This window comes from Vulpes vulpes, chromosome 9 (assembly GCF_048418805.1).
Source record: "Vulpes vulpes isolate BD-2025 chromosome 9, VulVul3, whole genome shotgun sequence".
Lineage (NCBI taxonomy): Eukaryota > Metazoa > Chordata > Mammalia > Carnivora > Canidae > Vulpes > Vulpes vulpes.
The window spans coordinates 90,602,769-90,724,852 of NC_132788.1; the positions used below are offsets into that span (position 1 = coordinate 90,602,769).

Consider the following 122,084-nt stretch of genomic DNA (forward strand, 5'->3'; position numbering starts at 1 on the left):
GGATCTTTCTGGTACTTATCTTTGCTTCCCCTTTGGATGGCACTCCTTACACCTAGATCCACCTGTACTCTGAGGTCAGGAGCCCCTGGAGATATTTACCCTCACCTCTGCCTGCCCATCACTTCCCATCCCTGCCCCGGTAACCAGGCCCAAGGTGCTTAGGCCACAGTCAGCAATTAGTAAGCACGCCGGCCTCACCCTGACCACATAGCTGTGGAGGAGCTCAGATAACAACAGAATCTAAACATCCGAAGGGATCGCCTATAGGATGGGGCACCATTGAGTGGGAGAGTCTAAGATGGCCCCAGGGCCCAGGCCTCCCAGATAGGAGACAGGGATTCCCCAGTTCCAGAGGGCAGGGGGCCCAGCCTGAAACAGACAGAACTGCCAGTTGGAACTGTCACCCCAGGGGCCCTGACTGCCTGGCAGGGCACAGGTGGGACATAAAGGGGTGGGGCAGCTGTGATGATATAATTTAGAGGGAGGTTAAATAGATGTCAGGGTGGGTGCCATCCCTCCAGCGGCTCTGGACAGTCCCAGGATGTCTGACTGTGGATCATAGACTCTCTTCTTTCATACAGGGAAACAGGCAGGGAGGAGGTTTGCAGAAGCCTGATTTCGGTTCTCACAGCAGCTCTTGGAGGTCCCAGAGCCTCATTTTCCCCATTGGCACAACAGTGGCCCTGCTTCCCATCTTCTCTCACTTCCCGGTTCCCGCCATCCAGGAAAGCTACAGATGGTCTTGGGAGGGTCAGGGCCCTGCCTCCCAATCTTGTGGAAGGGAGGGGAGGCCGGGGTCTAGAGACTGCCTGCCTCAGTGATCCCCTGCCCCTCCCAGGGAAAGGAGCCTACCTGGCAGGAGACCTCCCTGAGACTGAGGGTGACCTGCCTGGGCTTGAGAAGTCTCCAGCCACATTGGGCTGCCTCTTAGGGTCAGCACTGCCATGATATATGTTTGCTCTGAGCCTGTTTCCCTACTAGTCCAATGAGAATAACAATAGTCCTTCCAGTCTGTGGCCTTACAGGGCCGCTGTGAACCACCACCAGGCCAGTGGGTAAGAGAAGGTGGCTCTCATGAGCCACAAAGCCCTGTAGATAGGACAGATCTCACTAACAGTGGCATCTCAGGCAGACAACTTGGGGCAAAGGGGCCTGTAGTCCTCAGGGCTCCAATCTCAGTCACCCCAGCCAAGCCAAGGGCCCTGCTGTGCCCCGGGGTTGTGGGGGTAGCAGCATCCATAAGGGATGGGGGGGGGGGAGTGTCAGGGACTCCCTCTGCCCTGGAAACTGCCTTTCTGCCCCTGCTGACTCCCCTGTCCTATGCTGTCTATGGCTGCCTGCAGTTACCAGCAAATACATAGAGCAAGTGAAGCAAAATAGTAATAATTGAATATGACTAAAAGGTATATAAGTATCTTAGATTATTCTTATTTTGACAACTTTTCTGTAAGTTTGAAATTATTTCTAAATAAAAAGTGGAAGAAGGGAAGCCTACCCACAGGGCGGCTGCTGCCTGCCTCCCTCCCAAGCACAGACAGCTGCTCCGGCCTCCATGCTGGAACCAAAATGGAATGAGCGTTTCCACAATGTCGCCTCCCGCTGACGGCTCATAATTGCATGTTGAAGCCATGCGATGGAGCCCAACTTACACTAATTATGTCATTACCCTAATTAAGTAAATACTGTATGTGCTAATTGGCAGAAATCACTTTGGGGGATGGGCAGGGGGAGAGGAGGTCTGTGTACCCTGGGCTCTCACATGGGGGAGCTTGGGGTAACAGATGCAGGGATGCATTCCTCCCTCAGATCCATCACCGAAATGGGGTTTGGAGAGAACTCTCAGCCTCCACCCTGGACAGGCTCACAAGGTGCTGAATGGTGGTCAGAGACCCAAGCTGGAGGCCTGCCTTTGCCCTGACAGACCAGTGGTCTTGAACAAGACCCTTTCTTCTCTTGGGTGGGTCCCCCTGCCTAATCCCCACCACCACTTCAGCACCCCCAGAGCCTATGGACTCTTAGGGGGCACAAGGGCATCAGAGAGAATGTCCTAGCAGGACTAACCAAGCCACTGGCATCAATCTATGGGACATCAGTCATATGACTGGCCTAGGGCAGCAGGAGGGAGAAAGGCTGATGGCAGAGCAAAGCTGTAAGCCCTAACATAGCACAGTGTGAACCAGCAAAGGAATAAACAGAGCTGGCATTTCCCAGAAGCCATGTAAGATAGGAAGATCTGAGGAAGTCTAGAGGGCTTCCTGGAGGAAGAGGAATTCAACTACAAGGAAAAGAAATCAGAGCTTCAGAACTCAGATCATCTTTCACCATGCGATTTTGTTCCCCAAACATTTAAGTTTACTATTATGACTCATTTGATACAGGACGTTTTAGTTTTTTTTTTTTTTTAAGTAAGCTCTATGGGCTAGAACTCATGACCCCAAGATCAAGAGTCGCATGTTCCACCAACTGAGCCAGCCAGGCACCCCTTACCGTGTGACTTTTCAATGCCATACTTAACCATAACCTTCGGATGAGGGTTAGGAGGAATAAGAGAGAAGTCATCTGAAGGACAGCCTCCAGATGGGACTCCAACCATTTGAGGGCACTGGAGGGACAGAAGGAATGCCAGCCCTGTGTCAGGGGCCATCACATAAGCCCCAGTATGACCAGAGCCCCCATCCTGCCCTCTTTCAGCCCGTCAGCATGGACCAGCTATCAAGTGGGGCCCCATCCCTGCCCTGTCCCTCATGGGTTGTGGTGACGGTCCAAAGGCAAGAATTCAAGGCCTTGGCGCTGGGGCTGGGGCCTCCAGCAGCTGAGTTTCCCAAGCCCACTTGGGGCCAGGCAGGCAGTACCCCATTTCCTGAGTGTGCCCAGCTGCCACAGTGTGGGCATCTCTGCTCTTTCAGCTCCACCCTGCCTGCCTGCCTGCTGCCAGCTCCATAGGCTGCAGCTCCACTCCCAGCAAACACCACAGACTTACTCCAGTGGGCAAAGGCTCCCTGACTCCCAGGCTGGAGGAGCAGAAGATGAGTGGCATCCAGCCCTGCAGCCCAACTCTCGGGTGGCCTGAGCCAAGGGCCTCCAGTTCCCAGGCCTCGAGCTCCTGGTAGATGATGTCCACTCATTCCTTGCCTGTTCCAGACCTTCATTCATCCCACACAACGTGGTCTGGGCTCCCTTAGGCTAGCTAGCTCCAGGAGACAGAAACAGAAGCATACAGCCTGCAACTTACTCTCAAATAGCTCAGGGAAAAAATTATGATTTTCTCTCTCTCTCTCTCTCTCTCTCTCTCTCACAGCAAATACATAGAGCAAGTGAAGCAAAATAGTAATAATTGAATATGACTAAAGGGTATATAAGTATCTTAGATTATTCTTATTTTGACAACTTTTCTGTAAGTTTGAAATTATTTCTAAATAAAAAGTGGAAGAAAGGAAGAAAGGATAGAAGGGAGGGAGGGAGGAAAGAAAGGAGGGAAGTAGATTCTTTCCTTTCTTGGGGTTCCAGGCTGCTGAAAGATGTAGTTAGATCAGTGGCAGTTGGGTTGATGTGGCCCTGCTCATTGGGGCCCGGAGAGCTTCCCGGAGGAGGTGGTAGGGAGTGGGGGCAACGGAGACTCTAAGGGGCATCTAGCTCTTACCCTTTCTGTGGAGGGTGGGACTGAGGGGGGAGTGTCTTCCCCTCTCCCCATCACAGATTCAGGCCAGCCCTTGGCTCCCTCCCCTTCTGTCCTCCAGAGAATGTAGGTGTGCTGGAATTTCTATGAGCAGTCTCCAGTGGGACAAGGGAAAAGTCCTTTAGTCAGAAGGCTTAGGAGGACATTCTGTACCCCCTGGGCCTGAGAGGAGACACTATGCCCAGGGCCAGAGAGGGATGGTAGGACTCTGGTCCAGGCCACCCTGCCTCAGCTGCCCCCTGCAGCACTAACAGCCCTAACACAGACTTGTCCCTGAGCAGCCCAAACTGATTTCCCTGGTGCCCTTGCCTGTCCCAGCATCGCTTAGGCACTTAGACTCAGGAGGGAAGTGGCAGCCCCAGAACTGCGGGGTGTGGAGAGGGAAGCATCTGCTGCCCACGGGCTGTTGAGGGCTGATGCTCTGGGCTCTGGACACTCACCCTCTGCAGCCCCTTTCCCACCTCATGTCCGCCCTGTCCCCAGCTCCCCACTCCCTCATCCCTATCCCTCCCCTCCTCCCCTCCTCCCCTGGGACCCCAAATGCTTTTGCCTAAAAGGGGACTTGCCCCACCCAGCTTTCAGGCCAAGCTTCAGACCCTGTCAACCATCCCCTCCCCCAAAGAGACAGTGACACTGGCATCCTGATGTGTGGTCAGCCCCTGCGGCCAGCATGCTCGACCTCTCTCAGAGGAAGGGGCCCTGCCCACTCTCACAGCCCACCCCCTCTCCCCTTGACCTCAAGCTGCCACTTTGGAGCCTGGACCGCCTCAGAGTGGACCTGCCCTCCCTTCAGGAGACTCTGTCCAGGACGCTGGGGACTGCGGCACCCAGAGGTCAGCAGGGGCCGACTCCTCCATTCGGACACCTTTGTTCTGCTCCCGCCTTTGTCCCGGCAACACCCCCCTCCTCCCAGCCTGTTAGCCCTCACCCGGTACCCGCCTCTCCCTCCCCTTCCCCTCGGTGGCCTTTGGCCACCCAGGTGCCCCAGCAGGCAGAGGGCAGAGGACGGGTGGGGCCCCCTGCCCGCGGCCACCCGCAGCCCTGCCTGTCACCCCGCTCCCTCTCCGGCCCACGCCCCGCGCCGTGCCGTCCCTCGAACAATCCTCCCCTCTGTCCCCTCCCCACTTCCTCTCCCCTCGGCGCCCCGGCCCTCAGTCTGGGGAGTCAGGCGTGATCTCCCCGCGCGATCCCCTCCCTCCCATCTCCTCCCTCACCCTCTCCCTTCCCTCTTCCCCTCCAGCCTCCGCTCCTTCCCGCTCACTCACCCTCTCCCTCTCCCGCTGCCCCCCTCTCTCTCCCCCACCTCTTTGTTTCAGCGGAGAACTGGCTCCTCGGGACAGTTCCCACACTGCAGTGCCTCTGGTGCGGAGACAGCGCCACCGAGGTGAGCGGGGAGCCGGGACGCCGGGCGCGGCAGCCGGAGTCCTGGGGGGCGGGCAGGTGGGGACGGTGGACAGTCCGGCGCGGCGCCTCCCGGCCCGGGGCAGCGGGCACAGCAGTCAGAGAGCCCGATGCCCCGGCGGTCAGCAGGAGCCCAGGGCAGAGGGGTGGCCACTTGGCTGCCAGGGCGCCAGGGAGTAGAGCTGCTTGGGAGCCGGCAGGCTCCGTCCCTACCCTGGCGTCCCTACCCTGGGGTTGGCTTCTAAGGGTGGCCTTGGGCTGAGGGGGACCCTCAGGGGGGTCCTGACTGGGTGGGCGGGGGCTGGGCTGCCCGGAATAGCCACACCTGAAGGTGTGTGTGCCTGGTCCTGGAGTCCAGGGCTCTGAACCCTGCCTCTGGCAGGGCTGTGGCTGCAAGGTTGCTGGGTGGCAGCAGTGGCGCTGTCCACAAGGCTGTGACCCCTAAGGTGCCTGTCCCTGCCGGGGTTTTGGTTGCTGGTCAGGGATGTGCTGGGCTGCTTCCACTACCCAGGTGGCAGGAGGGGGGGGTGTGGGGGTGGGCAGTGGGCAGAAAAGGAGAGATCTGCTCCCTGCCACAGGCTGGCTGTTTTCACCCCAAGCTCCTGACAGCAGATCCACAGAGCCACATGTGGGGAGGGGCCGTCTCCCTCCACTAGGGATCCTTGACCAGCTCCCACAAAATAGGATCCCCAGGACAGCTTTACCCACAGTAGTGGACAGTAGGGATTCAGGCCAGAGCCCACATGCTCTTGTGGTCAGCCTCCTGAGCTGGACAGGGAAGAAAGTGGGGAGGGGGCAGAGGGGGTTGGAGAGAACAGGTGGAGACAGAGACCTAGCTCCTGCATGAGACTACAAGTGCAGTTATTAGAGATGACCCAAGGCTCCCAGGAGACCCAGAGACCCTGAAGCTGGGCAGGCTGGGTGGGAGTAGATGGAATGGGCAAAGCCAGTGCTGGGACCCCGCCCCCTTCTCAGCTGGAGGCGGGGATGGAGAGGCAGGGCTGCTTGGGGACCTTGCGCTGCTCACATTTCTCTAGAGAGGCAGGCAGGGTGGCTCTGCTGACTGCCAGAGGAGGGGCAGGAAAGGTTGGGAGTATGCAGAGACCAGGAGGGAGGTCCCCAGTGGGATGCATCTTGGGGACACAGCTTCTGGTTATCTGGCCAGGGCAGGGCCAGATCCTATATAGCTCCCTGAACTCCCAGGAAGCCATCCATGTACAAGATCATGGTGGGTAGTGACCCATAAGGCAGAGCTGCCAGGGGCATTTGTCCCCCTAGGACAGGTCAGTTGGGGCACTTGTTTCTGGGGTCCAACTCTCCTCACCCTCTTCCCTAATACAGCCTCCTCAACTGAGCAGGCAATAACCCCAGATGGACCAACATGTACAGAGAGATGGAATCAGAGCTATGGGCATCAGGTCTCCAAGGCCCAGGTGGTTTGCCACAGCCCAACCCATCCAGTCCCTATGGGCCCAAGGGCAGCCCAGCCAGGGGAAGTGTGAGAGGAAAGCCTCAGGACTGGCCCTAGTGATTACCTGGGAGCAGCTGACCCCCAGACATCCCTGTCTCAGGGGAAAAGGCTACCCCTCCTGGCCTGGACTCAGTTCAGCACAGCTCCATGACCCCACTCTCATGCAGCAGCCTGCCTAGGCCATTGGCTACACCCTGAGTGGTGTGTCAATATCCCACGCCCACCCCTACACAACCCCATCCTCCCCTAGCACACCCCCAAATTCTCTCACTCTGCTAGGAATTCCTAGCCCACAGTCAAGCCAGTCCTCCCCCACCCCACTCTGGGCTTCATCATGTCCCTCACCCATGATCCAGATCCAGAGGGATCAGGCCACCCTGTCCATTTTTCTCTGAGACACAAAGGGGGCTCCTTCTCAGGCTGGGTTAGCTTACTCTAGCTCTAGCTGACACCCCCTCCCCACATTGGTTCTGCAACTTCTCAGGGCACTGCACACACTAGCAGCCATTTAAAATTCAAAGACCACCCTTCGCGAGTGCTGGTCAGAGGGCCTCAGTCATTGGGCATCAAGGCCTTACTGGCTCTAACCCAGGCCCTGCCTGGAAGAAGGGGGCTTCCCTGAGTAGAAAGCTCGCCAAGCCTCTCCTTGGAAAAGGCCAGCACCTCTCTCTTCCCTGCCTCCCTCCCTGAGCACCCCCACTTCCACAGAACTTTCTTGCCCAGATCCATCTACTGCTGACACCTCCCCAGAGAGGCAAGCAGGACAGGATGTTGTCCCCATTAGACAGAAGAGAAAAGCAAGAACAGGAGAAAGGAAGGTGGCAAGGCCAGGATCTAGGACCCAACTCCCACTGCAGGGCTCCTTCTAAGGCTTTTAACGGGCCATCCCGTGAGAGCCTACATAAGGGCAGGGTACCTATGCTCATCAAAGCATCCACCAGTTGCCCAGCTGCTCCACCCCCGTCCCCAGATCCTCAAGATCCTGAAGGCATTGAGAGGGGTGTCTGAACCACGGCTTCTAGCCTTGGTTCCAAAGTGGACATCTGGAGGGCTGTCTGAGGGGAGAGGGGAGCTGGGAGGGGTTCCCCAGCCTGGTGACACACCTCTCTCTCACCTGCGGCACTCTCACCTCCTCCACCTCCTGGCACTCCCTCCTGGCATCCCCCATCTCTGCAAAGCTGGCCTCAGCATCTGAGTCCTGAAATAGCCTCCCCACACCACCCCTTGCCAAAATCCCAGGAGGCTTGCCACTGCTGCCCATGTGAAGTCTGACCCCCCTCAGCCAGGCACACAAAGCCCTTCACCAGTTGGCCTCTGCCAGCCTTTACGGCCTCCTTGTCCAACTTGCTTCACCGTATCTCGAATGGCTGACCACACCAAACTGTATGTCCTCACCCGGGGGGCAGAGCAAGCATGGCTCAGATGCCTGCTCAGGAAGTAGCTGTGGGTTGGGTGGGACCACACATACCTACACACATTCCCATGCACACATACACGGATCTGCATAGAAAATCTGTATAGAAGCCCATCCATCACCCAACCACATGTGGTTTTCTACCTAATCATACACACAATGCAACTGTGAAATCTAAACCAAAAAGGGACTGACAAATCTGTTTTATGGTTCCCACAGAGGCCAAGCATGGTCACATCACCATCTCCAAGCACTTGAGGGACAAGCAGGGAGGCAAGAGTGGATCCCTGACTCTGGCTGAGCCCTCTCTGGGCCCCAGGGCCTCTGAGCCACAGAGGGTGGGCAAACAGGTCCCGACCAGGCTCTCCTGGTTTGGTGGCAGAGTTCCTGAGGTGCCCCAGACAAGCTACCTTCTCTCTCTGTTTCTCCAGCTATAAAACAAAGAGACTTGGATTAGCTGATACCTACGTGCTGTCCAGGCCCACTGGCCAGCTCTTTTTAGTTCACACCAAGTACAGAAAATGGAAGAGCCTGCAAAGGTGGCAGCAATGGGGGGGGGGGGGGGTTGCTTTTGCTGGGCACCCTTTGTGGCAAAAGCCTCCAGGTGGGCCAGGGAGAGCTTCAGGGAATGGAAATTAGGTGGGCACGAGGGTGACGGTAACCTGAGCCAAGAGAGACAGAAACCAAGAGCCACAGGATGGAGCGATTATTATGACCCATAATTGAAATTTATGGAGCAAATAATAAGTCCTATTGAACACCATGCAGTGTTTATATCATATTTTCATTTAGATTGACACCAAATATATCTGTTCTTATCTTGGGGATACCAAATGAGCAAATCTAATGGGTTAGGTGCAATCCAGTCCCTGGCCTCCTAGCCCCCACAGAGGCACAGCACAAGGGCCAAAAGGGTATAGGGAACCCTCCATTGAGACCCCACCGACACCCAAAGCCCTCAACAGGTATGTAAGCAGCGTAGTCCACAAGCAACAACACACCCTCTACCCTTGGCCACCCACATCTGTGTGTTCACATACCAACACACATACACACACACACACACACTGTGGACAGGGCAGACAAGCACTCTGCCACAGGTCCTGCCCTCTTATCCTGCTCTTGCCTGGAACTTGACACCCAATGCTAATATCCATGCTCCCAAGGGCAAGGATTGAAACAGAACAGGGCATATCTAAAGGCTGTCAGAGGAGCAAGACGGCACAGGTACTGCCATGTAGGGGCAATATCCCCCCAGACTATGACCCCACAGTCAGTGAAAACTCCATGCCAGCACAGAAGCAAAGGAAGAGGTACCCTCCATCACAGAGGGATGCAAACTCCCCTCTTTCCTAAACCTCCCTGACCTCCAGAGCCTGGCTCACATTACTCGCCTCACCTTGTCCCCAGGTCATGAACCATCGGCAGGCTGGGCTGTCTAGGGCCCAAGTAGGTGAGGGAGTGTCTTCCCAGAGGGAGGGTGTGCCAGCCCCGGGCCAGAGCCCCTCACACCCTCAGCGAAGAGGGGGCCAGCAGGAGCAGCCCCAGGCCTCGCTGTTCTCTATGGCTTTTTATTCCTATGTGATTTTACTGCTCACTCATATAGGGATTGGAGCCGTGGCGTACGGCGGGGGCGGCCAACGGAGGGCTTGGATGCTGAGCAAGTGGGCCCAGACACAGGACAGCAGCCCTGCCCTCTCCCAGGACAGGCTCCTAGCCTAGCCAAGGGAAGCTTTCCTCTGTTGCTCTTTTCCCAAGCCTCTTTCCTAGCCAACTATAGCAGGGGAATGGGCAGATGGCTGCTGGATCCCATCAATATTCTGACCCCTCATCTCAGCACTGGAGAACCCCACTGCAGGGCTGGCACCAGGAGCTGCCCTGTGTCCCAAAGAAGCAGCTAAAGAAACTGGGATGTTCAGCCTGAGGAAATGGGCCTGACACAAGGAAACAAGGTCCAGAATCCTGTGTGGTTGGGAATAGCCTCCGGATAAACAAAGGGCAGTTCAACAAAAGGTGTGATCTATCCCCTAAGGGCCATCCAAATACAGAAGTTGAGGATAGCCTCAGTGGCTAGTAAGCTTGCACCCAGCAAGGTATACAGAACCCGGAGACTGCAGCACGGATGCCACAGGGGAGTCATGGTTGGATGGGTGGCCTGTCCCCTTCAGACCCCACAGACTGTAGTCCTTTGGCCTGTCCTTCCAGGGGTCTCTGCTTGACCACACTGAGTGTGCCAGAAGCCAGGATCAACCTTCCTAGGCTCCTATTCCAGTAAAACAAGTATTGAGCGTGTCCTGCAGAGAGAGGTGTGGGGAACTCCTATAGAGTCCTAGTACTGGGGCTACAGCCTGACCCCACTCCCTTTCCCAACAACTCTGTGTGAGTCTGCTCTGCGGGAAAACACACAGAGAACCCAGAGTGTGGTTCTTTTTATTTGCAGTCCTTCTTACTTCACCCCACAGAAAAAACACTCAAGAGCTCAGCAGAGGGGCTGCCCGGTGTGGAGGGAGAAGACCAGGAATAGCAAACCAGCCAAGGTGCTCATCCTAGCCCTCAAGGGTACCTGCTGTCATGACAGAAAGTAGGGAGAAAAGAGAACTCCCATCTGCCAGTCTGGTTGGGGGGAATGAACACAGAGCAGAAGCCCTGGGTATGAAGGGTGAGGTTCAACCAAACAACCAGGCCAAGGAGAGAAGGGGCCCTAAAGCCTAGTGAGGTCTTGCAGACCAACCCTGCTCTGCCCCAGGATGCTGCCTCATAGGTCACCTCTGTGCCTCCTAAAACATGACCTGTGCCATCACCGTAGCCGCAGGAATAGGAAGTGAACGTCCATGACATTGGTGCCAGTGAGTCCTGTGTGCAGCAGGTGTGCTCCACCACGAAAGCAGCGGAAGAAGGTATGTGAGTCATTGTGGGACAAGAAGGTGGCCACGTCCAGGCCCTCAGTGGCAGCCTGGCTGGCAAGCTCAGGCACGACCCAGGCCCCAGCTGCCTCTGTAGGCCCATCCTGCCCATCAGTGCCACCACTCAAAAACAGCACATCTACAGACCCCAGCGGCCGTTGTCCCAGCTCTGCTCCAACACGTAGAGCCAGTTCCTGGTTCCGGCCACCCTTTCCGGAGCCCTGCAATTGTACTGTGGGCTCACCACCAGCCAGCAAGCAGACAGGGCCCCTAGCCCCGGCCATAGTCTCCAGAGCCTCCTTCAGCTGCAGGTCTGGGAGCTGGAGCTCAGCTGCCAACTCACGAAGTTGCTCATCCTCCTTCACAGAGGCTCTAGTCCCAGGCAGGGTGAGCTGGGCTCCAGCTACTTGGGCAAGCAACCCATAGAACCGGGCCACACTTTTCACATCGCCCTGTATGGCGGCACTCAGCACCACTGCCCGGTATCCCAGTGCCTCAGCTTGCCGCTGGGCCTCAGCCAGTGCCAGAGTGTTGGAGCCAATGATCACGTTGAGCACGTGACCACAGGTGTGTGGCCCATGAGGGTCAGAGTCAGCCCGAGCCAGCACCGTCTTCACAGAACGTGGTAAGGCAGCACGAAGGCCGTAGTGATTGAGGATGTGCAGGCAATCTTGCACATTATGGACGCTGGCCACAGTGGGGCCGCTGGCGATCACCTCCACAGGGTCCCCCACCACGTCTGACAGAATCAGGCTCACCACCTGGGGAGGAGTCACAGAGGCTCAGTCCCTCCTGCTTCTCACCCCATAGCCACGGAGGACAAGCTGCCACGTATCCCCTGCCACATATCCACACACCCTCATGCTGTCAGGTGCATTTTCTCCTCCTTTTCTAACCCCTCTCAAGGGGGTTTGCAGAACACGAGGCCATTTGGACACCCCACCCCCATCCTCTCTGAGGCCCCTCCCACTCCAGGCCCCTGCCAATCTGCAAGCTGTTCCAGGCTTTCATCTCTCTGGCATTTGTGGGCCTGGCTCCACCAGCCCAGGGCTGCCTGGGGTAGAAGAGACCCATATACCTGGGCAGGGTAGGCGGCCTGAGCCAGCCCCCCACCCTTGAGCTGGGACAGGGCCTTCCGGATGGTGTTCAGCTCCTGGATATTGGCTCCTCGGGCTGCCAGCAGCTTGGTGAGTGTCTGCTTTTCCTCCAGTGTTACGGGTGGGATAGGGGCAGGCAGCAAGGCTGAGCCCCCACCTGCAGATAGGGTGAAGAAGTTGGGCAAGAGGGATAAGACTGCAAAGGAACCTCCCCACTTAGGGAAGCGGGCAGGCACACCAGGGAAGGGGATGCTGGAAAGGTGGGGTTAGGGTGCCCTCGTGTGGACATGCAGTGAACGTGTGTATGGTCACCACACCCCAGGCACCTGAGGCTGTGCCCTGCCTTGAGTAGCCCAGATCCCAGCAGGCACTGGAAGAACTATTCCTTATGAGCTTGGAATGGGGGTAGATCATGAAGAGACAGAGAGACCAAGGAAGGGCTCCATGGGAGCTGGTGACCTGGGTTCCAGCCCCAGGTCACACTGGCACAGACAGCAGCAACAGCAGGGGCATTTTCCCTCACCACACCCTGAGTTACATGCTCCCTATGAGCCCTCTCATGGTCACCCAACATGGTCAATGGGAGGAGGACCCACACAGCTCCAGAGAGGCCGGATAACCTGCCCAGGGCCACCCAGAGGTCAGCCATACAGAGACCTTACTGCCTCCCTTGCTCTGTAACCCTGGAAGCTCAAACCAACCATCTCTCCCGACCTGATATTTGGAACCACCACCACCACCACCACCACCCCCCTAAACTGTCCTGAGCCAATCTGGCACCCACACCTGAGATGAGTACAAGCAGTAGATCATCAGCTGTGAGACCTTCAGCCAGCTGCCGGATGGCCAGTGCAGCCCGAAGTGCATCACGGTCTGGCAGGTTGTCCTCTGCACCCTCAAATACCTGGACACGGCTGTGTGGCTTCAACAGCATCTCCCTGAAGAGAGAACAGACAGCAAGAGATGAGGTGAGTTCCTCTCCTCCCACCTGATTTCTCAGCTGTACAGCTTCACCCATTCTGAAGCCAGTTCAGACCCAGAAGAAAAGGGATGCTGCTGAGGGAGGGAGGCCTGATCCAGCACTGAGTTTGAGCCTAGCTTCCCCTCCCAGGGACAGTGGGAAACAGCCCCCCAAGCCTCCTTACTGCTTGCCAGCACGCTCCATGGCAGCACGAATCCCCTTGGGCACGCTGATCACACCCTGCACGAGATGCTGGCCCAGTAGCTCTTCAGCTGCAGCTGCCATGCCCAGCACAGCCTTGCCAAAGCCCACCAGGTAGAGGTTTTGTCGCAGCTGAAAGCTCCGGTCCCGCACCTTCAGCAGCCCACTACCAGGATCCAAGGACAGTGCCCGGTGCAGCATGGGGCCTGGAAGCACGGCACCCACGGTGCTCTCAAACAGGTGCTGCGCCTGCTCTGCCAGGGCCATGCCACTGGCCAGCCGGACCATTGGGCGCCCCGGGAGGAGTGGGCGCAAGGGTGCTCGGGCCAAGCAGGGCAGAGCTTGCAGAACTATAGCCATGCCCCACTGCTCTCACCACCACCTGGCACCCATGGCCACCTAGGAGGAAGAAAACACTAGTGAGGCTGCTGCAAGACCAGAGACAGACACCCCCCACATACAGCCATCTCCTTGGGGGCTTGGAGCTGGACCCCACAGCAGCTGCTGCAATGGGCCATCTGCCAGGCCAAGACTTTCTGAGGCCCTCAGCAGCCTGATCTCACTCCAGTTCTCAGAGCCCAAGCCTGCCACCTACCATGTCCTCCTCTTCTCCAGATTATACTCTGGCCCTCTGGACACTCTGCCCCAGTCCAAAGGTCCTGTTAGCTGAGCCCTCCTCCTAGGCCACCCACATTGGCTGAGAGTTAATCATTCACAGAGGGAGCAGTGCCTATCAGTGGGCTCCTGCCCCACCCCTTTCCCACCCCCTGCACTTATGAGTCCTCATCCAGAGGCAACACCCCTTTTTGGCACTCTTTCCCTACCTCTTTACCACTTCTGTTGCCAAAAGGCGGCTGGCTGTCTCATCAACTGACCCCGAGCCTGATGACCTGCAGCCTGCTCTATTTCATTAGCTTGTGGATCTGGGCTGGGGAGCCTGGAAGGCTAGGTCTATGTGGGGAGGCAGCAGGCTCACAGGAGCACTGACAGGCAGGCCCAGAGCACATCCTCTTGACCCTCCTTACTCCTCAAGACACACAGCCTGAGGAATCCCAACACTGAAGGCCAGTCCAGCAAAACGTTCAGGTTCCAATGAGAAGTGGCAGCAAAGACTGGCTCATGGTGGAACCTTAGAGAAGTCCCTCGACACCACATTGAGGCCATGCATCATGGGGCCCAAGCTGCAAGACAGAACCTACTTGGCTGGCCAGACCCAGCCCCGCCAAGAACACGCCTTTTGCTCTGACATACAAGTTGTGGGTCACACCACCCACGGGAGTGAGAGCCAATCGTCTAGAGCAGGAAAGACCAGGCTCCCACAGCTGAGGCCAAACAGTCATCTTCCCAACTAGGCAAGGTAAAAGCTAAAGAAGCCTTAGGGTGAAGATCAGAAGACTGTCCAGAGCTCAGGGACAATAAAGCCCCAAAGAGATCCTCTCTAAAAAATGCATCTACTTTAACAATGCCCACCATAATTGCTGCCGGCTGACTGCAGTGTAGGCGTGGACAGAGCACGGGAAGGAGGCTGGAAATCCAGCTCTGCCACAGAGAGAGCTCCTTTTCTTTCACCGGGCCTCAGGTGCCAAATGAGGTGGGAAGAGTAAGACTAATGCTCTCCCCTTGACATCTGTGGCCTCTCTGAAGCTGCCCACTGTTCACACAGAAAACTTGAACCCCAAACATTTTATCCTTCCCTCAAAAACCTACCAACGTGTAGTCCTCAGCCACTTAGGCAGCATGGTTCTCATTTTCCCCTTAAGATCAGCGCTGCCTGACTTCCAGCCCTGAAAGGGAACAGAGGGCGCTGCCATGGGGACTCAGAAAATGGCCTCAGCTTTTTTGCCAGGAAGCCCTTAGGACTGGCCCATTGGGCCGCGAACCAAAAGTGGCTTAGAATGTAGCAACAGCTTGACAGCCTGGGTGAACTTTGTACCTGTTTCCCAGATGGACACAGGCCTAGAGGATCCTAACCTCGCCACAGTATACCAGGGTCCAGGGGAGGATGGAGGGGTGAGGATGGGGGGGGTGTTCAAGGCTGAGGCTGCCACTTAAAATGTTAAAATACAGAACGTCCAGTTAACCTTGAATTTCAGATTAACGAGGCACGTCTTTAATATAAATATGTTCCATACAATCTTTGAGACACACCTACCTAGACCAAAAAATTTGTTGCTTATCTGAAATTCATATTTAACTGGACGTCCTGTATCATCATTGCTAGGCAGCCACACTGCCTGCTCAGGGCAGCCTCCTAAACTCCCAGGCGCTCCAGAGGACCAAACGTGGAAACCCCGAGGGGCCCCTCCTGGGCTCCGCCCCGCCGCCCACGGGGCCGGAACTGGGGCCACTTCCGGCCTTCCCCTGCCCGCACAGGCCCCGGAAGTAACGTCAGCCTCAGGCCTTCGCGAGGGAAGTGGCTGCCGCGTTATTTCCGGTGGTGACCCGAGAACTAAGGACCCGCCGCCACCTGGCGCCTCCGCTGCCCGGCCCCAGGGCTGCTCCCGTGGGCCCTCGAGCCGAGGACTCCCTGCTCCGCCGAGCTCCGAGCCGCGGCTTCCGTTGCCGGAGAGGAAGTACTCCCGGGTGGGCGGGGCGGGGCGGGACCCGGAAGGGGGCGGGGCTGGGGCGGGGCTGGGGCGGGGCTGGGGTGCCCGCGCAAGCTGCGGTGGAGCGGGTTGCGGGGCTCGGGGAGTGGGGCCTGAAGGGCCCTTGGCTCCGCCCTGACCTCTGGGAGGCTTGGAATTACCTCCGGGCCTCATTACCTTCATCTCTGCAATGGGGGCAGCGATGTGTGACTCACCGATTGCTGTAACCGACCCCTCCTCTATCCCGTAGGAACCCAGCAGTCAGCAAATAGCTGCCTTGGTCCTGTTAGGTGCTCAGCACTGCCCTGAGCAAACACGTTGAGAATTAGGACTTGCCCACAACCCACCCCTCTGGAGCCAGATTAAATCATCCTGGCTCTTCACCACCACTGTAATCCAACTCTTTGTTTGCCCCGCTCCCCCTTGGCCAACCTAGTAACAGTTCAGACTCAAAAGTTTTATTCCGTGATCCTTGAACACACAAGCTGTGTATAAATAACAAACCACCCTGGGCCTCCCTTACTGTCTCCGCTCTCAGCCTGTGTCCACCCTTGAGCCCGACTTGATGCCTTCCCACCTTCAAAAGACAAGTCTTGACCAGGATCTAAAGACCAAAGAGTGCACTTTTTTTTTAAATAACTGATGTTTTCTTGGGGAGAGGGGGGAGTTACATCACAAATCACACAGCAGACTTTCTAAATATCATAAAACATATTTGCCCCCGCCCACTCCCTTTTGCAGTTGCCCCATCTCTTTACATTATGCTCTGCTCTCATGAACTCCTATCTCCTTCCTAGCTGTTTCCCTGGATTTCCCCGCCCCCCTTTATAATAGAGGACCTTTTATTCCCTATCACTCTCTCCTAAACTTCCCCACTCCATCATCAAAACAAAGGCACCTTTAGTAGGATCTGCCCTCTTTAGAGGTGGGGAGATTGTAAATATTTAAAGTTTCAGTTTTTCCTTGCTTATAATAAGCAGTCTTTAGTCATCGTGAATTTATTCATTCCTCCACCATTCAACAGACATTTCCTGACCTTCTATGTGGGTCAAATGCTATAGCTACTGGGATGGGTAAGAAGTGGTACTTTTAGTTGGGGATTTACTCTGCGTTTGTAATGACAGTCCCACACTGCTGGAAGAAATGTATATTTGAGGACCTCTTTCATAATTTAGTGCTAGAGACTCATGAACAGACACCATTTACTATGCCAGTGCTGTACTGTCAGACTGTAAGCAGGAGACCAATTATACTCATTTTTTAAAAATCCCCTTCCCACTCCATAGCTACTCACAAGATGTATTTAACATCAAACTTTAAATGCCCACTGGACCATGAGTTCTTGGAACATGGTGATTTGGTCTAACTCGTATTTGCATCTCTACTGCCTCGCATAGCACCAGGCACTAATAAAAGCTGGGGTTTCTATCCCCCCCACACACACATACACACTTTCCTTTTTTAAAATGAATTAACAAGAGAACAGTGAAGTACTCAGCTGCAAAGTACTGCAGACCCAAGTTGGGAAGAACTTCACAAAAGAAAAAGAGATGGTGGTACTGAGTAAATGTAGAAGCCTCATGTAGCAGTGGAATTTAAATCTAAGAGAACAATTAGGCTCATGAGAATGCATACACACGCCTTGATAGTAGGCATGAATATGTCCACAATTTTTTTTTACAATATTAGCTATTTTATTTAACAGATTATTTGAGAGAGAGAGAGAATGGGCAGAGGGAGTGGCAGGAAGCAGACTCCCAGCTGAATGTGGAACCCAACTCCCGACTTCACCCCAGGACCCTAAGATCATAATTTAATTGGAAGTCAGGTGCTTAACCGACAGTCACCCAGGCGACCCTGTCTATAGTCTTTTTTTTTTTTTTTAATTATTCATGAGAGACAGAGAGGCAGAGACACAGGCAGAAGGAGAAGCAGGCGCCATGCAAAGATCCCAATATGGGACTTGATCCTAGGACTCCGGGATCATACCCTGAGCCAAAGGCAGACACTCAACTGCTGAGCCATCCAGACATCCCCCGTCTATAGTCTTTTTAACTGCACTTTGGCAATAAGTATCAATGTCAAAAATGTGACAGGCAACTCCAGACCAAGGAAATAATTGGATGTATAGACAAAGATGATGTAGGGGTGGGGTACCTGGGCGGCTCAGTCGGTTGAGCATCCCACTCTTGAATTCCACTCAGGTCATGATCTCATGGGCTGTGAGATCGAGCTCCCCATAAGGTGCACATGTTCTCTCTCTCTTTCTAAAAATAATCTTTAAACAACAAAAAGATGTAGAGGAGGAAAAAACCTTTTTCCTCTATTCTCTTAGGTTTAGTGGCTGAAGCCCTGGGACAAACTGAACTGACAGAAGACATTAACAGGAGAAAAAAAGTTTATTTCACATGTATATGGGGGGGCTTACAGAAATGAAGTAAAAACTCCAACGAAGCCTTTGTGCCTGAGAGCTTATATACCATTTTTAACAAAGAGCGATAAATTTGAGAGATGTGACAAGACAAAAGAAGTTTGAACTTCTCGGGGCAGTAAATTGTGGGAAAATAAATATATGGGGGAAACTAATGGAAGATAAGGATTTGTTTGTACAGATTTATCTTAGCATTGGCTCTCCACCTCCTGGTACAGGGAGGGATCCTTTCTCATGGGAAATGTATGTCCTGCTTTTAGATAGGAAGGAGAAGGGCAGGGAATCTTTTCTGCATCTGTTTTCTGCATCTGTTCTCAAATGCCCTCAACTCATAATAGTCTTTATGCCAAAGTGGCATATTTCAGGGTGGCATATTCTGATCCCCTTCAAATGGACATATATTCAGCCCAGAGTTGTTAGTATAAAGCAATCTAAAAACAAGTATTTATACAAATAAGTTGTAGTACTTAACAGACATTAAAAATGGTATTCTAATGTCATTAAGGTTTACATATGTTACTTTTTGCAGTGCTATTTTATGTTTTTAAAAAACTGCTGAAAAGACCATTTATGAGGTGCCTGGCTGGCTCAGTCAGTAGAGTTTTTGATCTTTTGATTACGGGATTGTGAGTTCAAGCCCCATATTGGGTATAGAGCTTGCTTTATTTTAAAAAGAAGGGGGGGGAATCTCTGGGTGGCTCAGTGGTTTGGCGCCTGCCTTTGGCCCAGGGCGTGGTCCTGGAGTCCTGGGATCAAGTCCCATGTTGGGTTCCCTGCATGGAGCCTGCTTCTCCCTCTGCCTGTGTCTCTGCCTCTCTCTGTCTATCATGAATAAATAAATAAAATCTTAAAAAAAAAAAAAAAAAAGGGAGGTGGATGCCTGGGTGGCTCAGTGGTTGAGCTTCTGCCTTCGGCTCAGGGCATGTTCCCAGAGTCCCAGGATCAAGTCCCACATCAGGCTCCCTGTGAGGAGCCTGCTTCTCCCTCTGCCTGTGTCTCTGCCTCTCTCTCACGGTGTCTCTCATGAATAAAGAAATAAAATCTTAAAAAAAAAAAAAACACATTTAAGTCAATTATAAGTCTTCCACATTATTTAAGCAAGCCAAAGGAAAGAAGGCAATGTACTCATACTTTATCGAGGGAGGATTTACGGAACTTACTCAGTTTCAGCTTTTTTTTTTTAATTCAGTTTCAGCTTTAATTTAAATGTACCCATTTAGATCAAACAAGTAGGCATTCCTGGGTAATGTTAGGTCATCAGTGACCAGGGGAAGGTGGCAGTAATGGCACCCATCTCCATTAACAGCGCCGAACCATAGGAGTTCAACAGGGATATAGTACTTGGTCTCTGTAACTCTGAAATCACCCTCCCACCCCTGCACACCAGCTCGAGGGGGTCATTGGGGGTACTGAATGGTACAAATTAGTGAGAACAGTACTTAGCCTTGGGCTTTCTGATTTGGCTCTGCTCTAAGTCAGTCCTGCTTGTCGAGGAAGCTGATTACACATGACCACAACCATTTAAGGTTTAAGATGCCTGAGAAGGTCATTAATATTAGTGCATGTCGCCAGTCCAGCAGCCATCCCCCTACATTATTACCTGCTCCTCTATCAACATTCACCCTGCTGTCCTCCAACCTCAAAGGGTGGTTTGAGTGCTATTTACTACCTAAGTCTAGTTCTCTCCACCCCCCTTCCTGGGCCCCTTGTGGTTAAAAAGGGTCATTCGACTAGTTCTGGCCAATGAGGAGCAAGTAGATGTGGTATGGTTCATTTCAGGGCAGTTAACTGCCCAAGTGAGGCCTTCCTGAACATTTTCCCCTTGGACTTGGTAACTGACAACATTTAAGATGGTGGCTTCTTTGCCAACCCAAGACCTGAGTGACTGATGGGAAGAGCCACCCTGACAACCTACAAAGGACGTATTGAAAGTGGAAAATAACCTTTCATGTTTAAACCCACTAAGATATAAGAGGGGGAAAAAGCCACAAGATGTGGGGGGTCTATGTTATTGCACCATGCTTGTTGATATGCACACTTTATCCTGCTGCAATTTGGATTCAGAAATTAGGACTTGCATCTTAGAATCTTGATCTACTCTTGATATAAAATCATCTGGAAAATGTTGGTTCTCACTGGCATTCATCTTGCTAGATGCACCAAGAGATCAAGAACAGCTTGCTGTGCATTCACAAATTCAGAGAGTCTTGTGCACTGATCAGTACCACAAGGCAGGAGTACAAAGCAGAGAGGCAGCTTCTACAAAGAAGTTTCTACAAAATTCTTTGCATCAGTCTTGGGTTTCTGTGGCACGGCAGATTTTTATTCCACCAGTTCATGTGGTTTCAGGAGTCCTCATCCTTTATTGCATTTTAATTGTGACTGGACAAAGACAAATGATAGCAAGAATTCAGGACCAGCAAGAAATGTAAGATTGGTAGAACCAGGGGCACCTGGGTGGTTCAGTGATTGAGCATCTGCCTTTGGCTCAGGTTGTGATCCTGGGGTCCTGGGATTGAGCCCCCACATTGGGCTCCCCACAGGGAGCCTGCTTCTTCCTCTGCCAATGTCTCTGCCTCTCTCTGTGTCTCTCATGAATAAATAAAGCCTTAAAAAAAAGATTGATATAACCAAAATTAGTGAATATGGACGTTTAAGTCTTTTCTCCAGTAAGATGCACTCGGTTTGGGTATTCAATCTTTGAAGTACTGTGAATTATTATACTGCATCCATAAGAGAACCTGTAAAACATTCTCCCACCTTAAAATCCACTGTGAAGGGATGCCTGGGTGGCTCAGTGATTGAGTGTCTGCCTTTTGCTCAGGGCATGTTCCTGGAGTCCTGGGATCAAGTCTCACATCAGGCTCCCTGTGAGGAGCCTGCTTCTCCCTCTATGTCTCTGCCTCTCTGTGTCTCTCATGAATAAATAAATAAATAATCTAAAATAAAATAAAATACGCTGTGAAAAAAAAAAGCAGTGATTTTTTAAAATTTATACAAAACCTGAGATAAGTCAGAGGCTCTGCCTCTGGTCAACTCCAAATTGGGGGCAGCTGCCTCCTCAGGGAGGGATTCCTGGTGTCTCTGGCCTCCCTTCCACTTGTCCTTGACATCTGGGAACTTTTCCTTAACATTCAGCCCTTAATGCCTCACAAAGTTGGCACTGAGGGGTAGAAGAGCTCCCTTTTCAGGGCTTCCAGGGCCAGCTCTGCAGTGAACCTTCAGGAGCCTCTCTTCTTCCACCCTCCACCCCTATCTTTGTCTCTGAGTGCTGGACACTTCTCCAGGGCAGGCCCAAGGTAGGGTGCTCTGGGAGATGCAGAGCTCCAACGTAAGGATGGGGTAGTGAAGGGCCACCTGTGGGAGGTGGGGAGGAGTGAAGGTGTCTTTAGTGAGGGCTGCGAAACCCCTCACAGCTATTTTTCTTGGAAGATACAAACAATGCACCCAAGAGCAGCTCGGCTGTGACCTATGAGGGGCTGCTCAAGCAGGGTACGCTGAATTATCAGAAAGGGTTGAAACAGTTCTGTAGGTTTAGAGGCAGAGGCCCTGGAGCTCTAGGCAATCCTTCCAGAATCTGGGCATCCTAAGCTTAACTGGGAAGAACCCATCCCTTCCTTCCATAACAAAAGTCCAACAATGGACTTTTTAAAAATTCTTTGCCCTAGAAACAGGACTAGAACTTTCCAGTCAGAAGCACAGTGTGAATCCAGGCTCTAGGTTTATAGGCTATGTGACACTGGGAAAGTTACTTAACCTTTCAGGACCTCAGTGTTCATCATTAAAATAAGGTTAAGAGCATTAAAGAAACAAGTGTTTAAAGTGCATGTGGTGGGGGGAAGTGGTGCTAGGTGGCCCAGTCATTGGTTAAGCATCTGATCTCAGCTCAGGTCTTGATATCAGAGGTCATGTGTTCAAGCCCCGCGCTGGGCTCCATGCGAGGCGTGGTGCCTACTTTAAAAAAATAAAATAGGGCAGCCCCAGTGGCGCAGCGGTTTAGCGCCGCCTGCAGCCCAGGGCGTGATCCTGGAGACCCTGGATCGAGTCCCACATTGGGCTCCCTGCATGGAGACTGCTTCTCCCTCTGCTTGTGTCTCTGCCTCTCTCTCTCTCTCTCTGTCTCTATGAATAAATAAAATAAAATAAAATCTTTAAAAAAATAAAATAAAATAAAGTGCACATAGGAAGGCTCCAAGTTGTGGCTGGGTTAGCTTTGTGGATGTGTGGCCTGTGCAATTCACATACGGAACCAAGGTCAGAAGGGTTCCACACTCGAGTATTGAGTATTGTTGAATATTCTACTGTTGCTGTCTTGCGTTTCTTAATTTTTTTTGAGAAGGGGGCCATATTTGTATTTTGTACAGGGCCCTAAAAAATATGTAGTTGGTTGTGCTACCAGGAGAAGAAGCCCTCCTTTCCGACATCCTGATCCTGGAGCTCAGGACCTCTCTGAGAAATTCCACTAAGTGGCCACATGTTAGGAGTGCCAGTCCTCCACAATGGGGGAAGCAGAGGCGGCATTGTGGTTCCTGAGCAACGCTGAGGCTATAACCAGAATGTCTGAGCCCCTCCCCACCCCTCACCCCCATCCGGTGGACAGGCATGTCCTGGTCACTTGGCCCAGGAGAGTTCTTTAAGCAAGAGACCTAGAATCCCTCTGCTGGGCTCACTCAGTAGCTGAAGGCCACACTTTGAGTCGTCCACAGGCTGATCCCTTGAGGAACTGAACACTGCATGTAATTCAGACATGGTACAACCCACATAAATTATATGAAATCATACGTGGGTTCCTTGGGGGAAAAAATCAAATGTTCTAATCGTTTAAAATGCTTTTAAGTATATATTAATTTGATCAACAGAAGGGGGAAAAACAAAAAGAAAACAGTAGAAAATATGTTTCACAGAATGTAATCACTGCTGAGGTGCCTTTAACGCCACAGAATAGGTTTATAACTTCCATTTGATGTAAAATGTTACCTCCACTCATGGCCATCATTATTTCTTCTTAGTGGTAAGTGAAATGAAGCATTCATTTAGGGAATCAGGCAATTTGTCAGGTACGAAGTGGTTCTATGTGAACTGAGTGTGACAGCCAAAACGTGCTGTACAGAGTCACCATGGGTTGCAATTGTGTTCCAACCTTCTGCTCTTCCTCTGTAGTAATTATGTTCACACACACACACACAGAGAAGAGTCACCCAACTCTAGTTACTGTGAGGGCTTGTTTTAAGAAGTTGAGGTGTATGGGGATCCCTGGGTGGCTCAGCAGTTTAGCGCCTGCCTTTGGCCCAGGGTGTGGTCCTGGGGTCCCGGGATCAAGTCCCACATCGGGCTCCCCCCATGAGGCCTGCTTCTCCCTCTGCCTGTGTCTCTGCCTCTCTCTCTCTCTCTCTCTGTTGAGGTGGAAAGTAGAAAACACCATCCCCAAAATGTGCCTCTTTGGCATGTAGATTGTTTTGAGCTGAAGGCAATTAAGACCTAGCTGACTCAGGAAAAGCTTCTCACCTCTCCCTAAACTGCCTAAGAATTCAGTTAGGGTGCCTGTAACAGGAAGACAGCTGTTACCAGAGATAACTGTTTACATCAGAAAGACTTACCTGCAGGGCATGGCAAACATTTGTTTACCAACCGTTTGCTCTTATCATCTTCTTGTGAATTGTCTTCCTCTTCCTTGAAGCCCCAGCCCTCCACCCTTTTCTCCTTAGCTCAGGATGGTTTATAAACCTCAACTACCAAAGCACCTGGCTGGCTCAGTTGGAAGAGCATGTGATTCCCGTTCTTGGGATTGTGAGTTTGAGCCCCACAATGGGTGTAGAGATTACTTTAAGTGAATGAGTGAATAAATAAAAACTAAAAAACAAAACAAAAAAACAGCCCTCAATTGCCTGACTGCCTATTGGGATCAAGAGCAGACTGACCCAAATGTGGCATTTTGCCATATTGCTTATCTTATTTGTTTTGCTTTGTTTTTAGGTATACTGCTTATTTTAGATAAAAGTTACTGAAGAGACAACCTACGCAGAAAGACACTCAGACCCTCCTCTCTCCCCCATACCAGAAGCTAGACACCCTTATTGCCAAAGAATAGAAAATTTAGAGCCCAAAGGCTATATAAACAGCTCGTTATTCTTTACTAATTTATGACCCCAGTCCAAATTCTTTCTTTTTCCAAATTCTGTTTAGAATTCCTTACTAATTGAAGCTCCCAAAGTGAAGTTTTCTTTGGCCTGTCAATTCCTCACAGATTTATTGTCTCTTTGTGTAAAAAGTATAAAAACTGCTCACCTTGGTTATTTCTTGAGATCTCAGTTCCATAACTGGGCCTCTGCGCACAAGTAATGAAACTTTGTTTTTTTTTTCTCTCCTTTTAATCTGTCTCATGCCAATTTAATTCTTACTCCAACTGGAAGAGCTTTAGAGAATTTTTCCTTCCCTTCTGTTGGCATAGTTGAAAGGGTACTTTAACTCACTAGACATCACTCGCTCCAGACACTGCAGCAGCTGAGAGATCCTGGGACATCTGACATACAAGTGGCAGAAGGTAAGATTTCTTACCATGTCAGCCTCCTGGAATCTCTGTGGAGTCCAACAGAGCTAGAGTGGGAAGAACCTTTCTTTCTTTTTCTAAATTTAGATTAGCAGGAGAAAATACCATGGAACTAAATTCTCAGGGTTAGCAACCCTTGGTAAAACTTTGATAGAGCTGTCTTTGGGTATTGATCCATTTTCTCCCAGAGATCGTCTTTGTTTTCCTTTCTCTGTGTCTTTTGTGTTGTTTGTTTAAAAAGGAATTACCACAGGGCGGAACACAGACATTGGCCCAGACTGACAAGCCTGCTTGTTCGAACTGGCCTCAGAGACCGGTCAGTTAAAGGTTCTGATCGGCCTGGCATCTATTGAGACAAATTTTGCTGTGGATCCTCTATGTAAAGACAGGATGAGGGTTTTTTTTCCTTTTGTTTTGTTCTGTGCCCTAAGAGCTTGACTTGGAAACCAGTGAGAATATTCTTTCTGGTCTCTGCCTCCAGGAGGGGATACTTCCTGGAGTGCCCTCTGGTGACCAGTGCAACAGACACATACAAGTTGCACTCTGCAGCTTGCAGGAAAATCTGTCATAAAAGGTCGCAGCCCAGTGACAGGCACGAAGGAGGGCATTTGACAGGATGAGCACTAGGTGTTACACTATATGTTGGTAAAATGCATTTAAATAATTTTTTAAAAAGGTCCCAGCCCATAAGGGGCCTTTGTTATCTAATCTTTGTTGCTTGTCAGTGCTGGAAAAAATCCCATTCCAGTGGCACCAACCCAGTGTCACAGTTTAGCAGGTCTGTGACTGGAGCCATCTCACAATTTCGAAGAGACTGGAGACATCCTTACCTCCTGGGCAATGGAGGTCTTTGTTCTTACACTAATTTTGGGAGTGAACTATTGAGCTATGGAGGCTGCATTATCTATGCCCTCTCTGGACACCTTTTGCATCTTTGGTTAAGCCATTAAAAGGCTTATTGGTTTGAGTCGCTATTAATGGATCCTATTCATCACTGGTGACACAGTAAATCCTTTAAATTGGCTATATTTGGAAAAAAGAATCCTTTACAACAAACTCTCTTGAGGTGCCTGAGTGGCTTAGTCATTTAAGCTTCCAACTGTTGATCTCAGCTCAGGTCCTGATCTCAGGGTTTTGAGTTCAAGCCCTGCATTGGGTTCTATGTCAGGTATGGAGCCTACTTTAAAAAAAAAAACAAAAAAAAAACCTCTCAATTGTCTGATTAGAATAATGGCTAGCCTTAGGATTCCCTTGACAAGAAAAAATTAGACTTAAGACAAATAAATGACCACGTCTACGGTAAATTTCCTTTCTTAAAATCCATTCCTATCAGACTTTTTTTTTTTTTAAAGATTTTATTTATTCATGAGAGACACACACAGAGAGAGGCAGAGACAGACAGGCAGAGGGAGAAGCAGGCTCCACGCAGGGAGCCCAACACAGGACTCAATCCCCGGTCTCCAGGATCACACCCCAGGCTGAAGGCAGCGCTAAACCGCCAAGCCACCGGGGCTGCCCCTTATCTGCCTATTTTAACCTCCCTTTCCCTAAAAGACTTGCAGAGGGCATTCCAGCTAAATCTCAAGGTTCAAAATATACAGGCTTCTCTTGTAAATGCTGAAAGTCAGAAAGTGAATTTAGCAGAAGCATCTGGGACGGGCAGTGGGAATCACTTTGCTGTAATCAGGTCTGCAGGCTTCAGGCATTTCTGTGCAATAACCTTCACAGATGTATTGGACATTATCCCCCTACCCCCCAGTGTCCCCCACTTCAAAGAATTCATATCCCTTGAACAGCATCAGATCTTTTAAATTATAAAGCCCTTTTCTTCCACTTTCAAAAGATCCTACCAAATTCAGAGAGGAATTGGAAAGATTAATTGCTATTCACAACCACTCACAGAAACCTTGACTAGCTGCTAAGGGGAGTTCTTCCGGCCCAAGATAATACTACGGTTATTAGACAGGCTAGACTGCCCCCCGAAGAAACCCCCCTTCACAGAAGAAACAGGTGACAAAAATTTCTCCCAGGCCCTCCTACAAATGATCTGAAAAGGACAATATTCAGAGATGAATAAAAGCCTAGGTTACACTGTTGTTCTCAGTACTCAGAAGGCTTTTGTTAAAATGCTTTATTCAGACTGTACAAAGGCATAAATCTTTTGATTCCTATTTTAGTTAAATATCTCTGTGATAAAAAGAAACAAATTTAGTTAAAATTGATATTGAGGATATAATCCAGTTCTTTGGGGAATTAAAAATGTCTTTGTCTTACAAAAATCTATAAAACCAGAAATTCAACCCTAGAAACAAGTCACAGCCAACCTTGCTATACAAACCTCACCTATTTATTTAAAAATGCTTATGGAGGGATCCCTGGGTGGCGCAGCGGTTTGGCGCCTGCCTTTGGCCCAGGGCGCGATCCTGGAGACCAGGGATCGAATCCCACGTCGGGCTCCCGGTGCATGGAGCCTGCTTCTCCCTCTGCCTGTGTCTCTGCCTCTCTCTCTCTCTCTCACTGTGTGCCTATCATAAATAAATAAAAATTAAAAAAAATGTTTATGGATACTATCCTTTTTTTACGTAGGATCCTCTCCCAACATGGGGCTTGAACTCATCCTGAGATCAAGAGACACATGCTCTACTGACTGAGCCAGCCAGGTGCCCCTGTTTATGGATATTATAAAAGATCAAGATACTAGAACAAAAGTGTCCTATACTTACAAAAAACAAAAACAAAAAAACACTTGCGTTCTTTTTCTGCCCCTTAAAATTATAAATCTTATGTCTTTAAAATGACATAGTCCACAACTGCCTTAGAATAAAAGAAAAAAAGAAAAAAAAGCAGAGATGAGGGTTGGTCTTTTAAAATACAAGTTGTGGGCAGCCCCCATGGCTCAGTGGTTTAGCGCTGCCTGCAGCCCAGGGTGTGATCCTGGGGACTGGGGATCGAGTCCCACTCCAGGCTCCCTGCATGGAGCCTGCTCCTCCTTCTGCCTGTGTCTCTGCGCCTCTCTTTGTGTTTCTCATGAATAATAAATAAATAAAATCTTAAATGAAAACTCCTTAAAAAAATACAAGTTGCTAGGGGCATGTGGGTGGCTCAGTTAAGTGTCTAAGTTCAGTTTGGGTCATGATCCTGGCGTCCTGGGATTGAGGCAATGAGCCCTACTCAGCAGGGAGTCTTCTTCCCCCCTCTCCCTCTGTTCCTCCCCTTGTTTGTGCTCTCTCACTCTTGCTCTAACTCAAATACATGAAAATTAAAATTCTTATTCTGCCTGTATTTAAGCTGCTGTTATCTCTATTATAAATTGATTAAAATAATAGTGATAGTTTGAAAGGATGACTAACTTTGAGGTCTCCAAGTTTGTTTTTTAAGATTTTTATTTATTTGATGAGTGGGAGCAGCAGAGGGAGAGGGAGAAGCAGGCTCCCCATTGAGCAGAGAGCCTGACTTGGGAATCGATCCCAGGACCCCAGGATCATGACCTGAGCAGAGGGCAGAGGCTTAACCAACTATGCCATCCAGGTGCCCTGAAGTCTCAAAGTTTTTACTGGCAATCTAAACATAATTGTCAAAAAAAAAAAAAAATTAAAAAAAAAATAAACATAATTGTCAAGAACAAGTAAATTAAATAGATGTAAATAAGATAAGGCTTTAGGTAAACTTTTGTAATAGTTTCTCCAAATCTTTTTGTAACCTGAAAGTTTAAAGTTTTGCAAAGTTAAATAATTCATTTAATATCCAAGTCATTGCCAAATAAAATTATAAACGTTGAATATTAGACATGGGTTTATCTATTTTTGTCTTATTACAAAGAAACTAAAGATAACTTTGGGTCCATTAGAAAACAGGTTTTGAGCTCTAATGAAAGACTGTACTATAAAGAAATACATGTTTCTATATAATTAACACATTATTCTATATAACATACTTTATGAAATGTATTTTTTGAGGATTTTATTTATTTGAGAGAGAGAGAATACAAGCAGGGGGAGGGTCAGAGGGAAAGGGAGAGAATCTCAAGCAGACTCCCTGCTGAGTGTGGAGCCCCGTGTGGGACTCAATCTCACAACCCCAAGATCGTGACCTGAACTGAGACCAAGAGTCAGATGCCCAACCAACTGAGCCACCCTGGCATCCCAGAATTATGACATGTATTCATAAACTTACCAATCTAAAGAATTCTAGTGTAATAGTTCATAATTGCTTACTTCTTAGTTTTCACTAGAAATTAAGGTTTCTAATTAAACAGTTAATTAAGCATTCTAATAAATGTAATAATTAAGATGACCGAAAATAATAAAGGAAACAACTCTGAATACAAGGAAAATAAGATAATGTGTTTTTGGTAAGAAAAAAAATGAAGAATGGGAACATGTTTTCATTAAGGGAAAAGAAAATAATTTTGTCCTAAAGTGAGGCTGGTTATATAAAGAAAAACTTAGGACAAAATCTGAATGTAAAAAAGAAGTTGTAGGGGTGCCTGGGTGGCTCAGTTGATGGAATGTGTAACTCCTGAACTCAGGGTTGTAAGTTTGAGCCCCATGTTGAGTATAGAGATTACTTTAAGTAAATAAATAGGGGATCCCTGGGTGGCTCAGCAGTTTAGTGCCTGCCTTCGGCCCAGGGCGTGATCCTGGAGACCTGGGATCGAGTACCCCGTTGGGCTCCCTGCATGGAGCCTGCTTCTCCCTCTGCCTGTGTCTTTGCCTCTCTCTCTCCGTCTCTCATGAATAAATAAACAGAATATTTAAAAAAAATAAGTAAATAAAATGAGTTTTTTTTAAGATTTTATTGATTTGAGAGAGAGAAAGCATGTGAGAGAGAGGGAGAGTACAAGCAGGGGGAGGGGTACAATCATGACCTGAGCAGAAGGCAGACACTAAACTGACTGAGCCACCCAGGTGCCCCTAAAATAAGTTTTATTTTTTTTATTTTTTATTTTTTTTTATGATAGTCACAGAGAGAGAGGGAGAGAGAGAGGCAGAGACACAGGCAGAGGGAGAAGCAGGCTCCATGCACCGGGAGCCCAATGTGGGACTCGATCCCGGGTCTCCAGGATCGTGCCCTGGGCCAAAGGCAGGCGCCAAACCGCTGCGCCACCCAGGGATCCCTAAAATAAGTTTTAATATCAAAAGTACATTGACACAAAATTAGAATTTGGCTTTTCTCTCTACTAAAGAAAACATTTTCTTGATTATTGGTTTGTTTGTTTGTTTGTTTGTTTCAAGTTAATTTAACTAATCTCTACACTCAACAGGGGGCTGGAACGTACAACCCTGAGACCAAGAGCTGCATGCTCTTCAGACTGAACCAGCCAGGATCACGCCCTGAGCAAAAGGCAGATGCTCCACTGCTGAGCCACCCAAGCATCCCTAAACAAAGTTGTTTTTTTTTTTTTTTTTACCTTTAATGTAATCTGCCTGAGGAAGATTCTGTATTTTGTCTCAGTTCTTTGATTATTCAAAAAAAAAAAAAAAAAACCAAAAAAACCTGAATCTTAAAAGAGCTAAGTTTTATTCATAACTATGTAACCTTCTGTATTTGCCTTTATTTTTTTTTAAGATTTTATTTATTTGTTCATTAGAGACAGAGAGAGAGAGGCAGAGACACAGGCAGAGGGAGGAGGGTCCATGCAGGGAGCCTGATGTGGGACTCAATCCCAGGACTCCAGAAATATGCCCTGAGCCAAAGGCAGGCACTCAACCACTGAGCCACCCAGGTGTCCCTATATTTGCCTTTAAAATCTTCTATTGTGGGCAGCCTGGGTGGCTCAGCAATTTAGCACCACTTTCAGCCCAGGGCCTGGTCCTGGAGACCCCAGATTGAGTCCCCCATCGGGCTCCCTGCATGGAGCCTGCTTCTCCCTCTGCCTGTGTCTCTGCCTGTGTCTCTGCCTCTCTCTTTCATTATCTCTCTCTCTCTCTCTCTGACTCTATTGAATAAAATCTTTAAAAAAAAAAAGAAATATCATATATATATATATATATATACCTATAATGGAGTATTTTTTTAAATTTAATTTTATTTATTTATGATAGGCACACAGTGAGAGAGAGAGAGGCAGAGAAATAGGCAGAGGGAGAAGCAGGCTCCATGCACTGGGAGCCCGACGTGGGATTCGATCCCGGGTCTCCAGGATCGCGCCCTGGGCCAAAGGCAGGCGCCAAACCGCTGCGCCACCCAGGGATCCCAATAAATACAATCTTTAAAAAAAAAATCTTCTATTGTCATTTTGGTTAAATAAATATTTCATAGTGATCTGTGATCCTATTTAGCGAAATATTGAAACCTTGTAAGTATTTGCTGACAAACTTCCCAAAATCAAATTCTAAAATGAAGGTTATTGACCATAACCTAACTGAGGTGTACCAGAGAGCTCCTGGAACATTTCAAATATTTTGTGAGAGATAAAACTAACTAGGTTTATTTTATATGTTAAATTACTTAGGAAGCACTGTCAAGTAAGTGTTCTAAAGTTTTATGAAACTCCTAGAAATTCGATATGTCGTGGTATGTTATTATCTTGAAGTGTTGTATGTCTCAGACATAACTGAATTTCCTTGTCAGTTGCATTGTAATTAACTTTAATCAGATCTTTAACTATGGCCATTTTTAAGTCTTTTATCATATAAAGAGTTATACCTTTACTCAGACGTTTTTACAAAAGGTTCCTATAAATGTGTTTGATCTTCAAAGAGATTCATGGAAAAGACTTTTTGACAAATATAGGTTTCTCATAAACTTAAGATCATAAAACTGAACTAGGTAAGAATTTCCAGAACTAGTAGAAGAACTGGGTTCAAGCAGAACAATAATTAATAACATGAGACTAAAGAAACTGAGGAGGATGATCATGATTTTTATGAAATTTTTGTTTAAAACATTGCTAATTTTTAAACGATTTTATTTATTTATTTGAGAGAGAGCATGCACATGCACAAGAGAAGAGGGAGGATAGGGGCAAAGGGAGAGGGAGAGAGAGAATCCTAAGCAGACTCTGTACCCAGCACAGAACCCCACGTAGGGCTCAGTCCCATGACCCTAAGATCACCACCTGAGCCAAAACCGAGAGTCAGATGCTCAACCAGCTGAGCCACCCAAGTGCCCCACATTGCTGAATTTTTTAATGTTTTGTTTTTCCAGGTTTAAGGAAACTTTCTCTTAGCTACCTGATTATAACAATTTGATAAAATATACTTTTGTGCCCAAATTGAAACATTTTTTCCGTACTTGATCCCTCCAGAATTCAGAATTCTCAGTGAGAATTCTTATATTTTCATGGCAATGTGTTTATTTGCATAAGTTCAATGAGAATCTGTTCTTCTCGTAACAGACCACAATTGGAAGCATCAGTTATATTACCAAGGCTTTCGAATGTCATATTTGAGAGACATGCATAGACTCATATACAACCAGATACCTTTAAGGAACTAAGGTTGACTATATGGAGCCACTAAAGCTCCTTAGAAAAACAGCCCAGCACCTTACTTCTGGGATTCCTAGCAGCCATTTACCAGGTAAATAAAGAAGGCACTTCCTGGCAGGGGCAGGAAATCAGGATATTTTGGGGACCTCAAAAGATTGGAATTAACCTAGATCTATATGTATAACAGGTAAAGTCTGATGGCAAGTATTTGGCTTGGCTTCTGGCCTCAAGAAGTTAAAAGTTCAACTTAGGTGCCTTGCTGGCTCAGTTGGTAGAGCATTCGATTCTTGATCTCTTAGGGTTGTGACTTTGAGCCCCATGTTGGGCATAAAGCTTACTTTACTCAAAAATAATAAAGTTCAAAGATGCATTTTTTTTAAAGTTCAACCTAAAGATTCCTTATTTAAAAATTCCAGGGGCACCTGGATGGCTCACTTGGTTTAATGTCTGCTTTCAGCTCAGGTCATGATCCTGGGGTCCTGAGCATCAGTGGCAAGTCAGCCCCTCTCTCTCCCTCTGCCCCTCCCCCCACTCATGCTCTCTCACGTGTGCTCTCTCTCAAATAAATAAAATCTTTTAAAAAATTCCAACAAAACAGGTTTAAAAGCCTATATGACCAATCACTATTTTTGGTGTACTTACAAAGAATCAGGCCAAGTTTTTAGAAACTAGACTTATTTTGCAAACAAATGAGTCTTAATTTAGCTGTCTTTGGTAAAAAATGAGGGAGATTGTAGAGAGCAAAATTGTGTTCCAATAATACACCTGTGTAAATACTACATTCTAATATAGCTAATTATAAGATCTTGATTTCTTCTGCCTGGCTACAACCCTCCAAACTAATGGTTTTTAAATTTTTTTCCCATCCTCTTGACTTGGAATCATTTGATAATTAACACTGCCCATTTTCCTGAAGCTCTGAACACTAAATATGAATGACTTGGTGTAAACTTTGGAGAAATCACACAACAGCTTATGTATAGACAATCTTTATGCCTGTTGCTCTGTGAGCCCCTCAGAGATCACCAGAGACATTTGAACTATTAACCAGGAAAATTTGTCAGACTGTCACTGCCTGCTCTCTATTTGAAGATGCTTCAAGCTTGGGATCCCTGGGTGGCGCAGCGGTTTGGCGCCCGCCTTTGGCCCAGGGCGCGATCCTGGAGACCCGGGATCGAATCCCACATCGGGCTCCCGGTGCATGGAGCCTGCTTCTCCCTCTGCCTGTGTCTCTGCCTCTCTCTCTCTCTGTGACTATCATAAATAAATTAAAAGTTAAAAAAAAATTATGAAGATGCTTCAAGCTTGATACCTAGAAATCTTGACTAGCTGGCCTAAAAATTCAAAAACTGGTTTACAATTTGATCTAATCATTAACCATTATTTTTCTCTTGTTTCCATTGGAATGCCTCTTATTTAATACCTTATCTGAATCATAGGCCTAATTTTAAAAACACACCTGCATCATTGTCTCCTGAAATGAGTTTAGCTGAACCAATCTATTGTCAAGAATAAGAGACTAACTCAACAAGATGGAACGATGTACCAGTTCAACTTTGAATATGTGAAATTTCCAGGGAAGTTTCAAAGAAGGGAACTGTAGGTAGGGGCCAAGGGCAGGCTGCCCCAAAATATGCTATTTTGACATGTTGCTTATTTTTTTAATAAGATTTTTGAGAGAGAGAGAGAGAGAGAACGCGCGTGCGCGCGCACACACACACAGAAGTAGGGAGAAGGGCAGAAGGAGAGAGAGAAGCAGACTCCCTACTGAGCAGGGGGGCCTACATGGGGCTTGATCCCATGGTGCTGGGATGATAACCTGAGCCGAAAGCAGACAGATGCTCAACCAACGGAGCCACTGATGTCCAGGCACCCTGACATATTGCTTATTTTACATAAAAGTTACTGAAGAGACAACCTATTCAGGAAAGACACTCAGACCCTCCTCTGTCCCCTTGAAAGCTGGAAATAAATCTTCCAGGTAAAGGTACCCTCCCTATACCAAGAGCTAAAGAGACATCCTTAACACCAGAAATGGGAAATTTAGAAACCAGAAGGCTACAGAAACAGCTCTTTTTACTAATTTACGACCCCAACCCAATTCTGTTTAGAATTCCTTACTAAGTGAAGTTTTCCTTGGTCTGTCAATTCCTCACAGATTTATTCTCTTTGTGTAAAAGTACAAAACCCACCTGCCTTGGTCATTCTTGGTCTTAATTTCATAACTGGGCTTCTATGTGTAATAAAATTGTTTTTTCCTCCTGTTAATCTGTCTCATGTCAACTTAATTCTTATTCCAGCTGGAAGAGCTTGAGAGTAGAAAAGAATTTTTCCTTCCCTTCATGCTTTTGAGCAAGGCATTCCCTTTGTCTTTGTGGGGCTCCCAAACCTACATATGTAATTAAATTTGTCCTTCTCCTGTTAACCTGTCTTATTTCAAAGATGTTATTTATTCACTTGTTTGAGAGACAGAGCACAGGCTTGGGCACAAGCAAGGGAAGGGTCAGAGAGGGAAGAACAGAGGGGGAGGGAGAGCGAAAGGAAGAGAATCCCAAACAGATTCTACACTGAGCAGAGCTCAATCTCACAACCCCAGGATCATGACCTGACCCAAAACCAAGAGTCGGATACTTAATGACAGAGCCACCCAGTCACCTCTGTCTTATTTCAATTTAATCATCAGACAGCCAGTAAACCTAGAAGGAAAAGAGGAAAGGCTTTTCCTCCGAAACCATCTTAAGCTCCAGGGAAGCTCCACAGGGCATTCTATCTCAGAAATGTATCTCAAAGAATTGGAATCCCTAAGGAGCCCTGAGTTTTAGAAGCCATATTGTTTAGGAGAGGTTCCACTTTAAATTGTGTAGCATGAAATTTAAAAATTGAGGCTGCCTAGATGGTTCAGTTGATAAGCATAAGCCTTCGACTCAGGTCATGATCCCGGAGTCCCAGGATCCAGCCTCACGTCATTGGGTTCTCTGCTCAGTGGGGAGTCTGTTTCCCTCTCTGCCCTTCACCCCGCTTGTGCTCTCTCATGCTCTCAAATGAATAAAAAAATTAATAAATGGGCCAATCCTAACCCTATTGTGGTACTAATTTGACAATATATAAATGTATTAAATCATCATCACCTTGTACACCTTACATAATGTTACATGTCAATGATATCTCAATACAGCTGGGGGGGTGGAATCTTTCCACCTAGGTTAAACAGTAAGGAATAATTATTTTACATAACAAGTGATCTCAAGGTAAGATGGCTGTAGTGTTGGTGCGCAGGCCATAAAGACTGAGGGTTGTGTCCTAAGCTGCCCTAACAGTCACACAAAGTGGGTGGCTTAAACAATAGGCTTTTATTGTTTCAGTTCTGGAGGCCAGTAGTCCAAGTTGTTAGCAGAGTCATGTTCCTTCTGAAACCTATAGGAAAGACTCCCATCTCTACCTCCAACATCATATGACTATCTTCTTTCTCTCTCTCCTCTTCCCATAAGGACATCAGTCATCTTGGATTTAGGGCTCATTCTACTCCAGTATGACCTCATCTTTACTAATTAAATCTGCTACAAACCTATTTCTAAACTTGGTCACATTCTAGAGTCCTGGGGATCACATTATAGAGTACATCTTGGGGGGGGGGGCACAATTCAACCCATAACAGATCTTTCCCATCTTTCTGCTCTGCCATTCTCATCCTGCTGGCTTGCCTTTAGGTTATCTTCTTCATGGTCAACTTGGAATCAAGTTGGCTTGATCTTGGCTACAGCAGTCCCAGGCATCCACCACAGCAGTGTCTACCAGATGAAGAGGGATCATCTCTCCCTTAAATCTCTCTTAGAAGCAAAGAGACCTTCCAAGACCCCTCCCCTAGGAGACTTCCTCTCACTTCTCATTGGCAAAAATATCACACATGTAAGTCTAACCTCATCACTGGGAAGGAAAACAAGACCACTCATCATGATTGGTTTGGGCTAGAGGTTCTCAAACTCAAAGATGTATCATGATCACCTGGAAGGCTTGTTAAAACAGGTTGCTGGGCTCTACCTCCAGGGCTTCTGGTTCAGTAGGTCTGCTGTGAGATCTGAGGATTTGACTTTTTGACAAGTTCTCAGGCAAGGCTGCTGGTGCTAAAACCACACTTTGAGAAACAGTGGTTTAAACTAATCAGGATTTATTTCAGAGGACTAGGGTCAACTCTTGGAAAATGTATTGCTATCTAGAGAAGAGGAATACTTGGGGGGAAAAATCAGGATTCCATCATAAAAGAGCCAAGAGGTGGGCAGCCTGGGTGGCTCAGTGGACAGCCTGGGTGGCTCAGCAGTTTAGCGCCACCTTGAGCCCAGGGTGTGATCCTGGAGACCTGGGATCGAGTCCCCCGTTGGGCTCCCTGCATGGAGCCTGCTTCTCCCTCTGCCTGTGTCTCTGCCTCTCTCTCTCATTGATAAATAAATAAAATCTTAAAAAAAAAAAAAGAGCCAAGAGGAGGAAACTGTTGACTAGGCAACCATGCAGTGGCCAAAGAACAGCCAGGAAGAGACCAGGAGTGTGTCCAGACAAGTGAGAAGAGAGAACAGAATGATCAAATGTCGAGGGAGTCATGGAGAAGAGATTCGGGAATGGTCAACATCATTATGTCACAGATAGGAACAGGAATATAAGCACTAAAAAGTAACCAGTGGATTGGACCACTAGATCTTTGTCTTAGCAAAAGCAGGTTTATTTTGAAGACAACACATAGGAACAATTACATGAAATAGAGAAATTAACTCTCTTGCACTATTGTAGGAATGCAAACTGGTGCAGTAACTCTGGAAAACAGTATGGAAGTTCTTCCAAAGTTAAAAATAGAACTACCCTATGTTTCAGCAATTGTACTACTAGGTACTTCCTCAAAGGATACAAAAATACTAATTCAAAAGGACACATGCACCCCCATGTTTGTAGTAGCATTATCTACAATAGTCAAAATATCGAACAGCCTAAGGGTTCATCAACTGATGAATGGATAAGGAAGAGGTGTTATTTATATACAATAAAAATGGAATATTACTCAACCATAAAAAGAATAAAACTTTGCCTTGTGCAAGGACATGGATGAAACTAGAGAGTATATCATAAGTGACATACGTCAGTCAGAACAGGACAAATACCATATGATTTCACTCATAGGTGGAATTTAAGAAACAAAATAAATGATCACAGGGGAAAAAAAGAGAGAGGCAAGCCAAGAAACAGACTCTTAACTATAGAGAATAAACTGATAATTACCAGAAGTGGGTGAGGGGATGAGTTAAATAGGTAATGGGGATTAAGGAGGACGCTTGTGATGACCACCAGGTGTATGGAAGTGTTGAATCACTAGATTATACATCTGAAACTAATAATACACTGTATGTTAATGAACTAGACTGTGAATAAAAACTTTCAAAATGTAAAATAAGATATTGTGGGGCAGCCCTGGTGGCGCAGCGGTTTGGCGCCGCCTGCAGCCTGGGGTGTGATCCTGGAGACCCGGGATCCGTCCCGCATCAGGCTCCCGGCATGGAGCCTGCTTCTCCCTCTCCCTCTGCCTGTGTCTCTGCCTCTCTCTCTCTCTCTGTCTATGAATAAATAAATAAAATCTTTAAAAAAAAGATATTGTGAATTTTAAAAAAGTTAACTTTTAAATCCTAATAAAATTTTCTAGCTAGAATTATTTTTAAGGTTCATTTTAGTTTCACCATGATTATTTCACAAATTCAGTTTAGTTGTTTTAAGTACATAAATCCTCTCTCTTGACCAAAACTTCTAATGGTCTTGTCCTCTTTCCTTAAGCGCCAAACTGATCAAACTTTTGTTGTAATCAATCTGAAACAATCAGTTTGCCTTTGCCTTTGTCTTGCATGACATGACATCATTTTCTGGTGAATTGAACTTGATAGTATCCATTTCTCTGACATTTTTGCTTGTTCTCCCCCCTCCTCATTTTTGTTTGCTTTGTTTTCTTTTTACTTTGGCTCCGGAATGTACTTCTATAGGAGCCTCTTAAAATGAGTTTTGAAATTAACTGGGCAAAATTAATTCATTTAATTTTGGGGTGTGATCCTGGAGAACCGGGATCGAGTCCCACATCAGGCTTCCTGTATGGAGAAGCCTGCTTCTCCCTCTGCCTGTGTCTCTGCCCCCCTCTCTCTGTCTCTATGAATAAATAAAATATTTAAAAAAAATTAAATCTTGGGATGCCTGGGTGGCTCAGTGGTTGAGTGTCTGCCTTCGGCTCAGGGCATGATCCTGCGTCTGAGTCCTGCATTGGGCTCCCTAAAGGGGGCCTGCTTCTCCCTCTGTCTATGTGTCTGCCTTTCTCTCTCTGTTCCTCATGAATAAATAAGTACATTTTTAAAAAACAATTAAATCTTGGGGGTGCCTGGGTGGCTCAGTAGGTTAACATCTGATTCTTGCTTTCAGCTCATGTCATGATCTCAGGGTGGTGATGTTGAGCATGTTGGGCTCCACACTCAGGATGGATTTGGCTCCAGATTCTATCTCCCTCTCTCTCTGCCCCTCCCCCTGCTCTCAGTCTCTTCCCTAAAATAAATAAATTAATAATAAATAAATAAATACCGAAAAAATTTAAGTCTTAAAAGAAAAAGAGAGAAAATGGAAAAAAGATAAATAGGCCAATCAAATACCCGAAATCTTTTGGTTAAATTCACTTATTCAATTAAAAATACAAATTGAGCCAATCTTGGCTGGACCCTAGATAAAATGCGAAGCAAAATTACAAACACATGATGGTGCCTGGGTTGCTCAGTGGTTGAGCATCTCGCTTTGGCTCTGGGTGTGATCTGGGGGTCCTGGGATCGAGTCCCACATTAGGCCTCCTGCATGGAACCCGCTTCTCCCTCTGCCTGTGTCTCTGCCTCTCTCTCTCTCTCTGTGTGACTATCATAAATAAATTTAAAAAAAAAGAAAAGGGTAGGTTATAAATATTCTATTATGAGCCCATTAAAAATATACTTCAGGGGAAAAATCTGAAAAGCTCTTCATCAAACTGTTAAAATTTATGCTATGTATATTTTATCCTAATAAAAGCAAATTTAATAATAGCTACTTCTGGATCCTGGGGTTTTGTTTTGTTTGTTTGTTTGTTTTACTACTAATCTGTAGTTTTTAGTTTTTTTCTTTTTAAATGGGTGTATTTGGGCAGCCTGGGTGGCTCAGCGGTTTAGCGCCACCTTCAGCCCAGGGCATGATCCTGGAGACCCAGGATTGAGTCCCACATCAGGCTCCCTGCATGGAGCCTGCTTCTCCCTCTGCCTGTGTCTCTCCCCCCGGCACCCCCGTGTGTGTGTGTCTCTCATGAATAAATAAAATCTTTTAAAAAAAATAAATGGGTGTATTTACTTGTATGAAAACTAAGTAAGTAAAAGAAATAATGATTTAAAAGTAAAGGAAAAATAAAAAATTAAGTCTGATGCTCTTCAAGAAGCCTGATGCGCTTCCTACTGTAGCTTTCCCTTCTACCCATCCCCCATTGGAGCCAGCCTTTCTGGGTCACCTTTTAAAGTCTAGCTTTTAAGGCACTGTTGGACTGGAAGCTAGAAGAGTCCCACTCTACCAGGGCAGGGAGCCAGATGAGGAATGTGAAATAGGCTGAGCCATTTCAGGACACTCTCAAAATATGAAAAAATGGCTTTTTCCATCCGAAAAATAATTTAGGGAGTTAAGTCTTGGGAGGAAACATCAGTCTTAACAGTGAAATCTGGGAAAGGTACAGGAAGTACAAAAGATACCCTACAAAGATTTCTTTTAGCTGACAACATTCGGTTGTTTCGTACACAAAAAGGGATCAAAAAATGGTATCTCATTGGGTATATTCACTTCCCAAAATTTCAAGGACGAGGCACAAGATCTGTTCTTATTGCCATTTAACCATTCAAAGCAGATTCTGATAAAGAAGCAGGAATTGCAGGGAAGGGAGTGCTCCAGGACACAGAGGACTTTTCTCCCATTGCTTCGCAGTTTGGAAAGTTGCCATCCATTTGGGTTACGCTCAAACAGGCTTTTGCCAGATCCCAGAACACGCTGTAGCCAGAAGTTCTGCTCTTTGTCAGGAGGCAGTCGCAGCCGAGACTTAGCCAGGATCTTGCCCTCTCCCTTCAAAGAACAACTTCTCTTTATGTGTAGGGATCCTGGCTCTCCCTTTACCCAGGGACATCCTTTAGTTCTTTCTAGAAAGACTCATCTGTCCCAGGGTTTCTGTTTTGTTTTTTACCATTCATTATTCAGGTTATACTTGGATCTCTGAATATCACATCTTCCTAATACAGCTGATTTTAATGTTTAAGTCTTTCCTCTTCCTTTTTCTTCCTCTTTAGCCACTGCAGTTTAGTGAAGCAAAATAAACAGGCCTGTCTCCATTGTTAAAGACCCCAGGCAATTAGTCTTTGAAGAGTTGCCCGCAAGTTAGAGATCTATGAACTCCCATAGGTTGCACTGAGTTTGACCCCTTGCATAGAAAGTTAAAGCCAAGGTGCCTGGTACCTTTTTTGTGATCAGATATCACTTTCCTTTGTTAGAGACCAATTTTCCTTCCTTTTAAGGCAATGAATCCTTAAACAAACCACTGAGACAACCCCATTGACTACAAAGAGGGTTATGTAACTGTTTTATATCTTGAATGTGGTGGTGGTTGCACAACTCAATATGGGTGTCAAAACTTATAAATCTATCCATTTAAAAGGTCAGGGTTGTTTGTTTGTTTTAAGATTATTTATTTATTTATTCTTGAGAGACACAGCGAAAGGGAGGCAGAGAGACCTAGGCAGAAGGAGAGGGAGAAGCAGGCTCCAAGCAGGGAGCCCGATGTGGGACTCTATCCTGGAACTTCGGGGTCACGCCCTGAGCCCAAGGCAGACGCTCAACTGCTGAGCCACCTAGACGTCCCTAAAAGGCCAGTTTTTTTTTACTGCACATAAATGATACCTCGATTAAGAACACCACCGCCAATTCGGTTTACTAACATGGTAAAAATGTTTAATATATAATACTGACCTAGGAAAAAAAAGATGGTTGCACTTATAAAGTTCACGTAGAGATACGAAAAAGGAGGAGGAAATCTGGAGAACTTAAAATTGTATTTTGTTGAATAAGGAGATACAACTCCATTTAAAAAATTTCCATGTAATTGATGCTATGAGTTCTGAGGCTATAAATGTCTTAAAAAGTGCTTACAAAAGTGTGTGGAGCTGTACACTTAAAATCCGTTCACTTTATGCACTTCATGTTATGCGTCAATTAAAAAGTTTTTAAGGAAGGCTTAAAGAAAACCTCTGGGTAGGAGTCACACAGGTATATATCCAAATTTTTTAAAAAGCACTTAAACTTTGTGCAGGCTACTGTATATTACACCTCAAAACAAAACCCAAACAAAACCAAACAAAACAACCCACCTGAAATTGAAACTATGCTGGCGCTGTAGTGCACGAGCAAAGCCCGCCAGCCATAGGTCCACTGACTCACCCCCAGAACAGGCCTCCAGTGGCGCAGCCGACCCCCGCAGTACCTGCTCCCCGTGGCCTGCGGAAGGGGGAGCCTCTAGGGGGGGCTGCGATCCTGGGGAAGGGGGAGCCTCTAAGGGGGGCTGCGATCCTGCGCAAAGGCTCACGGCTCCCAGGCACCAGCTGCCTCCCAGCCCAACGGGAAGGCGGTGGACAACCGCGCCCCTCGGGCCCCACTGCGCGCCAGAGAACCGCTGCCTTCGGGCACCCCGCCACTCCACTCCACTCCACTCCTGGACGGCCGCACTGACGTCACCGCCCCACCGGCCCGCCTCGCGCCCCCGTTCCGCCCCGCCCCCTTTCCCGGCGTGCGCCGCGGTAAGGCTCCTCGCCCTCGGCTTCTGCCTGTCGTCCCAAGATGGCGGACACAATGAGCCGGCGTCGCGCCGGTTGGCCCTGAGGCGACCGTGAGGAGGAACGGTCCGCGAGCCCCCGCAGTCTGGCCCGAAGAGCGTCGCACGTGCAGGAGGAGGAAGGGGAGGAGGTGGGCCGACTGTCGGCTGCCCTTACGCTCGCCGCCGGCGCGGCGCCCGCCCCGCCCGGGTCGGCCCCTCGGCAGGCAGTCAGTCCGCCCGCCCGCTCGCCGCCGGGCCCCGCCCCAGCCCTGCGCCGCCGCCGCCGCCGCCTCCAGCCGCCGCCGCCATGAAGCTGACCGACAGCGTGCTGCGGAGTTTCCGCGTCGCCAAGGTGTTTCGCGAGAACTCGGACAAGATTAACTGCTTCGACTTCAGCCCCAACGGCGAGACGGTCATCTCGAGCAGCGACGACGACTCGATCGTGCTCTACGACTGCCAGGAGGGCAAGTGAGTGCGGCGGTGGCCCTGGGCCCGAGCCCGAGCGTGTCGTCGGCCCGTTCCTCCCTCCCTCCTTCTCTTGGCCCCGCGCTCATCCCGCTGTCCGTCCCCTCCCCCGGCCCCGCCGCCCTCCCCCGGCCTGTTTTGCACTCGCTGCTGTCAGGGCCGCTTCCACTCCGAAGCCGCCCGGGAGACCTTCACTTTTCTTTTAAAAATGAGAGTGGTAAATAATATCGTTATTATTTTGTATGACTTCGGCCTCCTGGAAAAACGCTGCTGCATCGCGCTCCAAACCCCACCTTGACCTTGACCTTTAAACGCCGGGTCCGCCCGCCTCGGCCCCTGCAGGTAGCTTTTCCGCTTCTCCGACTCTTGTCAAAGGTGCCGGTCTGCTCTGACCCCCGCGCAGAACCGCAAAGGCTGCTCTCCTGCCTCAGTCGGCAGCGTCACAGCTCGCTCTGCCCTCCTCGGTGACCTCGATTCAGCCCTGGCACTCCGCCCATCCCTGCCCCGCAGCTTCCCGCGGCCTTCTGCCGGAAGGCCGCGTGGGTCGTAGTTCTTAGCTGTCAGGATTTATTTGTTGTGCCTCTTTGGGCCTCCTGTCTTTTCCTTTCTGTTCCAAATCATTCTCTTACTCCCTCAGACCCGATGCCCACGTTTAGTTAACTAATGTAGTTAGTAGTAGTTAACTTTTTAACAACATCAGAAACTTTTCCCTTTTTGTCAGAAAAAAACGAACTTGGCCGTCCCATCCCGACCTGAGTGGGAACCTGCTCTGAAAACAAAGAATACATTCTAATCTAACAATTTCATGTTTCCTCGTAGACACTTTTTTTAAAAAATTACACTTTTTTAAGGGTCTGAAATTTGTGTTGCCCCAAGTCCTCTGGAGATCCATTGCACCCCATCTCTGTAAAGTCTTAAAAGCACATTTTGCCCTTTTCTCTGGGCATCTTGTCAGCTTCACCTACCCTTTGTAGACCTGCTTTGCTTTCTCCTTGCTAAATTGTGAGCTCCTTTGGAGCAGAAACTGGTTTAGGCTAGATTTTACTTTCCTCAGCCACCTTCCCCAAGTAGGTTTCCAGGTATTTGGTTTAATTCAGTGGCTACTGGTTTTGTCAGATTTCATTTTGTTACCTAGTTGCAGATCTTAGTTTTTGAGTCCTTGGGGTTTTCTCTTCTCCCACTTTCCTTTTGCCTTTTATTTTGTTTTAAAACCAGTGGCTTCAGGGATCCCTGGGTGGCGCAGCGGTTTGGCGCCTGCCTTTGGCCCGGGGCGTGATCCTGGAGACCCGGGATCGAATCCCACATCAGGCTCCCGGTGCATGGAGCCTGCTTCTCTCTGCGCCTCTCTCTCTCTCTCTCTCTGTGACTATCATAAATAAAAAAAAAAAAACAAACAAACAAACCAGTGGCTTCTATAAACTTTCGTTTGGAACTTATCTCTTCATTTGTGAATTTGGTTATCTAAAGTAATGCTGGTTTGATTTAAGCTGTATCTTCTCCCCAGTTTTTTTCCCCACGAGAGCTGTGAAAAAGTATTATGTAACTGGTTCTGGATCTGCCTGCAGTATATGGAAGACTGGCCTAAGTGGTGGTCCTGGGGGAAGAGAGAATTAGAATTGTTAGCTGGACCATTATTCATTTAGTAGATGGATTTCTGTCCAGGTCTGGCCACTTGAATCAGCTTGGAAGAGAGTAACATATAAGTCTGCAGTGAGTGTCAGGGTTGCTGGATTCTGAAGCTAAAAGTAATTTGAAGCTGGCTGACTTAAATGTTTAGTGCTTGTGCACAGATTAGAACCTCTTCCTGGAACCTGAGGATGGAGATGTATATTCTCATTCAAAGAAAATAAAGGCTGTGACATGTGACAGCATTTCTTAGTTTGTCTTCAAATGTGGCATAATATCTACTTGTTGGAAGCAATGACAATGACTTGGAAGTCCTGTCTTATTAAAAGTAAAATGCTAAAAAAAAAAAGTAAAATGTTAATTTTATGATAATGCAGTTTATTTATTCATGTAGCAATTTTACATATTACAAACTTACAGAAAACTTAAAACAGTATTTCAAATTTCCCATATCATCTAGTAATTGGCTACGTTTTTACCCCTTTTGCTTTATCACTCTATGTAAATATTTAGGTGTGCATTTTTTTCTGAACCGTTAGAGAATAAATTGGAGGTATCAAGCCCCTTCTCTCTAAACACTTCAACATGGATTTCCTAAGCAAAAGGACATTCTTTTATATAACCAGAGCACGTTATCCAAATTAGAAAATTTAGCATTGCTATAATAGTATAGGGCATGCTCTTTTAAATTTTCTCTTATGAGTGAATTGTGACATTTGGTCTGTGGCAAGAGTGTGGCCTGGTAGTTAGGTGACCTGGGTTCTAGTTTGGCCTTGTGACCGGGTATATGACAGAGGTCAGATCACTTCTCTGAATATTAGACAACGTCTTACACCTTAAAGAGTCCATGATCTTTTTTTTTTTTTTAATGATAGTCACACAGAGAGAGAGAGAGGCAGAGACACAGGCAGAGGGAGAAGCAGGCTCCATGCACCGGGAGCCCGACATGGGATTTGATCCCGGGTCTCCAGGATCGCGCCCTGGGCCAAAGGCAGGCGCTAAACCCCTGCGCCACCCAGGGATCCCAAGTCCATGATCTTAAGTGGTAATGTGAAGGGAAAAAAAAATTGCCCCTAGTATAAGTCAAACCAACATTGGTAGAAGAGTTACTGCTTTTTCGGAAGGCATAGTAGCTCTACTAGATGGTACTAATGTTAGAATTTGAGCTTGAAAATGGCTAAAACAATGTTCTTTATGCTTCATATTTTCTAGTTTTTTGTTCATTTTGTCCATGTTTTGTTAACATCCACTGAGTGATTTTTCAACATGAAAGAATATAAAAGATTGACTTCTAGGTGATGCAAATTATTCATAGAGCAGGCTTTAATATTATTTATTCATACCTGATCATAAGAATCATAATTTATGGAAAGAAACTTCCCAAAATATTCATGGAAAAAAGTAGTGCATAGGCTTAGTAAAGATACTGTGAAATGGATGTAAAAATTAGGATCTAGCTTTCAAACTAAGAAGTAATATGAGTTAAAAATTTTTCAGTTACTGAGAACAAAGGTTAGTGTTCTCGATAAATTTGAGACAAATAGAGCAAATGTAAGTGGAACTGAAAATTTTCCTTATACCACACCCTTTAACATTGGCTCCTAAGGATATATCTTCACTAGTTTAGACCGAATTATTTAAATAAGTAAGCTGCTTTTTTCACTTGTAAAAACAAAGTACTCTTTTTTGAGAGCAAGAACCTGTGCTTGTGCGTGCATGTGCTCACTCAGTTTACCACACAGTAACCCCGCAGCAGAACTCAGGACAGTGGACTCAACATGGTAGCCTTTGGGCTGATCTTTTTAGTTGAGCTAAAGGTTAAACGTGAGAAAGTGGAAAATTCAGTGCAGGGGAGTGAGAAGTCTTGTTTGGAAAAAGTTTTTATGTATTGAAACTCTTGACCTCACTGACATTAACAAAAATTGAAAGTGCAAATATTTGACTTCTTAAAGCTGCTTGAGTAATCAGATTGTTCAGCATTTTGGTTCCATGGAGAGAGTGAACTTCTGTTTCAAAATTGGAACTCTTGGTAAACATTGGTACAGGATTTAGGGAATTCTCCTACACCTAAATGTAGAATATGGTGAATTTTTTGGTTAAAGGTTTGCTGAGATCTGTTTTATTAGCTTGATACTTGATCCTGAGGGTTCTATAAAGGGAAACATTGAAGGAACTTCAAATGGATTGGTAACCTCTAGATTGGAAATAAGTGATTTTACATTAAAAAGAAAACCAGGGGACCTCTGGGTGGCTCTGTGGTTTGGCACCTGCCTTTGCCCCAGGGCTTGATCCTGGAGTTCCAGGATCCAGCCGGCATGGAGCCTGCTTCTCCCTCTGCCTGTGTCTCTGCCTCTCTCTCTCTCTCTCTCTCTCTCTCTCTCTATCATGAATAAATAAATAAATCTTAAAAAAAAAAAAAAGAAAAGAAAAGAAAAAAGAACCAGTGGCTAGTTTTTTCTAAGGAAAGTTAGCTTTGCCTTCTATCGGACTCAGTAAGTACTTCGGACTTGCAGGGTAGGGAGGATGGATAGCTTCTGCAATAGCAGGTTATATTAGGAAAGGCAAGCAGTTTTGCATCTGGTTTCAGTTTTGATAAATCATTTCTTCTAGAAAAAAGACCTTTATTTCTAAGTGAATGGCTTAAGAAAAGTTCTGGCCTCATTGGCTTGCTAAATATCCCTCTTTGCCTTAAGTTCTGACTTGTGTTGTTTAATGTGCCTTTCTACCCAAATAGATGTACTTTTTCTCAAAATTTACTCACTTGAGCCCTCAAATTTACTCCCACTTCCTAACCTCAGCATTTGGTGTTCGGAGGTGAAATTGCACTTGATTGATTCTATTTGTTTCCTCTCTTTTGGAAGAAATTCTGTTTCTTTCCAGTGTTAGAGTTTCCCAAGAATCCTCATCCTTGCCACATCATTCAAGTGCTTCTCTTATATGAAGATCCCAGATTCGGTGATGGAGGATTTTGATGTTTTTCTCTCTCTGTCCATTTCCTCATCAGACCAAAGAGAACCCTGTACAGTAAGAAATATGGCGTGGACCTCATCAGATATACCCATGCAGCAAACACAGTCGTTTACAGCTCTAACAAAATAGACGGTAAGCAAGCCTTCTTTTTAGGAAGTTTTGGTCATAGTTTCTTTTAAATCGTTCTTGGAATCTTTGTGACTGCTTCTGCTTTGGTTAGAGTTAGTTTAATTTAAATAGTTTCCTATGATGTTAGCAATGCCAACATTGTTATGACTCAAGGGATGCTAGAAGCAATCCACTAGTACTTTGGAAGGACTTGAAACAGTATGAAAGGTCTCCAGATTAGAATGGAGAGTGGGTATAGGAAGCAATTGATTATGCTTATTGTTTGTACTTCTTTAAACTTGAAAGAATACTTTTAAAATATATAAAAGGAAAGAATACTTGACATATCACAAGTGGTAGATAACCACAAATGCTTGAGCTATGGTAATTTAAGGACCTTGGAGTTTCTGGTGTATGCCCTACCTTTTATGGTGTGTGTCATAAAGGACAGTGTATTGACCTTAATTATCTTTGATTTCAGGGTCTTTTGTTCCTTTTCCCTTTTTACTTTTATTTTATTTATTTATTTTTAAAGATTTTAAGTAATCTCTACACCTAATGTGGGGCTCAAACTCACGACCCCAAAATCAAGAGTTGCATGCTCTACCGACTGAGCCAGCCAAGCACACCCTCCCCTTTTAACTTTTAACTAAAATTAATGTCTTTGTAGAGTAAAGAGTTATTTTTGGAAATTAAACTTGTGAATTTCTTTCTCTAATGATCTCTGTTTTTACCTCTATTTCCCCTGGAATAAGTCATTCTCAGTTGACAATTCATCTTAGTAATTGATCTATGTAACACTCATGTTAGGACTTTTTGTTTTTTTTAAGAGAGTGTGATGAGGGGGGAGGGAGGGAGGCTCCAGTGTAGAGCCCAACTGGGGGCTCCATCTTAAAACCCTGAGATCATGACCTGAGCTGAAATCAAAAGTCAGACACTTAACTAAGCTACCTATGCTCCCCTACAGTAAAATTTTTCTGATGTCACCCAACAAAGATCACTTAGACTGCTATTGTGGCTATGCCTATCTCAGAGCAGATGGGCAGAAGTCTTTTTTTTTTATGAGACTTTTCTGCCTGTACTTGATTTTTAGTAAGTATATCATTTCTACTTTTCATGCCTCTATTTCAGAAGTGGTTTTCTAAGTAAGCAGTGCAATTGATGCTTTTGGACAAGAATATAAAACATTAGGATCCTGAGGAAACATATCTATGTGATCATCTGAATGACTGGTATACTTCTTCTGTTGGGGTATTTTTCCGGGTGATTAAATGTGAGGATTCTCCAAATATGGTGCAAAATGAGGCAAATGTGTGGCACTTGCAGCTTTGCTGCCAGGCCTCTGCTGTGAGGATGTTGCCTTTCCTGTCTCGAGTGCATCCTGAAGAGTTCCTCCAACGCTCCGTTTCCTTTTGCCTGATTCCAGGCTGAGGTAGTAGTTTGTACAGTTTGAGGGTCTATGATACCACCCGGTACAGGAGATAACTGTACAGGCCACTGCCTTGCCAGGAACAGTGCACCAGCTACTGAGTGGGGCGGAGAGGATGGCGACGCCCTGCTCATCTCTGGGAGAACAGGTAATGGGGAGGAAGTCTTTTTCTGCTTAGGGCAGGTGAGTCGTTACTAGAAATAGAACAACCAGAAAGATTTTGTAGTCGTCATTCTAGGACTTTGAAGATTTTCAAAGAAAACTATATTAGAGTTCTGTTTTGGAACTTAACAGAAAGTGCGATTTTCCCCTTCCCAGATCAAATGCCCTGTTATTAGAAAGTACCCCTGTGAACCACTGAAATGACTTAGTACCTTCAGCCTCTTTGTTTCTGTGTTCTATTTGCCTCTAGAACATTCTTTCTGTGCTCTCCTGTCTGTATTTTGGCACCATTGCCTCTTTCTCAATAATTGCTTCTTATTCCTAGTCTTTTTGGGGGCATAGCACTTTCCAGTTCTATTCTTTATGGCACTTCACTCCCTTCTCACCACCATCTTTTTTGTTTACTTTTTCAGATAGAATCGCTTGGGTTTTAAGAGTGTATTTTTCTCCCCAAGCACAAGCCTCTATGATTTTTCCTTTCTTTAATACTGATAATCTCACTGCTATGACTTGTTGGTATATTAATGAGTTTAAGTTTTAAATATTTTAAGATATTTTTAATCCAGATTTCCTCATTTGTTCTTTTGACTACTTTATTATTATTTTTAACCTATTTCTCTGATACACAAAGTACCACTGGTTAATTTTAAAAGTAGTGGGACATTACTTTTCTTTCCATTTGTTTAGTTTTGATATAAATTGTATATCCAGTTAACATTTAGGTTAGAGTTGGGTTGACACACCGTTGGAGAACCCTGGACAAAAATATTATGCCAGAGTCCAGCCTGATCCTTAGTTTAGCATTGCTGCTTAATTCTTCGAGCCTGTTCCTCAGCAGCTAAATGTTTTCCTTTAAGGCTTGCCATTTTGTGGGCACTAAAACTATTGTGTTTTGGAGGAGTGGCGCAGGCAGGTATTTTTGCAGGACAGGTTGCACTGTAACTATGCAGAAGCCAAAGACTGGTGGTAACAATGACTTTAAACATTGCTCTATATGACGTCAGTTTGAGAACTAAGCTTTTGAATTATGTGAAATCTGTAGTGCCCACTCTTCAGCTGTGGAGAGGAATTACTTAACCTTATTTATTTACACCTTGCTTGAGTTATGGAAACAATGAATTCTTTGATCTTGTTTTCAAGATGAAATGCAAAGTAATTCCTTTAAAAATAATAGGATATCATCATGCCTTATTTGTCTTCTTACAGATACTATTCGTTACCTGTCCTTGCATGACAACAAATACATCAGATACTTTCCTGGACATAGCAAAAGGTAAGACCCAGGTGTTACAGGAGTAGATAATTCTTTTATCCCTGAGGTATCCAGAAACTGAGATTCAAGAGATTGTATTAGTGAACTGAAGCTAGTTCCTCACCACTGTTTAGCATCCTTCTTAATCTTCTCTTGTTAACCCTCCTTAAAACAGTCAACACCTGATTACCTGAGGTTGTGGAAGCAGGGGGTAGGACTTTGTAGGTAAACTGAGATCTCAAGTTAAAACGTAATTAGGAAAAAAGTAAAAAAAATAATAAAAATAATAAAATGTAATTAGGAAAAAAGTGGATTAAAGATACTCTGTGGAAACCTATGTAGTACAAATTATGTTTATCATTTAGGAACCCCAAATAATAATCAGATGTCCCTTAATGAAAGCACCATTTACGTGTATGAGGCCTCTTCCAGTATTGGTGGTCCCATTTCAGCAGACCCCTGCTTTACATAAGTATATTCCATGTGAAGATCTTAATGAGAATGCAAAAATATTTTTTTTTGCAAAAATATTATTAAATAAAATTGTCCTTTGCTACTTTTGAAAGTCCAAAAGCTTGTTTCCTTATTCTATTTTGTAGTGCATTTTATTTCTCTCTCCTACCCCAGTTCCCCCAGTGTTTTTTCTCCAGCTTTTTAAGTTTGCGTTGAATGTTGAACTCATTTTCCTTTATTTTTTAATTTAATTTAATTTTATTTTAGTTTATATTATTCATTTATGAGAGGGGGTGGGAGGGGCAGAGACACAGGCAGAGGGAGAAGTAGGCTCCAAGCAGGAATCCTGATGTGGGACTCGATCCTGGGACTCCAGTATCACACCCTGGGCTGAAGGCAGGTGTCAAACTGCTGAGCCACCCAGGGATCCCCGAACTCCTTTTCATTTGGATGATACTTTAATCACTGAGGGTATTTTGTCGTGCTTTTGTTTGCAAATACAACATTACTCCAGTGCGACTTGGAGTGGTACGGAACCCTGGCAGGAGGGGGGCCAAGAGCACCCTGTTTTCAGCTCCGCTTCTGATTGGGCAGGGCATATCTGTGCTGAAGATGAAGGGTAGCAGCTGTTGGTTACTGTGTTGTTCCAAACAAAGAATGGCTTGTGACAAGTAGATGTTTTTGCTTCTTTGTAGTCAAATTAATGTTCACAAATGTATTGTCTGTAATTATAAGTTGATTGCAGTTGTTTAAAATTCTTTCCAATCTTCTTAATTATCCATCCTCTTGATGTTCTGATTCTTAGATGACTTTGTGCCTCTTTTGTTTTGAGAAAATCAGGGCCATCCAAAATGAGTTCTTTTCAACTTCTATCCCTTTTGCCTCTTCCTTGGAACCCTTTTCTTGAAAAAGAAATAGGCTTTCTTCCTTGACAAAACCAACCTCCCTCCTTCTGCTTGCTTCTGTTTTTTTAACTAGACTTTTCCTTGTTGCCTACAAACTTACTTGGTCTTCTTTATCTTAAATCTATTTCTTGAACCTATTTCCCACTCCTTTTAACTGTCAAACATGAAAGAATAATCTACATACTCCCATCCACCTCCTCACACTCATTCGCTGTTTAAATTATTCGGTCTATTCCTAGAATCATTTGTGGGGCTTTTTCTGAGCTGTTTTATTTCCCTTTTCCTGCTGCCTCCTGTTAAAATATACTGCCTTGGGGTTTTGTATGCTTTTATTTTATTTTATTTTATTTTTGGTGCTCAACTTCTCCACAACTTTTATTTTCCTTTGGCAGCTTGCTTTTCCTATCTTGGTTCTACTCTTGTTATTCTTGGCCTCCCTTCTTTTGACTTTAAAATAAACAAGGTTCTACCCTAGTTTTTCTTCCTCTCTTTATATTTTTCACATATCTCCATCACTAATTTCATTCACCTCTACTCAGATGGCTTCCCAAAACAGTGTTTTCAGTTCATGTCTATTCTGATTTCCAGACTCCAATTCCACCTCCAGGTTTTATATACGTCTAAGTAGGTGTTTCTTTCATGCCCCCACCTGATAGGTCCAGCACACCATCCCTCGTTGTTACATGCCTTGGGCCCACTCTTCTCTGTTTGTGTCATATTTCCTCATCACTGTTCCTTCTAATTATCCTGACTCAAAGCCTCTGTTACTTGTTTGCTTTCTTTCCCTGCTTTCACATGTAGTGAGCTGTTAATCCTATTGATTCTGCCTAGGTTTAACCTCATGTGTCACTTCGCTCTGTTCTTTCCTTTTCTTCTGCCCCAGGTCATGCCCTATATCAAGTGAATTATTGGCAAATCCTAATTAATCTCCCAATCCCTCATCATCCTGCTTTAGCATCCTATGTTACAGCTCTGACCACTTCACAGTCTCTGCCCGGAAACTTTAATGGTTCGCTGAATCTGTCTGCTCCTTCCCTTTGGAATCAAGCTTGCCTCCCTTCAGCTCTGACTCATTTTCTCAGCATTACCTCCTGACACTTGAGTTAAGGTGAACTCTGGGCTGCTTCCTGAATGTGGACCTCATGCCTTCCTACCTGGCACTTTTTCTGTAAGGGCATTTCCCAATGAAATCCTGTCCTCTACATGTGCTGCTTCTTCTGGAAGGCCTTCTCTGACCATCTCTCAGATTTCTTTGGGCTAGTTAAGCTTTCTTATTTCTTAAAGTTGAGGTTTTGCTTCTCATTGTATATCCTTTATCTCTTAGCATAGAGCCTTGTGCCAAGACAGATTTCCTCTGAGCTTTTGCCCTGAATACCATGGCATTAAAATTACATGTCCATATGCATTCTGCTCTTTTATTACCACCTCAGCATTCTCAGGAAATTTTGGCTTACGATATCTTTAAATGTTTAAGTTGAGGAACTAGTACAGATATTAGTTGAGTTGAATTGTTAGAAATTCTTTAGATAAAAACTTTATTTAAAAAAGTGTATTTTCTCATTTTCTATTCATGGCATAAATTTTAATTCTTTCCAGTGGCACAAAAACTTCCTGAACCCCTTTCAGTGTCATCCAAAACTTGAACAATTTCTATTTCTAGATTTTTTTTTAAAAAGTTCATTCACAAATAAGCTGTGCAATTTTGGTCATCTTTTTTACTTCAAGCTTTTGTCAAAATGAGATAGCACAACACCAATATTTCTTTTATAATCTTCATCTATAATATCAGCTCCTGTATCTATGAAGTGTTTTACAGCCAAGCCAGAATGTATGGAACTACTCTTCCATAATTCGGAAGGAAGAGTTATCCAAATGTCTGTTTTCACAAGGGCTTTCTCTGTAGGTGGCACTGTAGAATCATAGGTGCTATACAGGTCCTAGCTCCCCTCATTTGGATTGGGGTTGTGGTGTGCTCTGAGAGGCAGATGAAGTAGAGCCACGTGCCGTCCTTCCTTGCAGGCCAGGCCCAAATGCTTGGGAGGCAGTGTGTATCTTCAGAGCAGGGTGTGGTAGAGTGAGAAAATGAGCAGAGGGGACAAGAGAGCTCAGGGTGAACCTTTTGAAGAGAGGTCTTCTAGTGAGTGACTCTTAATGCTATAACCACAAAAGGGGACCCATATCAAAAATACAGTTGCTATTAGCACAGACCTGTGGCTTAGTAAGTGTGGTGCCCAAGCCAACAGTCTTATCATCACCTAGGAGCTTGTTAGAAAGAAGTACAAGTTCTCAGACCTCACCCCAGACCTACTGGATTAGAAGTTCTAGGAGTAGATCCCAGTAGTCTGTGTTTCAGTCCACCCCTCGGGTGATGCAAATGGCACTCAGGTTTGAGACTGTTAGTGTAGTCATCAAAACTCTAAGGAATCATGAGAGTTTTTTTGTTTTGTTTTTTAATTGTAATATAGTTTAATACCATAAATTCATCCTCTCAGAGTACCCATTCAGGTTTTTAGTATATTCACAGAGTTGGGCAACAATCATCACTAATCCAAAACATTTTCATAACTCCCAAATAGAACCCTGCACTCATTAGCAGTCACTTCTCATTCCCTCTTCTCAAGTCCCCAGCAATCACTAATCTACTTTCTGTCTCTATAGCTTTGCTTATTCTGGATATTTTGTGTAAATGAGACACTGTGTGGCCTTTTATGTCCAATTCTTTCATTTACCATGTTTCCAAGGTGAATACATGTTGTAACATGAACCAGGGCTTCATTTCTTTTTGTTAGCAAATAATGTTTTATTATATGTATGTACCACATTTTGCTTATCCATTCATTAGTTGATGGGCATTGGGGTTGTTTCTACTCTTTGGGTAATATGAATAATGCTGCTGTGGACATATGTGTACATTTTTGTGTAGACATACTTTCATTGCCCTTGGATATATACCTAGAAGTGGAATTTCTGGGCCCTTTAGTAATTATCTGTCTTTAACTTTTTGAAGAACTGGAAAACTTAAAAAGCAACTGCACCATTTTACATTCCAGTCAGCAATGCGTGAGAGTTCTAATTTCTCCATATCCTTACCAACACTTGTTATCTATTGTGAAGTAATATCTCCTTGTGGTTTGATTTACATTTTTATGTTGTAGTTTTGTTTCTTTTCTCATTATATTAGTTGCCTTTGGTTATTCCAGATTACTTGTATATGTATGTTTCTTAAAACGGCAGTTTTGGAAGAACAGGTGTAGATAGAGGGGTTTAGAGTTCACATCCAATTTTTGCAAATATTTTGCTTCAACTCCTATTTATCTTGATGCATTGCAGGGTGGTGGCCTTGTCCATGTCACCTGTGGATGACACTTTCATTTCTGGGTCTCTTGATAAGACCATTCGACTCTGGGATCTCCGGTCTCCTAACTGCCAGGTAATGGTAACCTCACAGTTACACTTTGAGTGTTTTCTATGGTAGGCAATGTCATCAGCTCCTCCTCTCAAAGAAAGGAGAAAGTAATGATTCCATTTTGAGATCCCAGAGTCTTTCTAAACTTTGGAGAAAATCTGTCTTCCTGGTAGGTAGCTGGTAATTAAGCAAATACACTAATCCAGTGCATATTGTGTTATGCTCTGTGGCTTTTTGCTTTCAAAACCATTTTCCTAAAACCTGTGAGCTATAGCTTTTATTTGAATTCAGTGTTTATAGAATTGTACAGTTAGGGCTGATGAAGCTAGTTTTATGGAGATGTGTTTATAAAAAGCCTCATTTTAGTTTTTTGCTTTTTCATTCCCTAGGTAGGCAGGTATCCTTTTTTGTGTCCCTTTCTTAGTTTTTATTGGAAAAAATTAATTATATAATGGTAGGATCCTGGGTTCATTAACTTTTCTTCTTATTTTTTCTTAGGGCCTCATGCATCTACAAGGCAAGCCAGTTTGTTCCTTTGATCCAGAAGGGTTAATTTTTGCTGCAGGTGTCAATTCTGAAATGGTTAAACTTTATGACCTTCGCTCTTTTGATAAGGTAAAACCTTTGAGTCTTTGAGCTATCTTGACATTACAGATGTTTTGAAGGGTAAGATGGGAGCCTTTTCCATGGTAGAGGAGGTATGTGGTAGACATTAGAGAATGTTGGAGCAGTAGTTCTCCCTCTGCGTTTCCTAGTCAAAAAGAAATCTGAAGGGACAGAATCAGAGTTGGCTCTGGCAAGAGGAACACTGATGGGCCTTGGGCTGGGGCTGCTGTCTTTATCATTTCAGGGGCCATTTGCGACTTTTAAGATGCAGTACGATCGGACTTGTGAGTGGACAGGACTTAAGTTCAGCAATGATGGTAAACTCATCCTCATCTCCACCAATGGCAGCTTCATCCGTCTCATCGATGCATTCAAAGGAGTGGTGATGCACACCTTTGGGGTGAGCTGACAACCTTTGAGCGTAGTTATTTCTGTGGTCTCACCTCCTGGGCTGAGAATTATGTTAGCTGGTTGGTGACCAGCAGTTATCCTTAACTCACCAGTGGAGGCACGGGCTTGCATTTTCATTCTGGACATGAACTTCTCTTGGATTCTGAGACATTCACTTCTCACACAGTGACCCAAATTTGGAGTTTAGATACAAAATAATCCCTGACCATAATAATTTGATTGTTGCATTGAATATGGAGCTGGAGATGGGGTTGAATTGTAAAGAGTACCAACCTTGTGTGGAACATTGGTGACACTACGCATGAGGAGGAGAGGGTTTCATGGAAAGGTGATGTGTGTGCTGGGTCAGTGTTTGCAGGCAGGGCTGTGATAAGAGAACTGTTCTTTTTTTAGGGTTATGCCAATAGCAAAGCTGTTACTCTGGAAGCCTCATTTACTCCAGACTCCCAGTTTATTATGATTGGTAAGCTTTCTTTATCCCCCTTGGAGGTTATTTCTCTGGTACTGTGCATTTGTTTCTTGTGTTATTTTTGTTAGTTTTAACTAATTAAGATACTATTTATTATCCTTTTGATAGACATTCTCAGATTTCAGTATAGTACATTATGCTAAAAGTGTAGTGTCTTTATCCTGATTTTGCAGTTCTTTACTGGGAACTGGCATTAACGTTGATCTTCCCTGGACCAGCATAAGAATTAAACTCTTACAAGCACAATATTACTAGTAATACTAACTTCCTGATATAACCCTACATTAGGTTGTCAGTGGCTCAGTTGGTAGGGTGTGATAGTATTCAACCTCCTTTTTACATGAGAAAACTGAAGTTACAGGGGAAATGACTTGCTCAGGAACAAATAACTACAGTTAAGATCAGTTTCAGTTTCCAAAGTCTCTTTTCTTTACTGCCTTTTCGTCCTCAATTTCTGATGAGGGGCCCGAAGCTGGGCTTTTCTGCAGATGTCAATCCATATCTTTCCTATTTGTTTTATCATTGCACCTTGAGCTGTTGTATTTTTCTTTACCATTCCCTTTAGGTTCAGAGGATGGCAAGATCCATGTCTGGAATGGAGAGAGTGGTATAAAAGTAGCTGTGTTGGATGGCAAGCACACAGGCCCCATTACTTGTTTGCAGTTCAACCCCAAGTTCATGACCTTTGCCAGCGCATGTTCCAACATGGTATGTGAACATGTCTCCCACTTAGGGGCCCTTTCTGGTTGGGGTGGTAGGTGCTTCAGTGAGCACAGCAAGCTGTGTTGTAAATAGGTATGTGACAAGAGGCACCTGGTGGCTCAGTTGGTTAAGTGTCTGTCTTTGGCTCAGGTCATGATCCTGGAGTTGCAGGATTGAGCCCCATGTGGGGCTCCATGCTCAGTGGGGAGTCTGCTTCTCCCTCTGCTCCTCACCCTGCTCATGCTGTCACTTGCTCACTCTCTCTCAAGTAAAATCTTTTAATAAATAGGTATAGGACAAGCATGCAAGTTCTTGTTCCTCAACTGGTGGCTTCCCTGGTTCACTACCTCCTATTATCTGATCTCTGGTTGGACTGGTCTTTTACTTTTTTTTTTTTTAAGATTTATTTATTTAGGGGGATAGTGGTAGAGGGAGAGAGAGAGAAGCAGACTTCCCATTAGGCAGGGAGGCCGACTCAGGGCTTGATCCCAGGACCTTGAGATTACAACCTGAGCTGAAATCAAGAGTCTGACACTTAAGGACCGATCTTTCACTTTTATACTTCTTTCCTTGATCTGGGATTGGAGATGATCTCCAGGCTACTGGGAGATCTCAGGCCAGTTTTTGCTTTGGTCCCTGGTTCTGGTTTTATGCCTACGCTACTTAGGACTATACCTGATAGTTTTTTGGCCTTTTTTTTTTTTCTTTAAGATTTTATTTGAGAGAGCTCGTGAATGAGGTGGGGTTGGGGGAGAGAGAGAAGGAGAAGCAGGTGGTGGGGCAGAGAGAGAAGGAGAAGCAGACTCCTAACTGAATAGGGAGCCCAATGTGAAGTTTGATTTCAGGACCTGAGCCAAAGGCAGATGCTTAACCAACTGAGCCACCCAGAAGCCTCAATTTTGTCTTTTAAAATATTTTTTTTTTTTTGGAGTCTTTTAAAATATTTTGAAGAAATAAAATATTACCAGCCTTTGTGGCTACAACCTCTCAGTGTGCCATTTCTTTCAGTTTTTGCTGAAAAACTCAGAATTTCTTACAATTGATCATAACTCATTACTTAGAATTTCCTGTAGGCCCCTGTCTCTTCCTAGACAACGCTAGTGCTAGAACAAAGCATGTCTCAGTCACAGTTTCTTTTTGGCATCTCTTAAATCTACCTGAGTATTTGAGGATGAGGGATTTTGCTTTAGCCTACCCAGAACACATTGCCCCCTTGCTCTTTTTTTTTTTTTTTTTTTCCAACTAAGGAAAGTGTTGGAAAGAAATGCGGCAAAACCATCCAGTTCAATCCCTTTCACTTTTTTACATCTCAGGAAGGAGAGGACCTATTGGAGGTTACCTGGCAGATTAACGACGAGGCCAGGTTACCTAGGTACCCATTTCTCAGACAGCTTTCCTGTTTTTCCTTACCACTGGACCTCTAGGGTAGGAGGTAGACAGTGTTGGAGACAGAACTAGCTTAACTTTCATGTGGAGGGGGCAGTGTTTCTCCATAGATTGCCTGAATTGATTGGTAATGAGAGAAGGCCACCAGCCGTAATTCCTCACCAATGGGTTTGGGCATGGTGTTGCTGTGGTGAGGAGTAAGAACCCTCAGCATTGAGGAGAGAGGGTTGCCTTTTTAAAAATTGACTTTGTTTCTCCTTCCAGGCCTTTTGGTTGCCTACCATTGATGACTGACCTTGGTGCTGCTCGGCTGTTTATGTACAGTGAGGGTGGCCAACAGGAAAAAACTCAGAGGGGACTGAGATAATGGATTGGATCATTTGACTGGGCTGGAGAGCATCCTTCCACATGGCCTTCCCATGGATGTGCTGTACATCTGCTCAAAAGAAAAAAAGGACTTTGCCGAGCTTCTTCAAAAAGACTCTTGGTGTGGCAGATTCTATCAGGACTTCAGATTTTCCAGCTGTCACTGCACTGAGCTCCTCCAGAGGAGTGACCAGATTCATGATTAGGGTATACTGGGGCCCTCAAGACGCCTTCAATTTTGAATGTATTTGCTGCTGAGGAGCCGGTGAAGTTGTTAATTCTGCACATCCCTTCTCCCACCCCTGTAAATGCATGGGAAGCTACAGTTCTGGTTTTGAGATGCTAAGGGCAGCTCAGCACCCCTTGCCCTCACCCTGCATGTCTTGTTACTGGGTCTCCCCGTGTCATTGTGGCATTGTTCCACAACCATCATGTCACTTAGGTGCCAAACATTTACAGAAATAAGTCTTCATATATCTTGGGGTAAGAAAGGGACAGATACAGAAAGGAGGACCTTGTCAGGAAGCCTTGTGAGTTAGTTGTGTAAGGGTAGGTGATCAGGGCATGCCTCAAGGCTCTGAGTTTTGGGTGGGAAATGGCACAGGAGCCTGAGAGAGTGGGAAGTGGGGGTTGCAGGTGAGGTAAGTTCCTATTGCTGGGCAGTTTAGCGGTAGCCTGATGTGATCCCCTATCATTAAGACAAACCTGCAGTCTTTCTTGGTGCCTGCCAAGCTTGGTTTTATACAAAAGCAAGGTGGGAGTTTATTTTTGTACATGAGATACATCACGCTTTCCTGTGGGCCAGTATTGTGGAGTGAGTCTGAGTTGTTTACACTGATGCCTTCCCTGCCCACCCCAAATTGTGTACAGTCTCCAGAGGATACCACCCCTTTTCCAGCTCCCAAGTAAGAGCTGGCTCTAGGCCTGTGTTATATGTTATATTTAGCCTTTTTATATATGACATGGGGTTTCTGTTGTTGGTATTTTAGCACAGTGTGTACACCTTCATTTAAATATATCCGTGTGTGCATACATATATATGTATGTATGTATGCATGCATGCATATATATATATATATGTATATAGAATATGTCACTTCTCAAGAGTTCAGCAGAAGGAGATGGGGTCCTGCAGCCCAGGAGAAAGACTGCATCCTTTCTAATAGTGTTTGCCACAAGTGTTAGTCTTCTCTATTAACTTTTTCCTTTGGGAGACAGAATGAAGCAAAGCTTCAAGTGTTTGCTGTTCCCATGGCAGCTAAATGAGGGTCTTGGGATAACTTCCCTTGTGTTCCTCAAGCCGCACTTTGGGGCCCTTTCTGCAGTATTAGCCCCCTTTTTTGCTCGGTGATGCTCTGTCTGCGCCTGTACGTGTGTGACAGTCACTTTTGCATGCCTTTTGTGTCTGGCTTCTAGCGTTGGGGGACAAGATGCTGGAACCAGAGCATTTTCAGTTTGTCTGAAGCTTCTTTTCCAATTACAGGTCATTCCTGTTTACCTGGTATGTCTGCTTTCTTCTTTTCCTTGCCTTCTCTTGGAAGGGGGAGAGGTCTTGATCAGGGTTGAGATGAGCTAAGACTGGCTCATAACCTTTCCTTCCCCTGTATGGCCTTCTTAAAGCTGGACCAGTGGCATGTTATTTCACTAAGTCCCCAAACACGGGAGCAGGCCACACATTCCCTGCAGATACAGAAACAGGCTCAGCAAGGTTATGATTTGCCCAAGAGTACACAGCTGCTAAAGGGGGGAGCAAGCCATTAACTGCTTTTGTTCAGCAGCCGGAATAGGCTGTGAATTGCTAGCAGTTACTGTTTTGTTAGCAGTTACTTTTGACTTGTTCCTCAAGCTTAAAGGGCAAGGGGCATACATCTTTTCAAAACGTAGACTGGAATCTGCAGCTTTTCTGCAATGCCACCATCAATAGCTCTGCCTTCTCAGAGAGGAAGGACTTTTAGAAACCAGATGATCTGAGCTATTACTGCCCACTCATGGCTCTTCAGGGTAGAAAATTCATGGTAGGAGTAACTGTTCAGAGAGTGCTTGAGACTGTGGATTTACCAGAAGGGCTGCATAATTAACATACCTGCAACCAGAGCAGCCACTTGCCTGTCAGTAAGGAAGAGGATTTCTATTGAGTTTCTGTGTGTCCAAAGCTGAGGTACCATGTCCTTTGAAATATGCACAGCACTGCCTCTCTTTCTAGGGACCTGTGGCTAGAGAGCTGGCTCCTGAGTGTGGAAGGAAAGAGGAAAGATACTGGCTGGAAGTGACTGGAGACGATGTGGGAATGAGGCAGAATAAAGGGAGCAGAGGTATGGGGCTGCAGGGATGCTCTCAGTGGAGCCAGGGGTACTCCAGCTCTCTGGGGTGGGAGGGGGCACACACCATACATACTCTCAAGAGTTCAGGCCAAAGCCACCAGTTTGTAAGTGACACTGCACTGCTCAACCACCAGCCAGTGGGGTGTTTTTATTTTTATTATTTTTTTAGACAAAAACTTCCCTGTTGCAATCATAATTAATGCTTATTGAGGAAATTTGGGGAATTTTTAAATGAATCAGTTCGCCACCCAAATGCTACCACTGTTAATCTTTTGGTGTTAAATGTTCCTCTAGACATTTCTGTGCATAGATTTTTGGTGTGTTTACATAGTTGTTATTCTACTGTATATACAATTTTATGTCCCTTTTGTACTTAACATATAAACATTTTTTCCATGTTACCAGTCTTAAAGTTTTATGGCTGTAGCCTCTCCGTTGTTGAGTTTCCATAGCATGGTTTGCATGGTTCCTAGAGTTGGGAGGGAGGAGTGGGTTGTCTCCTGTTAGTCCTCTTGACTCACCCTGGGACTCATAATGCTGTGTGGATGGATTGTTGGACTCCCTGGGACTGCCCCTGCCTGTTCCCGGTGACCAAGGCCTGTGGCCTGGCTGGTGGGAAAAAACCCTAGACCCAAACAACGCATAGCAGCCTGGGTGGTCTCAACCACAGGCTCTAATAGCAGCCACGGGGCCAGAAATGAGTGAGTGGGAAGACCCAACCTGAGACAGCATTGAAATAGCATTTCAGACGCTGGCACATACCTCAGGCTGCCTTTCATGCCCCCTTGTTACCTCAACCCTTGATCAGATCGGCAGCTTCTAGCTGGAATAGTTTGCCCTGCTACAGTGGCCCTGGCTTCTATGGGGCAAAGATAATGGGGCTGCTTCTTTTAGGCTCCTGTACCAGTTCTGGCAGAGGGCCTGCCCCATAGCTTGATAACCCATTGCCTGGCTTGTGAGTTGGCAACTCCTCGAATGTGTGCACTAACTCAGGATGATCAGAGCTGCAGGACCTGCTGCCTACCTCTTCCTGCTCCTCTCTGAACCAGAGAAGACCGCCTGCCACTTTGCCCATAGTCATTGGAGGTTGGTCAAAGCATATGAAGAGCCGCAGAGGGAACATCCCAGCTTGTGAGCAAGAGGCCATGCATAGGTTCTCCTGGCAGAACAGATCAGTCAAGGAGAAAGAGCCCCCCGCCCACAGTCTGGTGGGAAAGCTGCTGCATTTGGCTCTGCTAAGATCCATGAACACACAGATCAGGGTGGCTGACCCTGCAGCAGTCACTCCTGTCAATTTGGCGGGATTGCACTGGAGAGACCTGCTGTGCCCACTCCCTGGGCTTCGGCCTTGTGTGAGGAGCAAGAGCAGGCAGTGGGCTGGGTCAGAAGCTAAGTCATCAGGCTGTTGGGGTGAGCTTCCTTAGCAGCTGACATGAGAGACAGGCACAGGATGCTGCCCACACTGCTGGGGGATAGGGGTGGTTGCTGCAGACAGAGGAAGTAAGAGTGCACAGGTCGTAAGGCACACTCCTGCATTTACCAGCCATCTAAATAGAGCAGGCTGGAGAGGCTGCCGGTGCTTCTGGGGCCACCAGTTTGTCATGACTTTGCTGTGGACAGATGAGAGGCCCAGAAGTAGCTGGGCTGTGGGACAGGACTGTGAAAAACAAGAAATTTGGTAGTTTTCCCTATCCCTTCCCTGGAGAATATAGGAAATGGAGTCTAAAATGAGTTCATTAGGGGGGCCTGCCTGCTTAAATAAGTCACTAGAGCATGTGTCTCTCGAGCTCAGGGTCGTGAATTCAAGCTCCACATTGGGCACAGAACTTACTTTAAAAAAATAAAGTGGGAAAATTAAATAAATTGAGTTAATGGGCAGGAAAGGGGGCCTGAGAGCCTCCCCAATAATCCAGACACAAATTTTACCATCAATTCTGGTGCCTCTTTGCTCATGTTCCTCCTGGCCCATCTAGGTTGTGAGTTGCCTGGTTAGAATTTATCTCAATTGTAAACTAAAGAAGGAGTGTGAGGCCGAGGTCATAAAGGTGGTCACCTTGTAATTCAACAAATGCTTCCGAGCACCCGGGCCTTGGCAAGTCCTAGGTATTAATAGTCTTGTGGGGAAGGTAAGAACTAAGCTGCTCATCAAACAAGCCCTGGAACCCTGAGTGACTTGTCTCCAGCTAATTCTTGCTTTATTGAAATTGGCATTCAAATCCAAGTTAAAGGCACTCCTGGTACATCAAGCCCAGAGCTCACAGATGGTGGTAGAGACTTTTCTGTTCCCTGGACCACAGTTCCCTCACTGGGGCTCACCCCACGCTGGGAACTAGGGAGGCTCACTGAGAAAATGCAGTCCTGACTATAGGCAAACTTGAAAGGCAGAGGGAAGGCCAATTCTTTGGAAAGAAACAAGAGCAAAAAGTGTACTATAATGCTAAGCTTTACAGCAGTTCATGGTTCACAAGGGCCATTCAGCACACAAACATTTAATAATAGGTGATGGGGAGCAACAAAACCAAAGGCATTGTTGGGACATTAGCCTACGGCAGGGCTGGGGCCAGGGAGGAGTGGTCAGAGGACATTCCCTGCTCAGCAAACTCTGGGGCTCCTCTTGCTGCTTTCTGTTGTGCCCAACTTTAGCCCCAGGGCCTGTGCCTCACCTCCAGTGGCAGAAGGAGGTAAGGCAGGAACCTGGTCCAGTCTCTCCCAAGGGGGCTATACAAGATGGCTGTTCAGCAGATAGGCTACCCACAGCTTTCCATAAGGCACCCTGCATGGGCTTTGGGGGTTATTGAGTAAATACCCTAACATTCATGGGTTGGAGACCTGGATCCAAACAGGTTTTACTGCCCCTCCTGGCAATCTTGACCAATGCCCTTAGTCTGGCTGTGCCCATCTGGGAATAATACTGGGCTGCTGAGACCCTGTCAGAGGAACCCCACTTGGGTTTCCTATACTGTAAAGGGGTGTTACTGATTTTGCACTTTTGCCCTGCCTGTCAAAGGGGGGAGCTGGGGAGCAGCACTCTCTCCATACTCTTCCAGCTTTGACTGCCCCATATAAATGCTCTCTTTGAAATGGGCTGGGGATGGGGGTGGGGTCAACCCATTGTGTCTGGGGCAGGGCAAGGCAGGTAAGCCTGCTGTTGGCCATGGTGGGGGGATGGGGACTACACCCGGCCCCAGAGTGGTTCTGGGATATGGTGTCTGAATCCTCAGTGGCCACTGCTCCTTTGGCCCTGGCTGTGCAAAGGAATCACGAACACCGAGATGTCGTCGTAGGACACCTGCCCTTCCCCTGTGGGACCGTCGTCCTTCCCTTGTGTGCTGTGTATCAGCATTTTGGCCAGCTCCGAGAACCTGTGGGGATCATCCTACAGATGCACTTTGGAGCCAGAGAAAGAGGCAAGGCAGCCCTCAGGGAGAACTTGCTGTGCAGGGCTGGACATGCGGGGACTCGCTGTAGTCCAGCTGTGGACCCGGGCAAGTTACTAGCATGGCAGGGCCACAGGTTGGACTGTGGGGATTTCCAAACCCAGAGATTTTGAAGGCCCACAGTCACCCCCCAGAGAAGCTTGAGACAGCCCCACTCTGACCACCTGCCCTGAGCTGGGCTCATCATCAGCGCTGTCTTCTCAGCCATAACTACTTCCTGGTGTTGCTGCTGGCACCAGGCAGTTCCCCAGAAGCTACAGTACCTGTGTGGGTCCTCTTGGTTGCCAGGGAGGAAGCTCCGTACTAGCCGTGCCACCTGCTCATTGGACAGGACATCCCAGAGCCCGTCAGTTGCCATGACAACCACATCCTCCTCCTGCAGCTCCAGCTGGTCCACATCCAGTACAGTCACCTGCAAGTTAAGCCTGAGGATCCCTCACACTCCCCCCCTCCCCCCCCCAGCTCCTGCCAGCCTCATCATCAGCCTTTCTGGGCAGACGAAAGCTGGTGTGGGCTGCCGCCTGCTCACCTGGGGGACAGAGAGCAAGAAGGGCTTGAGCTGAATGTTTGTGTCCAGGACTCTGAGCTGATGGTCTCCCAGGCCCCGGGAGACGGCTAGTGTTCCCAGTAACCGAGCCTGGGAACAAGGAAAACATGAGGTGACCACAAACCGTCCCAGCAAATATGCAAATAAAGTACGAAGAAGAGAACTGTGGTCCTCAGGTGCCCTGGGCGGAGGGATAGACATCCCGTAGCCTTGAAGCAGGATCCCTGACCCCAGCTACAGCCCCCAACAAGGAACAAAGGAGTTCCCACCTCCGCAGGGGGCTAGTTAAGAGGGGTTCTTAGAAAGGGCCAGTCACTGACCTGCCTACCCTGCCCATGGATCAGTGGGTACTTGAGATCCGACTTCTCCACGCACTTGTAGCTCCTACCACGAGCAGACCCAGTATCAACCCAGGCCCTGCCCACCCCCTTGTCTCCCTGCCCCACCCCGGTGGAAGAGGACTGCCCCAAGGCCACACATGGGGCCTGGACACCAGGGTGCTCCCCCCTGTCTCCCTACCCCACGTCGCTCACCAGCCTCTCATGTGGTGGTCCCGGAACAAAACTTTCTGCCCCAAGTCATCCCCCTTCAGTCGCCGGGGGAACTCCAGCCGGGTGAACTCACCAGCCAGAAGCTCAGGGTAGACAAAGGCCTGGGGTAGGGAGGTCATGCTCAGATCAGACTCTCTCAGGTGGCCTCTGGTTGCCCTGGACTCACAAGGGCTCCACAGCCTCCCTCTGCCAAAGGCACCTACCAGCTGCTGGATCCGCTGCCGCTCAGTCTCTGGGGTGAACTCGGAACTCAGGGGCCGCACCTCATCTTTCCGTACCAATATGGCCCTGGATGGGGTTGGGGAAGAGAGGGAGGAGAGGTCTGTGGGGCAGACTCAACCCTGGCTCATGGCCTCCCTCCTGTCGGCCCCTCCTCCAGCCACCAGGGACCAGGTCTGCCTATGCCAGTCCTCGCTCAAAGCCCCCCACGACTACCTATGCCCTGCAGAGTAACGGCTCAGCCCTTGGGCTGGCCTTGAGGTGTCTGCCTTCCCTGACATCTGCTGTCCACTCACACCTGACATGCCAGGTACATGAGCAACTCAGTCAATCCCCATTTCCATCCTTCCACTTCCATCCCCCTTTCGCTGTCCCCACTGCCTCTGGTGCCCACCTGCCCGCCCTAGCCCGCCTGCCCTCCAGCTCTTACCTGCTATCCCCAGCGTTGGCCACATACAGCTTTCCCTGCAGGAACACAGCCACCAAGGCCGTGCAGCCGCCCACCTGGCCTGAGGCTTCCAGCTCCCGCCCTATCACCTCATCCTGGGGTAAAGCGAGCCACTTTAGCTGCTGCTTGTACTGCCCACCATACCACTCTGTCCCCAGTCCCCACCCTACAGTTCACTTCCCCACCAACAAGCCTGGCAGTCCCAACCCAAAGTCTAGCTATGACTCTGGGATCCCTGTGGTTGGAGGATCTAGACGTATCCCTTGGAAGGGAGAGAAGTGCTGTTCAGAACTGAGGAAGGGAAAGCAGCCCTGCACCAAGGACCAGCAGGATGCACACGGTATGCTGCATGTAAAAGCACCAAGCACACACCAGGTACTAGATAAATGGGAGGGATTACGATGACCACGACTAACAAGCCAACCCCATCTTGTCCTCCCAATGCAAAGATCCAAGGAGACCACCGCTGTGTGCAGGGATGCCCCACAGCCCGGGTCTCTCAGGTCCCTGGCCCCTTCCCCAGCCAATGGCCACACTCACACATTCCTGGAAGGCATTCTCCAGAGCCCCGATCACCAAGTCTTCTGCCCTAATGCCCTTTTCTTCCACAAACTGGGGGTCACTGGGGCAGACGCAACGGCCGCTGAGGTGCATGGGGGGCTGAAGGGCCACCATGCCCTCTACCACGGCCTCCAGCTGCCGGCGCAGGCAGGAGTGCAGGGTGTTGGCAGCCAGAATGGCTGCAGCTGGACCACCGTGCCCATCAAACAGTGCCCAGTAATGACCTGTCAGGAACTGTACAGGAAGGACTTGGTGTCAGGCTGTGCCCGGCTTCCCCAGTTGTCCCCTGGCCCAGAGTGGGACTCTAGAGCAAGAACCTCAACCTGCAGTCCTGGTCCAAGTCCTGGTCCCTGGGCGGGCCCCACTGTACTCACCTCCTCTGCGCACAAGGTCAGCCACTCCTGGTCCTCTTCCGCCCCGAACTCACACCTCCGTATGCACAGCTGCCCACAGGCTGCCTGATCCTCATTGAACTCCGATTTCTCTGCGTTGATGATCCTGAGGCCAGTAAGCATCAGTGACCCCTCAGGGACACACCCGCGTCCCCACGGGCAGAGACCAGAGCCGGTACACAGGAGGAGGAGCCCTACCTCGGAGGCAACAGCCCTCCTGCTGCCTCGGACACAGCCACAGCGTAAGTCTCCTAACTGTTCAGTAAGGTCAGGGTGAGGCGAAACTCGGGGCTCAGCACCGCCCCCCTCCCGGAGCCTACCTCCTGCCTGGGGAGACCCGGGGCTCCCTCGCCTGTCCTCCACCCCGCCTCAGCCGGAGTCCCTGTCCCGTACACGGGCCACAACCCAGGGTGCGGTTGAGGGGGGCTCCCAGGCCCGCAGCGCCAGGGCTGGAACTCTAGCCGGTCCCGCCTCATCTCGGGAGCCCCAGGGGTGCAGGGCGTCCCCGGCTCGCAAGCCTCTCCGCGGGCGGCGGGCGTCCCAAGGAAGAGACTGCGGTGGGGCCGGGGCTGGAGGGGCGGGAGGTGGGGGGCTGTCCAGGGTCCCCGGGGAGGCCAGGAGGGAGGTGGCCACAGAGCTGGGGGGGGGGCTCGCTTGGCTCAGGCTGTTCTCCGGGGCGGCCCAGCGCGGGGGTGGCGGAGCAGGGCCGGGGGGGCGCGGGGAGGGGTCCGGGGGGGCGGGGAGGGGGCCCGGGCGGGGGCCGGGGGCGCGGAGGGGGCCGGAGGGACACGGGGAGGGGGCCCGGGCGGGGGCCGGGGGGGCGCGGGGAGGGGGCCGAGGGGGCGCGGAGGGGGCCGGGGGGGCGCGGGGAGGGGGCCGGGGGGGGCGCGGAGGGGGCCCGGGCGGGGGCCGGGGGGCCGCGGGGAGGGGGCCGGGGGGGCGCGGAGGGGGCCGGGGCGGGCACTCACTCGGCGTAGCCTGCGTTCCAGGGCAGCGCGCGGCCCCGCGCAGGGCTGCGCACTGGCCGGGCGTCGGGGCGGCGCGGGGCGTCGGCGGAGCCGGGGCCCGAGCCCGAGCCGCGCAGGAAGCGGGGCCGCCGGTAGGGCACGGGGCTGGCGCGCGGTCGGGGCGGCCGCGGCGCGGGGAGCGGACCCCCTGGCAGGAAGCGGCGCCGGAACCAGCCGGCGGACATGGCGCGGCGGCAGGGGGCTGCCCGCGGGGCCCCGGGCGGGAGAAGGAAGCGGGCCGGGGCCGGGGCCGGGGCCGGGGCCGGGGCCGGGGCCGGGGGCGGGGCCGGGCGGGGCGGGGCCGGCGACGCCCCCAAACTCCGGCCTCCTGCGGGGGTGCGCGCGCGCGGAGCCTCGTGACGACCGCGAGGAGCCGAGGTCGTAGGCAGGCCCACTTCGCAGGCCAGACAACCGAGGCCGCGAGAGGCGAAGCGGCGTTGGCCGCGTCCCACAGCCGCCCGAGCAGGCGGGTGCTGCTCCGCAGGCGCGGGCGCTGGCTTCGCGAGGGAGAGGGCGCCCCTGGCCTCCCGGCGACGTGACGGGGCGTTCGCAGCGCAGGGGGCCTGCAGCCTGGTTCCGCGCCGCCGCCTCGGGCTCCTCCCGCCGGGCCCCAGCCTTGCGCAAGGGGGAGGCGGGAACAGGATGTGCTTGGAGGTGTCGGGCCAGCGCGTTGAGTAAGAGTCCCGGGGCACAGGGCTCCCTCGGGTGGCCTCCGGCCCCCATCTCTCCCCGCTCCGCCCCCAGATGGGGCGCGGTGATCACCCCGGCCTTCCTCACCCTGACAGGCTGCTCCCCACTTCGGAGACGTCCTCCCAAACCACCGCCCCTCCAGTCAAGACGTCCTCTCTGGGCACACAGCAGGGTCTTCCGCAGTGTTCGTGGCTGGTGGAGCAGAGGAATTCATGGTCCCCAAAAGCCTCCAACCAGAGTTCAGACCTGGAACTAAGGGAAGTAGAAGACTTTCATCTTGGCTGGAGGGAAGATGTCGCAGTCTCTTAACCCCTGACTAGGGATCACGGTGGGGGTGGGGGCGGTCAGCAGCAGGGTCTTCCTTCCCATCTGCACCTGAGTGCTGTCACCCGTCTGTCACTTACGCCCAACTCCTTGGAGGACTGTTATTTCTGTCTCATAAGTGGGGACTCTGAGCCCCAGAGAGGGGAAGTGTCTTGATGTCCAGGGTGTGCTGTTTCCATTATGACGGTTCAGCTGACTCAGAACTCCCCACAAGGGATTTCTCTTCCCCTTTCCTCCTCCAAAAAGGCAGGCTTGCCAACTCAAGGTCCTTGAGGCCCTCAGCCCAGGCTCCCCAGGGAGAGCTGCAGGACGATTCCCTACCTTTGCCTCCTCACCAGGCCCTACTCCCTCTGGGCTGCTAGCCTTGCCCCATCAGGAGGTCCCCCTGCCCAAGGAGGACTGTTCTTGAGACAGGAAGCTGTGTGCCACGTCCCCTCCCTCAGAGGACTCCAGTCCAGAGTGGCTTGGGCTCAGTAAGATAACTTACTGAACCCACTGTGTGCCCCAGGCCCCATCTGCTAATGGAGATGGTCTCCCCTGCTCTGTCGGTGAAGTCCTGGTGGATGGTGCTTGATCCCACTGGCAAGGCAGTGGGGGCAAAGTCAGAGAAAGCGTCCCAAAAGACACCTGAGCTATGCCCTTTCATTGGGACAGAAATGGATCAGGGACCCAGGGTGGGGTAGACCCAATTCAGTCTGTGGAGTTACCTCCTCATTCCTACCAGTCAATGGCTCAGGTTTTTATTTTTATTTTTTATTTTTTTTGGCTCAGGTTTTTAAAGTCTAAAATGAGAGAAAACAACACAGTCTATTCCTCCAACCCACTGGGTGGGATGAGTCCTGTCCTCTAAAGTCTATTCAGAGAAGCTCCTAAGGAATCACAGGTGATTTGTTGCTCAGAGTAGCCATGGAGCCTATGGCAGTCCCATCCTCCCTGTCCCAAGGCAGCCTGAGTGTTCGTTCAGTGCCACAGAGGCTTCTCTGGCTTCTAGGTTCCTGGGAACCTCTATTCTTGCTTGGACTCCAAGCCTGACTCTCTTAGTTTTCGACCTCATTTTGCTGAAGCACATCCTCTAGTAACTCTCCAAGAAAGGATGACTGGAAGGTAAATCCCTGAGTCCTTGCAAGTCTGAAAGGACTGGTCTCAAAAGCCACCCCCCCCCCTTTCTAAAGTAAGCTCTACGTCCAACATAGGGCAAAAGCCCTTGCTTTTTGACTGATATTTTGGCTCAGAATTCTGACTTGTCTGTTCACTGTCTTTTGACTGTTGCTGCTTGGCAATCCAGTGCCCCTCTCATTCCCAGGCCTTTGGATTGGCCATTTGCCTTTTTCTTTCTCCAGAAGTTTCCAGGCACTTCCGTTTCTGTTGTCTGAAATTGTAGATGACGTTCCTTGGGGTAGGTCTCTCTTCACTCCTGGGGTGAGCCCTCCCAGGGGGCCATGCAACTCCTCACCCCCCCCCCCCGTGACACCCTTGACTGTTCAAATGAACCCAAGCTTGTGCCCCCACTCCTGGCCAGACACCTCTCCTAAGTTAACTCAGCCAGCATGTGAAGGTGGGGAGGAACAAGTTTAGAAAAAAGAAAGATTTTTTTTTTTAAAGAAAAATATTTTTATGCTACATTTTTCTCACTCACAATGAGAATAGCCTGGCTTAGTCAGTAGAATATGTGCCACTTGATCTCACGGTCGTGAGTTTAAGCCCCACGTTGGGCATAGAGATTACTTTAAAAAATAAAAATAAAAAACCAAAATCTTTTTTAAAAAAAAAACAAAATTCAAAAGGTGTCAAAGTGTATTTAGTAACAAGTCTCTGCCCACAACCCTATCCCCTCCCTGGCCATGCAGTTCCTCTCCCTGTGGAGACACCCAATATTACCAGTTTCTTGTAGACACTTCCAGGGATGCCATGTATTCTGTGCAAATTCAAGAAAAATAAGTTGTTTTTGTTTGTTTTATTTTGTTTTACCTAGAGACAAGAAATAGTGTTGGCAAGGATGTGGGGAAAAGGGAACTCTTATGCACTGTTGGTGCGTCTATAAATGGGCTGCAGCCATTGTGGAAAACAGTATGGAGGTTCCTCAAAAATTAAAAATAGAACTACCATATGATCTAGCAATTCCACTTCTAGGTACTTATCTGAAGAAAGTGAAATCAACATCTTGAAAATATGTGCACCCCCATGTTCACTGCAATATTATTCACAATAGCTAAGATATGGAAAAAACAAAAGTGTCCACTGACAAATGGAAAAAGACAATATAGTGTACAAATACACAGGAATATTAGTCATAAAAAAGAAGGAAACTCTGCATCTGCAACAACACAAATAGACCTTGAGTGCATTATGCTAAATGAAATAAGTCAGAGAAAGATGAACACTGTATGATCTCACTTATATGTGGAATACTTTTTTTTTTTTTTTTTAATTCATGAGAGACACACAGAGAGAGGCAGAGACATAGGCAGAGGGGGAAGCAGGCTCCTCGCAGGGAGCCCGATATGGGACTTTGACCCTAGGACCCCAGGATCACGACCTGAGCAGAAGGCAGGTGCTCAACCACTGGGCCACCCAGGCATCCCTTATATGTGGAATTTAAACAAACAAATCCCAAATCGTAGAAACAGAGACTGAAAAAAAAAAAAAAAGTAAAAAAAAAGAAACAGAGACTGACAGAAGTGGTTGTCAGAAGTGGGGGGTGGTTGTGGGCCAAATGGGTGAAGCTGGTCAAAAGGTATGAACTTCCAGTTATAAGTAAGTTCTGGGGATGTAATCTATAGCTTAGTGATTGTAGTTATACTGCTGTATTGCACATTTAAAAACTGCTAAGAGAGTAGATTTTAAAAGTTCTCATCACAAGAAAAATATTGTAACTGTGGTGATGGATGCTAACTAAACTTACTGTGCTCATTTCACAAAATACATAAATATTAAATACTGTTATATATCTAAAACTGATACAAATGTGACATGTCACATATCTCAATTTAAATAACTTAAAAATTAAGTCTATGTAAAGTCTTTCCTCCTCTCTTTTTCTTTCTTTTTTTTTAAACTTTTTTTTTTAAGATTTTATTTATTTATTCATGAGAGACGTAGAGACAGAGGCAGAGACACAGGCAGAGGGAGAAGCAGGCTCCATGCAAGGAGCTCGATGTGGGACTCAGTCCCCGGACTCCAGGATCACACCCTGAGCCAGAGGCAGTCGCTCAACCACTGAGCCACCCAGGCGTCCCTCTTTTTCTTTACACAAATGATACAGCCTACTCTACGCCAAACCCAAACCTGAAATTTTCATAAAAGATACCTCTCTACTTTTCAGTATTAGTCCTTGAAGAGCTGCCTTATTGTTAAAGCTACAGTGGTCTCCGCAAAAATGCAGACCTTATATAGCTAGCCGCTCCGTGACAGACGTATAGATTGTTTAGTTTTTTGTGGGGGTGTATTGGTAGGATCAGTCCCTAGTAATGGAATTGTTAGGTTAAAGGCATTTGATGTTCATGGCTGCAGTATTCACAATAGCCAAAAGGTGGAGACGACTCAAATTTCCATCGTCTGGGTGAATAGATCAACAAACTGTGGTATATACGTGCAATGGAATATTATTCAGCCATAAAAAGAACAAAGTACTGCTACATGCAACAATGCGGATGAACCTCCAAAGCATTACACTAAGTGAAAAAAACTCATATATAAAGAGGTCACATGTTGGGACACCTGGGTGGCTCGGCGGTTGGGTGTCTGCCTTTGGCCCATGGCGTGATCCTGGCGTCCCAGGATTGAGTCCCGCATCAGGCTCCCTGCATAGAGCCTGCTTCTCCCTCTGCCTGTGTCTCTGCCTCTCTCTCTGTGTCTCTCATGAATAAATAAATAAATAATTTTTTTTTTTAAAAAGGTCACATGTTTTATACTTCCATTCATATGAAATATCCAGAATAGGTCAATCCATGGAACAGAGCAGACTGGTGGTTGCCAGGGTCTAGAGGAGGGAGGAATGGGGAGTAACTGCTTAATGTGCTGAAGACTGCTAACAGTCTTCTTTTGGAATGATGACAATGTTTTAGAGCTAGAGATGGTGGTTGCACAGCCTAGTGAACATACTGACTTGATCACTTTAAAATGGTTAATTTCATGTTAAGTGAATTTCACCTCAAGTCATAAAAGGGGGGCATACTTATTTACAATTTTGTATTGTCCTACATGAAGGTTGCACCGATTTACTCTCCCATCAGCCTATTTTCCTATCATTTGACCATCACAGTTTTTCATTAAACGTTTTAATCTTTCCCTATAAAGACATGTAAATCTAGTTTGATTTTCACTTAGTAAGAAAGGATAACCAATTTTCCATAGTTCTGAGAGACCTATTTGTATTGGATAGTTTGCCCAGTTTCTTAGTGAGTCATTGGGGTTTTTTCTTATTGAGTTATGAGAGCTCTTTATTTATTTTTAAGATTTTTAAAAAATATTTTATTTAATTATTTATTAAAGACACACAGAGAGAGGCAGAGACACAGGCAGAGGGAGAAGCAGGCTCCACGCAGGGAGCCCGATGCGGGACTCGATCCCAGGACTCCAGGATCATGCCCTGGGCCGAAGGCAGGTGCTAAACTGCTGAGCCACCCAGGGATCCCAAGATTTTATTTATTATTTATTATTTATTCGTTTGTTTGTTTAGAGGGAGAGAGAGGGGAGAGGGGCAGACAGAGAGAGAATCCCCAACAGACTCCCCGAGTGGGGAGCCCAACTTGGAACTTGACCCCTGACCCTGAGACCATGACCTGAGCCAAAACCAAGAGTTAGACGCCCAACTGACTGAGCCACAGGTGCCCCAGAGCTCTTTAATTTGAAGTGAGTTACACATATGTTGTTTGTAGCCAATTGCAGTTTGTTGTGTTTTGGCTTTGATGGTGGCTTTTTCCATATAGACTTAATTTTTAATGTAAATGAATTTATCAGTTTTCTTCCAATTCTTTTCTTTTATGGATGCTGAGTTTCGTGACATACTCAGAAGGCTTCCTTCACTCCAAGATTCTACAAAATTTTTCCTTTGTTTCTGCAGTATTTTTATAGTTCACTTTAAAAAAAAAAACATTTAAACCTTTGATCCACCTGAAAACAACAGTATATTCTAATAATTTCAGTGGCTGACTCTGTGTTGAGAAACATCAGAAAGAAAGGAGCAACCAACTTGTTCCTGGATACTGTGTTCATCCTGGACTCATGTGAGGAGCTGTGTGCAGCTTTCTCATCTTTCTGTCTGAAACCAGATCTCAGCCAGAGATGGAGTCTGGGCACTCTGCTAGGCCTCGGGCTCCTTGCCTGCATCCCAGGCTGTAAAGCTGAGCAGGACCAGGTTTGAACCCTGGTCTCCCAAGGAGTTTCCTTCTGTGGTCAAATTCTCATCACTGAGGTATGAGACAACTGATGGAAGGCACAAGGACCACTGCCCAACAGGATTTCTCAACCTTTGATTGTTCCATTGTCTTGAGTAAAGGTAGCTAAGGTTCCTGGGGATACTCACTACCTTGTGACCTGCATCACATCACTTCATCTCTCCCAACCTCAGATTCAACTGTAAGAGAGAGACAATAACACTTACCTCATAGGGTTGTCATCAGGACTAAATCAATGTGCCCAGTACATAGTAAGGGTGTAACATAAAGACTCTAATTTTTTTTTTTTTTAAGTAAACACTAGGTCCAACAAGAGGCTCAAACTCACGACCCTGAGATCAAGAGTCCTGTGCTCTACTATATGAGCCAGCCGGATGCCCCAAGACTAACTGTTCACTCGTTTATTTGGCAGATATTACTGAATACTTACCAATGCTGGGCACTGTCTAGGTGTTGGGGATAAAGCAAGGGCAACAACTTAACTACTGGTAGAGGGAAGACAATAAACAAATAAGTTTATAAATATATATATCAGGCAACAATAAACACAAAGGGAATGATGCAGGCAGGGGTTAGCCAGGCAACAGGGGAGACCATACAGTTAAGGAATTACAGTTCATCCCATGCTGGACATTGCTACAGGGAACATAACATTATCATTTTTCATTAATCTGTTTTCTTGGCTAATTCCTATTTCCAAGAAGTTGAGGCTCTTAGGCTTCTGTGGAATTGCCAAATGCTCCCTGGAGGTAGCCAGGTCTGAGAGCTGATGTAACTGCTGGCTCTGTGTGGCTGGTCCCATCTGCACTGTGGCAGGGCTGAGTTGGGGATGTGCCTATGAGCTATTCTCCCAAGGGCAGCCCATGAGGCCAGTTTTAATGTTCCATTGTGAGTTCTGGGGTGGCCAATGTGAGCACACCACACAGGCCCCGTCCTTAGGGTGTGCACAGGAACATAAGAAAAATTTTCGGGCCACCTGGGTGGCTCAGTGGGTTAAGCGACCAACTCTCTATTTCCACGCAGGTCATGATCTCAGAGTTGTGGAATCAAGTCTGGCCTTGGGCTCTGCACTGGGCATTGAACTGCTTAAGATTCTCTCTCTCCTCTTTACCCCACCCTCCCCCACCTCCCTCTCTTAAAAAAAAAAGAAAAGAAAAGAGGAGAAAAATTCCTTCAATGTTGCATTTGCTGGACTATCAGGAAATGAGAAATCCAGGGCTTGGGGCACACAGAGGGTGCAATATTACTCACTCAGCGTTAGGGTAGAGGGACAGTGAGCAGGGAGCTCAAGCTAGAGCCCCACGCCAGGCAGGCCCCACACTCCATCATTAATTCTCAGCAAGCCCAGCCCCAAAACGTGGCCTCCTTCCCAATCTTCCCAGCCAAAGTCTGGGACAGGTTCTGATTGGAGTGACTGGGGTCACGTGTTCCTCTGACTCACCTTGGCCTGGAAGATACATACATTATGTTGATTGGCCAGTAACAGCAGGGCTGTTGCCAGAAAAGGCTAAAGGGCTGGGTATGGAGCTTGAAGTTGATGAGCAGTTGGGAAGTTCCTCGTTGGCCAAGCTCTCCTTCAACCTCTGGGCCTTTGCACATGTAGTTTCCTCTTCTCAGAAAACTTTCCCCTCCACTCCACTAGGCTGATCTCCAGGTCTCCACCAAGCTTCACCTCCTCCTGGTGGCTGCCTGCTCTCGGGGCAGGGCCCTCGCTGCCACAGGTTCGTCTGCTAAGTACCAGGCGGGTCAGTCTGACTCCCACCAGCAGGGCAGGGCCTGCGGCCAGGCCAGCCTCCAGGCGCCGGTGGGTGCTTCGCAGGAGGCGCTCAGAAAACGTTCTCTAGGAAAAGGGATGCGGCCCAACCGCACGCGCGCATATCGGCACGCGAACCCCCTTCCCGGCCGCAAGTGGGGGTACGCGCGAATCCCCCCGCACCGAAATCCACCTGTCTCGGGGCGCCTACACGGGCGCGCGCACTCCCGGGCGCGCCGCAGCCACGGCCCCCCGGGCTCAGGGCGCGCAGACACACCCGCCCGCGGGCGCCCACGCACGCCCGGCCACACGCAGGCCCTGTTCTCCTCCAGCCAGAGGCACGCGCAGGCGCGCGAGCACCCCGACCGACTCCCGGCGGGAGCCGCCCCCCCCTCCCCGGCTCTCGGCGCACGGAGCGCGCACGCGCGGCCCGGGTTCCCGCCCCCTCCCGGCCTCGCCCGGCGGGGGCGGGGCGCGCTGGGCCGGGTCCTGCGGCACCGCCCGGGAAGCTGCGCGAGGCTGGGCGGCCGCCGCCACATCCTCCTCCTCCGGGGCCGGGCGAGCGGAGCGGGTCCAGGGCTCGGCGGAGGGCGCTGAGGGCGCGGGCGGAGCGCGGCACGGAGCCATGGCGCACCAGACGGGCATCCACGGTGAGCGCAGACGGCGGGCGGGCCGGGGCCGAGGGTCTCCGCTCGGGCTGCGCCCCCTCCCTGGCGCTCAGCCCCTCTCCCCTCCCGGGCAGCAGCCTGGGGAAGCTTCCTGTTCTCTTCTGCAGCCGCAGGTCGCCCGGGGTGGGCACATCTGGGGGCGTGCGACTCACTCTGCATGGTTGGGAGTGGGTGTACATGCAGGCACACAGCTGGAGTGGAAATATCTGTGTGCCCATCTGGGGGTGGATGTGCCTGTGTGTGCCCATCTATGTATTTTTGTTCCTTTCTGGGGGGTGGGTGTACCGGATGTGCACATCTGGGGGAGTGTGCACGCATGTGCACTTGTCTTCTGTGTACAGTGCTGTGTTTGCACATCTGGATGTGACTGTGTATGGAATCATTCATGCATATGCACTGATAGCTGATTGAATGATCACTGTTGCAATGGAACCATCTTTAGGGATCAGTGTTTTGTGACTAGGCGCACATGTCTGTGGGTGTCTGTGTGTGTGTGTGCACAGTTGGGGCACATCTCAGTGTGCATTTGTTACCACAGATGCACAAACTAGATGTGTCTGTGTATGGCTTGTATGGGTTTGTATCTGTGTGAGGAAGGGTCCCTGACCTTTGGCTCCTCCCAGGACCCTCACACATTTGAGCAAGCTAGACTACGGAAAACCTGGAATAGGGCCTTCAGAGTGGGATGGGGAGAGTTGCCAATATGACCTTGACCTCTGACCTCCCTACCATTTTCCACTCTGATCTCCTGTGTCTGCTCCAGCCAGGGTTGGAAAGTCCCAGCTCCAGGCTGGAGGCAGAAAAGAAGGTCCAGATATGGGGTTTGTGAGGGATGGTCCTGGCTACAGAGCCTCTTGGCCAATGCCCCCTACCCCAAGCTTCTCCAGCCTAGAGCATCACCCCCTCCCCCAAGGGACTAGTTTCCTCTTTACACAGGCTGGGGAGAAGCATTGGCCAGGAGCCAGGTGTCCTGACCCTACCTGGGTCTGAGTGTCCCCCTCTGCCACTGGACTGGGAGGACTGCCTAGCCTGTGGGAAAGGCCCAGGCTGCTTGCCCAGACAACAGACAGCTTGGTGGTTTGGCCATCAGCCACTCCTCCCACCACATCAGGATCCTCAGCCTGGGGACACCACCACCATCGACCAGCCTGACTGCCTGGATCTCAGTTTGGCTTGTGGTCTTCGTGGCTGCTTGGTGGCTAGACCATCTAGAGGGTTTCCCTGGCCCCACCCCACAAGACCAGAAAGGCAAGGGTCTGGGTCAAGGCCAGCCTCCTACCAGGTGGGCCAGCCTCTCCAGAAGGAGCTGGGGGAGCTGGAGGGTGACTCAGCCCCACAGAAGGGAACAGCCACCCCCTGGACCTGCCCCTTCCTTCCCCTTTGTCTGGTCACTGCTGCTACCACCATCTGAGAGGGGATCGGAAGTTAGGGCCCCTCCTCCCTGCTCAGGACAGACAGGTCCTGTGGCCAAGGCCCTGCCTCACTCCTTCACTTCCCACGTGGTGAGACAGGCCTGCCTAGGGGGTCACTGGGGACTGGGCTGCCCCAGCCCTACTGCCTATGAGCAGCCTACTCCTTCCCCTTTCTGGCCGAGGGAGATGGCAGGTGAGATCGATTGCCCTAGATGTCCAGATGCCAGCCCAGTCATGGCCATAGGTGTGGATCCAGTGACCTCAGAGCAGGGCCGGAGACAGGGGTGCTGGGGAGGGGCGGTGTACTTGTAACTTGAGGCTCACCCGGATAGAGGGTGGGCAGGGCAGCAGAGGCAGGGGCAGGGAGGTGGGAGAGCATGAATCATTGATGAGAGAGGCTCAGGTGTCCCAAGCCTGGCCTCTGGATTATTGATGGTGGCTGAGGAGTCATGGAGGGGGATGTCTCTTCTGCTACTGGGGTGTCACTCTGTCCTAGTAACTCTAGAAGGGGTGTGGCAGCCTCTCCCTTAGGGGAGCTTCTTGGCTTTCCCTCCCGGAAGGTCTGAGCAGGTGGAAAGGGCCACTCAGCACAGCCTGTTCCGCCATCATTACAATAACAAAATTTAACTATTGTTATTCATAGGGATCCCTGGGTGGCACAGCGGTTTAGCACCTGCCTTTGGCCCAGGGCGAGATCCTGGAGACCCGGGATCGAATCCCACATCGGGCTCCCGGTGCATGGAGCCTGCTTCTCCCTCTGCCTGTGTCTCTGCCTCTCTCTCCCTCTCTGTGTGACTATCATAAATAAATAAAAATTAAAAAAAAAACAATTGTTATTCATAGAGGCCCCATTACTGAGCATTTCCCCCCCATTTACTCCTCAGCTCGGTTTTCTGCAGCTTGGGAGTATTAGCTCCACAGTATAGATGAATTTGAGGCTCAGCAAGGTCAGAGGTCACACACAGCTATGGGAAAGGTGGAGAGACAGGCTTTACCTGCAGGGACTTTATTGGGGTCTGCTCGTAGGCAGCTCTGTCCTGGCCCAGTGGGGCTGGGTGTCCTTTATGCCACAGTACTCGGTACTCGGTTAGGACCCTGCTTGCCCAGCAGCCATAGAGGGTAGTATACAGCCTGAGATCTCAGGTTCAGGGTCACCCTGCCTGAGGGGCCCTGAGGACATGACCAGAGTTTGTTTTCCTAAAGGGCCCCCATCCTCTCCGCCCCCCCCAAGCTGGCTAGTCTGGGCCCTATAAATATTCTCTGACCTCAGCCCTCCAGCTGTGTTCCTGCAGAATTCTCCTGACCCCTGGGTAGCCTCAAGGTCATGCTGGCCTGGCCCTGCGCACCCAGAGACCCGAGGCGGGCCCTTCCCCACTTGGACTTTGGTTTCTGCATCTGAACTACTGGTAGATCTGTAACATCCCTGGTCCTCACCTATGCACTCAGGTCCTTGGTCATTGGCTGCCACCTTCCAGCTCTGTGACCCAAGGACCAAGAGAGGCTCTGTTTTGTAGGGTTCCCACTTGCCTTTCCTCACCTGGGAGCCTTCTGGACTGCCTAAGGGCTGGGGACTTGTTGCCCGTGGCAGGGCTGTGCTAGGGCTGGGCTCCCAGCCTCTCAGGGTGAGGCCGATGGCTTATATGCTGGGTCCAGGTGTGCAGGCCTATGTGTTTGTTACTCTGGAGACTTTGTCCATGTATATGTTTGTGTGTGTGTGTGTGTGTGTTTTTAAGATTTTATTTATTTATTCATGAGACACAGAGAGACAGAGACACAGGCAGAGGGAGAAGCAGGCTCTGTGCAGGGAGCCCAACGTGGGACTCGATCCCGGGTCTCCAGGATCACACCCCGGGCTGAAGGCCGGGCTAAACTGCTGAGCCACCCGGGGCTGAGCCACCCAGGCTGCCCATGTTTGTGTGTTTATTTATTTTTTTCTTTAAGATTTATTTATTTATTTATTTATTTATTTATTTATGATAGACAGAGAGAGAAAGGCAGAGACACAGGCAGAGGGAGAAGCAGGCTCCATGCAGGGAGCCCAACGGGGGACTCGATCCTGGGTCTCTAGGATCACGCCCTGGGCCAAAGGCAGGCGCGAAACTGCTGAGCCACCCAGGGATCCCCATGTTTGTGTCTTTAAATATGTGCATCCGTTTATGTTTGACCAGCTGAGTGTGTTTTCATGTGTGAGAGTGTTTTCATTTCTACTCCACTCTGTCACATTATGTTTATTTGTTACGTTCAGACACGCTGGCTGGACTGAGTAGGTATCCGATGGCATACACAACAGGGGACGCACGTGTGCATGTGTGTGTGTGTGACTGTGTATGTGTTCATGGACATACACACAGTGGGGGCATTTGTTCACGTCTTCTGTGTTTGTGGATATGACAGAGCTGCAAGTGTCACAGGCCGGTCAGTGTTGGGCTTTCCTGGGGGCAGGGGACAGGCGGGGGCTGTGGTAGGCCTGGCCTGTCCCGGAGCCCGCCCGGTCCTTGAGTGGCCTGGCCCATCCCCGCCTACCCTGTTACCAGAGCTATCTCAGCCAACAGGCCACACTGTTGGCTAAATTTGGGAGCTTATGTCTGTGGGCCGTGTCAGGTTCCCAGTCACATGGGGGGCTGTATTTAACCCGGCTCCCGGCTCCACCGGCAGACCCCACAGGCCAGAGGCGGCCCTGAATGTGTCCCTGTCCGCCCTGATCACTCTGCTCTCTCCTCCTTCACCATGTTTCTTGTTCTCGTAGCCACCGAGGAGCTGAAGGAGTTCTTCGCCAAGGCACGGGCTGGCTCTGTCCGGCTCATCAAAGTCGTCATCGAGGATGGTGAGTGCCCCTTACTGCCCCCTTTAATGGGTGAGGGCAAAGGCAGGTGGCAATGGGTTGGGGTGCACTGGCCCTAGCTGCTTCTCTGGGAGTTGTTTAGACCTTTGCCTCCAGCCCCTTCAGGACCTCACTTCCTCCGTCTGGGGATGGGAGGTGTCTTGTAGAAGAGCATCGGAGGTGGGCATGATCATTACCCCTGTTACATAGAGCAGGAATTAAAAGCTGGGGTGACAGCAAAGAGAGCCCTGCTCAGGGGTCCTGTCCATCCTTCCAGAGGCTATGTAAGGGTCAGAGGCCTAGTCAGGATGCTGGGCTGGCCATGGGGTCAGGGGATCAGTGAGGCCAGGCACTGCCCCATGTGGCGAGTGCCACTCACCTCCCTCTGTGATCGGCAGGCTGGCCTGGCTTCTTTGCTGGCTGGGGGTAGTCCCAAGGAGAAGCCAGGGGCCCTGCCCTTGGAAAGTGCCCCCGCAACAGGGCAAAGGGACTCATGCCCAGCTTGCTTTGAGAGCGTGATCAGGGGATTCCAGGCTTGGCCTGGATGCTGGGAACCCAAGGCTGGCGCAGGGTGGGTGCTCAGCATACAGGGATTGCGGGTGGGGAGCTTGAGCTGAGGCCTGAAGTGGGGGTAGGGTGTGAGGAGGTAGAGGACTAGAGTGAGGCTTGGTAGTGACACTTCCTCCTTTCCCCCTTCCCTTCTTGCTGAGGGTTGTCCGTGTAGGTGAGGGGACAGACACTGGGAGTGTGAATCCTTCCAGGCCTTGGTAGCCAACAGCTGTGAGCTCTTTGCGGGGCTCCCCACATAGGCGTGGTGCTCAGCTGACTTTTTACCCCATTGCATTGGTGTGAAGCAGGGTCGGTCTGCCCAGACCCAGAATTTACCCCAGGCTTCAGTGCCAAAGTTTTGCTGGGGTCCCCAAGTTCAGATGCCCTCAGAGGCTAGGTCAGGGTCACTGTAGTGGGTCAAGAATAGGGACTTCCTGGGGTGAGAGGCCCCAGCCCCCACAGGGACTTGTTAGCCACAGCCCTCAGCCTCCCTGTTGCCTCCCAGACAGGGCATCTGTGTGGGTGTTTAGCAGGAGGGATCTCTGAGTGGGCTCTTAGCTCCGTTCTACATTGTGGGTTTTGGAACACTTGGGAGTCCCCAGGAAGGTTCAGGCCCCTTGACAGGTAGCCTACCCCCTACCGAATGCAGCTTGAGCACCTTCTAGAGAATATGTCCATTCCACTTCTGATGTAAATTTCCCATTTTGAAAATGTTGGCAACAAATGAAACCGTGTTGGCAAGGCTGTTGGGCCAACCGTGCCTGCTGCTTTTCACCCTTGATCCCATCTGAGTAGTGGGAGGATCGGTGAGGAGGCCGAGGCCTGAAAGAGGCATCTGGGCTGGTGGGCCTGACATGCTTGGGCTCCAGACAGCTGGGCTCCTTGCTCTCATCGGGAGGGCCGTGGCCAGGTTCCCCCTGGCCGGGCAGTGATTACCCCATGCCCCAGTACTTCCTCCAGCCTGGGCCTGTGCACATCTGGGCTGGTGTTGGTGCCTAGCCAAGGCCCAGTAGGTGGATAGGTCAGATGTACATCCAGCCTCAATGGCCCATTCAGCCACTGTGTGCCAGCTAGGGAGGTGGCAGGGCTGTCCACCCCGGATGCTAAGACATTTGTTACTTTGGGGGGAGGGGACCGTGGTTGGCTGGTGGCAGTAGAGTACAGGTTGGCAGAGTGCCCGTCTCCATCCTTCTCACATGTGCTTTCGCTCCTGCAGGTCCCTGGGGCCTGAGGCTGGACCCTACCTCCCTCACACAGTTGTTCTGAGAAGAGTGTGTGGGGGTTCTGCTGGAGCCTCAGACAGAGGGAGGAGGGGAGCGGGAGGTGGGACAGGGGGCTGTGCCGAGCAGGTGTGGGTGGAATGGGTCTGAGTGTGTGGGTATTTGGGAGGGGACCACGTTTTGGTTGCTGTGGGCAACACAGCCACACATCTTGTGGGTGTTGGTGTTTGGTCATCCGTGGGCGCATTCTCGAGGCCGTTTCTGTGGATGCACGTGTGTGCGTCTGTATAGCTGGCAGCTTTGCACCCTTGTTCATTAATTTACTCATTCACAGATTCAGTCACATAGCCTCATCCTTCAGAGACTTGGGGGCTCCAGGGGAAGGTGGTGGAGTGGCCGGCAGAGCTGAGCCACAGCCAAGGAGGCCCACAGTCAGGGTGGGTATGGGAGATGGCTACTCTCTGGCTCACCCGGCCTCTGCCCCCAGAGCAGCTTGTGCTGGGTGCCTCACGGGAGCTGGCAGGCTGCTGGGACCAGGACTATGACAGGACCGTGCTGCCACTACTGGACGCCCAGGAGCCCTGTTACCTGCTCTACCGCCTGGACTCACAGAATGCCCAGGGCTTCGAGTGGCTCTTCCTTGCTTGGTCACCTGACAATTCTCCCGTGAGTCCTGGGGACCCCGTCCAACCCCTAGGTCAGGGGTGTGGGGAAGCTGGCTCTGAGCAAGACAACAAAGTCCCCTGCCCTAGGGAGCCTGAGGGGGTAGGCACCAGGTCCTGCCCTAGAGTCTAAGAGAGGGCAAGGCCCGGGCTTGAGCCTGGCATCTCCCAGAGGCCTCCCAGCCACCTCAGCCTGGCTCTGGAGGCAGAGAGGTCAGAGTGGAGAGGGCTCCACCTCAACACATCCGAGCACTGTGCCGCGCCCCCTGCTGGGTATATGGGCGCAAAGCCATGACCTGGTCCCAACGCAAAGGCTCCTGCCTGCACTTGGAGAGACAGCTCTGCCTGGAGGGGTCTCACGGCTTGGCTCCTGCCCTTCAGGTGCGGCTGAAGATGCTGTATGCGGCCACACGGGCCACAGTGAAGAAGGAGTTTGGGGGCGGCCACATCAAGGATGAGCTCTTTGGGACTGTGAAGGTAGGCCCCCTTAGGCCAGCCTCCACCAGGCCAGAATCACTGGCCCACAGAGTAGGGGATGTTACGCAGGGTCACACAGGAAGTGGGTGCCAAGCGTGAGGAGGTGTGGGGAGGGCTGGGAGAGTCCAGGGGCTGTAAGCTGGGGTGCTTAATGGGCTTCTTCCAGCCCACCCCAAGGAGCCCATTTATACTTCTGCACCCACTGGCCAGGACGACCTCTCCTTTGCTGGGTACCAGAAGCATCTGTCGTCCTGTGCAGCGCCCGCCCCACTGACGTCGGCTGAGAGAGAGCTTCAGCAGATCCGTATTAATGAGGTGAGTGCACCAGACCGCGTGGGCAGAAGTCCCAGCCTGAGGCCCCCCAGGTCACAGTAGCCCAGCCCGTGGGGCCTGTGCTCCAGGAGGCCCCACCCTGGGCAGGCAGGTCAGGGCCTGAGTCACTCTTTGCCCGCCCCCAGGTGAAGACAGAGATCAGCGTGGAGAGCAAGCACCAGACCCTGCAGGGCCTCAACTTCCCACTGCAGCCGGCGGCCCAGAGGGCACTTCAGCAGCTCAAACAGAAGGCCGTCAACTACATCCAGCTGGTGGGTGCCCCCACTGCTGCAGGTGCACTGTGGCCCCACCCTGCTTGGACACATGTGCAGATGTGTATGTGCCCCAAGTCTGCGCACATCAGCACCCTGCACCCCTCACCCCCACCCCCTGGACTTGTGGGAATGTACTGTCCCCTGCCCCTTCCCCTGTCCCGACGTGTTCCTACTGGGGGTGCAGACACCACATGTAGTAGATGCGCTGTGTCCCCCTGCCTTGCCCTGTCCTTGCTCACATACAGGGACATCCATGAGCCACTGTCACTCACCCTGCACTCCTCACTGCACACACACACTCATCCCAGAGTTCATGCTGACCCCTCAGACCTGAGCCCCTGCCTGTCCAGGACACCCTCTGTAGCCCCCTGGCTACCCCCTCTCCTCAGGCAGGGGCTCCTGACCCAGGGGCAAGGCTTTCCCCTTTTTTTCTACTTCTTAAAATTTTTTTATCTATTTGAGAGAGCTGGTGGGCATGAACAGGGGTGGGGGAAGGACAAAGAGGAAGAGCAAGAATCTCAAGCAGACTCCCTGCTGAGTGTGGAGCCCAACACAGGGCTCCATCCCACGACCATGAGATCATGACCTAGCCAAAATCAAAAGTTGACTTAACCTGCAGAGCCACCCAGGTGCCCCTGTCCTTTCTTTCTTCTTTTTTTTTTTTTTTTAAGCTCTACACCCAATATGGGGCTTCAACTCAAGACCCTGAGATCAAGACTCACATGCTCCACTGACTAAGCCCACCAGGTGCCCCATGCCTCCCCTACCAAACAGAATGGCTCCCCATATGCCTCCCAGAAGCATCACTGTTGAGGATAGGCCAGCCTGATAGTGGTGTCTCCTCAGGTTGAGGCCCTCCCCCTGTCCTGTCCATTGCCCTTGGTGGGACTTCCTCTTACAGCGGAGAGCTTTCAAAGGGGCAGAGGTAGGGGCCCAGGTGTGACCTCTTCACAGGGAACCCCCCATGGCAGGACAGCCACCGGGGCAGGGAGTCCTGATAGAGGGGGACCATAGACGGTCTCTGCCCTGGCTTCTGCCTGTCACCTCGGGAAATTCTTATTTGCTAGAGTGGGCCCAGGTCCTCCCTGGCTCACGTTCTCACATCTCCCCTTGCCCTTGGCAGAAGCTGGACCTGGAGCGGGAGACAATTGAGCTGGTGCACACAGAGCCCACGGAAGTGGCCCAGCTGCCCTCAAGGGTTCCCCGAGATGCTGCCCGCTACCACTTCTTCCTCTACAAGCATACTCATGAGGGTGACCCCCTCGAGTCTGTGGGTGAGTGGCCACAGCAGGGCTCCCACACCTGTGTCTGGACAGGAATGGCACTGGCCTACAGCTGAGTGGGCTTGCTGCAAGGGGCCTGGGTCAGCAGGTCTCCCAGCCTCAGCTCACTTCCCCGTCTCCCCTCCCTGCCCCACCCCCACCCCCGCCAGTGTTCATCTACTCGATGCCGGGGTACAAGTGCAGCATCAAGGAGCGCATGCTCTATTCCAGCTGCAAGAGTCGCCTCCTCGACTCTGTGGAGCAGGACTTCCAGCTGGAGATCTCCAAGAAGGTGGGTGCCCATTCCCCAGAGCCTAACCTCCCAGGGGCCTGTAACACCACCCTTCACATGGAGCACTGGAGTCCCAAGGCAGTGGTAGGGCAGGGGTTATTATTGCCGTGGGAGATGGATGGGGATGAGGCCAGCTGACTGGTGGCATGGACAAGCCCTAGCCTGGGCCACCCATGAGTCTCTTCTCCCTGGGTATGGAAGGCAGGCAGGGGTCGCCAAGGCGTGCAGGGCAGCAGGCCTCAACTGTGTTGCTAGGGGTGGCATTCCAGGTGGGGAGTCTGGGAGAAGACCCCAGGGCTGGAATGTGAGAGGTCAAGGGGGTGCCCCAGGAGTAGGGGTGGCCAAGGGTGATGTGTGTCAGGGCCCCACCAGACCACTGCCTTGCCCCATGCAGATTGAGATTGGCGATGGGGCGGAGCTGACAGCCGAGTTCCTCTACGACGAGGTGCACCCCAAACAACATGCCTTCAAGCAGGCCTTCGCCAAGCCCAAGGGCCCAGGGGGCAAGCGGGGTCACAAGCGCCTCATCCGCGGCCCTGGCGAGAATGGGGATGACAGCTAGGTGGCCGGACCTGAGCCGTGCCGGCGTGTGGACTGTGTGCGTCCCACTGCTCCCGGCCACCTGCCTCATTCCCAGCCTGGGCTCCAGGGGAGGGTTGCTTCCTGTGGGGCAGGAGGGCTGGTGACAGAACATTCTTGCAGCTTCTGAAGGCCACTGGGCTGGAATTTTGTGACCTTCCCCTGTTGCTGTCCCTGCCTCTCATCTGTGTGCCCAAGGGGGTCTGGGAACCCTGCCTGGCTGGCTCAAGGGGGCTGGGTAGGAAGCCTGGAATGAGCTTTCCCCCCAGGGGTCCTAGCACAGCCCAGGAGCCTTTGGACACAGGAGTGGGTTCAGTCAGGGCTGGGATAGGGGGTCACTGAAAGATAAGATGGTTGAATGCTGTATTTTTTAAAAAATAAAATATTTTTAAATCAACACCTGCATCTGACCCTGAGAAGTCACGTCTGGCCCGGGGAATTGGGAAGCCCTGTGCATATAACTGCCCCCTCTCAGGTCAGAAGGGACCTGTCAGCCTGCTAGGTGGAGCTTCAGCACTCCTGGCTACAGGTGGGGACATCCAGGGCAGCTGGGTGGAAGGGAGCCAGATGGGACAGTGTGTGTCCATCTGTGCGGGGGCACAGGACTCACACGGGTCACCTCATTGATGGGCGCTCAGCCCGAGAGGCAGGCACACCTTCACCATGATGTGGGGCATCTGGGTGTATTCGTTTCCTATGGCTGCTGTGACAAAGTACACACATTTTGTGGCTCAAGCGCACACGAATCGACCATCTTAACAGCTCTGGTAAACCTAACAAGGCTAAGGTCTGACAGGGCTGATGTCCAGGTGTTGGCAGGACCTGTTCCTTCTGGAGGCCTCAGGGGAGAATCTGTTACCTTTCCTTTTCCAGCTTGAAAGGCTGCCCACATTCCTTGGCTCAGGGCCCCTACTCTCTCTTCAAAGCCAGAGAGGTGGCACCTCTGATCCCGCTCCCCTCTGTTTCGTGGTCACATGGCCTCCCTCTGTAGTCACATCCTCCTCTGCCTTTCTTCTAAGGATGTCTGTGATTATATTCACTTCCCCACCTTCCGGATACTCTATCCGCCTTGGGATGCTTCACTGAGTCCCACCTGCAAGGCCCCTTTTATCCTGTACAGGAAGGCACTCACAGGTTCTGGGCATTCGCACGTGGGTCTCCCCGGGGTGTACTTCAGCCTGCCATGCTGAGTGGGCTCTGCCCGCTGGGGCTCCTGGACTCTGGGGCTGAGGCGTGGCGCTGGGACCTCCAATCTGCACACGTGCATGCAGACCCCTCTGTCAGCTTATTGGTCCTCTCTGCTCTCTATGTTCCTGCCCCTGAGGGGCTGGCTCCCTTGTCCCAGGGACTCTAGGAGAGTCTCCTTCAGGCTTGAGATTCTGCAGCTGCTGGAACTTCTGTCAGTGCCTCTGAGAAGTGGGTGAGAGGCCCCTCCTATCCCAGGTGGGAGGTGTGCTGGGGTGGGGACACGAGGGGTCAGTGGCTGGGATTCAGTGGCTGAACGGGCATGGTCTTTCTCTTGGGAGCATGTCTTGAGCTGGAGCTCAGGAGAGCATCCCATCCCTGGGGCCTTTCTCAGCCCCTACTAAAGACCCTAGAGTTCTAGAAAAAAGAGCTGGAACCATAGCTAGGACCCAGAGAAGGAGGCCTATCCTTGCCCACCCCAAACACTGATTCCCAGGTGGGCAGGAAGATGTGGTGTTGCCCCTGCACTGCTGAAGCCCTGGGCCTGTGTGCCAGCGGGATGCCTGGCAGCTTGGAGCCTGCCTGCCATGACAGCCACTAAAAGAGGGCATGTTCTCGAGAAGCAGGGGTGGCAGGTGTCCAGCCCCGCCTCCTCCCAGCAGAAGCTCTATTTGTTCATTCATTAATTTATCCAGCCATCATTCAGAGCCTTTCTCTCTGTGCCTGCCCAGAGCTGAATGCTGGAGACTCATAGATTCAGCAAATATTGAGCACCTATGATGTTCTGGGCACTGTGCTGGACCCTGGGTATAGTGACAAAAGACTCTTGCCGTTAAGAACAGACATGCCAGCAGGGGAATAAGACAATATACAATAAACCACGGAAAATCAATGATATGATGTGTTAGCAGGTAAAAACTTAAGGAAAAGCAGCAGGTGGAAAGCAGCCAGATCTAGGGTAAGGGGTTTAAAAGGAGGTCAGGGAAGGCCTCCAAAGGATAACAGGTGAGCCAGGAGGGGGCTGAGTATGTAGGAAAGGAGCTTCCAGGCAGAGTGAACAGTAAGTCCAAAGGCCCTGGGGCAGGAGACTGAATGGGAATATTCAAGCCACGGCAAGGAGGCCAGCATGGCTGGAGATTGGTCAGGAAGGCAATGGGAGGGCACATCCCATAATGTTGGCCATTATGTGGACTGTGCCTTGGATTCCAGAAAGGACCAGGAAGGAGTCCGAGCAGAGGAAGGGGCCTAGTGTGACTTAGGGGCCGAATGTGAACAGGCTGTGGGGTGTGAGAGCAGAAGCAGGGCAATCCGTGAGGTGGCAGTGACTGCCCTGGCTTAGGAGGGAGATGACAGCAGCTCAGGCCAGCCTGGTGAATGTGAAGGTGGTGGGCAACAGGAAAATGCTGACGCTGGAGCCCACAAGACTTGCTGTGGGCCCAGGTCACCCGGAGGCTTGGGCCGGGATAATCTGTTATAATCAGCTGGGTCAGAGGGCACGTGGAAAGAGCCATTCTAGCTGGTCCAGCCTCAGAGTACAGGCTCTGACGGCCACTCAGGCACCCTGGGAATGCGGAAGAGGAGGTCCTGCCCCTGCAGAAAGTGGCAGGCTGCGGTGGAAGCAGGTGGAGCCAGGGCAAGGCCAATGCTGCTGCACCCCCAGGTGTGCCAGGCCTCCCAGAGCTCTGGGGGCAGGGCCAAGGGGGCAGGAAAGGGCAGGGCCACTGGCGCCATAGAGCTCCCTTTGAGATAGGGGCCAAGGGGCTGAGGTGTGAGAGTGACAGTCCTCTTGGGACAGGGAGTGCGCTGGCAGAGATGTCAGCATGCCCAACCCACATCTGGCACTGCCCCCAGTCCCAGTCTCTCACTGAGCCGAGACTGGGCTCTGGGCTTCTATTTCTCCCCAGACTTCCCTGACAACAGGTGTGAGGCCCACGTGGGCAGCGGCGAATTGTTAGGATGGGGTGGGGTGGGGGGGAGTGGAAAGAGGAAGGAGTGAAGGGGCTGTCTGCCGTCTGCCAATGCAAATGGCCTCTGACTCAGTGTGCCCCTCAACCCTCGCTGTGGACCAGGTGGGGCAAGGGGGGGGCTGCTGTGGTTTTTCTTAGTTCCCACTTCCTCTGTTCTCTGAGCCGATGCTGCAGGAAGGGGCTGTGAGCTCCAAGCATCCTTTCCTGCAGCTGCTGCCCAGCCTGCCAGCCAGACCCTCTGGAGAAGCCCCCACTCCCTGTCATGGTAGGACAGCGACCCTCAGCCCCCCAGGGAAGGGGGCAGCAGGAAGTGGCGGGGGAGGGGTGGGTTTGGTGGCTGCAGACAATAGTGGAAGGGCTGTCACCCGACATGGCCCTGGGGACACTCACTGAACCCTGAACACCTCAGAGCAGAAGAAGCCTTCCTCTGAGCAATGAGACCTGAACCCATTGTGTAGATGGGGAGGCTGAGGCCTGGGGCTTCGCTCAGTGGTGGCGCTAGGGCTACAAGCAAGATGGATGCCCAGGACGAGGCCCTGTCTGGCCCTGGGCTGCCCACCCTGTCTGATCTGTTCTGTCCTGCTTTGGGCTGAGTGCTTGGTCTGGGAGAGGTGGGGAGAGGGGGAAGATCCGGGCGGTGCCCACCCCAGCCGGGGCCCTGGGTGGTACTCAGCCCGGACCCTGGCAGGAGACCCACGTGCCTGCCTGGGCCTTGGCCTGAGGTGGGGGAGCTGGTGGGGGAGGCGGGCGGAGGACATGCAGGGCTTTCCAGGGCAGCTGGGCGGAAGGGAGCCAGATGCCCCCCTGCTCAGGAGGAGAGAGAAATGGCCCCTGAGGAAGGAAGAGAGAGGTAGGGGAGAACCCGGTGGGCCTGCTGACTGCCTGCCCGGCTCTCCTGTCTGGTTGGGGTTTGGTTTTAAGTGAAGATTCTAGATGGTGAGTCTGGACTCCAGGTATCAGAAGCAGCTCTGAGTTGAAGGCCGGGTCTGAGACCTGAGTCCGAGTTCTCCCAGAGCCTTAAAGGCGGGGTGGGCGCTATGCAGAGAGGCAGAAGACTCCCCAGGGAGGGCTGGGAGAGAGGGGTTTGGGAACCCTGTTGGGAGACCCCAGGGCGTGGGGCAGGTGGAGCTGGGGCTGGGGCTGCCCCTCACAGGCCCGCAGGGCCCCTGCCGTGGTGCCCTGCACCCCCTATCTCTCCTGGTGCAGGCTGCCGCGCTAGCCCTGGCCCTGGCCCAGGGCACCCTGCCTGCCTTCCTGCCCTGTGAGCTCCAGCCCCATGGCCTGGTGAACTGCAACTGGCTGTTCCTCAAGTCCGTGCCCCGCTTCTCGGCAGCTGCACCCCGCGGTAACGTCACCAGCCTTTCCTTGTACTCCAACCGCATCCACCACCTCCATGACTATGACTTTGTCCACTTCGTCCACCTGCGGCGTCTCAATCTCAAGTGGAACTGCCCGCCCGCCAGCCTCAGCCCCATGCACTTTCCCTGTCACATGACCATTGAGCCCAACACCTTCCTGGCTGTGCCCACCCTAGAGGACCTGAATCTGAGCTATAACAGCATCACAACTGTGCCCGCCCTGCCCAGTTCGCTCGTGTCCCTGTCCCTGAGCCGGACCAACATCCTGGTGCTGGACCCTGCCACCCTGGCAGGCCTGTATGCCCTGCGCTTCCTATTCCTGGATGGCAACTGCTACTACAAGAACCCCTGCCAGCAGGCCCTGCAGGTGGCCCCAGGTGCCCTCCTGGGCCTGGGCAACCTCACACACCTGTCACTCAAGTACAACAACCTCACCGTGGTGCCGCGGGGCCTGCCCCCCAGCCTGGAGTACCTGCTCTTGTCCTACAACCACATCATCACCCTGGCACCTGAGGACCTGGCCAATCTGACTGCCCTGCGTGTCCTCGATGTGGGTGGGAACTGTCGCCGCTGTGACCATGCCCGTAACCCCTGCAGGGAGTGCCCCAAGGGCTTCCCCCAGCTGCACCCCAACACCTTCGGCCACCTGAGCCGCCTCGAAGGCCTGGTGTTGAAGGACAGCTCTCTCTACAGCCTGGACCCCAGGTGGTTCCATGGCCTGGGCAACCTCATGGTGCTGGACCTGAGTGAGAACTTCCTGTATGACTGCATCACCAAAACCAAAGCCTTCCACGGCCTGGCCCGGCTGCGCAGACTCAACCTGTCCTTCAATTATCATAAGAAGGTGTCCTTTGCCCACCTGCATCTGGCACCCTCCTTCGGGAGCCTGCTGTCCCTGCAGGAGCTGGACATACACGGCATCTTCTTCCGCTCGCTCAGCGAGACCACACTTCAGTCGCTGGCCCACCTGCCCATGCTCCAGCGTCTGCATCTGCAGTTGAACTTTATCAGCCAGGCCCAGCTCAGCATCTTTGGCGCCTTCCCTGGCCTGCGGTACGTGGACTTGTCAGACAACCGCATCAGTGGAGCTGCAGAGCCCGCGGCTGCCACAGGGGAGGTAGAGGTGGACTGTGGGGAGAGAGTCTGGCCACAGTCCCGGGACCTTGCTCTGGGCCCACTGGGCACCCCCGGCTCAGAGGCCTTCATGCCGAGCTGCAGGACCCTCAACTTCACCTTGGACCTGTCTCGGAACAACCTAGTGACTGTTCAGCCGGAGATGTTTGTCCGGCTGGCGCGCCTCCAGTGCCTGGGCCTGAGCCACAACAGCATCTCGCAGGCGGTCAATGGCTCGCAGTTCGTGCCTCTGAGCAACCTGCGGGTGCTGGACCTGTCCCATAACAAGCTGGACCTGTACCACGGGCGCTCGTTCACGGAGCTGCCGCGGCTGGAGGCCTTGGACCTCAGCTACAACAGCCAGCCCTTCAGCATGCGGGGCGTGGGCCACAATCTCAGCTTTGTGGCACAGCTGCCGGCCCTGCGCTACCTCAGCCTGGCGCACAATGGCATCCACAGCCGCGTGTCCCAGCAGCTCCGCAGCGCCTCGCTCCGGGCCCTGGACTTCAGTGGCAATACCCTGAGCCAGATGTGGGCCGAGGGAGACCTCTATCTCCGCTTCTTCCAAGGCCTGAGAAGCCTGATTCAGCTGGACCTGTCCCAGAATCGCCTGCATACCCTCCTGCCACGCAACCTGGACAACCTCCCCAAGAGCCTACGGCTCCTGCGGCTCCGTGACAATTACCTGGCTTTCTTCAACTGGAGCAGCCTGGCCCTCCTACCCAAGCTGGAAGCCCTGGACCTGGCGGGAAACCAGCTGAAGGCCCTGAGCAATGGTAGCTTGCCCAACGGCACCCAGCTCCAGAGGCTGGACCTCAGCGGCAACAGCATCGGCTTCGTGGTCCCCGGCTTTTTTGCCCTGGCCGTGAGGCTTCGAGAGCTCAACCTCAGCGCCAACGCCCTCAAGACGGTGGAGCCCTCCTGGTTTGGTTCCCTGGTGGGTGCCCTGAAAGTCCTAGACGTGACTGCCAACCCCTTGCATTGCGCTTGCGGCGCAACCTTCGTGGACTTCTTGCTGGAGGTGCAGGCTGCGGTGCCCGGCCTGCCTAGCCGTGTCAAGTGCGGCAGCCCGGGCCAGCTCCAGGGCCGCAGCATCTTCGCACAGGACCTGCGCCTCTGCCTGGACGAAGCGCTCTCCTGGGTCTGTTTCAGCCTCTCACTGCTGGCTGTGGCCCTGAGCCTGGCTGTGCCCATGCTGCACCAGCTCTGTGGCTGGGACCTCTGGTACTGCTTCCACCTGTGCCTGGCTTGGCTGCCCCGGCGGGGGCGGCGGCGGGGTGTGGATGCCCTGGCCTATGACGCCTTCGTGGTCTTCGACAAGGCGCAGAGCTCGGTGGCGGACTGGGTATACAATGAGCTGCGGGTACAGCTAGAGGAGCGCCGTGGGCGCCGGGCGCTACGCCTGTGTCTGGAGGAACGTGACTGGGTACCCGGCAAAACCCTCTTTGAGAACCTCTGGGCCTCAGTTTACAGCAGCCGCAAGACGCTGTTTGTGCTGGCCCGCACGGACAGAGTCAGCGGCCTCCTGCGTGCCAGCTTCCTGCTGGCCCAACAGCGCCTGCTGGAGGACCGCAAAGACGTCGTGGTGCTGGTGATCCTGTGCCCCGACGCCCACCGCTCCCGCTATGTGCGGCTGCGCCAGCGCCTCTGCCGCCAGAGTGTCCTCCTCTGGCCCCACCAGCCCAGTGGCCAGCGCAGCTTCTGGGCCCAGCTGGGCACGGCCCTGACCAGGGACAACCGCCACTTCTACAACCAGAACTTCTGCCGGGGCCCCACGACAGCCTGATAGGCAGACAGCCCAGCACCCCGCGCCCCTACACCCTGCCTGTCTGTCTGGGATGCCCGACCTGCTCGCTCTACACGGCTGCTCTGTCTCCCCTACACCCAGCCCTGGCATAAAGCAAACCGCTCAATAAACGCTGCTGGTAGACCAAACGGCTAACCCTGAGCTCACTGGAGGTGCGAGTGGGAGGAAAGAAGAGAATTCGTCAGGTTTTCCTTCCCAAAGTGAGGAGGGACAAGAGGTGCTTTGGGAGAAATTTCCAAGCAGAAAAAGAGAGTGCCCACAGAACGCGGGTCTGCAGGGGAGGGAAGCTGCTAAGGGCAGTTGTGTGAACGAGCATCCTCTCAGGGGGTCCGAGGAAGGTCTCTGAATGGGGTCTTGGTCCCTCCCAGAGAGCAGGCTGGGTCTCCTGTTCCATTCGGCCCTCCCCATGCCAGGCAGCACCAAGCAGTCCTGCTGCAGGCTGGGTCAGCAACCTTCTGGTGTATGTTGGCCTCAGGATCTGCCTTCCAAACCTGTAGGACTGACAGTGCTTCCGGGGCAGAGAACTTGCAGGCCTGCTTCATTTCTGGCCCCTGGCAGAGTCCTGGGAGGCAGCCCAAGTGGAGGAGTGGGCGGAAAGCTTTGTGCTGAGTTCAGAGGGGCGTTTGCGCCCTCTGGTGGCCAAGCCTGTGCGGTGCCCAGGAGGCTGGCCGGCTGGGCGAGAAGCCTCTGGGTAGAGGCCCGCAGCAGGGGTCTAGGAGCCACAGGAGATTCTAGAGTGAGCTCACAATTCATCCTTTCTGTTTTCACCTATAGTGAGTGCTAAGTCTCTCTGTTCTGACATCAAAGGGACACCCGGGTGAGCCACCAGCAGACTACAAAGATGGGGCCCCTGCCTTCCCTGCCCCTGCCTCTTAGAGGTGGGAGACAGCCACATCTCTGGAGGGTGGAGTATGTGTGTCCATTTCTAGCTTCGAAATCCAGTGTAGAATTCCAGACATTGCTTGAGGCACCAGTGACCAGTGTTTGGAGACAAAGCTAAGTGTGTGCAAAGTTGTGGGTCATGTCAGGTCTGGAGCCTTGGAGGTTGCTTTGTCCTGGGCTGCTGCCTCACTGTCCCCACCACTGAACCCGCCCTTTGAGGAGCAGAAGAGACATGTGCAGCCGGACAGTTGAAGCTGGGGCCTGGGATGGTGGGAGAGTGAAACCAGCTTGGCTGGCTCAGGACAGCCGGGGGCCAGCCCAGCCCCTCCAGGCCTCTAGGGTGGAAGGTTGATGCTGGCCGCAGATTTGGCTAATCTTACCCAGCCTAACTGTGGCAGCCTCCTGTCCAGGGCATGGCTGGAGAGAAATGTAGGCCACCTTCCTCTTTCTGACTTGGGCACAGGTGCTGCTGTGGTAGGCTGATGGCCCCTGTTATCTCTTGCCTGAAAAGAAAGGCCGGGTCTGATCCACCGATCGGAAGTCCCACGTGGGCTCTGCTCTGCCTTGAGAGGGCCTGTTAGCTTCTGGAGGAGTGGGGCCAAAGCACGGCGTGGCCCTGCCTACTTCCTTGGCTTGCGTCTGGGGATTAAAAAAACAAACAAACAAGGACTGTCTTTCACCCAGGCTGGAGTCCAGGAGAAGCCCCTCCTGCACGGCTCATGGGCTGATCTGGCCACATCTAGGAGCAGGAGCAGGAGCAGGAAGCAGGGCCTTATCTAAGGCCCCACAGTTTGGAGGTGGGGAACAATCTGCCTGTCTGTCAGGGCAGCTGAATCTGCCCTCAGGCAGCTGCCAGATAGAATCTTCATGTACCCACCCACCCACTCATGCTCACAGTCCTGGGGTTTTTTTGGGCTTTGGATTCAGAAGAAGAACATTTTGGAAATGAAGCACGGCGTAATGGTAGGACTGTTGTCTTGGCTTAAGTGAGCCTAAGAGTCCATGGCCCTTGGTTCAACCTGCAGAAGAAAGTTCTGCTGTTGTCTACAGGATCAGAAAGGGGGCAGAACTCCATTATCTCAGGTCCTAGGCTCAGGTGGGGCTGGGTGAGAGGCAGCTGTCACTGCACTGTGCTCAGGAAGGTGCTCACGGTTGACTCAAGGCCCTCTCTACACCGCTGGACATCCTCCACCGTGAGCTCCAGCTGCTACCTGGCCCCACAAGGCTGGGGAAGAGTGGGACTCAGGTCAGGTGACCTGGGCTAACAATTGGCTCTGCCATTTGGATTATCTCGGGCAGGAGACTCCTGCTTTGGAGAGGGAGGTCTGCTCATCTGTAAATGGGGGTGGCCAGGGTTACTCTGCAGGCTGTTAGAAGGCTTGGTGCTGATGTGTGTGAAGGTCTGGGAAACTAGCAGCCCCGGTCACCATTATTAGCTAAGGGGCTTAGCTGAGGACAGCTGGCTGATGTGGCCTTGGTATTTTATCTCTGTACCCGAAGCACTGAATGAGGTTCAGAGGCAGATGTGGTTGAATTGGAGGCACATGAAACTGAGAGCGCGACTCTGGTGTTGCCTCCTGTGCTTTTTGTTCCCGTGGGGCCGGTGAGTACTAGACAGAGATCTGGGCACAAGACTTAAGAAAACCTGATAGCAGGAAAACTTAAATGTAAGGAAATTCTCGGGGCACCTGGGTTGCTTAGTGGGTTGAGTCTGCCTTGGCTCAGGCCGGCTTCTCCCTCCCCCTCTGCCCCTCGCCCTGCTGGTGTATGTGCTCTCATGGGCTCTCTCTCTCATGCTCTCTCTCATGTTCTCTGTCTCACACTCTCTCGAGTAAATAAATAAAATCTTTTGTAAAAAATGTAAGGAACTTCTCCCTGCTAAGATTGGAAGGGACAACTCCCTTCCCTCAAGGAAAAGAGTTCACTTTAATGCTCCAGATATCTATATATTCTTGGAAAACTTCTATGACATCATACATTTTCATACTCAAGTCCTTATTGGAAGGAGTTCACAAATCCTATCCACTTCCTACAGATCCTTCCATCCTCTTGTGTCCTCATAACCCTGAGGTTATTCAGTGAGGAGCAAAGGGGGGTGACCAATCCCACTGACCCAGCTGACTTTGGGTCTCATGAGAAGGAAGGGGGGGTCTTGCTAAGTGCTCAGAGAGAAAGAAACATTACCCGGGCTAGAGGGAACAAGTCACCCTGGGAGGAAAAGAGACCGAGGGAGTTCCCGGTGTGGGAGTGTGGGGGACAAAGGGAAAGCCCAGCCAGCTCTGGTGAGGGGACAGGGCTGGGAGAGTGAGCGAGGCGTGTTTCCTGAGCAGAAAAGGAACTGGGTGGTGGTTACAAGGTGACGTGACTTCCATCATGCCCAGATGTGTGGCTCTATTTGATGGAACCAGGACTCGGCCGCTCTCTCCAGCGCCAGTCCAGAGAAGGGTGCGCCCCAGGAAGGCATGCCAACACAGCTGTGTTCAGGGAGGAGAGATAAGAGAGGGGAGGAAGGCCAAGTATTCTCTTTGTCCTCCAGTGGCTTGTTTCTTCAGCTCGCCTATGCTTTCTGGTGAAGTAGACTTGAATGTTACCCTCGGTACCTGTTATGGCCTGAATGTGTACTGCCCAAATTCATGTATTAAAGCCCTAACCCCGGGATCCCTGGGGTTAAACTGCTGGGTGGCTCAGCGGTTTAGCACCTGCCTTCAGCCCAGGGCATGATCCTGGAGTCCCTGGATTGAGTCCCGCATCGGGCTCCCTGCATGGAGCCTGCATCTCTGTCTCTCATTCTCTATCTCTCATGAATTAATAAATAAAATCTTAAAAAAAATAAAGCCCTAATCGCAATGTGATAACATTTGGAGGTAGGCCCTTTGGGAGATAATTAGATGAGGCCAGGAGGTGGGGCCCTCATGATGGGATTCATGGCCTTAGAGAAAGAAGGATCTCTCTCTCTCCACCCACATTGAGGAAGGGTCCTGGGAATTAAGAGCAAAAAGATAGTGGTCTGCAAGCCAGGAAGAGGGCTCTCACCAGGAATTGAGTCCACTAGCACCCTGATGTTGACCTTGCCAGCCTCTAGAACTGTGAGAAATGGATGTCTCCTGGTGTCTGGTGTCTGTGGTATTTTATTATGGCCGCCAGAGCAAAGGAAACCCCCTTTCCTTCTTGCTTAATGCCTGCTGTATGTCAAGTACTGTGCTGCGTTCTGGGGATATAGAAGTAAGAAGAAAGGGCAGATGATCAACAGGGGGCAGGGGGCAGGAGGGAGTCATTGTGAGTGGTGACCAGAGCTTTGAAGGGCAGCACAGTAGGAGGTCAAGTGACAGTAAGAACACAGAGGGGCTGGGCTGCCCTATCCTGGGGGGCTCAGGGAAGGTTGCTCCTCAGGAACCTTGCCCTGTGTAGAGACAGCCATGCCATGAGCCAGAGTAGAAAAATCCAGAGGAGAAACAGTGGCTAACACTAAGGCCTGGAAGCAGGAAAGCACCTGGGGGACCTGAGGCCTAGGATTGTGTGCCAGCACACGAAGCAGAGGGAGTGAGTGGAGGAGGGATGGGTTCCCAACCTCAGACAACGTGGTCAGCCTGTATGAGGAAGCTAGAATGTAACCTGAGTGCCACTGGAAGGCCCAGGAAAGTTTTCTGCAGGGGAGGAACATAATCCACTTTATAATTTTAAAAGCTCCCTTGGGCTGCCATGTGGGATCAGGCTGGGGCAGATGCCGGGGCAACAGTAGAACCCGCAGGATCATAGCAGCAGGGGTGATAGGAAGTGGCCTGGCCCAGCATGTATCTTACTGGTAGAACTTACAGGACTTGCTAACAGTCTAGAGTGAAGAAAGACAGATGGCTTCTCCATGAGTGGCCAGAATAAGTGGGTAGATGTTGGGAAGACAAGGGAAGAGAAAGCAGGGGAAAGAGTCGGCAGGCCCAGGTGCCCTCTGGACCTGTGCAGTTCCAGGTGTTTGACGGCAGCCAGCAATGAACAGCTGGAACTGGAAACCCAGGGCTGGGGGAGATCACGTGGCATGAGGGGAAGTATCGAGTGCAGTTACAGATGAAGCTGTGGGTACTCAGCATCCAAAGAGGGGCCAGCTCATGAAGTAGGAGGATCATATTCAGGAGAGGTTAGTGGCACAGCAGCTCAGAGGAGGAAGCTGTGAAAAGGCCAAGGACAGCCAGCCACCTCAAAGACCACTGGGAGGGTCAATGAGAGGAAAACAGAACCACTGGATTTGGTGAGACAGAGGTAAGATGTGGCAAGAAGAGGGAAGCCTTCACAGAGACCAGGATGAAGGACCAGGCAGCTAGCAGAAACCGAGGGGTGTGGCAGCAGCCAGAAGAAGGTGTAGACTGAGGGAGAGCTTGTTTACTTTTAAGGTAGACAACAAAGCTTGCTGCAGGGCACAGGGGGATAAATTCATGACTGAGGAGGTTAGAGAAGGCTGTAGGAAGGCACTAGAAACCAAGGGGACCCAGAATACAAGCGGGAGGAGTCAGAGAGAAGAGCACAGGAGGGATATGATCACAGGTGAAGGGGGCAGACGGGATGGAGAACTCGGGGGCAACACGCGTTCCCTCCTGGCCGCCCTACTTTCAGAGGGAAGCCTACGGCTAAGGTTGTAGCAGGGGAAGCAGGGAGGGAGACAGCTGCGGCAGGATGGTGATCAGAGGTGGAGTAAGACAGCCACCAGGTGCTGGGACTGCTCAGAGCTCTCCCAATGCGGGTGGGGTGGGGGCTGGCTCAGCTGCTAAGGTGGCCAGGTGCGCCAGTGGGCAGCGAGAGGTGGCTGGCTTCCAGCCAAGTAGGACGCGCTGCCACTCCAGCAGGGTGAAGCCATGGCCAGAGGGCCGGCATGGGTTTATCACTTCACATACTGGAACAACGCAGGTCAAATCAAAAGGGAAGAAGAAAAATGACGATTTTGATTCAGTGGTCAGAACAGGAGGACCCATCACTTAACACAACAATTTATTTTCAGGACTGTGCTTTTACTATAGATTAAAATTTAATATAATTTAATTCACATATAAAGACAACTCTGGAGACTATCCGGATACAACGTGGCCTGGGGTTAAGTGAGTAACTGAGGTCATGACACACTCAGGCCTGGGCAGATACCAACTTGCTCATGCCAGAGAAGTAAGATTTCTCTCTTTCACTCATCACTTCAAAATGCAGCGGCCTCCTGCAGAAGTTGCACTCGGCTGAGGAATGTGGCTTGAGTTCCAGTCCCACTCGCTTCCACGTGGCCAGCAGATTCTCTGTGAGAAGAAACAGTTTTTAGAAATTGAAGGGAATATGTATCCAAGAGAAATACAAACACAGACCCACATAAAAAGTCAAACACAAATGTTGGCAGCAGCATTATTTTCATTAACAGCAAAAAAGCAGAAACAACCTAAATGTCCATCGACTGATGGACAAACACAATGTGGCATATCCAAACCAAAGATGATTATTTGGTAACAGAAAGAGAGAATTCATGCTACAACATGGATGGACCTTGAAAACACTGTGTCGTCAAGGAAGCCAGGCATATAGGACCGAACCAGTGTTATGTGGAACCTAAAGCAGGCACAAAGCCACAGGGGCGCAAAGGAGGGCCCAGGGAAGGGGGAAACACAGAGTGGCTGCTCATGGGTATGACGTTCCTCTCTGGGCTGATGAAAATGTTCTGCAATTAGATAGTGGTGATGGGTGTACAACATCACAATGTACCCAGGTCCCATGGAACTATATACTTTAAAAAATTCGGGGCGCCTGAATGGCTCAGTCTGTTAAGCAGGCTGACTCTTGATTTCAGCTCAGGTCGTGATGTTAGGGTCATGACACAGAGCCCCATGTTGGGCTCCATGCTCAGCGGGGAGTCTGCCTGGGAGTCTGTCTCTCTTCTCCCCTGCCTGCCCCCCCACATGCTCTCTCTTGCCCTCTAAAACAAATCTTTAAAAGACACAAAAGGGTGAAATTTGTGGCATGTGGATTATATGTCAACAAGGCTGTTATAAAAATAAATAAAAATTGAAAGACGAAACCCAACTCTGGCTTTGTTTTACACAGCTTCAGGGAAGAAGTTGCTCCAACATTGTTCCACTACAACGCTGAGCACTCCCAGCAGAACGGCCCCAAAGCCTGCAAAGCAGCAGGATCACCTTGGGGTGTGCGGGTGCTCAGGAGGCAGAGACAGCCTGTGGCTGAGAGCAGCCCCTCGATCTCTGCCTTTAGGTTGGACACAGACAGGGTGCTGGGTTGGGTTGTACAGAACTGCAAGCCATATAAATGTCAAACAATTACTCTTATGAGAAGAGGTTAGGTGGGCGGTTGCTTCCGGGACCCTACATCAGAGAAGCCGAGAAGCACAAAGCTGACCCCTAGAGGGCCAGGGCTGACTTGGGCCTTCAGAGGCTTCTTTCTACTCCCCTGCACTAGTCATTACTGTGCATCTCTGAGTCATCCCAACAAGGGAGCACTGGAAACAGTGGGTGGATGAGCAGGAACGAGCCCTCAGAGCTTCTAAACCGTGTCTGCACCCCTAAGGAGAATCAAACAACTAAACATCTTTTATGGTTTTATACCATCTAAGAGCACTCTTAATTACTTGGGAGAGAGAAGAAATGAATCAATGCCTCTGAAGAGCTTCAGTTACACACAAGGACAGCTTTGCACAACTTTCCAGTGAGGCACCACAGCTCTCCAGGTACTCACCAAGGAAGTAGTTCATCATCTGCGGTGTGTGGTGAGGAGTGGGGGCAATCCGCAGGAGCTCCTCTCCCCGGGGCACTGTGGGGTAGTTGATGGCTTGGACATAGATGTTATGTCTACTCATTAGTTCATCACAGACTTCAGTGTTTTTAGCAGCATTTGCGACCTAAGTTTGATAACGGAAGGTAAGGTCACCATAGGACAGACCACCCCTTAGCAGCGATTCTAATGAGCACTTGGGAGGTTCAGGCCCAAACAGCGATGCAAGCCTGCAATTTAAAGGGCCCAGAGAGCTGAAAGCACATTAGAAGGAGATTTCACACTGATCTCCCTCCCAGGCTTCAACTCGTTGCTGCCAGCTGATTTTCCTACCCACAGATGTGTGTACTGTGGGAAAGCAGCAGCTTTGATTATACTAGCTATATTAATTCTACTAATTCAACTGTGACACCAACAGGGCTACCATTTATAGTGCAAAGGGCGAGACCGATTTTGAAATTAATTGAATAAAAAGCCAGACTTCAAAGCTAGCCAAGTTTAGGCTTCTGGTACTTTTCAAACAGAAGCTCTTTTAAGGCTAGTGCTCTGGAGGAGGAATCTCTGTACTAGCCTGCTGGGTTCAAAGGCTTCACTCTCACTGTGAAGTCAGCCAAAGGCAGAAACAGAGCAGAAGGCCACTGACTCCAGCCCCCTGCCCCCGTAGTCACCCTGCCCTAGCCCAACTTCAAGAAGGTATGAACCAGAACATCCCATGTTATGTGTGGAGGCACAGCCCCCAGCAAGTCCAGTCCCAGATAGGTCATTACCCGGACAGGGATGATGTGACTGGGGCAGTGGACGACCGGGAGGCCTGCATCCATGAGCATCTGCCTCATGAGCTTGACATTGCGTTGGTGCTGGCGGCGAAGCGCCCGCCCCTCAGCACTCTTCAGAATCCGCACAGACTCCAGGGCTCCAGCCAGCAGCATGGGCGGCAGGGAGGTGGTGAAGATGAAGCCAGCCGCATAAGACCGTACGGTGTCGATCAGAGAACTTGTGCTGGCGATGTACCCTCCAACACAGCCAAAGGCTTTGCCTGTGAGGAGACAGCCTCATTTATTCTGGCAGCGGCCCCTATGTGTGCCCAGCAGGCCGCTGCAGAGCCTCATAGCATTTTTTTCTTTATCCTATGTGCCCGAAGACTCAAGTCAAGGGATGTCTACCTATCTCTGAAAGGGAGAAAGTTGAGGAGGTCAGGGTCTTCCCCTAAATCACATGACCAAGCTGTAGCCAATGAGGACCAAAGTACAAGTCTCCACACCAGGTCTGGGACCAACTGACCTGTCCCAGTGTGCCTGAACAGCAAGCTGTGGCCTCTCTTCCTATCTGCCTTTCCTACCTAGCCTTGCAGCTCTGCCAGTGGGCAAGGGGCCACCTCCCATGGGGTGCATGGTGCGTTCCACCAGGTCCTCTCACTGTGAGCATTGCCCTGGAGGTTGGAGTAGAACCCGGCTAAGACATGAATTGTTTTGGTGTGACCAGTATTATTTTCTACCAAAGTAAACACAGAACTCTGACAAGCACCATTGCCCAGAGAAATATGAAAACTCAGAACCTGCTAGGGTTGATTTAGGGCCAACCTTATTTTTCAATTCTCCTTAAATCCCTTTGTATAATCTGTATCTCAAGTTTCAGGATTAAGGACCGCAGAAGAGTCCTTCTAGATGTTAACATTGTGTTCTGTAATGAACATTCCTGCTTGAACCCCATGCAGGGCTGGGTTGGTATAAGCTCTTACAGTGGAAAATTTCTCTCTCTAGCCTGTTCCAGCGCAGTGACTACACCTTCACAAAGCCCACATCACAAGAGCTCTTTGAAAGAAAAGGGTTGGTGGAATCAGGACACAAGAGTAAGTGCTTTCCTCCTGGCAGGGCTCGGCCCTGCAACCCTTGGGCTCTCTTGGTCTATCCAAGCTTCTCAGCCCCCGACAGTGCTGAAGGACACTTTCTTTTGTCCTGCCCTTCCTTTACCAAGTGCAGGCTGTAAATTAGCATTTTAGCTAAGTGCTACGTGGGTCTCCGACTGCCTTACTGTGAAATCCTCCAATTTGTTTAATTCATGTTTTCATCTTTCTAGAGTCCTCACAGGCAAAGGGAGTATCTATGGTAATTGCACACAACTCATTTATCTTCTCCACAAAAAAACTGAGGTAGAGTCTGTTATTTCTATTATAAAGGTGTTCCTACTTTTCAAAAGTTGTTATATCACTTCACTTTTATGAGAAACCGACATTAGTATTTGTTTTCACTAACCAGAAGAAATCTGAAGAGAACTTTCACTTTTATGATAAAAGGTGAAAAGTGAAAATTGCCTTTGGTGTGTGGCAGCAAGCCATCACAGAGGCAGCATGCACCTCAAGCAGCGAGAGCAGCCCTGCCAAGCCCCGGCCCCAGGGAACCACACTCAGCATCCCAGCATCAGGCCACCACAGCTTTGACCTGGGTCTGTGAGCACCTGTGTCTTCACTTTATGCCATTCTGGCTTATGAAGGTTTCAAAGGAACACTCTACTTTTTGGGTAGTGGGGAAACCTATATTGGTGAGGAAGCTGAAAGGCAGAGAGATTAACTACCTGCTCAAGGTCACACAGCTGGGGCAGACAGGAGTCACAACCAGCAGGCAACAGGGCTACAGAGCTCAGCTCCGTGACACAATTCTTCTCAACCAGGGGAAACAGATACAAAATCACCAGAGTGAACTGCAACTGGTCACCATGTAGTGAGCACAGAGCTCAGTGCTTCATGACACCTGAACCTATAGGTCCTAATGAATGCTCTAGGAGAACAGCACTACAGCTTTTTTGTTTGTTTTTTATTTTTTTTAAAAAGATTTTTTATTTATTTACTCATGAGAGACAGAGACAGAGAGAGAGAGAGAGGGGCAGAGACACAGGCAGAGGAAGAAGCAGGCTCCATGCAGGGAGCCCGACGTGGGACTCAATCCCGGGTCTCCAGGATCACGCCCCGGGCCGAAGGCAGGCACTAAACCGCTGAGCCACCCGGGCTGCCCTTGTTTGTTTTTTAATACAATGAAAAAACCTGAAGTACAGAGAGAAAAGGCTGTTGCCATGGCATGTAGCTAGAACCACAAATACGTTTGGAATGAACTTGAATGGCAACAAATGGTATTTCTGTCATGTTAGGCTTTGAGATTTACCTTGGTTCTTGGAGCCCGCACGATTCAAGGGACTCTGCTAAGCTATGGCACCACTGAGAAGACATAAACTCATCCAAAAAGTGACCCAAGCTTTATAGGCTATCACACTGTCTCCTCACCTGATCCCACCTAGTCCTTAGCCTTGTTAGGAGAATATAATTTTAGTGTAGTTTACAGAATGTGCAGAGTATACATACCAAGTGTTCCAGAAATGATGTCCATTTTGGGCATAACTCCATCCCGATCGCCAATCCCTCCACCTCGAGCTCCGTATAGTCCCACTGCATGGACCTCATCTACGAAGGTGATTGCTCCAAACTCATGTGCCACATCACACAGCTCTTCCAGTGGGCACACTGCTCCTAAGGAAAGAACACAGACTACTCTGAAGAGCTTGCTACTTCACAAAGTTCTGTTTTGTTAAGAGTTAGTCAGAACAAAGTAACTTTTGTTTTAAAGGTATCATTTTTTAATTTTATTTGAGAGAGAGAGAGAGAGAGAGAGAGCATGTGAGACAGAATGAGCAGAGGGAGGAACAAAGGTAGCAGACTCCCCACTGAGCAGGGAGCCCAATATGGGACTCAATCCTAGGACCCTGGGATCACCACCTGAGCTGAATGCAGACATTTAATTGACTGAACCACCCAGGCACCCCTAAAGGTTATCATTTTTAATATTGGGGAAAACAATGAACTTCCTCCAGTTTCTAGGTTATCTTGGGGTCTTAGAGCCTAGTAAGAGCCAGGGTAGAACATCTACATTCACCAAACCTATACAATGTCTACCAAATCCAAAATCCTAGCAGAATGAAAAGAAATTGCAAAAACAAAATTAACATCACACTTTTAAAGAGTCTAGGCCTACTTTTCCATTTAAGATTTCAGACTAGCCTCTACCTAAACTTACCATCCATTGAATGGACAGTTTCAAACGCGACAATTTTGGGGACTGAAGGGTCAGATCTTTGCAGCAGTTCTCTGAGGTGACTGACATCATTGTGGCGGAAGATATACTTCGGCACCCGGCTGTTCCGAATCCCTTGGATCATGGAGGCATGGTTCCCAGAATCAGAGTAAATCTCACAGCCTAACATGATAAAAAACAAAAACAAAACACTATTTATTGCCATCTGCACCAAAAATAATTTATTTCCTAAATAGGAACAACAGACTTTGCCATAGAAGTGCTGCTTTGCCCAGTAGGAAAGACACTGCTGGCCAGTTTCTTCCTGGGAAAATCAGAAGCTAGTGCTTCTTCTTTGAGAAGGCCCAGAGGTATAAAATAATCCAAGAGCAGACAACTAATCTGCTTTTAAATCTGCCCACCTCATTCCAAACTCCATCAAAAGATAACTACAAATGATTGAGAGAATTTTCCAAAGGGTTTTCCTAGAATAAAAAGCATATTTGGAGCAATTAGCTTAAGGACAAACCCTTCAAATCTGATTCTGTTAGTATCATCTGCTATTGCAACTTGTGATGTGCAGTGAGCACTTCATGTTTCAATTCAAGAAAAAAATGCTCCCAGATACTATCATTGCTCTTAACTGTTTTTGGTAAGCCCTCTGTGTTGTCAATATTCCTGCTAATTCCTAAGAAACTAAAAAAAACTCTAAGGCACCCAAGACAGGCTTTCTTACCTGGCATCATCCTAGCCAGAGTGAAGAGGGTTGAGTCGTTGGCCACAAAGCATGAGGAAAACAAGAGTGCTGCATCTTTCCCGTGTAAATCAGCCAGCTCCTGTTCCAGGTCCACATGGAATTTACTAGTTCCAGAAATATTTCTAGTACCACCTGCTCCAGCACCATGCTGTTTCAAAGTGTCCCTTTTATGATTTTTTTTTTTTAAAAAAAGAAGGGCAGACAGAAAATAAATCTCACAGTTCTGGACACCATATGAATCATTTCCCTAGGAGGTAGGACACAGAATCTTATGTTCATCTAGCAACTCCGTCATGGTCCCAAACCAGAGACCAGAAGTTTCAACTGACTTCATCTTTAGCTAGGCGGTAGATGTCAACACTATGGTGAGGATACGCTGAATACCCCTAGGGATCCTCAAGAACAAGTGTTTATCAGCCAGTATGTACTTAGTATTAACATTCTTCTCTCCAAACACAACATCAGTCTCTACAGGGACATCTTAGATGGTGGTTACCTGAACCTACTCTCCAGAAACCAGTCACATAATGTTAGGATAGATCTATCACTACACCTCAGACTGGAATCTCTTTAACAAGCCTCCCTGGAGACTTTGGCAAGCAACTCTCTCAAATATCCCTAGTCATGGCAAACCTCTGGAAGGACATGAATGACAGGATCTACCATCCTTGTTCATGTCTTTTTGAAGTAGCTTTTCCTCCAGTGCTGCTAGATTTGTATCTCTCCAACTGAGGCATCAGCAAGGATGCCTCTGTGCAAGGTGGCCCAGGGTTGAAGGTGCACTCACTTGAGAAGTGGTAGGAAATGGACACGAATAGTCAATGTGCCCATACACTTGAATCCTCACACACCTATTTGTGCATTCTAGCTTAAAAGTCATCTGTGGATATCTTTAAAAGCTAAAAATAATAGTGTGTTATGACACACTTTTAGCTGCTGAATATTGCCCCCACAAAAGATCCCTCTAAATCATCAATGTCTCGCCAAATAACATCAATGGTATCTGAAAGCTGAGGGCTACGTACATGACTGCCCCACACACTCGTGGGTGGCGACTCATTCCAAGGTAGTCATTACTACACCAGACTGACACCTGCTTCTTGGTGATGAGAGAGTCTGAATAGTCATCTGCCATGGGGAAGATGTGTGCCCTCCGGTTCACAGTTTTAAAAACTCGATAGGTATGGTCATTTTTTTTCTCATCAATTTTCTTCTCAAAGAAACGATCATATTGAAAAGTGGAAACAGCTAAAAACCAAACAAAAGACAGGAGAGTTTGATAGTTAAGAAGCATGTCTGGGCTTTGGCAAAAGACCTGGGTTCCAACCCCAGCTTGGTCATCTAGCAGCAGGGTGATTCTGGACAAATTAACGAAGTATTCATGTAGGCAAATTATAGGACATCCTCATCTTGAGACTATGAAGGTCTCAAATGAGATTTTGTATGTCAATTGCTTAGCACAGTGCCAGGGCATAGAAGGTAGGTATTCAGGGAGAGAAAACATGTTACCAACAGGATTTGTATTTACTATGGCTGAGAACACCTACCTGCATCAAGCAAGAGACATGAGTTTTAATCCTCAACTCACCATGCAATTTTGTGTTTAAGCTAATATATGTTTAAGTTAAAAATCCTCTCCTACATCAGGTAAATAACAATGAGACTTACATTTTGGCAAGTTATCTTGAAGAAGATGGGACACTCTTTCTGGTCTTTGCTTTCGCATGATATCTTGGAAGTTCCTCAGCAATCCACTTGGGTCCCCTCCATCGGCCTTCACACTAATTACACTAGGGTTCACTGAGGTTTGAGCAACCTCTGTAATGAAAGTAACAAGAAAAAAGGGGACCAACATTCTGAGTTCACAATACTTCCCAGAAATATCGTCAAAAATTAATTACTGCTTAGTACACACACACACACACACACACACACACACACAGCAGCTGAGCATAACCAAAGCTAGTAGTAGCAACCAAGAATATGAAGTTTTGGTTCTTCCCTTTTATTTTAATGACCAATGCCTAGTGTCGTTTTGTTTTCAAAGCTACCAGACACCTGGTTATTAGCAGGTCTTCTCCACCTTCCCACTCCACCCAACCCTAATCTCAATTTTCTTCACAGAAGACAATTCTGGCCATATATATCATTTCTGCTGGTGAGGTTCTCTGGGGACTTTTGGTGCTCTGTGGATACAGCCACATCTGGAATTAAGGTTGCCTCTTAGTGACCATCGGTAAGATACACAGCTTAGGAGTCCTAAGAGCATCATTTACTGCAGAAACACTATTTTTTTTACCTTTTATCCCATAGGATGGCAGGAAAGAAATAAAGGGCAGTTGTTAATAGCTTACACCAACAGGGTATTTTCAGAATGAAGCAATTACTATAAAAAGTGGTCACATCCTACACACACCCCAGAAAGAAAGTCCCACATTTTCTCAGACAGTCCTCTAACCGCCTATCTTGATGACCTTCTTCCTTGGCCCTAAAAGAGGAAGTTTTTTATACAAATACTACCCTAATAATAGCTCATACACAAATTTGAAGGATCAAAAGAACCAAAAGGACCTCTTCGTTCTTCCTAATGGTTCCAGTCATGTGTTTACCTGTCCTCACAGCATGCATTTCCTGCACATCCTCCTGAAGTTCTAGACTAGCTTTGCGGAAGACGCTGCTGCCCTTCTGGCTCATCTGGGCTGCCAGGAAAGGGCATTTGCTTGCAGTGCCCTGGCTTGTGGCAAGGGAGGAATGTCCAGACGGAAGCTGTGTGCCATCTGGAGTCTGCTGGGATCCGTCAGCAGTCTGTTGAACCTCGGCTTTGGCAGTTTTGTCCTCTGGGGGGTGAAATGGAAAAACTGAAGCATCAGACCTAGTTGCACAATACACAAGAAAGCCCCTTGTTTCTCTTATTGCTTCCAAGACAAACTTTTTACTTACTCTACCCCTACATATCAGGCAGAAGTTTGTTTTTATTAGGTTCTGCTAGTTGAATGGTCTTCTCATCTGCCTCACTGGAAACAATGTTCCCATGAGAAGTTAACTGGCACAATCCAGCTATCTCTCAAACCCCTATTTTTCCTTATAAATCCGCAAAAAAGTAGTATTTTCTAGTTTTAGACAGCGTAGACTTCTTGAGTTGGAGGATTTCCAGTAAATCCACCCTAAGGACACATAGCATATTTCATGAGAGGACACACTCTTGAAGGTTAATAGAAACGTTCATACAATTTTTTCTCTGCTAATATTTTTAAAAGATTCTTGACAAAGAAGCTTGCTGTTGCTTAACATATAAACTACTGATTTTCTCAGCAAAAGAAATTAGGCTAAAAGTGAGGTCTTTCCATTGTTGTCTAATAGAGTTCAAATTATTACTATGTTAAGAAAAAAAAACAAAGGGGTATCACATTCACACACCTCATCTACTTGCTCATCTAAATGCATCAAAGAAGTGCACTGACTTAACCCAGTTGGCTGGTAATTGTGCTTCGAGTCACAATGACTTCTCTTTCCCCTAAAGCAAATTCATTCACCCTTCTAGTAAAGTTTTATTCTGCATCATCCTGGAATACTGTGAGTCAGAGGCTAATCTTTCCTACAACTTGGGTAAGATGTCTCAATACTCTTTTTGTTAAAATCTTCTATAAAGTCAAAAAATTGCTTTGAAGCTCATTTCATTCATTATAAAAGTAATATACATTCACTGTGGGAAACCTAGAATAATAGTGTTCTATTCCTCAAAACATAGCCATTGCAGGAACCTTGGTAAATTATCTTTTTTTCCCTCTATGTACAAGTTTTAAAAAGTTTTACTTATTTTGCATGTGCTTGCTTCTTTTGCCCTTTCCATTATAAAGATCTGTCTAACCTAGTAAATAGTTTGTGAATGTCATTTGCAATGATTGCGTGAGAGTCTACCAAGTATACAAGCCACATTCTACTCAACTTCCTCTATGTCACAGACAGAATCATGAGTATTTTGATTGTTCAGTAAAAAAAATAAATAAATAACTAGCTCCTTAAAGAGGAAAAGCAATCCTACAAGGATTAAATCCTTTCTACTCACAGAAAAAAAAAAAAAAAAAAAAACCCACCACTCCTTTCTTACAAGGAACACACCCAGAGAATACACTTAACAGAGCCTGTAAAGTATATTATTCTCTAGGATTAAGTGAAACCTGAAAAGCCTCATCCTCTCCTGGTAGAGCCAGACCAAAACAAAAGCCAACTCTCATCTCTTTATTAAAAACAAAATTTGTAAAAATTCACATATAAAATGAAGATGCGTTAAAAAATAATCATTACTTTAACAAATTCTGTATGATTCCATTTATGTGAGGTTCCTACAGCAATCAAATAGAGACAAAAAGTAGGATGCGGTTTGCCAGGGGGTGGGGGAGGGGCAATTAGAGTTGAAGGAACACAGAATTTCAGTTTGGGATGTTGAAGAGTTCTGGAAATTGGATAGTGGTGACAGTTGCACAATAACATGAATGTACTTAATACCACTTAATTGTACAATTGGTAAGAGGTGGTAAGTTTTATGTTAGGTGCATTTTACCACAATAAAACGATAATTTGGAAAAAGAAGTCACAACTTTAGAAGCCAAAAGCTTCCACTTAATTTTGCTACGAACCTAAAATTGCTCCAAAAATTAAAGTCCTGTTAATTGAAAAAAAAAAATTAAAAAGCCAAAAGACCAAATATTTAATGAAAGAAAAGTTGAAAAAAAAAAAAAGTTGGAATGTTCTAAGAATGGAGCCCAATGTGAAGCTGGAACTCACAACCCTGAGATCAAGACCTGAGCTTAGATCAAGAGTTTGACGCTTCAACCAACTGAGCCACCCAGGTGCTCCAGAACATTCCAACTTCATATTTACATGAATGAGGTACTGATGAATACTAAACTCCAAGAGATACCGACATGCGATCCAGAAACCTGTAAGTGCCCACCATCTCACCTCTAAAGATGGGAAAACTCAAAGTGCCTACTTGTGGGGTTAGGATGACAACTGTGAGATACTTCAGGCAAAGAACCAAGTCTGGCACAAAAAAAAACCCCTCTGTTACATGCCCCTAGACACCACTGTGGACTAGAAGTGCTTCTAGTCTAGTCATGAACGCAAACACTGCCACCTCCTACGTTACTGCCAATGACACTTACTCTCATTAGCTGGAGGGGTTTCTTTGACCTGCTGGCAGTGTACTGCTGAAGTGGACAGGGCCCGAGGGGCTGGCTTGGCCCCAATTTCCATCATCTTAGGGCAGTTTTGGGCATAGAACAACAGAGATTTTCCTGCCTTCTGCAGAAAGGCCTGAGGCACTCGGGATAAGAATGGGCAGCGGCGAACAACAGTCTCCATATCCGAGAGGGTGCACTGATCCTACAGAAAGACAATGAGTGACATCAACACTTGTTAATAATCAGGCAAATACCACTGCAAGGTCACTGGGTTCAGGTGTCACCAGTTTTTAGCAAGGGTACCGTTAAAACAAGTCTCACTCAAAAATGTCTAAGGATGGCACTTGTGTCTGGGAGTCAACTAAAGAGTGCTAACCATTCTCTACCTGGGTTACCAACTTCTTTCATTCCCCAGCTCTACACAAAAGCACCTGCAAAGCAACTTCACCAAGTGAAGTAAATGCCAGTGATTAACAACCAAGGGGCTGGGATGATGAGGGACAAGTCAAGAACAGGTTTGGGAGGTCAGAGGCTCCTGTAGGGAGATGCACAGTGCAGATAAGACACCTTGGCATACACCCAGGTGAAGTGAGGCTAGGGAAGAAGCCACTGTCATCCATCCAGGCAGCGAGGACTCCAAAGGATCCCGAACTTCTCCCGGCGCTCACATCACCAAACCTGAGGAAGGCACCCAGCTGGGCTCTGGGTCCCTGAAGCAAGGATTTCCCTGAGGTCATCCCCTACAGCTCCAACCGGACAACTGAGAAAGGAAGGGACATTAAAACAAAACAAAACAAGACAAAACAAAAAAGGACAGGGGAAGGAAGGGAAGCGTGGATGGGGTTAAGTGAGGAGAGGAGCTATAGCATCCAGGGTGTTAGGTCTGGAGTTAAGCGGTGGTCCCGGGCACGGGGAGGTCAGAGGTTATCCGGGGATCGAGGGCTCGAGCGAGAATAACGGGAGAAGCAAATTCTAAAGCGGCCAGTTAAACGGGGAATGAAAGAAGGGGTCCCATGGGGGAAAGTGAGGCAGCCCAATGGGCCGAGGGTCTGGGAGACGAGCGCTGACCCCAGAGGCGGGTGACTGGAGCAGTGGGGGATGGGGTCCCAACGACAGCGCGAGCGCGGCGCGGGCTGGCGGGACACGCGGGGGCTTCGCTGGCCGGCGCCGCACCCAGAGCGCGGGCCCTCACCTGCGCGGGGGACTGCGGCGGAGGAAGAGGCGGCGGCGGCGGCGGCGGCGGCAGGCACCCAAGCCAAATCACACCAACCCGTTGCCCTTGTCGGCGAGAAGCCTCAGGCCGCGAGCGCAGTCGTCCTAATATAGAGCCGGAGGGAGCGCTGCGCATGCGCCCTGGGAGCGGCCGTCCTTCACGCAGGCGCCCAGCGCGCGCTCCCGGAGGGGGCGGGGCGGGGCGGGGCGGAGGGGGCGGGGCGGGCTCCCTGCTCGGGCTTCGCGGGTCGCGGCGGGGGCGGGCACCCGGGCTTTCCCGGCCCCCCTGCCCGAAGGAGTAGGTGGATCGGCAACTTCATCACTGTATCCTACACTCACTTCCTCCTCTCTCCCCCACAACTGCTCTACGCTTCCGAACCCTACGCCTCCATGTAGGGCACGAAAGGGCAGAGTCGGAGGGGCAGTGCCCCCCGCGACAGCTGGAAGGTGATGGGGCTGTCGAAACGGGTCCCGTGGGATCCCGGGTGGCTCAGCGGTTTAGCGCCTGCCTTCGGCCCAGGGCCTGATCCTGGAGACCCAGGATCGAGTCCTGCATCGGGCTCCCTGCATGGAGCCTGCTTCTCCCTCTGCTGTGTCTCTCCCTCTCTCTCTCTGTACCTCTCATGAATAAATAAATAAAAATCTTAAAAGAAAAAAAAAAGAAGAAAAGAAAGAAACTGGTCCCGTGGATACAGAAGACGGAGGGGAGAGAAGGGGGTTCCAGACCGCGGTCTAAAGCAGGATCCGCCCGGTCTGTGACGAAGGGCTTCCCGGAAGAGGCGGGGGTGTGCTTGCTGGAGCGATGCGGGGGTGGGGGGTGGGGAGCGCCCGGAGGAGGAGTCCTCGGAGTGGGGAGCAGCAGAAGCGGAAGGAGACCCACCCGGGGCACTTTAGGGACGAGGTGAAGGAACCTAACCTGTGGCAGAGCAGAGAAGGGGCAGGAGGGGCAGGGCTGCGTGGAGCGCCGAGGGTGGTGTGGAGGCGCAGGGCCTGACGCGGAGTTAGGGTCTGACACATTCTATTTTCTGACACATTTTTGTTTTCCATCTCTGGCCAAAGTCCATCTTTCCATGTCTGTCCAAAGTCCCTCCCTTTCCATCTCTGGCTGTCCAAAGTCCCTTGCTGGCCACCCTGGGCTCCAACGGGGTGCCTCAGGACTCCATCCCCAACAGAGCTGGGCCATCAAGCCTCCTCTGGGTCCCCCCCAGTCACACCCGCGGGGTAGGATTAGGCAACCCCCTCTCAGGAATGCCAGCCTGGTCTCCGTGCTCCACACCCTTCCCAGCTTAGCTTGACCTCGGTTGGCCTGGGCCTGGTTGCTCCGTACCCAGTTGGGCATTAGTAAAAGGGCTAAAGTCCAGAGTGATAGTGACCAAGATATGTCCAGGTACTTCTCTCTCTTTTTTTTTTAAGATTTTATTTATTTATTCATAGACACAGAGAGAAAGAGGCAGAGACACAGGCAGAGGGAGAGGGAGAAGCAGGCTCCATGCAGGGAGCCCGATGTGGGACTCCATCCCAGGTCCCCAGGATCACACCCCAGGCTGCAGGCAGCGCCAAACCACCGCACCACCGGGGCTGCCCTGTCCAGGTACTTCTCAATTCCTTCTCAAGTCTCCAGCCAGCTGAGAGGCGGGCAAAGTGAGTCTCCACATGAAGAGGAGGAAGTTGGGTCCAGAGTGGCAGTGGGACCAGTCCATGGCCCAGGGAGAGGGTTCTGACCTGGGAGCCCTGAGTCCAGCTCTGCCCCCATCCTACTGAGGGGTCCTGGGAAGTGCCCTTTAACCGAAGAGGAGGCATGAAGAAAGGTCAACACTTAGACTCAGACCCAAGTGCAACCAGAAGCGAAAAGAAGATAAAGATGGTGTTGAATGCTTTGCCCATCTCTGGGCCTCACTTTCCTTATCTGGGCAACCGGATCACAATTCCTGTTCAACCTGCCTCACAGGGCTGTTTGAGTGGTCAGAGGCAAAAGAAGCAGAAAGAACTGTTGGAACTAAATATGAATTCCAATCCTGGCTTTGAATCTTACTTGGCTTGGGCAGGTCACAATCTCTCTGAGGCTCGTTTTCCTCATTGTAAAGCTCCCCCAGCCCTGCCGCTTGTGGTTGGCAGGAGGGTCAGGTGAAGTCATGGATTTCAGAGGCTTATTGTTTAAACCAGCAAGGCTCCAGCTCTCTGGGAGTTTCCTGTTTAATAGGGGGAAAGGTTGAGAAACAAAGAAACTCACACGGAAAGTGAAATAGAATGTTGTAAACAATTCCAGAGGGAGGAGGAAGCTATCACTCCCCAGACGCTGAAGGAGGGGGGATCCCAACCACCAGGAAGGCTCCCAGAACTGAGGTGCCAGCTGGAAGGGTGGATCTACATGAGACAGGGAGACTAATAAGTGAAGCCTTGGGTAGGGAAGTCCCGAGCCTGTCCTGGGAGGAATGTGAGTCAGCCCGAATAGCTGGGCTTCGGGGATACAGCTAGAATGTGAGGTCAGGAGGTCAGACAAGCCATAAAAGGACCACAGAGATTCCAGTGTCAGGGCTCAAGAACCACCACCAGGGCACTGGTCCAAATGCATATTCCCAGGCAATGCCCCTTTGATCCTGACCCAGGAATCCACATTTTCACCAGGCCTCCCTCTTGGTAATGTGGGGTGGTATATCCTAGACACACATTTTAGGAAATGCTTCCCGAGTAGTTTCCAGTCTAAGGCTTTGAAGGGCAAGTGCTATATGCCATGAATTCTAATTCTGGCTCTGCCCTAAACCTCAGAGTTTGCATCTGGAAAGTACAAGTCCCTCACCTGCCTTGGTGATGAGTCTGGGTGGGGCCCTTCTGGCAGAGCTGTGGTCCCTCTCCTGGGTTCAGCCTTCTTCCTTTCCTTTCCCTCTACCCTTTTTCCTTTCTGCCTTCAGTTCCTCCCTCCCTTTTCTCCCTCACTGCTGTCTTGCCTCCCTTCTCAGAGCCGCAGTACAAATTCAACTTATCACCCTGGTTCTGGGCAGGAGAGCCCAAGCTTCTGGAATTCAGGCAAGGTCAGACCTCATGCTGGGGCCTGGCCTCCCCTATGTCTTCCCTCCACCCCAGTCTGCGTCATCATCATCATCATCATGGTTGTCGTCACCATCACCTTCAGGGGCTGCTGCACACGGCACTCACCCAGTGGTCAAGGCAGAAGGCAAATGTCAACCCCAGCCCCAGAACTCACTCAGCCTTTTCCACTCTGGGGCCTAGAAGCTATTTGTAGTAGTGCCCTCTGTGAGGGTCAAGGAGCCAACGAGGGACCTTGGCACGCTTACTGCTTTCTTCTCGGCCTTAGTTTCAACATCTTATCAGTTGGGCAAAAAAATCCTTCAAGCCCCCCACCCCCAAGGAAATCCAGCTGGACATGGGAGAGGTTTTTTTTTTTAACTTTTAAAAATATTTTTTAAAGATTTTATTTATCCATTTGAGAGAGAGAGAGAGCATGAGCGAGAGGGAGGGGCAGAGGGAGAGGGAGAAGCAGACTCCTTGCTGAGCAAGGAGCATGATGCCGATGCCAAGCTTGATACCAGGACCCCAAGATCATGACCCAAGCTGAAGGCAGATGTTCAACTGACTGAGCCACCCAGGCACCTCTGGACAGTTTTGTAGTTGAACAAAACCTCCAGCCTGTGCTGCTGATGCTCGGTGTGGCCTTGGCTATGAGCCAGCTGTGCTCCTTAGGGTGTTAGTATCCAGCTAGCTGGCAAGGAGTGGGAGATGAGCCTTACAGAATGGATAGAGATTCTGGAAGCAGCTCAGTTCTGTCCTGGAGAATTGGAAATGTGAACTCAAAGGTTTACAGTGACAGGGTCCAAGGATGACCATAAGAGATAGAATTTAAGGGTTGGGCAGGACAGGGGGGGTCCTGAAGTCCCCAACACCTGCCTGGTGCTGGCCCTTTCTTTGGAACCTTCTTAGGCTCCTCCTACCAAGGGCAGGCCTAGGCCTGGGTTTGTAAAGCCAGCTTTGGAGCAAGGGGTGGGCTCTGCTGGCTAGGGGAAAAAGGAGCTGGGTTGGGGTAAAGCCATCAAATGCTCTAGGAGATGTGTGTGTGTTATGGGAGGAGGGTTGTACACAGGAAATAGCATCAACCCCACCCCAAAGAGCAAACACTATTCTCCCAGAAAGCCCCAGAGGACCCCTGAACCTAGTGCTCCATGATAGAATCCACAGACTATGGTCCAGATCTGTTCTCTTTGACACACACAGTGCTTTTTAAAAATGTGAATTAGTTGCCAACATTCAATAGTCAGGAGATTGTTAAATTGAAAGATTTACAACTTCTCTTGAGGGATCAGCAGGCCTGGAGCCGCTGAGCTGGCCTAAGCAAGATGCGTTCTCTCCAGTACTCTACCAGCCTTCCTGTCAGTGGTTCCCCAACCCTAAGGACATGGGATGTCTAAGCAATGACATGTGTCTGGCTGTAGGCACCTGAGTGTGTGTCTGCAGCCCTGCCCCATTTTAGAGCTAGGGTAACTAAGACCCAGATTGGGGAAAGGACTCAATATCATGTAGCAAGTGAGGGTTGGGCCAGCTGTCCTGCTTTCTGGGCCACACCCTGGCTCTGCTGCCATTATAGCCCCTGGAGGATGGTCTGAGGCAGAGGGTTAGGGGAAGGATCAGGTTGCCTGTGAGGGGCTTTCTGAAAGAAACTGACCAAGAGGTGGGTCCCCTGGTGCTTGTCCTCATTCCATGCCCCACCTGTAGCTCCTGCATGCTGGTCAGGCCAGATCAGGCTCATCCATGAGCTGATGGGCTCCTGATGGGATACAGCAGGCCTGCCCCTCGGGCCCATGTTGGATGTACTGCATACAGGAGCCCCCTTCCCTGCCCTCAGGGGCTGCCACAGAGACAGATGCTAGGAAAGTAGCTATTTTTGAGGCTATGACCAGTGTGGGCAAGGGTGCTGGGACAGAGGATGGCAGGGAAGGAGACCCACATCAAAGCTGGACCCTCGTGTCAGAGAGATGGTGCCTCGGACAGGCAGCTAGGCTGAGGGGGGCCCAGTGAAGGCTAGTGGAGGCTGGTATGGAATAGGGCCATCCAGAGGCCTGGGAGGCCAGGGCTCAGAGGGAGAAGGAGGAGGTGTGCTCCAGAGGCTGGGGGAGAGTGGAATCCCAACCAACAGCCACCAGAATCCCACTGTTATCAACAATGTGATCATCAACCAAGGCAAGGCCCTTAATTTCTTGCTGGCTCCAGAGGCATTTAAAGGCCTGCCTAGCTCCCTTTCTGTCCAGACATTGAGGCACTGAGAACAAAGGAGGAGGAATGGGGAAAGGGCGAGTGAGGCTTGGAGAAGTGGTACCAGATGGAACAAGAGTAACCAGGAGAAGGCTGGGGAGGATAATACTGTAAACAAGCATGACAGCAAGAACAGCTCTACTCAACATTTTGGCCTGGTGCCGTGATTAGATGCACAACCTCAGATCGCCTTAGAGCAACGCTACAGGTCAGTGGAATGGTGAGCCCCATCCAGGGGGCAGAAGAAGCTCAGGTTAAGTAGCCTGCTCAAGTTCGCACAGCCAGCAAGTGGAGAGGGCATGGCTCACCTGTTGGTCTTGTGCTTTCTGGTCTAGTGCTCCACCCTGAGGAGAATGAGGAAGCAGGGAGGAGACTGGGGCTGTGTCAAGGGTCAAGGTCTGAGTGGAAGCTTTTCTCTACTTCTAGGAGATAGGTCAGTTTGGGTAGGCAGATGGAAGCACCCAGCCAAGGAGCCAGCCAGCCCAACTCTTAGAGTCACCCATTTTTAGGGACCCCTGGGCAGCCAGCCAGGGCCTCAAGTCCTTCCAGAACTCACACCCTGGTGGACACTGTTCCCTCTCTATCCCCTGCACCTGGGTCAGTGGTTCTGGGCCCAGATGCGTAGCAGCAGGACTCACAGCCTGGCAGAGGTCTCCTCCTGCCCTCCTGTCTCGTTGGGGGCCCTGGTGCTACAGGTTTTCTGTCCTACACTCCAGAACTCACCTCCTTTCTGCCTCCTTTTCCAGACCAACCCCCCCTCCCAACCCCAGCCCCTCCAGCCTTCTTCAGTGCTCACAACAAGCCCTAAGAACAGCCCCTACCTTGCTGAGTTCTGCCTCTGCCTGGCACTTGTGCATGTCCTCGCATCTAATTCCCACGTGTGCCCTCAAAGTGGCAACACGCAGTCCTGTTAGAAAAGGGAGACCGGCTCCTGCTTGCTTTCAGCTCCCAGCTCCATTCTCTCTGAGCTTCCTGGCCTTCAGCAGATGGCACAGCCTCTCTGAACTTCCATTTCCCCCTGCACAAAAAGGGAGTGGTGCTTTCCGCGATGGTTGAACGTTATATGCCCGCTTGACACATAGTTGGTTTAAACATCAGTCAAGACGCTGCTGTGAAGACATTTTGTAAATGTGATTAATATTGACAACCAGGGGCCACCTGGGCGGCTCAGTGGTTGAACGTCTGCCTTTGGCTCAGGTCGTTATCCCAGGGTCCTAGGGATTGAGTGCCGCATGGGCTCCCTGCTTGGAGCCTGCTTCTCCTTCTACCTATCTCTCATGAATAAATAAACAAAATCTTTAAAAAACAAACAAACATGGACAATCAGTTGATTTGAAGAGGGAGTATCCTTTTTTTAAAAAAAATATTTATTTATTCATGAGAGACACAGAGAGAGAGGCAGAGACACAGGCGAGGGAGAAGCAGGCTCCATGCAGGGAGCCCGATGTGGGACTCGATCCTGGGTCTCCAGGATCTCCCTGGGCCAAAGGCGGTGCTAAACTGCTGAGCCACCCAGTAAGCCCAAGAGGGAGTATCCTTGATAAGGTAGGTGGGCCTCATGCAATCAGCTGAAGGCCTTACAGAGCAAAAACCAAGGTTTCTTGGAGGTCTTTTGCTGCCGGCTGTAACTTAGGAACCCACCTGAGTCCCCTGCCTGCCAGCCTGCGCATACTCCAGATTTGCGAGCCTCTGCTGCCCTGTGAGCCAATTCCTTAAAATGAAATAAATTTCTCTCTTCTTGTATCTGTATCTATCTTACTGATCCTCTCTGGAGAAGCCTGACTGATGCAGCTCCTACATGCAAGGTTGACACGAGCTATCACTGAGCCGCTGCTGCCGTGCTTGGGGGGAGGGATCAGCACCTGGAAATAGCATGCACAGGTAATGTGAACTAGTGGCTGCCAGTGAGGAAACCAAGGCTTGGAAATGTGATTTGTCCCAAATATCATGGCCAGAGTCAATATTCGAGCCAGTCCTGCCTTCTCACCTCTTTCTATGGGTCTTTGCCCTCTCACCCTCCTCCCTGCCAAGAACCTTGGATGGGGTACCTGGGGGAGGGGGGCAATGGTGTCTCCCTCTCTCCAGAGGTCCCTTTTGGGTTGAATGAAAGCCTTCATGCCCTGGTGGGGGAGGTGAGATCAGAGGCACTTTTGGGGCCTGACCGATAACTGAGTTAACAGATTCTTGTGCAAGACTAGCACGCTTGTGGCATGCCGACATTCACCAGCCTCAGAACTGCCGTGACCCTGCTGTGGCCTTTGGAGTGTTTGGAGCTAGATCAGCACAGGAGTGATGGCCAAATAACCACCTTTCCACTTTGGGGAAGGCTTCTTAGCCCCACCCTTCACCCCGCAGTCCTAGCAAGCTAGTCCCTTTGCAGCATGGCCTTAGGGTTGGCAGCAAAAGGGCCAGATAGGGGTGGACAGTGGACACCCTGGGCCCTCCTACATCTCAACGTTGCTGATCGTCATCCCCAGGAACACAGCCTAGTGTGGTCAGGCCTTCTCCTTTTTCTTTTCTTGTTTCTTTTTTTTTTAAGATTTTATTTATTCATGGGAGACACAGAGAGAGAGAGTGAGAGAGGCAGAGACACAGGCAGAGGGAGAAGCAGGCTCCATGCAGGGAGCAAAACTCAATCCCAGGTCTCCAGCATCATGCCCTGAGCCCAAGGTAGGCGCTAAACCGCTGAGCCAACCTTCTCCTTTTTCAAGAAAAGCCTCACATCCAGATTTTTATGTGGACTCTTGGAATTCTTGTATTTTTAAATAACAAAAAACTTATTTGAGTCGATAATATTTGCATATGGCTAAAAGGCAAATAGTATGACACAGTAAACACATAAATTTCCCTCCTTGAGTTCTGTCCCCAGGCACTACTGTTCCCAAGTTCTCATGGGTCCTTCCAGAAAGATCCTGCTCATTCATTCAACATTTACCAGTTAATTGCCTATTAGAAATGAGTTCCACTTATAAAACACATTCCTCTTTGTTTCTTGGTTTACCACTATAGCTTGGAGAGGACCCCATAGTGAGCAGAGAGCCTTTTTCTGGCTACATCTTACTCCCCTACCCTGATGTTCCTGGTTCACTGGACTAGCTCCTCACCAGTCCTCTGGTGCTTTCCAGGAGGTTGCTCCTACAAATTCTTGAACATACCTGTGGAATATTTAGAAAGGAAATCACTAGGGCAAGGGTCAAAATCTTTGATTCCATCATTGTTTTTTCCTCTCATATTGAATTGCATGTGTTCTTGTAATAAGCAGCCTCAGACCCTTAATGAAGTGAGGTAGCTTTCAGGAAATGGATAAATAGATTTATTTATCCAGCAAATACTTACTGTGTACCCACTGTTTACCAGGCATTGAACTAGATTTTAAGACAGAACAAGGTAGATGTAGTCCTATTCTCATGGGATGGATGATATCCCTTCTCTCATGGGGGAGGCTGTATATATATATATATATATATATATATATATATATATACACACACACACACACATCTACATTCACACACATTAAATATGAACCTATGCAAACATGATCACAGAATGAGGGTTTGCATAGGTGGCCTGAGTGACAAGAATAGGGACAACTTTATTTGGGGGCTTGAAGAGGCCTCTTTAAGAAGAGGATGGTCAAGTTGAGTCCTGATAGATGAGAAGGAGCCAACCAGGTGA

The 122,084-nt window shown here is 49.6% G+C and overlaps 6 protein-coding genes across 33 annotated transcripts; 3 read left to right on the forward strand and 3 right to left on the reverse strand.

Annotated features, from left to right (window-relative positions):
• Positions 1 to 8,727: 8,727 nt before the first annotated feature.
• GLYCTK (glycerate kinase) lies at positions 8,728 to 42,936 on the reverse strand. Of its 20 annotated transcripts, XM_072720789.1 has the most exons (8): positions 41,545 to 41,900; positions 20,594 to 20,748; positions 15,925 to 16,014; positions 14,832 to 14,908; positions 13,108 to 13,523; positions 12,749 to 12,900; positions 11,944 to 12,119; positions 8,728 to 11,626 (listed from the first exon to the last, which is right to left on the reverse strand). In XM_072720789.1, exons 5-8 carry the CDS (start codon positions 13,482 to 13,484, stop codon positions 10,760 to 10,762), a joined length of 1,572 nt encoding a protein of 523 aa, XP_072576890.1. In that variant the 5' UTR covers positions 13,485 to 13,523; positions 14,832 to 14,908; positions 15,925 to 16,014; positions 20,594 to 20,748; positions 41,545 to 41,900; the 3' UTR covers positions 8,728 to 10,759. The 20 variants fall into 20 exon arrangements, with proteins under 20 accessions (XP_072576890.1, XP_072576893.1, XP_025842560.1 ...); XM_072720792.1 differs by lacking the exons at positions 20,594 to 20,748; positions 41,545 to 41,900 and adding an exon at positions 42,746 to 42,930; XM_025986775.2 differs by lacking the exon at positions 20,594 to 20,748 and having other exon boundaries at positions 41,545 to 41,903.
• WDR82 (WD repeat domain 82) lies at positions 41,980 to 61,425 on the forward strand. The gene is made up of 9 exons (XM_025986841.2): positions 41,980 to 42,455; positions 47,083 to 47,180; positions 49,954 to 50,020; positions 54,688 to 54,787; positions 55,262 to 55,378; positions 55,614 to 55,769; positions 56,174 to 56,243; positions 56,815 to 56,957; positions 58,602 to 61,425. The coding sequence occupies exons 1-9, from the start codon at positions 42,295 to 42,297 to the stop codon at positions 58,629 to 58,631; spliced, it is 942 nt and encodes a 313-aa protein (XP_025842626.1). The 5' UTR covers positions 41,980 to 42,294; the 3' UTR covers positions 58,632 to 61,425.
• Positions 61,426 to 63,193: 1,768 nt separating this feature from the next.
• On the reverse strand, positions 63,194 to 76,732 carry PPM1M (protein phosphatase, Mg2+/Mn2+ dependent 1M). 7 transcript variants are annotated; one of them, XM_072720806.1, is made up of 12 exons: positions 69,281 to 69,394; positions 68,964 to 69,068; positions 67,378 to 67,434; positions 67,162 to 67,285; positions 66,767 to 67,021; positions 66,209 to 66,321; positions 65,763 to 65,847; positions 65,542 to 65,660; positions 65,329 to 65,392; positions 64,991 to 65,098; positions 64,725 to 64,873; positions 63,498 to 64,386 (listed from the first exon to the last, which is right to left on the reverse strand). In XM_072720806.1, the coding sequence occupies exons 5-12, from the start codon at positions 66,899 to 66,901 to the stop codon at positions 64,242 to 64,244; spliced, it is 918 nt and encodes a 305-aa protein (XP_072576907.1). In that variant the 5' UTR covers positions 66,902 to 67,021; positions 67,162 to 67,285; positions 67,378 to 67,434; positions 68,964 to 69,068; positions 69,281 to 69,394; the 3' UTR covers positions 63,498 to 64,241. The 7 variants fall into 7 exon arrangements, with proteins under 7 accessions (XP_025842611.1, XP_072576907.1, XP_025842615.1 ...); XM_025986826.2 differs by lacking the exons at positions 67,378 to 67,434; positions 69,281 to 69,394 and adding an exon at positions 76,038 to 76,732 and having other exon boundaries at positions 63,194 to 64,386; positions 68,964 to 69,128; XM_025986830.2 differs by lacking the exons at positions 67,378 to 67,434; positions 69,281 to 69,394 and adding an exon at positions 76,038 to 76,680 and having other exon boundaries at positions 64,725 to 64,849; positions 68,964 to 69,128.
• Positions 76,733 to 76,798: 66 nt separating this feature from the next.
• On the forward strand, positions 76,799 to 87,275 carry TWF2 (twinfilin actin binding protein 2). Of its 3 annotated transcripts, none has more exons than XM_025986853.2 (9): positions 76,799 to 76,999; positions 81,176 to 81,253; positions 83,507 to 83,685; positions 84,063 to 84,158; positions 84,369 to 84,473; positions 84,617 to 84,742; positions 85,869 to 86,019; positions 86,178 to 86,299; positions 86,694 to 87,275. In XM_025986853.2, the coding sequence occupies exons 1-9, from the start codon at positions 76,975 to 76,977 to the stop codon at positions 86,859 to 86,861; spliced, it is 1,050 nt and encodes a 349-aa protein (XP_025842638.1). In that variant the 5' UTR covers positions 76,799 to 76,974; the 3' UTR covers positions 86,862 to 87,275. The 3 variants fall into 3 exon arrangements, with proteins under 3 accessions (XP_025842638.1, XP_025842649.1, XP_072576908.1); XM_025986864.2 differs by having other exon boundaries at positions 76,853 to 76,999; positions 83,512 to 83,685; XM_072720807.1 differs by having other exon boundaries at positions 76,861 to 76,999; positions 83,016 to 83,685.
• Positions 87,276 to 90,173: 2,898 nt separating this feature from the next.
• Positions 90,174 to 94,436, forward strand: TLR9 (toll like receptor 9). The gene is made up of 2 exons (XM_072720788.1): positions 90,174 to 90,295; positions 91,192 to 94,436. Exons 1-2 carry the CDS (start codon positions 90,293 to 90,295, stop codon positions 94,285 to 94,287), a joined length of 3,099 nt encoding a protein of 1,032 aa, XP_072576889.1. The 5' UTR covers positions 90,174 to 90,292; the 3' UTR covers positions 94,288 to 94,436.
• A 5,711-nt stretch (positions 94,437 to 100,147) lies between these two features.
• On the reverse strand, positions 100,148 to 113,324 carry ALAS1 (5'-aminolevulinate synthase 1). Its single transcript, XM_025986878.2, has 11 exons — positions 113,125 to 113,324; positions 111,915 to 112,134; positions 109,359 to 109,586; positions 108,418 to 108,567; positions 107,775 to 107,997; positions 106,729 to 106,913; positions 105,996 to 106,175; positions 105,287 to 105,451; positions 102,702 to 102,970; positions 101,899 to 102,061; positions 100,148 to 100,457 (listed from the first exon to the last, which is right to left on the reverse strand). The coding sequence occupies exons 1-11, from the start codon at positions 113,278 to 113,280 to the stop codon at positions 100,297 to 100,299; spliced, it is 2,100 nt and encodes a 699-aa protein (XP_025842663.2). The 5' UTR covers positions 113,281 to 113,324; the 3' UTR covers positions 100,148 to 100,296.
• Positions 113,325 to 122,084: the final 8,760 nt, after the last annotated feature.

Coding starts and splice junctions, on each gene's coding strand:
- GLYCTK (XM_025986806.2), bottom strand. CDS start 13,484: ATGGCTATAGTTCTGCAAGCTCTGCCCTGCTTGGCCCGAGCACCCTTG. Junction 12,120..12,748: donor ACTGCTTGTACTCATCTCAG/GTGTGGGTGCCA, acceptor CCCTATCTGCAG/GTGGGGGCTCAGCCTTGCTG. Junction 11,627..11,943: donor AGGCCGCCTACCCTGCCCAG/GTATATGGGTCT, acceptor ACTCCTCCCCAG/GTGGTGAGCCTGATTCTGTC.
- WDR82 (XM_025986841.2), top strand. CDS start 42,295: ATGAAGCTGACCGACAGCGTGCTGCGGAGTTTCCGCGTCGCCAAGGTG. Junction 55,379..55,613: donor ACCTTCGCTCTTTTGATAAG/GTAAAACCTTTG, acceptor TTATCATTTCAG/GGGCCATTTGCGACTTTTAA. Junction 55,770..56,173: donor TGGTGATGCACACCTTTGGG/GTGAGCTGACAA, acceptor TTCTTTTTTTAG/GGTTATGCCAATAGCAAAGC.
- PPM1M (XM_025986826.2), bottom strand. CDS start 76,195: ATGTGCAAAGGCCCAGAGGTTGAAGGAGAGCTTGGCCAACGAGGAACT. Junction 69,129..76,037: donor TATGTATCTTCCAGGCCAAG/GTGAGTCAGAGG, acceptor TACTTCCCTTAG/TTCCAGGTCTGAACTCTGGT. Junction 65,848..66,208: donor GCCAACGCTGGGGATAGCAG/GTAAGAGCTGGA, acceptor AACCCCATCCAG/GGCCATATTGGTACGGAAAG.
- TWF2 (XM_025986853.2), top strand. CDS start 76,975: ATGGCGCACCAGACGGGCATCCACG. Junction 77,000..81,175: donor GCACCAGACGGGCATCCACG/GTGAGCGCAGAC, acceptor TTGTTCTCGTAG/CCACCGAGGAGCTGAAGGAG. Junction 84,159..84,368: donor AGCTCTTTGGGACTGTGAAG/GTAGGCCCCCTT, acceptor CCCACTGGCCAG/GACGACCTCTCCTTTGCTGG.
- ALAS1 (XM_025986878.2), bottom strand. CDS start 113,280: ATGCGCAGCGCTCCCTCCGGCTCTATATTAGGACGACTGCGCTCGCGG. Junction 102,971..105,286: donor CATCATTTCTGGAACACTTG/GTATGTATACTC, acceptor GTCTCCTCACAG/GCAAAGCCTTTGGCTGTGTT. Junction 100,458..101,898: donor GATGATGAACTACTTCCTTG/GTGAGTACCTGG, acceptor TTCTTCTCACAG/AGAATCTGCTGGCCACGTGG.